The 144,179-nt window shown below is 37.6% G+C and overlaps 2 protein-coding genes across 3 annotated transcripts; one reads left to right on the forward strand and one right to left on the reverse strand.

Annotated features, from left to right (window-relative positions):
- Positions 1-44,412: 44,412 nt before the first annotated feature.
- Positions 44,413-49,808, reverse strand: CCDC59 (coiled-coil domain containing 59). The gene is made up of 4 exons (XM_054275526.1): positions 49,676-49,808; positions 48,543-48,765; positions 47,668-47,767; positions 44,413-45,271 (listed from the first exon to the last, which is right to left on the reverse strand). The coding sequence occupies exons 1-4, from the start codon at positions 49,806-49,808 to the stop codon at positions 45,110-45,112; spliced, it is 618 nt and encodes a 205-aa protein (XP_054131501.1). The 3' UTR covers positions 44,413-45,109.
- A 69-nt stretch (positions 49,809-49,877) lies between these two features.
- METTL25 (methyltransferase like 25) lies at positions 49,878-96,378 on the forward strand. Of its 2 annotated transcripts, none has more exons than XM_054277185.1 (12): positions 49,878-50,130; positions 53,978-54,142; positions 59,103-59,203; positions 64,875-65,507; positions 67,744-67,888; positions 77,200-77,294; positions 79,751-79,780; positions 80,877-80,950; positions 83,080-83,173; positions 93,752-93,826; positions 94,442-94,513; positions 96,107-96,378. In XM_054277185.1, exons 1-12 carry the CDS (start codon positions 49,878-49,880, stop codon positions 96,203-96,205), a joined length of 1,836 nt encoding a protein of 611 aa, XP_054133160.1. In that variant the 3' UTR covers positions 96,206-96,378. The 2 variants fall into 2 exon arrangements, with proteins under 2 accessions (XP_054133160.1, XP_054133169.1); XM_054277194.1 differs by lacking the exon at positions 49,878-50,130 and adding an exon at positions 50,208-50,756.
- Positions 96,379-144,179: the final 47,801 nt, after the last annotated feature.

A 144,179-nucleotide genomic window follows, 5' to 3' on the forward strand; every position in this document is an offset into this window, starting at 1 on the left:
TTGTTTACTTTCCAAGTTTGTTTTATATAAGATTTTTATAATCTGCTTTATGTAACCAGCTTTAGGCCCCCCAGCTTGAGTTTATCTGCACTTCACCCAGTGTTCATGGCTAGCAGGGACTCATGGCTAGCAGCTCCTTAATGTGAAAATGGAGAGTAGTCCTGGGTGCCAAATGCACTTTCCTTTCCTGTTTGGATTGAAGGAGTCATGCTTCCTCTTCTTCTTCTGGCTTAACACGGCATTTTTCTTTAGATGTGAGACCATTTTTGCATGAGGAGGCTCAAACAACCTTACCCTGCCTGGTTCACCTGCTGGTTATGGCACTTTATCAGAAATGGAAAATAGGGATCCAAATTTTGAAGCTTAGAAGTTATAAAATCCGAACTTCCTTCTAGTGCATGCTGCTGCAGCCTCTAGAGCACAGTAATTACAGACAAGAAGTAAAAAGAATGAGATGAGCCCATTTGCAGGTCCTTCCCACGAGACTCGTGTGCTACTCATATTTGCAGAACTGCAGTTTTTCTCCGACTCCCAGGCCTTATTTACTAGATTAACAGAGCCAGAGAAAAGCCGCACAAGGGCTCTGGAGATGGAAATGGAGGCCAAAATGTAGCAGGGGAAGAGGGGGGATGAAGAGGGCACATAAGACCCCCACCAGGAGAAGTGCCCACCTTGCACCCAGAAAAACCCGGCCCCAGCTGTGTGCCCAGTGAGAACTGGGGAGAGAAGGACAGGGAGGAAAGCAAGCTCAGCACCCTCCTCCCTTTCACCCCATTAATATCAGGATATTTTTGTGCCCACAGCTGTGTTGCTATACTTGCACTGCCTTGTGTGGAGTCTAGGGAAAGGCACATCTCCTGGGATGTGGGAAATTTGTCATGTACGATTAGCAGAGGCATCAAAACCTAAAGTGCCCTAATTTGGAAAATTACAAAGATTAATTTACTTAGTTTTGGTAAAGAAGAGTTAATCAAATGTCACACATATAATTTTTGGTAAAATTCTTTAGACTAGACCTTAGCTCTGAGCCTTACTCCTTTATACAAATTTATCTTTGGAGTTAAAGAGGATTCTTGTGAGACTGTATGGATCTTAAATGATTCTGTGCCAGCTTCCAAATGCCACCTTTATGACTTCCTTATTACTTTCCACTTACTCAGAAAGTCCACAATGTGTTTTAAATATCACATCAGTAAAGATTTGTATAAGAGTATATGCATCATTAAGTATAAAAAAACAATTGTGAAAGAGTGTATTAGTATATCCAGATTCTGTTTTACAGTACCATGAAGTGTACACCATTACAAATTGTGGGTTCTCAGCCCGTTTGTCCTAAATATGAATTACCATCATATTGGTTACAAACCACAGCCCAGTAATTCAAGAACACAGACATTTTGGGAGGGAAGTAAATTGATAATTACTATACATATAATTTGATATTTAAAGTCTCAAGCACATATGAAGGTATAAGCACACGTTATAAACTTGTTAATGTAAGGAGCACTCATGGGTATCCTTAGTACTTATACTCACGCTATTAGATTTCTAACTTAAAGACCTAGGTGATTGTTTTCATTAAAAAACTGCTTGTGTGCAGTTGTCACCATGCTCCCTTCATAAATCTGTCTTGGATTATTTATAGGTTTCCAGCTTTTTAATTCTGCCATACAACCAATAGTAATTTTCATATAGTTATCAAGACTGTAGGTCTCAGGAAAATGAATAACCTTGGAGGAAATTCCCCACAAACCTTAAACATTCAACCACTGATTAGAAGACTTGATATATGCAGGAAAAAAGGCAGTAAATGGAGTGAAATGAGAATTATGCCACATACAATACAAGTATATGAATACAAGTATACAGATTATGATCATGCATATACATTCATAGAGGCATATATACAAATATGTATGTATGTTTATATGTACATGCATACATTCTTGCTTTCTGTGAGTTATAAGGTTCATGTACTATTCATGCAAAAATATAACTGTCATTCTAAAAGAGAAAGTAATGGATTTAGTGATATAATGAACTGTTATTATTGTCCATTCTTGCATTTAACTATACAGAACCCTTTTAATGGCAAGAAGAAAAACATCTATCTCTGGAAGAGGGTGAACACTGTTACTACAGTGAAACAACCACAGTGTGAAAGGAATCTCTCATTTTCTGTGTGATGACATCCTTTGTCTTCCGTTGAACCAACCTTCAGTTCATGGTTGACCCATTTTTGACAGAATTTCACATCACAGAATATCTGAAATGGCTACAGCCCTGAAAGGCATTTTAACTGTAAAATCTGCTTCACAAGACATTTCTACAGTGGTATAAAAATATGAAAGAATGTAGGCAAGCAGCATGAAGACTAATGTTTGCCATTTATCTGCAAGACATACCTTGCAGAATTCAGCATCGTGAATTTAACAAATGCTTCATTTCTGTCAGGGAGAGGAACAGGTTTTCTACCACAAATAGGACCCCCTTTATATTTTACATGTAAACATGATTGGAATAAACATTCTGAAGAGCAATTCATTGTGCTGAAGTGCAGCTAAGAGTTTTAAAACATCCCATTATGCTTTTTTCAAGGTCAATACTCATTGTTATTTTGCAGAAAATGCTAAATTCAACATCAGATTCTGGTCAAGGTTTTGTTCTTCTGAATGTATTCCAGCATTTGCTTTTACACAAATGCTGTGCCAAGTGCAAGCAACCTGTCAAACAAGGAGCATCACACAGGAATAAGCAGGCCTTTCATTTTCTGCACAGCTGTACTGCATCTGCATTTCGCTTACCTGTCTTTAGATCAGCCAGGTTCCCTTTTAGACTCCTCTCTAAATAAAATTGGCTCAACTCCAGGTTTTCTGTTAAGGATGTTTTAAGATGTTATTTCTTCAAGCTGGATTTTAATTTTTTATTATTAAAACAAGAGCAGGCACTGGAGCATTTAATAATCTATCCTCTATTTACAAACCTTTCAACTTGCATTACCCGTTTCTGGAAGATAGAGAAAACATGGATTCTTGATACTAATAAAAATTTCATATCACTGTTAGTTTGATGTTAAAAAAGCCTTTCTTTACTCTGTTTCTCTTTTTAACTGGATTAGTCCTGGCTGGGTAACTAATTTAAAAATATCTTTGAAGTGTGACTATAATATTGCCTCATATTAGTTAAATATTTTAAATATCTAAAAGTGACTCAAAACATTAATCCTATAATACATTCACTTCTGTGATCTTTTAATGTGAGAAGCTGATGTCTTTAATCCCTGTGAACCAAACTGAGCAATTATCCAATGCTTTTCTTGTACTTTTTGCAAATCATAAAAATAGATTTAATGTAAACATGGGGCAACTTCTGATTTTGGTTACTAATTACTCATTATGTTAATAAGAAACACTTGAGAAGTAGCCCAGCTCCTCCACCCCCAACTTATACTTGAAAGCAAGGAACAAAATTTTAATTTCATAAATTATTTGAAACCATTTGTAGTTTTTGCTTCCCAAATTGAAGTGTGAATTGACAATATTCTGATTCAAATGGATGACTAATCATTCCTTATAGCTGCCAGTAGTTTGAAGTATGTTTAAGCAAACAGAGTTTAATCAAACACATTGAGGTAAAGGTTAAGAGCAGAATGGTTATGATTAAATAGGATAAAATTCTGTATGTTTTCAGTCTGGGGGGAAAAAATAATGAGATCTTTTTTTGCAAATACACTTTGCTTTAGTGACACAAAATGTATTTCAGTTTCTGAAGGTGTTTAGGGATCTTAATTCAAAATGTCAGCTCTACCTCTCAGAAAAGACACTGTTTATTCATGAAGAGCTTAGCCTAGGACTGTAAACTATAACTGTCTTTAACAAATGCTTGTGACCAGTTTTTCTAAGTTGTGTCAGCTGGCACTTTGGAAGACATGGTGACGACAGCTGAGCGAAGGCTTTTGGCCAGACACAGTCTATATCTGAAGGAGTGTAACTGCCATACAATTTTCTTAGCCTGTCCTGAGCTGTTGCCATTTGATATACCCACTCATTTAGCAGTCTGTCAGCAAATCTGCCTAAAACACCAGAATCCTGCAAGTCCTGGGTAAAAAAAAAAAAGCCCCTGTCCCTGAGCTTTCTGGTTTGAAGGCTAAGATCTCTTCTTTTTTTGTCTGGTAATTGAAAGAGTGAAACTAATGTTATAATCTTCTCAATTTTTTAGAATATTAAAAATACATGTCAGAGGGAAACCAAGCAAAAGCTATCCAGTCACTTAAAACAAATGCTGACACTTTTATGTCAGTTCTGTACCCTAATAAAACTACTCAGATGCAGAACGCAATACAAAATAAATAATAACTCTAACTTAATGTCCTAACTTTCTGAGTAAGCATTGAATTTTGGATGATATCTAATCCCATCTAACCTTATTGGACTTCTGAATTTCTTTATAAAACGCTAACATGGAATTAATCTTCCATAATGATAATAATCTGAAAGCATAATTATTAAAAACCATGGTGTATCTAGGTTTTCCAGTTTTCTACATAGTAAATGGAGAGGAATAAGCACTTTTCAGGAACAATTCATCCTGTCCTAAGATATGTAAGGCATTACCCTATGTCTTTCTGCTTCACTGCAACATTTTTTTCCTATTTCACAAACTACTGGAAAACTAATTGAAGCAGTTTTGGCTTGATGAAGCATGAGCATCCTCCAACATGTTTTGAAATCCTGTTTTAATAGCCATATACCTATTGTTTGTATTAAATGCAATAAAATTTGAAATCATCTTGAGAGATCCATTGGTGATGTCTTTGAGACTGACCCAGAAGAGTATTCTTGAAAAGATTGCATTTTGCTGTATGTCACATTAGCATACAAAATGAAAGATTCATCACAGTAATGGAGATGGTCCAATGGAGAATGCATTTAGCTAATCATAATTCAGGAATCAAATTGCTTATGGGCACATGAGTGAAAGTGGAAGAGTCAGTAATGCAAATAGTCTTTGGGTGATGGGATGGTTAAATGACTGGAAATTTACCTTCTTTACAGATCAAGAACAAGCTCTAAAAACAGAGGAATAATAGCATTAGCAACTTTGAAATAATATTTTCAACCTAAGTTCTGTCCCCACAGTACTTTAAAAACTGCAGCAAAAACCTTGCCAGTGGTGTGAATAGGTTTGTGTGTGCCTGTTAATGTGTGGATTCCCCCCATACTCATCTTTGAAAACCAGCCATTTTTCTATTTTTTGGGGGAGAGCAGAGCACCAGACTGCAATTCATGGATCCCATGAACTCTTCTTTGGCTACAATCATCTACACACAAAGTAAATTTTTTCCATAACTTATGTCAAGATTTAAAAAAAAAAATGATTCTTCCTGCTGCAAACTCTTCTGATATTACAATAAAAATGGCAGTAGTGATGGGAATTTATTTTAATTCTATACAATTTTAAAAACCCAGAAAATTTGATAAGAGTGAAAACCACAACTAACAGCTTCCAATATAGCTGTTATTTCATTTCAAAGCAGTTTAAGTCCTATTCATGCTAAAATTTTCTTACCATGCCTGCAGAAATAGCTGAAGGGACTGCTCCAACACAGCTGAAATAAATACTAATGGAAATTATGGAAGTCCTCTAATCTGTAAAGATCTGAAGTAATTTTCTTGTACGTTCAATAGTGATTGACATTTTCAAGTACAGATTTACTTTTAATTAACATTGGTGAAATATTCAGGACCTTATTACTGTGTCAGGGGAACATTCTCTGAAAGGGTACTGGAGCTATCTAGAAGCCATGAGCAGATAAAGCCTTACCAAAATTAACCAGTTCCAGCCATTCCTTCTTCCTATTAACCCAACAATACTCCATTAAGTACTGACATAGAAAACAGAGTAATATGGAGCTACATTCCTGGTACCGTCTCATTAATACTTTTTTACATAACTTCTAAAACAATTTCGTGATTCTTTTTTTTCAATACATTCATTTTTTTTCAAGGTATATGCAATTTTCATATTATACATGGTGTATGTAGGTATGTATGTAAAGACTATACAATTTGACACATGAATAAAGTTTAATTATTGATTTCATATTAAACATTTCAGTAAAATAAAGGAAATATTATTCTTAAATATGAATCCTGCATGAAATAGACATCATTAAATATTTGAAGTCTCAGGAAGCGATTTCTTTGGTTAGTGGCAAAATTCACAGAGGCATTATAGGGTTCTTTACCCTTCTCAGCATTTCCAGGTAGACCCGGGGGAACTTCATAGCAGCAGGGATAGGAAATATAAGTGTGAAGTTTCACAGTGCCACTGAGAAGTGGAAGCCTTAAAAACCTGATGGTTACAATTCACATTTTAGCACTTTGGCCTTGTCCCATCTAGAAGATTTTCAGTTCAGGGAAATGTTATCAGTATGTTAAAGAGATAATTGCTCCCCAGAGACAGATATGACAATCCTCTTTCAAAATGGTCCAATTTTCTGATCTTACTGTACTTAAATGAAAAATCCTTATTACAAAAATAAAATTACAGATTTCTGTAAGATCCTTCACCTAGTCCATCTTCAGTAAGACATAATAAGTTTCATTTCATGCTTTAAGGGCCTATTTTGATTTAGATTATTTTATTTACGATTTGGAAAATATTCAGATAAAATTAAATGTGTTTAGGATCATTTACTTAATGTCTTTTTCCACATGGAATAATCTTTTTACATACAGAAACCAAAGTCAACAATTCCTTATTTTTTATAATACATATCAACACATAAACCAAGTAATATCCTATTATAAGGAATAACAACAGATTTTTTAAAGTCATATATTTGTTGTTTCTATTTTTAGACATTCTGTAGGGCAAAACAGTACGTTTATTAAGTAGATTATTGTAAGTATTTACAAGCACAAATAACACCACAATTCATTGGCAAATATACAGTACACACTGGTAAGTTATACAGCACCTTTATTCTGAAGTATGCCCATCAGTGCCCCTACTGACATGAAAAGAAACCTTTTATTATTAAAAGGCATGAAATAATCTTTTAACCTGATGTGTTTGGAAGCTAAATATGCCATCAATAGTACAAGGAATTACAAATACACATCTCTAGATATGCTTCTGAGCTTGCATTCTGCTATGATTCATATAATGACTCCTTCCTAATTTTGAAGTCATACATGCATGGGGTACGTGTGCACCCATATGTGCATGATACACATGTAAATGAAATTGTAGACCAAGCAAATATGTGCAATATCTTTTAAAGGGAACCTCAGATGAATCACTGCAGGATCTAAATGTCCATCATTTTCTGAACTTGGAAACCCCCACAATAGTCTAAAGTTACTAGGAAGGATTGCAAAGCACTGACAGAGAAGCTGGTAGGAAGATACCCTAAACTGTACATTGTGACAGCCAAGGAACCGGCAGATGTCTGCCATAGGACAGGGAATTTGTCCTTTTAAACAACTAACTTACAGTGAAAACCAGAGAATAACAAACTGTCTGTCACGCTATTTTTTATCATCATTTGCTTTCCCTCATGACAGCCTTCTAATGGATTTTTTTGTCCCATGAAAAGCCTGATTTCATTGTTTTTCCCAGAATATATATTTGCTCCTTGCATTAATAATTTTTGGAGTTACTATACATAAGATGAATAGGAAAATATATGTAATATTATAATGAGAAACTGTTTTCAGAGTTTATAAAAGACAGTTAGTTTAGTATTTTATAACTACATTTTATTTTCAAAGTCAATTTCTATACAGGAAAAAGTCTTTTTCTTTTGAAAATCTCTTCCTAAATTTTCTAAATCTTAAGCTTTACAACATTTGTGCAGTGAGACATATATTCAGCTAAAAATATGCCAAAGATAAGCCTTTAGGTACTGAATTCAGTGCAATTGCATATGAATTTTATTGATAGCACAGTAATACTGTTTGAGCTGCAAAACTGCTAAGGAGACTGTACATTTATTGACAATTTATTTTGTGAGCTTCTGATGGGGTGTGAAGGATGAGTATTTTCAGTCTGTTGAAAAAACCACAATGTCTGATGCTGGAAAGTAAATAGAATATAGGAGTTTCAGGTACAAATATGCAGTCAGGTAGACCAAGAGTTACTGTCTAAGTCTATTATAGGGAGGAAGTAGCATCATCTGTTTGCCAGCAGTTGGGTTTATGTTGTTCTGCATCTCTTACAGTCCTTACTGTGCTGCCTACTCATTGTGTTTCAGTATTATAACAATTTTTAGTATTATAATATACACAGGGTACCTTGGATTAACTATAACAATATACACAATATAGTCCTCCTTGCTTTCATCACAGCTGCACACAAGTTTTTATAAATTGATGCAATCTAAATCTAAAGATTTAGCAAAGATTCACATTGTGTTATTTTGACTATCCTGCTTGGGGACAAATTATGTGCTTAGAATTATGCAGTGTAACCTGTTCAAAGTGTCTGAGCTGGGGATTGCATTGTTTTAAACTAAGTCTATTTAAAAACAAACTAGTTCAATGACCTTGTGCAAACTAGTTCAATGACCTTAAAATCCAAAATTCCTGTATAAAGAATCAACCTATTTCTTTATTCCAAGCACACACCAGTTTCCTTGCACATCAAAAGAAGTAAGATTGATTGGAATCTAACATGGTGTTGCTACATTTGCTTTCAAAAATGCGATGCAGGCTGCAGCTGACAAAAAATTTTCCTGTACACTAAGCTCTCCGTTGTACACTAAGCAGAAACCAGATTCAACAAATGCCTTCAAATTTTTCTTTTATTTTTCTTTACAGGATGTAGTTCATCTGAAATCACATCTGAGAGTCCCTCAGGGTTATTTTTCATTCTCTGAAGTCTGACATTTTACCTTTGTGTGATGTACCACACCCAGTTATGTCCTCGCACAAACTGACTGATGTGACCAGGCAGAATTATCAGGGCAATGACTAGTGAGCCTGGGAAGTCTAAATACAAAACTAGTGCAAACATCACCCTAATTTCCTGTGGAAGTAAACAGAAGTGGTTGCAAGAAGCAATATAACAGTTTTAATCATTTTATCTATAGCTTTAATCAAAATTTTTCTAAATAGCAAGAAAACAACTTCTGTTGAATTACATACTTAGTATCAGTGATAATAGGTTAAACAATCATTGATTATCTCTCCTTAATGAAGAATTATTGCATACATTCTAGATTTTGCAATGGGTCCTGGAAAATCCCATTCAGACCCAATGTTATAAAAATTTACCTTTCCAAGCTTAAATAAGAATTGTACAGAGAGTATTATAATGATTTACAGAATAACACAATGATTCACTGAAAAACAAAGTGCCTTGTATTATGTGTTTGACATTAATCTCTTAATGTACACTGAATATCCACACTTCTATGTATATTAGAAAACATGTATTAGAAAATTAGCCATGCTGCCATGAAGCACTGCTTTGAAAAAGAAAATGCAACATGTAATAATAAAAAAAAAATTAAAAACTACCTCTGCCCTGAATTAAACAGCTCTGAAAATTTCCTTACTCAGTCCTAAATTTTTCTTTCCACATGCACAGAGATATCCTCACGCCACAAGATGAATACAAAGCTTTTATGCAACAATGAGGAGAGCTTAGAGAGATATTTTTGAAACTACAAAAGAGAATAAGGCCTAAAGACAAAGGCTCATATTTGGCAACAGTTTTAAGGCATTGTTGACCCTCCCTACCTGCCATGTGTGTTTTAGGATGCTGCTCCCTCAGAGCCCCCAGCACAAGAGTTTAAGGGGCTGGGCTCTCAACCAAGTGATGTTCAACTTTAAATCAAACCAGACAATTTATAAACTTTATAGCTTATAAAAAGAAAAATCCTAATGTCCCTTGGTTATATTTTGGCCTTGGAAATTAGTTATTGGAAAGCAGGGGGAGTACTGAAATTATTTTAGACAGTGCTGTCACTGAAAAATTGCATGTGGAACTACATTACAGTACTCTAAAGCTGACATGCACAGCTAAGGACCCACCCTTAGGGACATCTGGGCAGCTAGAAGCAAAACTTTGCAAAATGCCACTAGGAATCCACTGATGTTTTCAGGTTATTAAATACCTTTACAAAAATCTGCCTGCTTTTGGTAATGGAAGTATGTGACACTCAAGAATTTTATTCTTAGTGAAACCAAGAAGTAGTCAGACATCTCCTGTCCATTTCAGATGGTGTTAGATCCGCGTTGCATTTCCTGGCAGTTTGATTTTGATGGCTAGCTTGGAGTTCTACCCTCATATTATGGAGTCAACCTTTGTTCCATAGAAGCTGGCATATGTTAGACTTGTGCTGAGAATTTGTGTCTCTGTTAAAATTATAGCATACATATTGAATATTCCCTATATTCATGCTCAGTTCACTGTTCAGTTACAATGAAAATAAAAATTGCGAATATAAAATATATCTCTATTTGTGCAACAAAGCCCTTCTTTCAAAATTGTATTTGCAATAAGCTTGAAATACACAGTTTTACACTAATCCTTCAAACATGGATATGTTTACTGATGCGCAAAATTAATAAAATATTGTCATTTGCACTGAGTATATTAAACATGATATCTGGAATTTAAAGAAAGGACACATCAAGCAGTCTCATAGTATCTTGATCAGCTTGAAATTAAAGTAGGAAGTGTAGTATTTTTTAGTTTAGCAAGATCAACAGAAGAGAGAAAAACACGAGTTCTGCTGGGTTTTTCACGTTAGACATAAAGCTGTGAAGCTGTGCTTGAACCTGATGAGGTGAGATTTTGCTTGTCATGCTGACTTTGCTGGACACACTGGGGAAAAGTCTGATCATCCTGTATCTACAGTGCTCATTTTGGCCACTTCCTATGCAATGTGAAGGTTTCTGTGAGAGTAATCTTTCAGGAATACCTACTGCACAGATCTATGTGACGTGTCCCCTATGCCCCACTGGCATTTACATGGTGTCCAGCTTGACATTTACACGGTGTCAAGAAACTGCATCATCCTCCATCAGCTGCTCTGTCATTACGGAGGATGTCAGCCCTTGGGTCACTAATTACAGATATGCACAACATCCTCACATCCCTGTGATGAGCAGGGACTCTCTCCAGATTCCCTGGCACCTCTCTGAGTGGCTGGTGCAGCACAGCATTGTTTGATGCCTGACCTGGGATTGGAGCAGAGCAGGAGAGAAACAGGAGTGATCCATAGTCTCAAGAGCACACTGGGACAGTGAAGGACCCAGTGAAGTGTTGATCTTCTGGTCTGCTGCTCATGCATAGACATGGCTCCTGGAGCACTGGAGAGCCCTGCAGTCTTCCAGAAGGCACGGGACAAACAGATCTGATTGGGCACAATTAGTTACAAAGTGCCACGGGATTGAGAGAAAGAAGTCTGCCATCATCACAGCTATAAGATTTTGCCTGTCTTCTGTGGAGGATTATAAATCTGTGTGAAATAAAGCATGTTCTCTCCTGACTGACATAAGTAATTGAACTACATCGAAAAGGCACTGTACTGTTAGTCAGAAAAATTATTCTGGCTCCTATGTTTAGACAGAAATGTTTAATCATGAAATATATTTCTGTGTGGTCGTCCATTATTGATGTCAAAAATGAATTCCTGAAGTTAAACAATCCCTTCTTCTATTTGACAACTTTGAACTACTTAGTTTCTCTGGTTAAGAAAACTAATGGGGCAGTCATATTTTCTGGAAAAATCCCTTCACACAGGATTCTTCTCCTGGGAAGCTAAGAAGCCTCAGGGAAAAAGGAAGACAATAATTATCTGATTTGCTTCTCCTGTGTTTTGCTGCTTTGGAATGTGTCTGGAGATTGTTTACCAACAGGTGATTGTTTCATTGGTTTCATGTGAATTGTTTTGACTTATTGGCTAGTTACAGCCAAGCTGTCTTGGGGCTCTGGAGAGAGTCACGAGTTTTCATTATTAACTTTTTAGCCTTCTGTAAGTATCCTTTCTGTATTCGTTTGTATAGTTTTGTTTAGTATTCTTTAATATAATATAGTATCATAAAATAATAAATTAGCTTTCTAAGAACATGGAGTCAGATTCATCATTTCTTCTTGCCACGGGGGACCTCACAAATACAATAAACTAACATCAAATTCATCAACACCCATGTAATACAAATTGTGTTAATTATCTGCTGGTACTCCATTAGAAAATATTTCTGTTTATAGTGCTACACTAAACAGAGTCAATCTTATGTTATACTTTATCCAGTTCTATTAAAAATTATTTTCCTAATCTTCTAGAAGTCAATTGATTTCTGCAGTGATGAAGTTTATGAGTTTGGATCATTTTCAGAACTCCTAGTCCACATACTTATCTACATAGTCATTTCAAATGTTGTGAGATACCAGATATATGTCTTGAAATCTTGAATTCTGGGCTAGGAGATATTTAAGGAAAAAATTATTGATTCAACTGGCTAGGGAATTTCTGACTCAGCAGAATTTGAGAATATAATAGAATACATGGAATAAAAAGATTATTTTTTAGAGTCATTATTCTTTCTGAATATTTGAATGTACTTTGTGCTTTGAATAGATGTGCTTTCCTCCAGCCTCACTGTTTGGTTTAGCATATGACCTGATATAGAGTAGTTATATATTTCAGCATATAATGTACGCACAAACCCCTTTACATGTTCAGTCATGTATGGATATAAAAAATTTCCATTATCGCCCCCAAAACCTATTATACAGAAAAGCTTTTCAGGGGCATTTTCCTGTCTCTCTACTTTTATATTAAAATTGTTTATACAATATTATTTTATGTTTATCATTGGTCTGATCTCATATAATTTTCAAACAAATTCCTTTGTTGTTAGGAATAGCATTGTAGTCATCGTTTAAGAGACAACATTTACGTTTCCATGTGATAACGTCCTTGCTTAATGGGTTGCAGAAGGAATACAATACAATAAATTAATTATGAGAACTTTTGGGAGTAGAACACAAAGTTTCCTAAATAACTCCATTAGCTGGAGCCAGCACTGTGTCTTTGCAATATTCAATCAATGTAGACTTCCTCTCACTGTTTCCTCTTTTCAATCAGTATAATTGATAAAACTAGCCTTCTAACTTGATAAGCTTTTCTTTATCTGCTGTGTATTTCATACCCTTGCAGTTCTTCTAAGGCCCAAAAGCAATTAAAATCAGAAATAACCAAATGTATAGGCAGCAATTGGAATATCTGCCTAAGTTTTATTAGCATTTCAGACAGGTTAGTCTGAAAATCTTTCTTATCTGTGGTGCCTTCTTCTCTATTTTTCTTTGGAGAAAGAAAATTTCAAAATCTTTAGTCTCACCTGCATCTGCTCACCCAAGAGGGCTAAACTGGTTTGGGGTGTTTGTCACTGTATTTCTTTAGCGTTCATCTCTAATAGGTGCAAGAGTAGGGTAGAGTAGAGTAGAGTAGAGCAGAGTAGAGTAGAGCAGAGTAGAGTAGAGTAGAGTAGAGTAGGAAGGACCCCTCAGGAGCATCAAGTCCACTCCTGGCCCAGGACATCCTCGAGAGTCACACATGTGCCCTAGAGCATTGTCCAAATGCTTTTTGTACTCTGTCAGGCCTGGTGCTGCAACCATTTTCCAGGGAAGCCTGTGGCAGTGCTCAGCCACCTTCTCAGTGAAGAATCTTCCTCCATAGAGATGGATTTTCAAGGTTTTTTTTTTACCTAGGAAGATCTGAATTTTAATCTATCAATCACCAAATATTACCTTACTCTTCTGTACTTGCAGCTTAATATATTTCAGGTACCTTTTTCCTTCTTGAAGAAAAGAGAATTCCACCTCTTCTGGTCTAGCCATAGCAATGTCTCTTACACAGGTGGAGTTTAATGTGGCTGTATACAACATGTCTACAGGAGGAGCATCCATCACATTTTAAAAAAAAACTCCCCCACACAAAATAAAGCAGCTTAGGCAAACCAAATTTATTCTTAAGATTCACCAGATCCTAAGACATATTCCTTAAAAACTAACTGATGGTTATCAGGTGACAGTGCACTTTTGTCTTACTTGCAATAGAAAAAACATAGATAGGCAAGGTGGGATGAAACCCTAATGCTTTAGATGGCTGAAATTACATGTGGTCCTTCTGTTCAAAGTTATAAATCCAAAGTGTACTGAAGCTAATGCACATGCAGCTGTGAAAAGTACCTACACAGCAGGGGATTTGAAGGAAAAAAATCCCAGACATTCACTTCAGAGGGTTCAGCACAAGCTCAGGAATCCATTGAGATAGGAATTACTTCATCCAATGTCATTTAAGCCTGCAATACTTCAGAATTAAACAGCATTGGATCAAGTAAAATTTTATATTTATAGATTCAGTGGACTTCGTCCAGACTCTTCATTTGTCAAAATACCTGAAACCAGCAAATGAGGGTTGGGATGCCTAACTGTATTTGTTATATGTTAAAACCAGAAGCCTAAAATTATGCAAGCAGAATAGAAGGAGTTTTTTAAGAGATTAATATTGAAAATCTATCACACAAAAGTGCAATTCCACAAGTAATGGAAAAGTGGGAAAGATAAGTTAATTTTCAAGTGCCAGCAAGGCCTGCAAGAGAAAATGCATGAGGGCTGAAGAGGATAGACTAAAAAAACCCATTGCAACTAATATATTGATTAAGTTAAGAAATTAGAATTAGAAAGTACAAATGTTTCAAATAAGAGTTATTACTTTAAGTTTCTTGGAAACCAATACAGAAGGATAAATAATGGATATGGTTAAGATAGGTATCAGAGCAAATTATTTGGTGCCTGTGTGAAAGGAAGGAGACTCCCTTGTCTTAGTCACTGTTCTGAGTGCTAGAGCCTTCATGGTGCAGACCTATTTGCTGCTTGTCATATTTGCTGTTTGGTTGCTGTGAGATTAACCCAGAATTTACTTTTACCTTTAAATTCTATTTTGGTTCAACTACTGCATTTCTCATTGTATTTCTTGATATTTTTCAAAGGATTCTAATTATATCCACACATCTCTATGTATTTTTTTGTCTGAGGTTGTTACATCTCATGGCAAAGTATTGTTTACATTGTGCTCTATTTTGCTAGCTATTTCATGTAGGCAGTTCCAATTCTTTCAAATTGTTCTGAAGCTGAATCTTCTGATGCTGCTGTCAGCTAGTATATGTGGCCATGTTTCCACTGACTTTGATGGGTTGTAGCAATTTTCTGCAGCTGACAGCAGCAACTTTTCTATACCAAAATATACTGTTGATTTGTAAGAGAATCAAAAATCCCCAGTGATCACAAAATTGCATTATCCTTCTGAAACTAATACACTGCTCACTAATTTTTTTTTATCTCCTTATGAACAAGTAAAGACAAAATTACTAACTAGAAGGTGTCATTTTCATCTGTTTTTAATAGTGCAAAAAATATTTTCAAAGTAAGCATAAATAACCATTGAGTGAAATGTTCTGTTTAGCTTTTAACAATAGTATGTGGTCAGAATTATTGTCTAGCCTACTTAATAGCCTGATTTTTTCCTAATCTGTTGCAATTTTTAATGATCAGCTGCACTAGTAACAGGAGGTGTATGTAACATAAATATTAGTGATGAAAACATCGGTCCATGAAATTCTTATTCTGATGTCTTCTGTAACCTAGCATATGAAACATCACATATCAATTCACACTTTGAATTGGGTTGGTTTACTTAACTATAGATTATATTGTCTTTTTTAAGGACTTCAGTAGCTATTACAAAGAAAAAAAAACATGGTGAACTTAACAGTCCCCATTCCCTGTCCCCCTGTGAGCTGACAGAGGGGACATAAGGAAAATCAGGAGTGAAGTTGAGTCAGAGAAAAAAGGAAGAGTGGGTGGAAGGTGTTTTTTAAAAATTATTTTATTTCTTATTACTCTACTATGAATTGCTTGGCAATAAATTGCACAAATTTCCCCAGGTCATGTCTGTTTTGCCTATAATGGTGGTGGTTGAGTATTCTCTCCCTGTCCTTATCTTGAGCCATGCAACCCTGCTCATTTTTTTTCCCCACTATCCAGCTGAGGTGTGAAGTGATGGAGTGGCTTGGTGGGCACCTAGTGTCCAGACAGGATAAATCCACCACAGACCATTCCTGAATTTAAAGTTTGGAGGTTTTTATTTCCAAATTGGCTTTCAAAAGTTAAAATAAGTTAACTGAAATATTTCTAAATTTCAAAATCACAAATAAAGTATATGTAAGAAGTTTTTTTTTTTTTAAACTTTTTATTTCATAGAAATTTCTATAATTTTTTTAGGCTGTAAATCCTTGTTCTCATCCACTTCTATATTCAAATACTGATTACCTATGAACGTATGATTGTACTACATAGAATAAACTAAACATGTATTGCAGGCATAACACGATTAAAAGTAGATAAGCAGGGTTATAACTCCTGAAAGATAGCTATGTAAAAAATTATGCTCTTCTTCCCCTGGGAAAGCAAGTACTACAGCTGCTGGTTTCTGTTGTTAAGTATTGCAGGGAAGTATGGCCTGGTTGGAATCAAAGGGATAAGGTAAGGGGCGATACGGTGCAGGGACTGGTTCTGCATAGTTCCTTGTTTGGCTGGCTGCCCTTTGCACAGCTATCTCCTCCAGCACTGGGCCTCATGCCTTCTTGTACTCTCTCTGACATTCCTGCTGTGGTGCCTAACCACCACCACCATGCTCCTCTTATTCTCTTTTTAAACCACTGGTAGGGGTAGACTCTCAGGCCATTCTGAGCTCCATGAGTTGTTCCAGAGATGTGGGTACCTGCTCCACTGCCTGCTGGCACAAGCCCTGATTGTCTCTGTAGTATGATCTTGCTGGGTATCTCAGGATTATCATTGCTATTAGTAGTATTATTGTCCTGCTAACCAGTCCTCCCCCCACCCACCGCTCACTACTTGCTGAAACTGAAATTATTTCAATTTCAGAGGATGTGGAACAACTGTTTTTAACCCTTGAGAAGCATCCTGGTTTGAAAAACGGCCTTAATAGATGCAACTTTTCCTGGCAAAAGCAGTCAAGTAATTATGAGTGTGCTGGGTTTTAACCTTTTTTTTTTTCTGTACAAGTTCATTACCAGTGAATATAACCCAGACAGAGCAATAGCTTCTGCTTAGCTTTCATTAATTTCCTGTGGGTTAAGCAGCTTAGTTGTTGGGCAGTAAGCAGTACAACTACACTGGTGCCTTCAGGCTGACCAGTGTGCTCATTCTTTGCCAAGTTTCCATCTCCTCTGTGTGATGCCATGCCTTGGTGGCACAAGTGTGACTGCCATCAGGTTTGTGGTAGACTCAAACTCTTGCTGAGATGATCTAAATTTACTCAGTTCCTTGAAGCTGTGCATGTTGAGGAGTGTCTCTACAACGTACAAGAGCTGTGTAAGTTCAGCCTCCCAACAAACCATTCTCTTCTCAAGATATGGTGCTGATGCTTTCCTGTTTCTCAAACAGCAGTAACGTGGCAGTGCCTCAAAGACAGGCAGCAATCAGCTCATTCACAGCTCCACTTGCTCTGCTCAGATATGGGTATGTGTTTAGGACTCATGGGTCCCAAATCTTCTCCACCGTTCAGTCTTCCTCCCCTGAGCATGTCCTTAATCAGCAGAACACAAGCCAAGTTATGGCACATATTTAGATAGAAAAAATTGAAAAGGGACTTGAGGAATTTTTAATGTTTCCAAGCAATAGTTAAAATAACAAGTAGCTCATATATCATCCAGAAGCGAAAGGTTATTTTAAGCAAAATCCCTGGTTAAATTAGTATTGAGCTTTATTATGACAGGTATTGTATTTTGGAATTTAACAAACCCAAAGTGAAAGATTTCTTTAAGCCTGGGAAACTGAGATTTAAGAATGAGATAAACAGACTACATTCTGTCTAGTTATGAAATATTTGACAAAAAGAAAAAGCTATCTAAACATTCCTCATTTTATTCTGATTGGAGCACTGTAAAGCAAACTACTTAAGAAAAATCGAACTTGCTGCATATTGAGAAAAATCTTTGTGACTAATGAGCTAAATCAAAACAAATAAATACAATTCATTGAATTTTTAGTACAAAAAAATCTCATGATAGGCGTTTGGTTTTGACAGCCTATTTTAACTGTGTAATTTGTTACTATTAACAGATACAAAAGTTATATATGGCCATCAGACAAATGTTTTGTCTTTCAGCTGTTAAATAAATAGGTCTGTCTTTCCTTTGTGTCTCATTAAAATGGTAGAAGGCATTTATCTGGCTTTAACGTGCATGTTTATATGCATTATTGCTAATTAATAGCATTAAGTGTCTGAGCAGTAGAGAGTGCAAAGTAAACAGAACTCTAAAAACACTAAATCAGGGAATTGAACGCATCCAAGCAGAATGAAAATAACACATTGGAGCTGTTCTTCATCAGCTGTAAAATTTTTTTTGAGTCCTGGGGTATAAACTTGAAGGACTGTGTTCCAATGTAATGGTCTTAGTGGCTTGCTTAGAATGCTACATTAGGAAGAAGAGAGCAGTTTGCCCTCTCTTCAGAGGTGAAACTGGCTGGAATGAGTGATCCCAGGTGGGTTAGTGATAAGGAGCTACCAAATGAGTTCCAAGGGCTAAATTCAATGTCAAAATATAAAGCATTAATTGAGACCTGTGCTCTGTACTCAAAAGCAGAAGTAGCCACACCTTTTAGCTGTACTTCATGTTCATAGCAAAAGACATTTTACAGCAATAACAAAGAGAAAAAATTTAAAAGAATATTAAGTGCTGTAGAAAAACAACCCCCTCAATAGAATGCAAATTATTATTGAGGAGCCAATTTTCATTTCAGTTCTTGCTCTAGATTTAAAGAATTATAAAAAACATTAATCTTTAACCTCAACCTTATGATTTTGAATATTTAATTTAGACATATGTATCTTTGCAATTTTTCAGCTTACATATACCTAAGTGTACAGTTAATTTTGTGCCTTCTGAGTTTAGAAAAATAAAAACCAAGGCTCTCAAGATAATCAGCTCTCTCCTTCCTTCAAAATACTTCCACATGAAATTCTATATTAAATGTAGCTATTGTCTACAAGAGAGTGCTCAGCACAAGGTCCCAGGAATTTCTGGTTCTTTCACTGTTAAATCAAAGAAATGTTACCTCAAATAAATTGATTGTGACTGTCCTGGCTAGTATGGCTATCAAAGAACTAGTGATAAAAATATCACAATGCAGCAAATATTAAAACTTGTTTAATGCATGTGCTTTGTGACTTTTCAATGACAGCATTGCTTTCAAAATTAATCGTGAATTCTGAGATGTTGCAGCTTGGATGCACACACAAAAATTGCCTATTTGAAAGCAGCTAAAATAATCTAAGCCCTTTCCTTCCCTTTTACAACTTCCACTAAAATATTTTAGTATATCTACTTCAAGTTCTCCATTTAGGATGTTTTAGCAAATATTATCAATGCTGAGTATTTCAAGGGGTTCAGCAGCTTCTGTCTTTATCAGTATAACTTTTAAAAGCCAGTGTGTGTACTTTATGGACCAGATAATTCAAAAAGCATGGAAGGCTTTAAACCAAATGCCAGATACAATCATTAGAACAGCTCCTTCCAGAGAACTTGTGCTTAGTAGCAATGTAACAGGGCTTTGTGTCTTAGAGAGCATGTTGATTTTCGATTTCAGGAGCAATATGTTCTCAATTCATCAGTACAACCATTTATTTCTTGTTAATTATGTATTTATCTGTGAGAACCAGGTTTCCACACAGACAATATAATTTGGATTGTATCTATTGCTCAGCAGGAACATTTCTGTCTCTCATAAAGCATTGTTTAGGTGCACAAATTTCGGGGGCTTTCCCTGTGGACCAATGTCTATCACACAGTAACATCTGCTAAGGAATATGCTGCAAAGCTCTCTTCATATTTTTCCTCTCTTCCTCAAGATATACTTGTTCACTTCTGGGAAATGAATCCAACATATTCACATTCAGTGTTACACACAAAATAAACAGTTAAAAACTGCAAACAGGTAACTGGCAGGCAATTTGTACAATGCTCTCACTCATTTAATAGAAATTGAGGCAGCACTGAATATAAATTCTCTATTATTTGCAAGTACATACTTTAGCAGATTTTTGCAACTACAGATAACCATGCCTCTTAAAAGTTCTAGTACTAACAAATACAAGATTGGATGTCCAAGTATTTACAACTTGGTGAAAAGTCTTTGGTACCTAGAAAATATCTTTAACTTGTAAAATATGGAAAAGCAGACTTAAAACCAACGAACAAAAAAATATATCCCCCAACAGTGTAATTAATTTAATCTTAGTTGACTTAGGGTTTTTTCATATTGAGCAGCCCTCAACACAGTTGCAATAGTGGATGTTCCCCTTTTATCATCCTTAAACATAGCTGGTTCATCTCATTTCTTGAATGCTCAGTATATATTTACTCCTCAGAACTCAGTCTTTTTCTCCTGTGCACCAGTTGCTTAATTCCAGTTTCCTCAAGGGACTTTTTTGTGATATAAACAGATTTATTGGAGCAAAAAGAGTTCTGATTTCAGTGCTTGCTATTAAAAGACAGATTTGTTTGTAATTGGTTCTGAAATCCAAAGAAACATTCTTATCTATGTGCTGAAAACTCATTGTTGACAGGAAAATCATTCATTTGGGTTTGGCATTTAAAATAAACATTTCAGAATTTCCAACCTTTCAGTGGTTACATGAGCTTGCATGTGACACAGGGAGCTAATTGTTTTACTATGGTAAATGCTGCTTGAATTAATACAGTAACAAATGTATTCATGGGCTTTTACCTATGAAAACAGTATTAAGCTGACAGTGAGGTCTTTCTGCCAATAAGTCACTTTTGTCTATGGCCACATTCAAGAGTCAGCTTAGTGCACAAGAACAGGAGTTTGTATTCTTGCATAAAGATACACTTAACCCACTGTTGAACAGGTTTACATCCCCTTCAGGTAGCCCCTGGAAAGAATGCTGCCTCTGGCAGTTATCTGTTCAAGAATGACTGTAATCCACCCCTGCCTGTATGGCAGGTACATTCCAGGCACAGCATGGCTCACCATCCTGTTTGAGGAAGTTTTAGAAATAACACATATATGCATGATAAAATGTGTAGTAAAAGTGTACAGAGCTGTGAGCAAACTTTAAAACAAGAAAAATACAACACCCCCCACCCTACCCCCCCAAAACATAGATTGATCCATTTAATCAGTAACTTGTTCATTATTTTCCCGGAATTTCATTCATTTAAAAAAATGTTTGTGTAAAAGCTAATAATCAAGAATCAGTAACTAGAATTCTAAAAAATCTTCACTGGAGAATATTAAATACTGAAATACTTTAGTAAACTGTTAACCTTTTTATTGTGAAGAACCAATATTAAAATTTCTTATAACTAAAAAGCAGTCACCAGCAGCAACAGCCAAGAAAGGAAATCAAAGCAGAAGAATCCTTTTGAGAGCTAAATATTTTCAAGGAACCACTCAAAATACAAATGGGAAGAAAATAGTGTCAGTGTGCAATAAATGTTTGCTACCAAGGTAAATGGAATAAAAATCATATGAGACAATCATCCAGAAACTGACAGGACTAATGCCAACGAAAAGACTGCAGTGTGATCCTTCAGCTGTTAAGGAATGCTTTGATTACAACTTTATGTAGAAGCTGTTACATTTCATTGCACCATATGGCACTAAGGTGGAGTACAACATATGGAAATCCAGTCAGGCAAAGAGGAACGTTAGAGAAGGAATAATAAGGATACAGTGGCACTATGAATACCTCTCTGTAAGGAGTCATTTTGGGTCTCTTGCTGTCCATGCCAACGAGTACACAGGTTTTAGCACTGCTCTTACATTTAATGGACTTTTTTTTTTTTTTTTTTGTACATCTGTCAAGTCCCAGGTTCTTGTGGCACTCACCTCAGGCTACTCAATATCACTGCTCTGGAGACACTGATGGAAGGTTGCTTGATGGGGATATTTTGTCTTCCTTTCCTCCTATCTTATTTTTTCCTTTTCTTCGCTTTCTTTTCTCTAGTAGCAGCTGCCTTTCCTGTAATACCCTTTATCTAGTCCCTACCCCCACACTCGCATAGGCACTAAAGATTTGAAGCATTTCAAGCAAACATGTTTTATTGAATGTATTGTACATGTGATAATGCTCAATATCTTTAATGTTATACTTTTAAAAATTGTATCTTTCAAAGTGAACTGGTTAGATATTTTGCAGGTCTTCTCTATGCAGTCACTGTACAAATAAAATTGGTTTATTTTAAAATTACACCTGCACATATTGAAATCTTCACAAAGACTGTTGTTTTAATACCATGAACATGAATTTTATTGATGAAAACTGCAGCATTTAAACTGAAGAATGGCTAATACTGTCAGATTGGAGATATGGGATAGAATATGTGATATATGTTTGGGTACAGTCCTTGCAGCTATCTTTATTACAATGGAACATCATACAGCTGAAAAATCCCAGTTAGCAGATAAGGAACCTATGGAAGGTAAAAGTTCTTTTCCTGTGAATCAGCATTCTCTGTTGAAGGCAGTGTAATGAGCAAACAAATTATTTATATTACAATGGCATCCAAAAGCCAAAAGTCCATCCACAATTAACAAACCTTCAGCTCCTGCTGAAGGATTTAATCTTGCCCACTCAGACAAAGGATGAAATATGGGAAAATGACACAACATATAAGCAAAGTGTCAGTAGTGTCAAATGGGATGTATTTGCTCAATTCTCATAATTGTCAAATTCCTTTAAATGCAGTTTGAACAAGATAACAAAGAAAAATAGGAAGAATTAGGAAGTAAGGAAAAATATGTTGCAAAAGAACAAGTTTGATAAAACTCAGAAAATTTTAGCATAAAATAATCAGGTCGTATTTATCCTAATAAATCAAAAAAATGTGCTACTGGGCTCATTTTGGCACTAGAATTATGCCCCTGATTCATTTGAACATCTAAGCAGCAGAAATGGGTGATAAAATAGAGAAACCTGAGTAACAGAAAGAAGGAGAGGAGAGGAGAGGAGAGGAGAGGAGAGGAGAGGAGAGGAGAGGAGAGGAGAGGAGAGGAGAGGAGAGGAGAGGAGAAAGAATATGGCAGGAACCAACAGCAGGTAGTGAGGGAAACAGCCAATTATGGATCACTGGTGCTGATAAATACTGCTTTTTGTTTTGTCTTCTTTAAAAGCAAAACATGTACGCGGGGCAATTCCTGCCCAGATTTTTAATTGTAGAACTATCCATAGGTGGCAGAGTTCATATTTTTCCCGTGTAAGATTTACAGAAACAAGATTTCAAAGCCTATTTCAGCAGCCCAACGTAGTCATTTTTACAGTTTGGAGATTAGCCAGTTCCTAAGATTGAGCACTATATGTAGGGATTACCTCAGCCATGTTGATATGCAGCCAGCACTGTTGGTAAGGAGCCACTTCATGACTGCAAAACATCTTTAAGATGGGGAAGAGAATAAATCATTTTGCCAGCTCCATATTAAAACCATGAGAGGGGGAAATATCCAGGATTTATCAATAATTTTAACACCTACAGTTTCCAAAAGCATTCAGAGAGCTCTTTTTCAGGCCTAGGCGAAAATGTGTACACACAGCAGCCATCAGTATGACTGCCACACAGGTATATATAGGAAAATTTCTTTTGAATAGAGGAAGCAAGAGCACTGATAGCAAGGACTTTACCATATCTCAAGTTGTAAAGCAAGAACTCAAAATCCATGATGGCTTTTTATTGTTCTATCATCAGACTCCTCATCTTTCTTTTCTTTCAGTGTACAAATTAATTAGATCAAAAGCAGTTCAGTTATGTCAGCTCAGGATACAACTACAATTCCTATTTCTATGAAAAGATTTGAGCTTCTGACTGACAAATATTAAAAAAAAAGCAATTAGTTCATGGGATATTAGTAACTGGGGAATGGAAAGAAGTGGCACAGCTACAGCCCAAGAGAATGTTTATTTGCTCTCAGATCTCTGATGAGTTGCGTTAGAGTCTGGAGGTAACCTCCAAAGACTGATTGCTCCTGGCTTTCCAAAGCTGGTGTGTTAGCTTTGCCTGGCTGGGTTCTGGCCAACCATCTGTCAACAGAGCATGCCTTGTTTAGCCTAGCAAAACAAAAGCTGAGAGATATAGTCACTCTCTATAAACACTTGGAGGGTAAACAAGGGAGAGGAATAAGAACTATTTAATCTAAGGGATGATGTTGGCATAAAAACAAGTAGAAACAAACTGGCCATGAATAAATTTTGGTTGCAATTTAGATGGCCTTTCAGCAGAAGTACAGTTGTGAAATAGCCTTTCTACAGCTGTAATTGGAGTTTTGAAGCTTCAGGATTTTCAAACTTGGAGTCTTCTCTGTTTACAAAGAGAATTTTATTATTTTGTCTCCAAAACCTAAGTAAAATTATGCCTGCACTGTACCAAAATATTCACCACTGATCATTACTCCTATTTATACTGCCACAAAACAGTTGGCTTTGCAAATATCTGAATATTTGTTTCATAAGATCATTAAATGGATGCCTTTCTGAACATACAGCTTAGACCATGTCATAATCTATTTCTTTAGCACAAATTCTGGGGACCAGCTTAGGCAAACTAAAATGACTTTGGTTCCAAGTATGGACTGTGTCAGGTAAGTGGTACTGCAGTTCCACTTGCATAATTGGTGATGCCCTCACAAGTTAAACACCACCTTTAATACAAATCCTGTGGTGCTTTAAATGAGGTTCTATGTCATATGACCAGGACATATATGAAATTTAATAAAAAATGATGACTATGAGGGACTGGAGGGAAGATGTACATCCCATTAATTTTTTAGGTAAATCCAAATTCAACTACACAAAACCTTGATCTAACACAACAGGTAAATTTGTAATAGAATACATCTGCAAATAAGAAAAAAAGCCAGAGCATAATTTCCTAATCTGTTTTATAACATACTTGGAATCTCTACCTTCAATTATCAGCCTCGTTGAAAAGCTACTCTGGTTGTGCTATCTTCCTCTCAGAGAAAATGATAAAAGATGCAGGTCTAAATCTTGCCTGTACTTGGCTCTGGGCTTGAAGAGCGGGAAGGAAGTTTTACAAAAAGCATGAAAGTCTGAAACAATTCAAATATTTGGGGTGCTCTGAATAAAATATGTTTGTGTCAAGAGAGGCTGAGCAGTTCAGACGTACATAATGAATAATTATTTGTTAGAAGTTTCTGTGACCTTTCATATAGAAATCATTTTCATGCATGAACTGCATATGAAAAACCCTTTCATATATATTTTTTTTTTTATTTACTCAGTATGGAGGCAATATGGAAGAACAGAAGTCTTGTAGGTTTCCTGAAATTAAAAAATAAGGGTTCTTGATTTGCTTAAACAGGCAAAGGCATTTTCATAGAAAACTTTGCAGCGCATTAAACTCCTCTTACTTAACTTATTGTGAGAGTCGTCCTGTAAGACTCCATCTCCTGTACACATTACACTGTTCTTGAAGGGGACAGCAAACACCAGTTTGGCAATGATGTAGAGAGCCCTGAATGCAGAGAGAAAATGATGGCCAGGGCTTCCTGGGATGACCTTACCTCTTAGTGGAAATCTGTAATAGCTCTTCAGAACTTCAGCTTAAGGGAATATTTCCCTGTAGTTATCAAATCAGATACCTTCTATAAAAGTCTCCAGCTGCTCTACCACTACTGGTTACTTTTTCAGCTGACAGGCAAAACTTACATTGCTGACAGGAGTTAGAACTTCTAGAAAAAAGGTAAGAGTTAGAGTAGGACCTAAGCACCTTCAGATATGAATAACTCAATCCTGTGTTACTGCTGCTTACCATACTTAACATTTGCTGTTGGTCTTTATCAGTGGGTCCAAAAAAGCTCTAATTCAGTACTGTTGACCTCATAGGAGCTAAAGGATTTGGAAACTGAGTTCAGTGATGACTTCATACTTGAAAATAAATGAACTTAAACTTACCTATACATTTTCTATTTGGAAATGCAATGGAAATCACTTTATTTGGGTTAATTAACATGCAGCTATTTGAACTCATTATTAAAATTTAAAATATCAGGTAGAAAACAGGTGCCTAATGGATCTAAAGGCGTTCCATGGAGTCAGTTGAAAATATCTGACATTTCAAAGTGACTGATGAAAAGGTCGAAGTAATCTTTAGCACTGTTATGTGAATCCCACTTTTTCCTATCTTTGGATCTCACTAAGATGCTCCCATTTTCCATGATGGTGAGATGCTGCAGACAGTCCAAGCTTTGGAGAACACATTCTTTCCTAATGATTACTCTTTTTTTTTTTGTTTGCACAGTTATAATGCAATGAAAAAAAAGTGCAGATATGGCATAAAATGCAGTAAAAGGTCTTTACACCTTTTTCCAGAAATGATGTATTATGAAATAACCCAGACACAGCAGTGGGAACATGTGGGTCTGACTAGAGATGTTAGCCAACACTACTGTCAGGTCCTGGGGGGCTGAGCCCTGGCTCAGAGCCCTGCCCATCCGGCACCGGGTCCCCTGGGATCCCCATCCCTGCACCTGCTCTGGCTGCTCCCTGGCAGCTGTGTCCTCCCTCTAACCCAAACTGCACAGGAGAACCAGGAAAATTTACTGCTTGGCAGGTCTTTTTAAAATGGAGGAGATATTTTATGGAGTCACTAAATAGTTAAGGTAGTTTTTGTTCCACATCCCATTTAATCCATATGTACAAGCTATAGACACGCAAGAAACTGGAAGGGACAAATGCCGTTGCTCAGCAACAAGAAACTGGCAGAAGCTCAAATACTCCACGTTTCCAGCAGACAATGGCTCTCTGAGCTCACAATCAATAGCATTTGATGCAAAGGAAATGCCCAGTTTATCACACTTGCCATCTAATAACACCTCAAGTGTATTTGTGGCTGGCATACATAAAAACATATCTGAACTCCAGCTGTTTGAATAATGTATTGAAAAATTCACCCTTTTTTTGCTTGAAAGCCGGTTACAACAAATGAGTTTGTTATTTGTAGGTATTCAGTGAATTATTTATGGAAACAAATGTCACTCTGTAGGTTATTCAAGAGATTCAGTTTAACTATTCATGAGCCAGGCTGTTCAAAGACAACTCAAGTCCATCATAAAATCTGAATTATGCTTCTTCATTTGTTCAACAGCCCCTTCCTTTGTGGTTCTTTATCTATTACCTTGGTTTTAAGCATACACAAATAAGTCTCACATTTTGTTTCTTCTGCTACACCTATCCTTTTCCTGTTTCTTTACTCCCCTTCAATCCTTTTGTCCTTCAAGTTTTCTCTTGGCCTTTCCATAATTTCTCCTCCCCTCTTTGGGGCTACAATGATCTGCTTAGAAGATGAATTTTTTAGCCCACCCCTCTATGCAGCAAGTTGCTGTATTGGTGCAGTGAGTTTCTGTCTTGGCACCAGGCAGAGGCAGGCGTGGCCCCAAAAGCCACCACGAAGGTGGAGCTGGGAGCAGCAGCAGCAGACTGGAGCTGTGGAGCTCAGTAAAGTGTTGGTGCTAGTGCTGGGGTACAGCACACAGAGAGACTGCCAAGAATCTGAATTTCCTGGTGTTGAAAAACTACGGTGATGAGCACTTCATCATAAAATGAGTTTTACTGTCCTTCATTTTTCTAATAGAAATTTAGGCATCATCTGCTTCATGCTTCTCATCGAGCTATGACCACACTGTTTCTCCTGCAGGATGACTCCATTCCTAGCACTACTGATTTTCTTTATGGGATATAGATGATTCCTAAACAATTAACTTAAACAAGGTGCATAAACTTAAGAAATTCAAAGTTGGGTGAGATTAATCCTCTCCAATTTTCAAAATGGCACCAACAGTCCACAGAAATTAATTATTTACCCCTTCATGTCTCATACTAGTACTGGGGTGAGAGTGTACATTTAAAAAAAACAAACCAAACCTTGAATTCAAAATGTTAATTACCAATTAATCAGAATCACAGGTATTGAAAAATATATCACATATATATAAGATAGATATGCATAAGGGGCTAAAATTCTGTGACCAGTTCTCCTGGGAACTTATAGTGGTGGAGAACAAGCTTTTGTAAAACATTTCAGTCATTAAATTTAGCTTCCTTGTCATGGCTGAGATATGCTGAGATTTACAAAATATATTTATGTATATATGTTTAATTTAATTTCATTCCAGAATAATGGAAGCAGTTATGCCAATGAAAGAAGAAACACAGGAGAGTAGAAGCAGCCTACCCTTGTGAGGATTATATTTTAATGTAGTGCATGAAATTGTCCTAACAAATACGTTAGTGTTTAAAAACCCCTCTGCTCCTTTTTTCTCTAAAAAAAATACAAGATTTCCATGCCATCCAACTTTTGGCTATTAAATTATTGATATTGGCAATATTGCTATTCTGTAAAAAAGATCTATAACTAGTGATATATCAAACACATTCTGGTTTGTGGATAGACAGATTGCCTAAGGTAAAAGAATACCTTTTAAAATTTGCTACTTTCATAAATAGTCTGAAAAATGCAAATTATATAGAGGATGTAAACAAAGACAGCACTTCTCAGTCTTCATTCTTCTTGTTTCCTTGCTTTTATAATGAAAAAACCACATTCATATGCAAGACTAGAGAATACTTTTGTTTCCTTTCACTGAAACAAAATTATATGTCTTGGAAAATGTCATTGTTTGCTACAAATGTCTTGGAATTTTGATCCTGTATCACTGAAGATATAACCTCAAAGACACTAGGTTACAAAAACAGCTATAAAAAGAACGCTGTGAGGTTATTTTTGTTTTCTGGAATGTGTGTCCTTACAGGCTTTTAAAGTCTTATTTTCTGGTTTTTATCTATTTCTATAAAGACAGAATGCTTAATAGAGAAGACAAACAGAAAACTTGCATCTGAAGCTCTTACTTACCCACAAAAATCCAGAGGATGATTCTGGAAAAGCAATGTGATTAAATGAGAAGACTTTAAAAGGCATGATTTAGGGGAAGCAGATCAGGGATGTTCAGTATTTGTTCACAAAGTTTCCCGTCACCAATAAAACACAATAATTACTTGCAGAATCAATAAGAAAAGATAAACCAGAGTTAGGATTTGAGTTGATACTCAGCATTTCAGTTGCAAAGTAGCTCTGATTTGGATGCTTCCCTGATGATCTAAAATATTAACTTCTTAAGAGAGGTTGATCTGGTTGATTACTGAAGCAACATGCCCATATTAATGAACCTTAAGGGCTCAGGATTTTTCTCAGAAGCCAGTAATAAATATAATGAAGACCATACATATAAACTGGCTTTATATTGACCCAGAGGCTTTTACAGGACTGATCCCACAAGATAGTTCTTTTCAATAAAACACTTGCTTGATTTTGTTCAGGTAATTAATTGTGACAGTGCTCACAGGGATTCTTGGATAAGGCAAGGGACGAGAATGTTGACTCTATGTTCAGAAGGCTTGATTTATTATTTTTTTTATATATATATTACATTTTAACTATACTAAAAAGAATAGAAGGAAAGGTTTCTTTTCAGAAGCTAGCTAAGAATAGAATAGAAAAGAATGATAACAAAAGGCAGCTCTCTCAGACTCTGTTCAAGATAGCTCAGTCCTTGATTGGCCATTAATTATAAACATCTAAGATGGGCCAATCACAGATAGACCTGTTGCATTCTACAGCAGCAGATAAACATTGTTTACATTTTGTTGCTGAAACCTCTCAGCTTCAGCAGGAAAAATCCTAAGAAAGGATTTTCACAAAAATATGTCTGCGACAATTAATGTTGTAGGAGACAGTGGATTTTTTGGTTTGTTTTTGGTTTTGTTTTTTTATTTTTGTTGTGGGGTTTTCTTAAAGATTCTTGCACACTAACCTTGTGGAAATAACAGTTGAAGAATATTCTAGTCCTAGAATACCTGTCATTAACCTTTAGAAAGACATTAATTCCCAAAGGTGGAAACTCCCAAGAATGTAGGACAATAATTCCAGGTCACTTGAACCAAATTCTGTTCCTACTGCTTTTATTGGTAAAGTTGGCCTAACTAACTTACTGACATTTTAATACTCATCCATTGGGTATTAACAAGCATTAGCATGCTGGAGCTATGCCCATAAATATTCAGATATTCTTCAATAAAACTCTATATTGTTCCATCATTTGTTTCAAAGTATTTACAAATAATTACCTGTGTTAAGGAACATTAACAACTCCAGGAGTTACAGAAAAATTACAGGAGGCATCATCAGCTTCTTTAATTCAATTTTTCATAACTTTGGTTTCCATGACAACAAGGGAGGCAATTCCTCAAATTCAGCAGCTCATTATTTGAGACAGTTTGATGTTTTCTCTGGAGAGGAGAGACTTTTTTTTTTATTTTGTAAAGTCTCTTGTATGAAATTCATAATCCGGTGGATGAAATCTGAAGGAAAAAGTAATTGAAGTGAAGCCTCTCTTTGGGTACCTGGTGCATCTTGTGAAGAACACTTACTGAGACTTATATTGGTTCTTCCTCCACTCCCAACTCACTGACTTATGTTACCAATATAGCAATATAACTATCTTGGTTTTCTGAGACAAAATTTGACATAATTTGAACTCTCACTAAGAAAAAAATACTTGTAAGGTGAGGAAGAGATTGTTTTCCTTTTTTTTTCACCCTTAAGCCGAGCATCCAGAACTCTGCAGTTCCCCAGTAAGTGGATGAAAGAACTGTTGATCTTAGCCATGTATGAACTCTCACTATGTTAGGAAATACCTCTTGAAAATGCAACTAAAAAAGATCCCATGTTCTGCTACTAAATTTTTAAGACTTGTTTGTTTTTTATATGTTATGTTTGAGAAATCCACCTATAGAAAAGCAATTTGCTGAAGAAGGCACAAATCAGGCTTCCTATAAATTTACAGGCAGTATGAAAAGGTTTCTTTACCAATGACCTAGCTCTGTCACTAGAAAAACAACCTTTTAGAAAGGGCACTGGTGTAGGGAAGAATATGGTATGCATATTTTTCACTAGTTCTCTAAATATTCCACATGCAGGCAAGGCAAGAGGAAATATAAACAAACATGAACATTTAAATCATGAAATGTAAGCAGAAAATCCTTTAAGAAGAAGCATTTCTTGCTATTATCCCCATTTAAAGTACAATACCATAATATATGACTATCCAGTTTCAGTATTTGGGTCCAAATTCTTCCATGGGTTTTATTTAAAAGGTCACACTAGCATTGGTCCTGATGGAATCAGATCTTGTAGGAAATTGTGATTTTCTTCACAGTCTCAGCATATCATTACTGAGCAGTGTTTTATGGCATGAAGTTAGGTTTCTTCTGACACCTTTAGAAATGCTGAAAGCCAGACACTGTTTTTAAGCAGTAAACATGTTGCTTGCAATGTTGCCTGCATTTTCTAATTTAGCATCAAACGAGATTAGCTGCATAGAATTTCAGGTCTGTCAAACCAGTATTCGTCCACAACTTGTGTTTCCTGGTACTATACAAGGTTCTTGGAATCCAGAAGTTTTAACTAGACAACAGAAAAAAAGAATTCAAGAGCTTCACCACAGAGAAAGTATCTCAAATATCCTAGAGTGGCACAGCTAAGTCTTTCAACAAGAACCAAACTACCAGAACCAAACCAACAAAACTAACAAAAAAACTCCAAAAATTTAGTAAAGTGAAATGATGCATGCAAATGGTAGAAGGGTCATAAGTAAAGCAGCAGCAAAGGAATGCATGAGGGAACTGACTCTTACCCTTCACCAAGAAAAGTCCCAAAATGATGATGCTTACCTGCAAGCAATCTCTAACTTCCCAGCTGATTTTCTGATGTGGCAAAGGACTCCAGTTCTGCTTCTATGAAATCACTAGATTAAGAAAAGAAATTAATCTTAAGAAAAGATTAATTTAAAAGGGATCCATCAGGAAGAAAGACTTCTGTTCAAAAGATGTAACTAAAGATTTGATATACTGCTCTAACTTTATTTTCCCTTGTTTCTCAATGTGATCTGTAGCTGCTCTTTTCAATGCTCCACTGTTTCTGGTTTGACTTTAGCATCCAGACCTCAGTAATAAATAGCATTTTCCAACAGTTAGGGAAGCTTTATAGCTTGTGATCCACACGCTTATAAGGTTCCATGAACTACATGTAGTGAGCTAACAAAATATTTCTCAAGAAACCCAAAGGCCATATATTGTCCTGCAGCAATCTGTTTGTGTCACAGACATCTTTTGTGAAAAATCCTTTCTTTAGGATTTTTCCCCTTTCTGAGAAGCTGTGGCCTCAGAAACAAAATGTAAGGAATGGTTATCTGCTGCTGTGGAATGCAACGGGTGCATCTGTGATTGGTCTTGGGTGAATGTTTGGATTTACTGACCGCTCACAGCAGAGCTGTTCTTGCTTTCTGCCTGGACACAGAACTTTGTTGATTCATTCTTTTTCTATTCTTAGCATAGCAAGCTTCTGAGAACTTTCTCTCTATTACTATTAGTATAGTTATAATGTAATATATAGCATAAAATAATAAATCAAGCCTTCTGAACATGAGGTCAACATTCTCCTCTCTCTTCACCCTGAAAGACCCTTGCAAGCCCTATAACATGTTTGACTGTTTTGGGGGATTTTTTTCCAAAGTGTTTAATGCTATCATCGGAAAATTTCTTGTGCCCCACAACTGGACACAGTGACATACACCTCACACTCCAGCATAATGCAGCTGTAGGCTGTAGCAGGATTGTGGGCAGTAAAAATGGATTACATTATAGTGCATAAATAACCTAGACATATCATTATTTTTGACTGAACTTACGCTTCATTTTACACTAGCATGAAATCCACTGGTGAATTTAAATCCATGAAGTAAAATTAGTTACTGCAGAAGGACTGAGCTTCCTTTGTAGAAGTGTGCAGTTTGTTTTTAAAACCGAGTTTTGTAAATGTTTTATTGGCCTAGTGGTTGAATGGAGAAACACATGTTTATTCAGACTACACATTTGTTAACACTGCTTTGAAATGACAGTTTGGCTTTCTCTCAAGAAAATGTTGTTTGGGATACACAAAGGAAATCTTGAATGATACGATTTCTGTTAAGATTGTTCCTTTTCTTTTGTGAAGGATACAGAAAGTTTCATTCATCTCCCTTTAAAGTGAACTGGGGGCATCAAAACTAGGAGCTTCTGAAATGCCCTCTCTGTGCTTCATGAAAGCTTCAGGTTCTACAGAATGTTTTGCTGAACCATTGTCAAATCACCAAACAGTTTTGCCTTTCAAAGACATGACCCTGGGTGCACATCTGAGGTGATGCATTTGTTTCTCAACACCAGAGGGAAGGTGACTTATGCTAGTTATAAGATGAAATACTCACTGTGCATTGTTACATGGTGTTTTCAAGCAGAAGTCTCTAGCTGTAACTATTTTAAAAGCAGGGGTGTAATGAGAAATCAGCAGTTCACCATTAATTAACTGCATTTTTCTTTGAGTTCATAAAAATCTGTGTGTTCCCTATTACAGAGACAGCCAGGTCTTGAGGCACTGTGTTTGTGTTACCATCTTCATATACTAGCAAAAAGAAATAAAACATGTTCATCTGAAGGTCTAGTGAGCTTGCTTTTATAGCTTAAAAATTACTGACACAGCAAGTAGAGGGCTGTGGTCCACAAGATCTATCAAATGTTGCAATCAGATCTTTGAACTCCATCATTTCAAGAAATGAAAGACTGGAATGGGAGCAAAAAAGGTTAACAAAAGAAACAGAGGTTGAAAACACAAGGTGAAAATCTGATTGCCTTCAAAAGATCAAAATTTTATTTCAAGAAGCAATTAAATAAAATGAAGTTAATACAAGCTGCTTCACTTGTGACTAATCATCACACTTAAATACATGCCTCCTTTTTAAATATTAAATTATCTGGATAATTTTACTAGCACTGTTACAGCTATTACTTCTACGATTTTATGACGCAAATTTGATTCTCTTTTAATGAAACACTTTTTTTAATATCTGATGTTTTCTTATTAGAATAGCTCTGGTGAGTTTAAAAACAATTGAATTATTTGTTGCTGCTTTATTTTCTGGGAGATATAGTTGCTATGGTATGTTAAGATACAATGTGTCAGCATCTTGATATGTTAACATATGTTAACATACAATCTTAACATGTGTTAACATAACAAGATGCTGACTCCACAGGGTATTGCTACCCAGTATGACTTTAACTTTGAGATCTACCTGTTATGAGTCATGCCCCATCCTACACTGAGATTTGCCCTACAGACTCTTCTTTTGATTCATGTAACTGCAAGGAAGAACTCTGGCAGAAGATCCAACAGCAGAGATTGGATCAAGAGAGTTGGAGGTTTTATGTGGGTGGGTTTTTTTGTTGGTTTTTTTTGTTTGTTTGTTTGGGTTTTTTTGGTTTTTTGTTTTGTTTGTTTGTTTGGTTGGTTGTTTGGTTGGTTGGTTGGGTTGGTTGGTTGGTTTTATGGTTTTTTTTGTTTTTTTTTTTTATTATTTGTGTTTAGTTGGTTTGTTGGTTTGGGGTTTTTTTAGGGCTCAGTCTGCACACCGGTAAATTGCAAAGCAAAAATTGTAATATATATCAGTTTCAAATGTGTCTGCTTCATTCATTTTCTCCACATTGAAAAAAGACAGAGGCCAAGAAAGCAAGCTTTGCTGACTTGAAGAGGAACCTAAAAGAAAGCTGTCCAATTCAGAAGAGATGCTTTGTTTTAAGGCTCTCTGGAGAAAATACTGTTGTGAAGCTCTATGGCAAAGGGCTATTAACAAGAAAAGTGGTGGGAAGAAAGTGTTCATGTTCATTCTTTTTTACTTTGGAAGACAGTAAAACCCCAAAACAAGAAGCATAATCGAGGTAGTGGCTGGGAATGTATACTCTATTGACTCCAGAGAGCTACCAGAAACGTCCCACAGAATTATTCATTTTCTGTTCCTCAGGGACTTCATTTGACAGTTACTTTTGCTCTGAGAGAGGCTAAGGAAAGCTCTTCATGTGATGGTGAGTGTAAAAAAGTAGCATCTTCAGACTTGAACATCAGTTTTCCTGACTTGCAGTAGAACAGTTGCAGGCTCTGACAAATCCAAATGAAGAAATCTTACTCCAGTTTTCAGATGCTGAAATAATATAACCAGTGTAGAGGAGAAGTACCTAGATATTACTAGCATCAAGTACTGCAAGAAAAATAACAACAGCCTTCAAAACAGATGGGCAAAGAAGGATCATGTGCTTCTGAAGTATGGCTCCAACTGTACCATGGTTTCTTAGTATCTGTTTTAAAACTGTATTTTATGCCTTTGTGTAAAGAATGTGATTACTTCCCTGGAACTGATCACTCTTAAAACAAACTGGTTTATGGATCCAGGGTAAAAACCAGACAGTGGAAAGTATGCAGCAATGCTGAGTATGTAAAATCTTGACATTTTAAGCATGTACATGCATGTGTATGTATATACACACATATGAATGTGGGCATGAGCACACAAAATCAGTGTTTTTATTAGTCTCACACTGCAGGTAAAAACTGCAGAGATGTTGAAGACTGTGGAAGAGATAATGCTACAGATAATACTAAAATATTCATATTCTTTTTATGAAGGTACAGAATGAAGAATAAAAAAATCATTACTACCTACTACTTCTCAATCCTCCTCCAATTTAAAAGGTTTTGATAGAAGAATCACAATGTAAATACATTGTATCTGATCCTATTGCACCATAAGTGGAAGAAAATGTGCATAATGTGCAGGCTGAATTGTGCTTCCATAAAGCCCTGGATAAATGGTGATGAATAAATTATATAAAAGAGCAGAGTCACTTTTCTGCCCCACTCTCTCCTGATGCCCACTTGTGCACTGGTTCCGCTGGGTACTGCTCAAAGAGAAAAGGATTCTCTGCACCACACAGGAGAGAGCGGTGCCAAGCCAGCATCATTCCTGTTACATTCACACCTTAATATTAGCAGATGTTTAGCAGGGAGTGATTTACAGAAAGGAGCTGAGAAGTCAGCTACCTGTCCCTGTTCTGACTGACACGACCCTCGAAGCTCCACACGACAGACACGACAGTGGCTGGCTGGGTGTGCCCTTCTCACCCTGCCTCGCTCCAGCCCTGCGTGAATTGCTGCTTTACTGCCTCAGGTGTGACTCTAGCCTACAGATTCCAACCACAGTTATTACCCAGCACAATTCTCCTGAGCAGGCATCAAAGAAATCTCAATCTGTAGAATTCAAATTCAATGGTCTGTCAGGACTGTGTTTCCAAAAGCCATCTGGAACAAAACCTAACATTTAACAAGCACTTATCGTTACATAAAACATTCCCTGTTGTACATACACTGCTGTTGTTAGAATACTGCTAGAGCTCCAGCAAACAAAGTAATCCCTTCAGTTATGCTTTTCCCCAGGAATTTTTGCACAGTATGTGAGTAATTGTACTGAGGTGTTTGTCAATCATATTATGTAAACAAGCTCTTGGTGATTATTTCACTTGGAAGACATCCATTTACCCATAAAACTCACAAGAAAAATCAAATTTGTAAGTTGCCACAACTTGTATATATTATACATTTAGTCTCAGGAGAGTAACAGTCAAGATAAAATCTGCATAAATGTACAAGGGTACTTTCTCTTGTAAATTTTTGAATTGGCTTAGTTCCTCATAAATCTACAAGACAAAAGTATCCAAAATCATAAAGAAGCTGTCTAGCTATTTTACAACCTTATATTGTAATAACATTGTATTATTTGCTGGAATAAAGAGATGCCTGAATTGGAGTGCACGCCAGGGTCAGTAGTTCTTTCAAGTATTATTCCCCAGTATGTAATTTGTAAATAACAACTATAATTGAAATATAATTGAGACATGGTTACTGGAACTGAGCTACAAAAATTTATAATTCTGTAAGATAACTCATCATCTGTCAGAGTGAAGGATAAGACCAAATATTACTGATCTGGATGAAGTTATTTTCAAAATAATTATGTAAGACTTTTAGAATAATCTTGGTACAGCTGATAACATTGATTTTAAAATCTTCAGTGAAAGGCTTCTTTTTTCCCCCTTAGAATCTATGCATACAAGATGATATAGATTATTTTAGAAAACAGGATAAAATACTTGTGAAAATATTCTTGTACTTCAGGACTGTTAGGCATTACAAATATAACAGCTATTGCTATTTTTATATGGAGTATCTCTGCCTCTTTATGATGCTCATTTTTTGAATAATACTAAATGAGCTGAATTTATGCACATAAATTAGTACTTCTACATTTTCATTTTTATTACATATATACATCACAGGGTTGCACAGATTAATAAAAAATCCTTTTTATGTTCAACAGAGCAGAAACAAAGAAGGATAGTGAAATGAATATCAATAAGAAATTGTAGAAAATCAATAGAGGAAATTAAAGGATAACAAGGGAACTCTATAGCTGACAGTAAGGAAAATAAAACTAATTTAAGCTCTATTTAGGACACAAGGAACCCTATCAATTCTATTTCGGCAAAAACTGATTAAAAAATCATAAATGGCCTAAATTTTCAATAAATATTTCTACTTGCTACTTGGGGAAAAAGGAAAATGGGATACAAATTGTGTATTTACCATTTAAAAAAGTATTACTTAGCAGGTTACAAGGTGGCTAAGAACTTACTGCATGACTGCACTCAGAGGGTCATGGGTTGCTGGTTGGAGACAGTGAAAAGTGGAATAACAGAAGGGTCTGTCCTGTCTTGTCTGACCTATTTATTACCAACCTGGGCACAAAACTGGGGATACCAATTGCCATGCTCAAAGGCAAAGGCAGGACTTGGATTCAGACCTAGGCAGGCCACAGGAACAGGCAAAGAGGGGCAAGGACAAATGGGAGTCCTGGACCTGGGTTAGCAGGACCTGGAACCACGTCACACGATGCACTCCTGAACTTTAGGGCATCCTGGCCTGGGTGAAAACACTGCTTCCATGATCAAGTGTTTCTGTACTTTACACTGTGTTGTGAAAAGCAACAGAACCAGTAATGCTGGAACCCAATTCTGCAGAGGAAGGAACTCTAGCCCATCTCTCCTTGGGTCAGTGAAAGGCTGAAACCTTCATTCTGTAACCCCACCTGAAGGCTGCCCTCACTCTCCCCAGTGGATTGGTCATGCAAGACTCAGGTCTCATGTGACACAGTAGAGTAACCTGGGCTCAGACTGCCACTAAATGCTGTGAGAAGGTCTGTAAAGTGACAGAAGAGACCAAAGTCTCATCAAGGGGTAGTATTATTGATACAGTATCAATAGTAACTCAAAGATACAAGAGAGAAAATACCAGGACGAAAACATGAAAAGGCCCGATGGGAAAACAGGGAGGTTAGTTGGGATGGTCTCTTTAGTTTGGAATGAGTTGTGAAGCATTGGGTCAAACTGGCAGAGCTGTCAGTGTTGATGCTGCTGGCAGACAGCATACTGAAGGGGTGAGGATGCATGGTGGTGTCCAACCCTTCCTCCTTCTGAATGATTCCAGACCGTCTGCCAAGGTTTTTCACATCAGAGGTGGTGGGCACACTGTTCTTTAGGCTAATAGCTCATTCCTAGCATCTCTTTTATGTTAAATAATAAATTTTTGCTGTTTTACTTTAAAGGTGCACCTATCTTGCCTTCAGGCTGTCTTCATGCCTGGCTGAAGATGCCCAAGTGAACCAGCCCAAAAGGGAGTATAACAGCATTGCAGCAGCACAGCATCACATGGGTTGACCTTGGGGCACTGACTTGTCTCACAGATGGGTCAATATTTGCCAAAACTCTGCTTAGTAATTGCAATTCCTCTGGAGACTCTCCACAAGCATTTCCCAGGAACAAGGAGTACAGAATAGGCATCTATAGACAAAATTACAAAGCCTGACCTTGTGGTACTTGCGCCTCCCCTAACTAGAACTGACTATGTGGATATTAGTCACAACTCTAGCTAGATCTCATTTCACTTTGTTTTTCCTTCCCACATAGTGTCGGATTTTGGTGCTGTCTAGATGGTCTGGGAAAAGCCCAAAGATGGCCTTGGGCCCCCGGGGTTCGAAAGGACGAGAGGAAGCCTCAGAATTGTTCTCGGTCTCGGTGTTTATTAGTTGCTTATCTAAAAGATTTTCTCTTGGCCTGACAGAGTTCTGCTCAGCAGTCAGCCATGGGCACACACTGAGAGCCCCTGGGGCGGCCACCTATCTTTATACCCGGAGTTACGTATACAATATTTATCATTTTTCTCCAATACCCTCTACCCTTATTAACCAGTGTTCCTCTAGTAAGGTCCAATCCTGGAGTGCCAACTCCACCACAGAAGATGGAGGCCTAGAGGAAGAAGAAGAAGGAGAAGGGCACGCCCCAATTCCTCCATCTTACCTCTCTAGACCCCCCTGTACAGGGATCTTAAACCCTGTATCTCACACTCCAATTAACTTGTCCCTTCACCATTCACCCCAGTGAAATCCTCCCGTCCTCATACTGATGTCATCTCCCATGTGGGATCAAAGTCCAGCCACCAGACATTTCTGGCAACATTCCAGGACTCCCGAGCCCCCCAGTTCTGAGAGACTGAGATCCCACAACATAGTTCTGCAGAAAAGACTTTATACAAAGTTGCTTTGAGAGACATCAACAGAAGAACAGTCAAGGACATGTCATCACCATTACGGCTGACAGATAGAGTCCTGGGCTGAAACTGTGTCGAAGACCCAGAAAAGCAGATTAGGCAGAGATTATCAAATTCCAGAACCTCACAGTGCTCCATTAACAATCCCTGTGTACCTGTCTAATGGATGTCAATAACCAGCTTTTGGCCCTTTGTAGCATTCACATTCTCTGAACATGAGTCCTTTGCCCAGGGTTTTTTCTCCTGGAAAGCTGAAAGGCAGAGAGAGGCATCAGAGACAAGAAAAACAATTCTTATCTCATTTGCTTCTCCTGTGTTGTGGTCATGTGGAATGTGTTTGGAGATTTTTTACCCAAGGTGATTTCTTGACTGGACTCTGGTGTGAGCTGTTTTCACTCATGGGCCAATTAGGGCCAAGCTGTGTCGGGACTCTGGAAAGAGTCATGAGTTTCCATTATTATCTTTTTAGCATTCAGTATCTTTTCTGTATTCTTTAGTATAGTATAGTATAGTATAGTATAGTATTCTTTAATATAATATAATAAAGTAATAAATTAGCTTTCTGATAAGATGGAGTCCTCCTCATCATTCTCTCCCCTTGCCAGGGTTGCCTGAATTTACAATACCCCTTTACTCCCAGTTCTGTCTGCAAGGTCACAGACCCCCCAAGAAGCAGCTCCTCCAGCAGAATCACTGCAGGGGGATGCAGGCACATCCCCTGTGGCATTTTGGATTGGCCTCCTAAAGCAGAGGCTCACGTGGCTAAAAGTATTTGAGCTGCCTGTGACACTGGGGCCACCACAAGGCTCAGCCACAGCTGTCAGCACCTACAGGAGAGCCCAGGGAAGCTGTGGAATTGTGATTAGTTTCTGCTGTAAGAAGGGTTTTTTGCTGATACTACTACCAGGGCAGCAAGTGGGAAATGAGGGATTGGGGCAAAGACTCTTAGCACTGGATAAGAGTATAATGTAGTAGAAAACAAGATGTTGTGTAATGCACAATGCTCAGCTTTCATGCCCCTATCAAGAGAAAAATGTTGATAAACTGGCAATTAGCTCTGAGAAGAGTCAAAAAATTACTGAAGCAGATTCTATACTGCAAGACTCCAGGGTTCCATCTAAGTATTTCAGGAAGGATAAATACATATGCAACTATTACAATATTGTTTGTGTAACTGGCAGGATATGGCCAAAATTTTAAGAAACAGCATAAAATTAAAACTAAGGGATACATCTGAGCAGTTCAAGAAAGTTTTCCATTGATTCTGTAATGCAGGCACAATTCCACAATTCTAAATTATAATCACAAAATTTTAAGGAAGATGTGCACAACTTCAAATAGTTAGCAAGTTTTAAAGACCTCATTAAGCAGGGCTGCTGGGTTTTGTTCTTAATGTCCCTTTCTTTTTTTACATTTTTTTATCTACAAATTGCTGTCTCCTGATGAAATTTAGCTCCATGCCTCCACCCAGTGGGCTTTTCTTAACCATGAACAAAAAGAGACCCTAAAAGTGCATGCACACACTGTGCAGCACCAGCAGCAACATTGGTCATGTGAATTATTTCTTTCCATCTTTTCTGTAGAGTGGATCAGCTGAAATGTAGACAGGTATTTGATATTACCTTCTGCAGCTAAATAACCACAAATGTGAGATCTTTAAAGACATTTTAATATTGCTTCTATCATATGTTTGCCATTGCTATAGAAACAGTAATTGGGAAGCATCCAAATCCAATTGTCACTAGACAAAAACTTAAATCTCAGAGCGGGGTTTTTTTTTTTAATCTAAAAATCTGAAATTAGTTTTAATTTTTAAAATAAATGAGAAGCAGATTACAACACTGGCTTGTGATTATAAATAAGCCTTTACTTTGTAGTACTTCTTCTCCATACGTAAACTAAGGAAAAGTATTTTCTATATTTTTTTTCTTTCCAAATGAGATTATTTATTGACTTGCAATGGAACCTCTGCCTTAAACTGGAAGAACTATCCTGGATAAATAACCTAAAGAGCTTATAACAAAATTAGTTCTGTATGTCAACTTCTTGGTTAAATTACGTATGGTATTTCAGATATATGCACTGGTTTTGTAAAACTGTGGTTCATATAAACTGAATATTGTTTACACTAAGAAACACATGGTCGTTACCAGTACTCCAATTGTCTTTTCTTTCCATTCCTTTCTTTTCTGTCAGGCCTCCTACTAAACTATGGTGTGTTACTATACATTAAAAAATATAAACTTAAGAGGAAGTGCACATTTAATATATCAAAGAAGAAAACACAGTTTAGGGAAACGCCTTTATGCCAAGCCATGAAGAAAAACAAGATCCCTTCCTTCATTCCAGACTGAGAAATAAAAAATACACTTTTATGATCCCCCACCACTTTAATGACATCTTCCTTACTTCTAATTCCAAATCCATTCCAGAATAAACCTCTTTCCCATGCAATAGCTCTACTACTCTCTGCAAAGATCTGTTTACAATTTACTAACACTACCATAGAACTGAAACTAAAAGACAATGAAACTAAAAGATAATGAAAAGCTTTTCAGCCTGTAATTAATCTGCAGCTGTTAACAGATAAGAAAATCTCCAATCTTCAGTACAAATTAGATTTTGGTGGAGTAGGCATAATAGCCCAAACATATTAGATAATGATTCAAACTGCAAAGAAGTCATACACTAATCTTCTGCTCTTACATTGCTCATACCATAGGTCAAAGAATCATTTCTCTATCAAGTGCATCATTTTCTAGGAGACTGCACTGTTTTGAGAGATACCTAATACAAACTGACAGACAAAGATGCTTTGAGCTATTCCTGCTTTTGGGGGGTGGGGGGGGGGAGTGTATTGTTTTTTTTGTTTCATAATGTTGTGGATTTTTTACAGCTGCTAAAGGTCTGAGAGAGCTTAATTTCACATTTGCCAGATGACATTCTAGGGAAATGGAAAGAGTCCTATCTACACATTACAGTTTCAAGTTAAGTTCACTTCTGATCTGTTTTTTCCCCTTTCCTTGGTTTTCAGTTACAAGCTTTTCCTTCAATAGTAAATATCCAAACTTCACCATACCCATGTTTTTGGTTTGTGAACCCAAATCCAAGGAAGGTAACTATCTTTTTTAAAAGTGTTTACAATACAACCCAAGAATCTTCAGAAAGTTAAAAATATTTTAAAATTGTCTTAGTGCCAAAATTATTACTATATTTTACTTTTGTAGAATACCTGTGCCTTTCAGAATCAAGGAATTTGGAAAACACTATTCATTTGGATTTTATACAGAGAATGAAATGTAGGTCCATCTTCGAATCAAAATCCTTAGGCTTTCTTCAGTTGTGAGGGCTGAAGGTATGAACAATATTCAGAATTTACTTGGAATTTAAAACTTGTGTGAAAAATTGCTTTCAGTGTAGAATTATTTCCTAATATCCAGTCTAAACCTGCCTGGTGCAACTTGAGGCATGATTTCCTCTTGTCCTGTCACTTGGTACCTGTCACTGGGAGAAGAGGCTGACCTCCCTCTGGTCCAGCCTCCTCTCAGGCAGTCTTGGAGAGGGATATGGTCTCTCCTGAAAGAGTGTCCAAGGTCTTGCTAAAGTTGAGGTAGTTAACATCCACACTTTCCCTTATCCACTAAGCACATCACCTTAACACAGAGTGAGATGAGGCTGGTCAAGCAGCACCTGCTTCTCATACTCCCATGCTGGCTGGGCCTTATCTCCTGCTTGTCCTGCACCTGATGCGTGATGGCAGTCAGGGCGATCTGCTCCATGACCTTCCCTGACACTGAGGTCAAACTCTGAGACCTGTAGTTCCTCAGATCCTCTTCTGGTTCTTCTTGTAAAAAAAAAAAAAAAAAAAGGAAAAAAGAAAACTACTCTGCCAGAAATTAATAAGGCTTAGGCTGCAACTTCAGGGAAAAAACTAAACTAACAAGCCGTCAGAGAAACAATAAGGTAGCTTTTTATTTTTCATTTTTGTTTCTCTTTCTTGATGTTAATCACATAAAGTAAGTGCTTAAGCCCGCCCCACTGACTGACAGTGCAGCCCATTCCTAGGAGTGCTTCTTCTGAACACATACAGCCAGTAAGGGTGTAGGCTGGAAGAGCTGCCCTGCCCCCACTCACGCAGTGAAGATTGGACAACTTCCTCTAATCCAAAGTATGATGCAGAAGTGGAAGGTGTTCCTGTGTATGTTGTTAACTGTGTTTAGTACTCTGTCTGCATTCCCAAAGAAAATATTTGTTAGACACAAAACATTTGTAAGTTTTGGCATGATTTATTGCTCCTGGTACAAAGGCAATTTATCAGCGTACCTCCAATGCCTTCGGAGCAGATCACTGTATGGATCAAGGAGCAGCAGCTCAAACACTTCAACATTCAGCAACTGAAATTACCACAAAATGATATCTATATAGCAAAGACTGGTTTTAAAATAACATTGACAACAGTAATCACTGCCACCTGGACTACAAGACACCGTTTTAAAATATGAAGTGATCATAACATACTGCCTGAAAATCAGACCAGTGTTTACAGGTACGTACGTGAAGATATGGGTGTGTGAATTATATCCACAAAGTGGGATCCTCAACTACACTTTCTCAACTGACAAATGTTGTGTTTTCCCAACTGGGTTTATGGCAAGATATTAAAAAAGACACAAATGTAGAGAAAACCTCTCTTTTCAGGAAAATACATAAATCCAGTCTTGATAATATTAATCCAAATTGCTATTAATTAAAAGCTACATAGAAGAAAACAAATTTCATGACAAAGCTGTACACAAAAGGTAGAGCAATTCACATGTTACAAGTTACAAAGCAGCTTTACGAATGGGAAAACAATTATTTTACCAAGATTTTTATATCTAAACCACTTCTTAACCTTCAGCAAGTTTTATTCTTTGTGGAGAGAGAGAAATAAAACTAGCCATCCAAGTATAGTAGATGTACTTTGTTTTCATATGCCCAACCTATCCAGGAGCACACAAAACATGCTCCTAAAACTGGCTGTTCTTGAGATATCAAACATGTCACATACATCATTTTAATCCTCCCAAGTGAGTGCAATTTTAGTAGTCACAATTGCAGGAAGTATTTGATTCATGGTCAGATGGTACTACAGCCTATTATTTTGAATTCAAGATGTCACACAGCTAATAAAATTTAAGTTTAGAAATACAGACCATTTATTTTCAAGGTACCAAATCCCTTTCACTCTCAGCATAGAATACATATTTTCAGGATGAATATGTCATTACTGGACTGATGAGATAAATAAAGGCAATAACGAAAGTAATATGGAAGCAAAAAGACATTATTTATTAAATATAATAATAATAAAATGTCCACAGCTAACTTAAATATATGAGGGGTTATGTATTTTGCTGTATTTTCTGAAGAAGAAATTCTACTTGTAAATTTAGATTTGGCTGTCCTTTTTTTGTCTTCTTACTCAGTATTTTAAAAGCTTCCATTTTCTTTTTCTTGTACAACCGTTGAGCTTCTTCTCTTTGTTGTTTTCTTTTTTCTGCTTCCTGAAATTAAAAAAATATGTAATATTATGAAACAATTACAAACCCTCTGTGACTGTGAAGCTATTTATAAGCAATAAAGTTCATTTTTGTATGGGTACTGGCAATTAGGTATTGTACTGCCAATAGAAACACCATTTCTTTAAAGCTGAATCAGGATGTTCTTGCAGCACATACTGCAATCAGAACAAATTATACAGTTTCAAGCTTCAAGAGAAAAACCAAGCTTTCTTTAGCAGAACATCCTACAATAAGGCTTGCTGCTGCAATGTATACTGCTTCCTTTCTGTGAAATGTGCTCCTTGACTACTCTCTTTAAATGACAAACTGGCAAAAAATTGCCCACTTTCCCCTCTTCAGCGCAAGAAAGAAAAAAGTGATGCAACAGCTCCCTCGTGAATATCCTGCCAAACCAGATGTGCTAGGATACAGGACACCTCTGCATGGGACAGGCTGATAGGATATGGGACCTATCTGGACCATGTGTTGGGCAGGTTTGTGATACTAGGGCAGCTTTATCTAGGGGAAATTAACCCAGACCAAACTACTAGTAACCTGCTCTCTTTAAAGCAACACAGACTCTGTCTTTACTTTTCAAAGAGAAGGAATGAAAACACAAACCTTAATCAAATTTTTACCTGTAAAACCTTTCACAAAGCCCACATGCAACCAAACTACTAATGGAGCATTAATTATATATGGATGGACTATTAACACCATATGGATAATCACCACAATGTTACATTCAGATTTTAACCAACATCTCACACCCCTTTTTCCAGAGTTGTAATTTTACTCAGTAATTTGGGCAAACATCCACAAGCCAGATAAACAGCTTACTTCACTCATCTCATGTACTACCAAAATATGCAAGACATCACAAACCAGACTGAAAGACTGCTGCAGTTCATTTGGATAATTTCTTCTCATACAGTTTATTCTTTGAAATGCAATGCCATGCTGATCACATAGAAAAGCATTTCTGCAGAATGCCTGAACAGATGATAATATATGGATCATATTTTTGTTTTCCACAGCATAGATGGCTTCAGTGATGTACAAAAACTAATAAGAATTGCTCTCTGACATGAAATTTACAGGATATAATTCAAGGAAAGATTTCTAAACAGAAATCTAAGAAGCCTCAGAAAAAAAACCTCCAAACATTCAAATAAATATGCACATGCAAAAATATGCATAGATAACCTCTCTCACAGATAACCTCTTCAGAATCATATTCTTGTAAACAACACCCAAGTCAAGCTACCAACCAAATGCTTACTTCAAAGCAAGAATATTCATCATACTTAGACAGTTGTATTTACATTCATAATTTTTCTGATCTTTACTAAATACTAGCTTTTTTTTTTCATCATGTTCCACCTAAGTACTCCCCCTAAATGATTACTGTTATCGGGCACTTAGCTCTTGTTTTGCCTAACTATCTTTGACAAAAAAAAAAAAGCCAACATCTGCACTCAGGCAACTACTATGTGCTGGGGTTATGTTTGTTCCCATCTTCTCTAAATAAGTTAGTCATAAAATTAATTTCTTTTGACACAATCTGTAGCTAATACACAAAAAAGCGGCCATCAGCTGAATAATCATGTAACTCACCCAGAATCACAGATCAGCTTGCATAACACTAAATATAGCTGAAAAAGCAGTATCTTTTATACAGCGATATATTCAATATTTATACAGTAGCTACTGAAATTTAGTATGTCATCAGGAAGTTACACAACTTCTACAATGTTACACGGTGTGCCATTTTACAGTACAACCAACAGTGTCCTGGGAGAGAAAAAAACTAAATAAGGACCACTCAAATAAATAATTCAAGTGAGCTGATCGACAATGATGATATTACAATATGTCCTGTAATAATTCCAATTAAATAATTCCAATTAAAATCAAATGAAGGGAATGACTAAAAATTTTAACTGTGAATACTATTAAATTTAATTTTTTCACTGTTGGTCAAAGTTCATAAAAAAGTAAAATGAAGACTGCATTATGATAATGCCATAAGAAACAGGATGGGTATTTCATTTTTCATCATAAGATGATGGTATTGCTATTACTTCCCCTTCTACAAAATTTAAGAGGTCTAATATAATCCACTGGGGTATGCAGATCAAGTTCTAAGCTTTTTTTCATGTACCAACTGACATAATAAAATCCTGCTACAGGCAACTGTAAGGTTAAAATAGTAAGAACAAAGAGAATGATCCTTTGAACACCCATGTGCCTGAATACCACTGTCAAGATGAAAAAGACTGAAAGAGCTCCAATACCTCCTGTGGTCTTCCCTGGGTTCAAATGGAAGACAGGGAGGTGGGAATGGTATTAATCTGGATTTTGTTTAACATCAAGTAAGAACTCTGTTTAAGATTTACCTCTTTCTTTCTAGCATGCTCAGCCTTTATCTTCTTGTATTCTTCTTTTGCCTTCTGATTCGATGTTTTATTTTTAAACTTCTCTTGAGTCCCAACTGACCTGGGGGAAAAAGTACACATTCTTGAGACACTGAGTACCATCAAGCAGACATAGCCACAGCAGAATCACAGCACAGTCTTCCACTGCTTTTTGCATATTCAGGGAAGATAACTACAAATACAGGTTTCAGAACACTCATCTTTCTACACTGAATGGATTCTTTGCACTACTCTTACATTACACCAACACCATGCCAGGCCATACATGAGTAGTCAGCAAGAAAACATAACAAACTGAACTTCTTCAATGCCAAATGTACCAAAGACCAGAGTGCACACAACTGTTAGTAATACAGACACCTTATCTGCTGTATCTTCACATGGATGATGTTTCCTTAAGCTCAAAGACTGCCTAAAACAGTTTTCCCCATCATTCAAGCTCCTCAGAGCTAGGAAACCTGAACATACTAGCTTAGAGCTGCATTCTCTCTTTCTAGTTCCAACACATGGAAGCAAGTGTAGAGACATGAGAACATTCATTTAGAAATATCATTCTCTTATGGAAAAACAATGAAAATTTTTTTCTTTATTCTCACCTCCATCTGCTGGCAATACTGTGCCATGACACCTCACTGTCTCAAGTACAAAACCGTCCATTTATTTTTCTAACAAGCAGGAAAAGATATTTAAGGCACAACAGCATTTTAAGTAAAGTAAATCACCCCACTAAAGGGGTGATTCCATGCAAAAAGTTCCATGCAAACTTTTAAAATCTAAAATATTTCTTTAGCGATGGAAAAAACTACTTTGTTTAGAGACATGCTTTGAAAACTTACTCTGCTGCTTTATTAAGCTTTTCTTCTGATGACACCGAATCCTCTGGAGTCCTGCGCCGCCTCTTAAGCCTTTCTTCCTCTGCAAGGTAAAGATGCTTCAAGTGCTCTGGGTAGGTATCTGCAAACTGATCATCCTGCTGGGAATGCACCTGCCTTCTCTTTTTCAGCAATTTCCTGTACTGCCGTTCAATCTTTTGCTTCCTCCGAAATGCAAATCCTCGTCCTGAAAGCACAAGGAGAAGGCAGTTACACACTCCTGCACTAACACAGCACCAAAGCTTTCAGTTTCAGGACCCTTGCCATCTGTCTTCTTCCCACACTGAAAAAAGCCACAATTTCAATAAGGATCAGTCATAAGCTCAAGGAACAAACCACTATGATAAGGTTGTTCCCTACTGCAGCATTGCAGCTTGCACAGATTCACTGAAAATGCCTGCCCAAAGCCCTGGGAGAGCCCTGCAAACACTGCGGGTTAATGCCCACCCACCACTGCACCTCTGCCCATGCTTCTGGATCCAGTGAAAAGGTGGATTTCACTTCACTCCTGCTTCTGACAGCTTCTAAAGCAACACGAAAATACCTAATGCCTTATTTTTTATTGTATTAGTCTTAAGATCTACTGACTTTCGTAATATTCACCAACAAAACAGTTTCGGAATGGAAGTCAAATTAGTCCCAACTTCTCCTTTTATTCTTTCTCCAAAGCTGCCACTTCAGCAAAGTGCTGCTGAAGGCCATGCTCTCTTTCTTATTCATTTTTACATCTGCATAACTACCTACCAATAATCTGAACCTCTTCTCAAACATGCTTCTTTTTAAATGTACGCTTGTCTATGGCAAAAACTCAAAGCGAGCCCTAAACTCGCCAAGCGTCCCAGGGGCTGCAGTCCGAGCCCTGGGAGCTCCAGCTCACACCGGCCGCCACAGGCCGCCCCAGCGAGCCCTACAGCTCTCAGCCCCGAGCCCACGGCCACGAGCACCGGGGGCGAGGCGGAGCTGCGGGCTCCGCTAGCCCAAATCCCTCGCCAGGCCTGGCCCCAGCCGGGAGGCTCGGGTCGAGCCAGCTCGCAGCTGGGCCAGGGACTCGGGCCTCCTTCGGCGCCCCCTCATACCCACCGGCGGCCCCGACTCACCCTCCTGTACGCTGCCGACAACGCTGCTCAGCAGGACAGGCCTCCACCGCCGCTTTCGGCCGGGCCCGCGGGGCGCCGCGCCCGCTTTGGCCGCCGCCGCCGGCCCGGGCCCATCGCGCCTCGCCGCCGCCATCGCGCTTCCGGCGCCGCGCAACGAGATGACGTCACCCAGTCGTGGCGCGGACGGGCCGCGCGCGGGGCCATGTCGCGGCCGTCGCGCGCGCTCCCGGCGCAGCTGCCCCCGGCGGCGGCGGCGCGGGCGCTGCGGCGCGTGGCGCGGTTCGTGGGGCGCGCGCTGCCGCTGTGCCGCGCGCACACCGTGGAGTTCTTCACGCGCGGGCTCTGGCAGCGCTTCGTGGCGCCGCCCCCCGACGCCGTGCTTGAGGCGCTGCGCGCGGCCGGGCCGCTGGCGCGCCCCCTGGCGGCGGGCTCGGGCACCGCGGCGGCTCCGTGCGGTGAGTGGGACCGGGACCGGGCCCGGGGGAGAGGGGGGCGCGGCCGTGCCGGGGAACGGGACGCGGTCGGAGCCGGCCCGGGAATTGCACTGCCGGGGCTCGCGGTAGTGCCGCCCGTGACGGTGCCGTCAATTTCATCCTGTTCGTTTGGAAACGAAACTCCAAACTGTCAGATTCCTGCACTCTGACTGAGCCCTGAGGAACTCAATTAAAATGAAAAAAAAAAAAAACAAATCAAACAAAACATCCAAGAAACCTCCACGAGTGCAAAGATGTAACATTAAAAGTGAAGAGAGTGTTGGGACTGGAGATGCGGAGGACAGCTGGAAAAGGCTCGAACGCCGCTTTCCTGTGTGTCTGTAATAGTCGTGTCTGGCACGGGAAGGCAGCTGCTTTATTTCTGACGGGATCTGTTTAAGAAGCACTCCATATTTTTAGTGATTTTCACGAAACTGAAGAGGAAGCCAGCTTGGCTGCTGTGTTGCTGGATGTGCTGCAGTGCAAGGAGGAGGGGAACGTGGCAGTAATACTGCTTCAGGCAGGGCACAAAATGAAGATAAAGCATCTGAAAGCAGTGGTGTTTGGGGGGACTGAGCCCAAGCAGGGAGATCACTTTCAAATCCAAGGTGAAATCTCTGACAAAGCACTTAGCTGAGAAAAGCCAGTGTCGTGCCAAAGCATATGGAGTGTAGATAGCTGTCACATTGCGTTAGCTCTGAAATGCTGCGGTAAATGGCACTCGAGGCAGGAAAGTGTGTGCAGTGTGAGAGGAGGCTCCACAGAAAGTAGCATGTGCTTCTTGGCATAGCACACCAGCTAAGATAATGATTTGGACTCAGAAAGAGATTGAAGAGCTGTGAATTGCTACATCACTAGCAACATTTCTCGGTTGGATCTGAAGACCTCTCAAAATATTAACTGTAAGACTAATTTTTAAAGGGTTGAGTTATTTGGGAAAAATCCCACAGAGTTTATTTGTGTATGGGAAAGACACTGGGTTATGAATGACCTTGAAGAGCCAGATGGAAACAAGACAGTGGTCTGGTCAGCCAGCAAAAGTGTTGGGAAGCAGGCTTAATGTTCTTGACAGGTAATGTCAGAGTCAGAACTGATTCAGAGCAATAGGACATAAAATTGAATGTAAATAGAGGCTGGAACAAAGCTAATTATCAGATGTGGTCATCATAAAGAAAACAGTAAAGAAACTTGTTTCTATGGAAAAGTCCATGGAACGATTCAAACACCGAAGTGGTGGCCTGTAGAGTAGCATGAGAGTCAGGAGGGCAGAGTATTGTTTTGTAGAATTCAAAACTGGATAATAATTTAATAATCTGCATTCAAAAATGCATGTTACAGAATCTGCTGCAGAGATTACTGTAACAAAAAGACAAGGACGTCTTTTGAAGAGTATGAAGCTTTCATGCTGTGACTAAAATATGAATTTTTTTCATTGGTTTCTGCAGGAATTGTTTCTTCTAATTAAAATAAAAAAGGAAGAATTGCCCCTTTTTTCTGACTTTAACATTCTAGTATGCTAATTAACAGAATGCACTGTAGCAGAGTGGGCTGATATGCTTGCTGATTTGTTGGTTCATGCCTTACTCATTTGACTGCATGGTATCTGTCCATCCTGTCATATGGTGAAAATACTTTGTAGTAGAATATGAGTTTTTCAGTGAAGATACCTGCAAGTGTCTACTTACATTTTCAAATCAATGCACTGCTAGCCTGTATTAAAATTAGGAGGAAGAGACAGAAATGTAGCATCATAGCTCACTTGAGTGCATAAATGCAACTCAATAACATTAGGGGTCAGAAAATGACCATTAGAGAAACCAATGTAAACAGAAATTACTCTTCCTTGTTCAAAGTAATTTCCTTTTAATGACCATGTGAAGGATGGAACCCTTGTTTTCACTTGCACTCTGCAGAAAAATGTAAGATCCCTTTTTAGGTTCAGAAACTGGTTTGAATACATCAAGAAGCTGACACTTGCCATATTGCATTTTGTTTATCACGTCATTGCTGGAAATTGGACACAAGCACAGACAAATCTGTGTTTATGTATTTTCAAATTTTACTGTAAATTACTGTTTGTTCTGTGATTCCAACTTTGGGGCATGTATTTCTTTCCTCTCAAGATTTGTTTGCAAATGTATAGACTGACTGGTTAAAAGACAAGCTGCATTTCCTCTTGTGAGCATCCAGAGCAGAAACGTGTCCAAAAACCTAACATTTTTAATATTCATAAATAATGCAAAGTTCAGCAACTGCCATTCTGCAGCTTGAAGTTAGGCTTCAGATGCCTTAATGCAGTTGGTTCCTGTTTTTTAGTTATCAAGCCGGGACAACAATTTAAGTTAGGTGAGTGTTATTATGGGTGATCTTATATGAGAGTCTGCTAGTTCTGTCATGTTCTTAACCAAGTTAAAGAGTGTTGTAGAACATGGACATTGCTGCATTGGATTTCAGTTAAGTGAGATTTGTAAGAACAGTAATTATATTTTATGTCAGCTGCTCAAAAAGTGAAATCACATCTATTTTCTTATCTTTCTGTAATAAATCTTACAGAGGACACATTATAAAGCAAAGTTGCCCCTTATTCCTGAAAGCTGCAGTCTTTATTTCTCATCTCTAATACCTGTTACAATCTTACCCTTCATGAAGACTACACTAACTGAAATTTGTTCAAACAAGGAAGCTGTTTATGGAGAAATGTGGCTTTCTTTTTAGGTTTTGTAGTAGAGAGGAGTGAGAAGTGCTGTGTAGACAATGAAACCATGTTAATATTTATGCTTTCTTAGATACAAAATTTGTTTGCTGTGCTTGTGCCTTTGTAGTGTCACATAATGAAAATTAACATGGTTTGGGACTGTTTTCAGTGGACTGCAATATATGCATGGCCTTTCATTGTAGTCATGCAAGGAAATTAAGAACATTCAAGTTGAGGTCAATCCAAACAGCTGTATCCATTGTCATGCCAGATTCAGGGAAGCCACTGTGCTAGGTATGTACTTCCTCATAATCTACCTATGACACACAAGACAAACCAGGAGACTTTTTCCAAATTTTTGTAATTGTTTGACTGCTGGACTGGGTGCCTTTTATATGTTGAAAAGAATTTCAAGTATGTAAAAATTATTAGCAAAACTATGTAGAATTCACAATAGTTTCATGCAAAATAGAGAGGAATTAGACAATTCAAAACAATCTCAGAATTAATAAATTATTCATACTAATATGTTTCACTTAAAAATAGATGTACATTTTTGAAACTCAGTAGTAAGCAATTCCAAAATTAGGTATTTCATCATGACTCTGACAAAATACACATTGGAATCTAACTTTGGCCCACATCTGGTTGGAAATAAAAAATTAATTTAATTCTCCCAGTATTCATCAGTTACAAAGCAGCTTGGAAAGTACGCAAATTGAGTGATTGTAAATCCAAACATTTCATGTACTAAGCAGCTGCATTTCTTTAAAAAATCTAGCAGCATGTATTGGCGCGTTGGGCTGACTAGGACATGTATAATGAGCAAGTCTGTAAACAGAAGAGAAGTGATAATGTTGACTGAATTAGCTTGTCAGTTATATTGAAATAGGGCTGCTGAAACAACAGATTTTGTCACATTTACACTGGTTCAACTAAGAGCAAAATTTGACCTCGGTTCTGGAGGGAGAATGCAGCTGATGAAAAATTATGAGTTTCCCCACTTGGGGAAGCAAGATAAATGGCCAGTTGTGTGTGATACTAAGTATTTATTACCTGTAGTTCTCTGTCAGCAGTATCAGAGAGCTGTTAAGCACTGCTCACAAAAATCTTTTCCTTTTCTTTTATGTGCAGATGATGACATCTTTTCCAGTGTATTTTCTGAGAACTCTGAGAAGCTTATCAATGTACATTTGTTTGCCCTGGCTGCTAAATATTATTCTTTGTCCAACCTTGGAGTGTGCACCCCATTAGAAGATGTGCTTGAAGCACTGAAAGGAGACAGTGAAGGAGCAACAGGTATATTTACATTTGTATTTTAAAGTTTACTTATTCGCTCTAGGACTAGACAAGAGTTTTGCTTTTGGAGAGTTATTACAGCGACCTGAGTGGGTCGCTGGGGTGGTGAGAGAAGGACGAGAATCTTGTTTCTTGATCAGAAGGCTGGATTTATTGATATATGATATATTATACATTATAACTATACTAAATAGAATAGAGAGAGAAGTTGCAGAGGCTGCTAAGCTAAGAATAGAATAGAAAGAATCTCTAACAAAGTTCTGTGTCCCGGGAATCTTTCCTGAGCTTGCTCCTGTGATTGGCCCTTAACAGTACACATGGAACAAGAACCAATCACAGGTGCATCCTATTGCATTTCACAGCGGCTGATAACAATTGTTTACATTCTCTTCTGGGGCCCTTGCTTCCCAGAAGATGCACGAATCTGAAGGAAAGGATTTCTATGAAAAAATGTCTGCGACAGAGGGTAGTTTGTTGTTTGAGGATTTTTTCCTACATGATCCTCACCTTCATTTTAATTTGTTCTTGGATAGTTTCTTTATTGCCTTTGTTTACGAAATGCATTCTCTTTCTAAAATTTGAGCATTTGGTGTCTGTAGACCCAGCATGGGATTCAGTTTTAAAGGGGATGGGACAGAGAAGAGGGCATATCACTATATGAGATACCTTGTTATTCTCTTTTTTTGTCTTGTCCCCAAGTGGCAAGAATCATAGTTGCTGCTCATGGCTTTCTTGGAAGTATCACCCTAAAATATGACAAATATATGATATCTTAGGGAAAAAAGAGATTTTACTAATTCTGTATTTTGGGACTAACACCAATTATATGTGATAAAAGAAGAGTAATTTCATTTTCTGTAGTTAAAGAAATTGAATTAAAACACTCTTAAATTAGCATCAAGTTGGACACTGGGAATCTTACCTGATTATAATTTTTGAATCAGATGATAAACTAACATTTATCCTTTCTTGGACTGCTGTCATTTTGCTGCAAATGTGCTATTCATGGAATCCTCAGCCTTGCTATATTTTGAAATTTCTTATTAGTTGTCAAGAGACAGACTGAGCAGCTCTCTGCCTTTGCCTTCTAGTGCCTTTTATCTCTGGGATGCATTAAAACTCCTGACATTTCTTATCCTAAGTGATAGCACCATTATACAAATGTTGTGCATCTCTCCCATTTTCCACAGTGATCTCTTTCCAATTTTGCCATTTTTCATGGCTGGCTCCTAAGGTTGTTTTAGAAGTACTAGAATGCCATTGCTGAGCTACTCCAAATGATTTGTAGTGCACTCCTCTTCCTTTCTGGCTTCTTTCCTTATGCCCTTAGTTCATTGGAAACCATTTTTTCTTTCTTGACAACTGTATGCTTCTTTTCTTTCCCACTAGCTTTTTCATTATTTTCATTTTTACTATATTTCATTCTCCATGTTCCTCTTAATTTTCTGTAATTCTCTATCTCTACATTCTTGTACTTGATTTCATACCTGGATTACCTTTTTTAGCCAAAACTTTGAGGATTCTTTCATTTTCTTGCCATGCAGAATGGAGCATCAGGAATAAAGGAGTTGCTGAATATCTTGATTTCTGTGTTGCAGGAATGAGGCTTGGTTGGGTTACTGGAGCCTGGGATTGTATTTTTGCAGTACTTCTGAGTTGTACTTCTTGGGAAAAATAAAATGTGTTCCAAATGTGTACAATAGAATTATAATTCAGAACCTTTGTGCTGAATTGGCAGTAAATATCAGTTAAATTAACTTAATTGAAGTTCCTGGTAATCATTTGGCAGAGGCAAAATACCAACTAAGGGATTCATTGTGTGGAAGTTGCCAAATGAAGGTTGAGATCATTGAGGTACTTTAGATATTTTGAACTAATTTCTGTATTTCAGAAGATATGTTTGTTCCCTGACATGCTAAAGTTTGCAAGTTGAAAGAAATGTAAATCTGAGAAAACCGGCAACTTTATGATGGTGTTGTTTATATTCTGAAAAATATACATCAGGATAATTCTGTTTATGTTTCAGATGTTTTTAGTTTGTTTTCTTCCTCCAAGACAAACAGACTTTTGAGCCTATTCCCACAGTTTGCATGCTTACATAGTTCTCTAGCTCCTTTGCAATCTTAATGTAGATATATTCCTGTCCTTCCTGGGAATGACTGGGAAGCACAAACATTTTAAGCATGTTGTAGACACAGCTGCTCAGAATGGAGTTCTGAGTCTGAAGGGTGTTCCCTTTGCTTCATAACCACCCACAAAAGAGGGCTGGATTGAGAGTACTCCACCTTTGCAGTGTGTTCAGGGCCAAGGTAATAATCATGCCATGCAGTGAATACTAATGAATCCATCTTCAAATTCCATGTACTGGAATATCACTCTCCTCAGAATAGGTTTTTTTGGGTATATGGTTAGTCCGGTTCCTCACTCTGGATCATGGAGTTAGATCATCATAGTAAACTTCTGTATAGAAGGTGTTTTGTGGTGTGGACTATGGATTTATACTTCTGTATCTGGTGTATCTGAATTTCCACACATCTCTGGGGTGTAAAACCCCTGTACCCTGCCATAGGAGATCTTAAAAACATCTGTGTTAGCTGTATATAAAAACAGTCTCTCCTCAATTTGCTCAGCTTCACAACTCAAGGTGCAGCTGTAAACAGCACTACAGAGTTAAAGCAGTTCTTCAAATGGAATACAGGTACTCATGCTAGGGATTCCCAGTGGAAATGAGCAGAATTTCATTACCAACCAAAACTGGTAGCATGAAGCTTTCTGTTACTCTATCATATCCAAGCTACTTCTGTAAAGCATTTGAAACCACACTATATTTTTTTCATCACAAAGGGAGATGGTTCTCTAAATTTCTGATGTTTTTTGAAATTAGTATTCTGCCTGGATCAGTTTTATTCATAATAAGGAAATGTGCATGTATAATGTACATGTGTAATTTTGTGATAGCAGAAAGAATTTACACAGTTTGAGTCAAACTAATATTTTTTTTAATTCAGATTTTCAGTTGTCTAGGCAATATAGAACAGTCCCTAGATACATTTGTTTGCATTAGTTTGGAATATGTGCTTGTTTTTCAGAATAATGTAAAAACCTATCAGAATTTTGCATAAAAAGCAGGGAAAAATTTATTTTAAAAACCATAATTTTCTCCAAAAGATAGAGTTTTCCCTGAGCTGAAATATAAACAGTGTGTTATCCTGCAGGAAGTAGGGAAAGAAGTCAAAAAGTGCTTAAGAAGCTTTTGTAGCTAGGGTGATAAATAAACTATATATGTAGATATAAACAAATTATGCCTTTTCTATCTGGAACCTCAGCTTTTGTAAGTTAGGTAATTGTTCTGGATTTCTACCATGTTTGAAATGCTTAATTTGTATTAAGTACTCTCTGACATAGTACTTCAGCTAGCATTACCTCATTGAGTCTTTTGAGTTCATAATAGAGAAAAGAGTAAAGGTGCAGTATGTGGTCATTGTCCAAAGTGACGGTGCTGCTTTGGAGAAAAAACAACTTTTATTTCTGTCAAGAAGTTAAATGTCTGTTTCTTCTCATCCCAATTCTGCTTCTTTTTCTGATGAACCTATCCAGACACAAAAATATTCAAACATAAACAAAAAGAGATACTTCTTTTCTTTTTAAATTTTTTTTCCTGTCTGTTTTTCTTTAACCTGATATGTTACAAATTAAGAGCTTTTTAGGATGCTGTATAGACCTTAACAATTTTAAAGTTAAGGAAATTCTTCAGTAAGATGACAAACACTTGTTTCTGCTATTTGTATTGTTTAAGTCTTTTAGCCTATTTTTCCTTTTGTCAGTTCATAGAGTCTATATTAGATTTTAAGTACTGTCATAACAGTTTATTATAAAAACCCCAGATGTTTAAAAAATAGACAGATCCCTTGGGGTTTGGGAAAAATAGAGAAAGCACTGGGTTTCTTATGAGCTCAGTTCAATTCCCCACTCTCTTTAAAGAAGTAACACACTTGGTTCTGCTCCCAGCATGATCTGATCAAGAAATGAGCATGGTTTTTGCCTAATGATCAGTTTCTGGACAGATGGATACATACTGTGCATGAAGCAGAAAATGGGAAAGTATATTAATCTGCCTAGTCATGTAGAAAAGTCCTGTTTCCTAGCAGCATGCTCATCAGTAATGATCCAGTTTCTTCTGCCATCACTCAGACTTACCATCAATTTCACTAGATCCAAGTGCACTGCAGCATTGGAGCCCTAAGAGAAACATGTGGGTTCTTCCCAGGGCAGTGACTTCTGAGCTCGTGCACAGAGGTTCACGAGGGAGTGCTTGGTGTTCTCCACAAGCTGTTAACCCGTGATGGAGGTTGACTCCATCCCGTTAGCACATTCTCCTGCAACACTGAAATGAGTGATTTTCTGCCATAAAGGTGTAACAGTTCTATAACCAATCCATAAATAAATAAAAGGAAAGGTAAATAAAGAAAAGGAAAGTTCATCTTCCTCTGAATCTTCCTAGAATCGCTCATAGCTTTTAGTAGAGATATCTCCCTCTTGATACTGTCAGCAAATCTGCAGCATTAACAAGCTGTACAATGGGATTATTTATTGTCCCTGCACTTATATTTCATTTATGGAAAGGTAAATGTGATAAATGAGACAAAAATAAATATTTTTCAATGAAAAGGAAGAAATAGTACCATTTTATAGTTGTAGCCATTGTCTAATACCTGGTCAGGTATTAAATATGCTACATCTTAAAAACACCTGACTTTTACACAGTGTTGAATGTTGCTAATTCATCCATAGTTCAGAAGTTTACTCTTGTAATAATTTAGTGAGTTTTTAATTAAAAATTACTACCCTGAAAATATATAAACAGTGAAGTCTATATTAGCTTTTTTTTTCCCTGATTGATCATGAATCCTTATTATTACAAGTTGTGTTAATGTGTATTTATTTTCCTAATCTGATGCAGGTATCAAACCAGATGAGTTTATGAATAATAAGAAATCACATGAAGTGCAGGTGATGTCAGAGCTGGTAGACAGCATAGCAAATTATTGTGGGATAAAGCAGGTAAGAAAGCATTTCTTACTTTGTGTTACCAGGCACCTTCTGAGTTATTCTCCTTTTTTTGTGCAAATACACCACTTTGATATTCTGTCACTGCTGTTCTTATTTTTCCTGTACCAAACTGGAGCTAAAGGAGAGCTGTTGGGACCAAACTGAAGGACAATTTTGTTTACAAATGTACTGTTCCAAAGGAACTGCCTTTCAGTGACTCATAATCACTCATGAGTAATTTTAAAAAGTTAAGATCATCCTCTATGTGTTGAGCAGCTAAAAACTGTTCTGCTTTTTGGAGCAGTACTGCCTTGTTTGTCAGTATTATATTGCTGGCAGTGTTGCTCATGTGTCAGTAGGAGAGCTGCCTTGTGTCATGCACACAAGAGTGTCACACAGAGACAAGGCTGAATATCTTGAGCAATTTTGAAAGCTCCTCTTATTCTGACACAAGATTTAAATAATTTCCTGTTGTTTAATGCTGTTCACCTTTGTTTAACATGGATTGAGATCTATAAATTGGAAATCTAGTTATGATGTTTTTAGTTTGAAGAGAGACCAAATTAAGCAGAGATTTATGCGAGTGTGTATGAAATACGTTTGGTAGAACATGTATGAGGCCTGGACACCCAACACCATTATCACCAAGCAATTACTGCCTGAGTTGGCTGTTTCATACATCAGATGCTAGGTTTGTCTTTGGGTGGTGAAGAATTGCATGATTCCTTTCTCAAATTTGATTGTAACTTAAACCTTTTTTTAATATACATGTAACTATGACTGCACAGTGCACTAGATCACTGTTTTAGTAAAACCTTGTAGAGGTTTATTTATGTATCTGTTGACAAAACACGAGCACCCCAGCAATACTTGGCATTTTTGAGTAGTATGTTTCACATTTTGTTAGACAAAGTGCACCAATACCATTTCCTCAGTTTACATGCATATGGTTTTTTGTAAGCTTTTTCAGTGGTAAGCCTTTTGTTAAATTCCATACTTTAGGCCTGCATTGTGATAAGGCTAAATTTTTCAGGTGAGCTGAGTTCATTTATTCATTTTAATCTCTGTAATGCTGGTAACTGGCCAATGTAGCTTCATCCTTGCTTTAAACTGGAGGTGACATGGGACTCTCAACAGACATTTGATTCCTTTCTACATCTGAGCTGCACTTTGCAGCTTTCCATGCAAGGGGCTGTAACTGTAAATGGAGACTTATTTCCTCCAGGCTAATATTCATTCCCACAAAGATTTTTGGAGAACAAGCTATATTTGTTTAAAACCAAAGGTTAATAAGGTACCTGCCCAGGTTTTATGATGAGGGTATTTTCTCTGAGTATTCTTTTCTTGTAAGTAAATATGTATGAGTATAGTTTTAAATGAATGTACCTGCAGCAGCCCTGCAGGTTGCTGTTGCTCCCACCACAGGGAAAACCCCAAAACTTGGATTCAGCTCTGAATTGCTGAAGCTGAACTTTGGTTAGGAGGTTATTTGGCTCAGACTGAATTTAATTTAGATAAGTAAATGATGCTGTACTCTTGCTAGATTTGGGTCAGGCCTTTGTGGCATCCTTGGAAACAGAGATCAAAATTCTCAGTCCTGACCATCTGTTTTGTGAGGAACAGCTGATGGAGACAAAGTTTTAGGCAGTGTTCTTACAACTGGGATTGTCAAGTAAATAGAGAGCTTTAATTAAGGCCAAACATTTGTGGGGAGACGCAATCAGTTTGTGAGCATCTGCAGTCACTTACAGCGATGGAAGGCAGGCTGTCCTGCAGCCCTTGAGGAGCCACCACAGTGACAAGGGTAGGTGCCCTCCACAGCCCCAAAGTGGGGGTGCTCTGTAGAGAACAGAAATACACCAGCAGCACACTTGTGAATGTCTTGTATTCTCTCATGAGCATGTTGTTTTGCCTTGTTTACCTTTTGTTTCAGGCAAATGTTGTTCAGTCCTTTCATGTACTGAAAAAGCTGTAGGAGGGTATAGTTTGCTTACAGTGCAATAGTAAGTGGTCTCTGCATTTGCTGGAAAGTGGAGTTTCATATAGCGTTTTCATTCAGATTTAAATAGTTCCTGTGAGATTCAGGAATGAAAGGAAAGCAAAAACCCTGTTCAGAAAGTAAAAAAGTAAAGCCATCTTAATAACTTAACCAAAGTTTCGATGTAGCTGGTTACTAATAAAATCACAAACCAATCCTTACTAAGTTATTTGTCAATATGCTGCAGTTTCATCCAGGGATTAATACTTTTATCAGGTGGCTTGGAGTATCTCTATACATGGGGTTATTTTCTGTTTACTTTTTAAAAAAATTATAACATTAAATGAAAAATATTATTGCAGTGTATCACTAAATATGAAATGCTGACTGCTCTATAATAACTTTTTTCCATTTTAGTCGTGCACTATAACAATATTTATTTGTGCAAAGTTACAAATCTCTAATATATGAGAAGAGCTTTCCTGTTACTTTGGAAAATAAAGAAAAGCCTCCTTCTTAGTCTTTAAAAAACAGCTCCTTTTGGTTTTGTTTTCTTTCAACTTAAAAAAAAAAGTTGCAATTATAAATTTTTAGGAGTTTTTCCTTATTGGTTTTTTTCTGTCCTTCTTGCAAAACAAAATAATGTATCATTTAATTAAAAAATCTAGAACCATGAAAACACACCACATGTTTTACAACAGCACATGTCCTCAGAGTGTGTCTTTCAGATATTACAGATCACTGACAGCTTGAAAAATGCCCTCCATTTCACCTCCATACCCACGTTGTATAATGGGTGGTAGAGGATATTGCTCTCTGTTGGTATTTTATAATGTACAATAGTGAATAGCAAAATAAGAATAAAAGCAAAAATTTTATTACCACTTTAATCACTTCTAGGTTTATGATTTTAATTTAAACATTAAAGCAAAATAACTAAAGAGCATTTTTTTTTCCAGTAGTTTGCTGACCCTTTTAAGCACTGTTCCTATCATATAAGTGGAACGTTTTTTTTAAGAAATTCTTGATTAAACTCTGAAAAGAAGCCAGTGTTGACTCCTCTTTGCTTAAGCACACATTTGTTTTATTTAATTTATTGGTCAAAGTTTTCCTTGGAAATTGCAGCATGTGCAGCAAGACTTGGAGTGTATAATGTAAGGATGATATAATTCTGCATTCAGCATCCATTACATTTGTGATTTTGTGCTGGGAAATGTTGGAATGCTTGATTGTGCCAGAAACTGTGTTTAAACATAGGACCCAACTCACTGTGGACAAGACCTTTGGAGTTTATTATATAATGGAAATTTCATTTTAAAGGTTCATGCTTGACAGATGTGCTATGGATTGCTTATTACCTTTCCCTATGTAATCAATGGAAAGTAAAGCAGGGACTAATTTATTCAGTTTATTTGTTTAGTGCAAGATCGTTGCTTACTATTTTTAGTCAACTTTTCCTTTTGTTTCTAAATCCCAGTGCTAGTTTAACAATGTGTTACTATTTACTATTTACTTGAGAAACTTTCCCGACCTGCAGCTGGTCTCTACAGCCACTAGGGGTCACGCTTAGGAATTATTCACTACCCCTTTCTTGGATCCAAAAGCTGCTTTTTACAGAAAAAATTCAAAACTTGAAGTGGAGGTGTGCATATTCTACACAATTGTAATAGCTGTTAAACAGAAGGGTGGGTAAAATTATTCCTTCAACACTTCTCTTTCATTTCAAATGACAGAAACACAGAATGGGTCAGGTTGGAAGGGACCACAGTGGGTCACCTGGTCCAACCTCCCTGCTCAAGCAGGGTCATCCTAGAGCACATGGCACAGGATGGTGCCCAGATTATTCCTTAATATCTTAATATTCCAGTGCTCAGTCACCTGCACAGTAAAGAAATTCTTCCTCATATTCAGGTGGAATTTCCTGTGCATCTGTTCCCACCCGTTGCCTCTTGTCCTATTGCTTGGCACCACCGAGAAGAGCCTGGAAACCTCCTCTGACACTCTCCGTTCACATACTTATACTCTCAGTTGTCTCCCTTCTAAACTGAACAGGCCCAGCGCCCTCAGCCTTTCCTCACAAGAGAGGTGCTCCAGTCCCCTCATGATCTTTGTTGCCCTCTGCTTGACGTGCTCCAGGAGCTCCAGGTCTCTCCTGTGCTGAGGTGCCCAGAACCGGGCACAGCACTCCAGGTGTGGCCTCAGTGGGGCTCAGTAGAGCTCAATATTGGTGATGAATGTGAGAAATAAATGACATTTTAAAAAGTATGCCTTATACTAAATAAGGTTATATAGATTCCATTTCATTTAATTCATTCCTGTACAGATTTATTTAAAAAAATTTTATGGTTGTAACTTGTCTATATTGCAAATGTTCATCAGTATCACATGATGACTACCCATGAGAATGCCATGTGCTACTGAGTAAACAATTTGTACCTAATAGTATTCTCCACTGTTTTCCATAGTCCTTAGTGACATTGTCTCAGATTTTTCTTTCTAATTCCATGGATGTCCAAATCTTTTTTATTACAATAATGAATAAATCTTTCTTTCTCATTGACTAAGAATATTGCTGTATTGAATATTTGTACCTGGTAAAAAAACTATGCAGTCGAGCTTAAGATGCATCAATGTAGTGTATGCTGCAATTTAGGTTTAACAGTAGCAGTGTAAGATTTCTTATGAGTGTATGATGGATCAAGAACAAAACATAGATGTTCTTGAATCAAACACTTCCAGGAACTTCTACACAGAAGTCATTATATCTAGTCAATATTATTTTTTAGTAGATAACTGGACAGAAGTGAATGTTACAATTTTCTTTCCTTAGAGAAATGTAACTCTGCCAATTCTTATAAAATGTTGTGTTATGTATTTATTAAATATTAAAACATACATTATGTAAAGTTATGATTACGTACTGAAAGGTCTCAGGTTACTCTTGTTTTTGCTAACAGTTTGTAAGGGTATTTCTCTCCTGAACATCAGTCACTGAACTAGCACAATATCAGCTGTAATACAAATTAAACCTATCACTCCTTCCTCCAGAATGGGCAGTGGAAAGTACATGTGGATTATGAGCCCCTTTGTTTATTAGAAAAGCATCCTTATGTTAAACAAAACTGTATGGGTTGTTTTCACAGAATGGGAAAGCAGAATAAACAAGCATTCTGGCATAAAAGAGTATCAATATCACCCATCTTTAGGTCAGATCTGAAGGGATTAGATTAAGCACTGAAACTAAAGATGCTTTTTGCTGTACACCCACTGGTTGTAGGCTCCTGAGTGTGGGAATTAGGTGCCTAAAGCTGAATACTGTGGACTGTATATTTGCTAACTGTGACCCAGTTCAGCAAGGGCAGGTGGAATTGCTGGTGGTTTATGGTTATTTATTTTGGCAGAAGAAAGGTCTCTGTCAAAAAATGTACTGAAAGTCTTTACAAGAAGCAGGGCATGTGAATTGCATAAACATTGCGATGTCTATTTTCTGGAGCACGTCAGTTAAGACTTAATTCTGTGTTTTGAAGTCAGGGAAAAAAAATCAAAGAAAGCAAAAGAACTAAGTGCATTGAGAAGTATGTTGCTAATAAGGTAACTATTCAATCCATGCTTAAATTTTTAGGGAATAATTTTGCACTTAAAGTGTGCCTTGTTGCTCATTAATATAGCAATTTTATTTTCCTTTATTTTTTCTCCATTATCTAGGTGATTGATATAGGTTCTGGGAAAGGCTACCTGAGTTCATTTCTGTCCATGCAATATAACTTAAAGGTTTATGGCATTGACTCCTCAAGCTCCAACACAAATGGTGCTCATGAAAGAAATAGAAAATTGAAGAAACACTGGAGAGCATATCAGAGTCGAGGAAAAGAAAGCCTCAAAAGCCAGAGTTTGGAAATGGCAAATGACAGGCCAGTGGAACATGAACTTGATTGTAAAAAAATCAATGAAGATCTCTTAAATAATGCCAATAGTCTTCAAAATCAGGGCCAAGTGATTATCCAAGATTCAGTTCCTTCTTGTGGTTTCACAGAAATGACTGCACTCGAAACCAACACAGAAACTGAAGCTGATTTAGTCAGTGGGACACAATCTCATGAGACCAAACTTTCTGAAGAGGTTCTTGCTGTTCTAAATGTTCTTCCTGTTGATGCTGTAGAAGATTTTTCTTCATCTCATTGTAACTGTGGGGAACTCTGTGAAGAGGAAAAAGTACAAAGAAAAATGACATCTCTCAAGACTAAAGCAAGAAAGTCAAGTGAATCGAACCTCTATCTTCCACTGACCTCTTGCATCACTGCAGAAACAGAACTCAGTGACATCATAACAGATCTGGAGGTTATTTTACTCTAAATATTTACTGTATTTAGATTGTCTGTTGTCTTTATATTGCCATTTTAATATGTACATGTTTGCTGAGTGTACATAGAGTACTATGTCCGGTGTAAATGAATATTCTGGCCCAATAATGGTTTTTAACCAGATAGCAGAAGTATGTCTACCATATAAAGATTGTATTTATATTTTGTTATATGTGTTGGGGTGTTCTTGAATCAGTCTTTAGAATTTATGTGGTAGATAATAATCAGCTGGCAAAGTTAACAGCTTATTCAGTTATTTTACAACTGTCATTATAGATAAAGTCTAATTATTATGAATTTGTTATTATTTACCAGGTAGATGCATATATTAAGCATTGGAGTTTCAATTCTCCTAAAAGTTACTTTTTCAAGTTACATATTTTTATACCTTCATTCACACTGGGAAGGCATAGGAGAATTTATTGTATATAGTATTCAAGATGAAGATCTTGTAAAGAATTATTATATTTTGACTTTACAGAATTACTTTAATTTCATTTAGTAATTTACTAGCTGGCAGGGTTTGTGTCTACACAAACAAGCTCAAGCTCAGCTGCCAGTGGCACAAGTCTAGAAACTCTGAGGTTGTATGTTTAGTTTTTATGCCTGAACTAACATATATTGATTGAGTAGATGCATTCAGTCTTTTATTGAATGATAAAAACTTCTCTGTGTTCAGTAGTAACCAAACTATTTTATTCCAGGGTGTAATAATCTCTGATTTGAGACCATTAGTTTGTGCTGATAGCCCTATAACTTGAGCTATAAATGGAGCTGAGTATCTGAGAACATGTGGAGCAAACTCATGTCTGTCTGCAAAAAACACCCTGAGCAGCAGGGTTTGTTGATGAAGCATATGCCTATACATTTGCACAGCTGGATTTTGTATCCTCTTAGTGTCTAATTTGTAAAATGTTGAAGGTGGAAGAAATATATCACTGCCTTTTTTGATATAAAAAAATACTGTCAAGGAACATAAAAGAGAAAAGCAGAAGTTTTCCTGTTTCAGACATGAATGCACAATGTAATACAGCTGGGTGAGATAATCAGATAAAATCAGAATGATTATAGATGGTATCTCAATTGAGTGGCCCTGGCCTAATTTCTTGTTGATATCCTGGAAAAGTGAAGGCTCTGGGTAGACTTTATAGCACATTCCATTATAGTACCTAAATGGGACCTTACAGGAAGGCTGGAGAGATAATTTTAATAGGGCATGTAATGATATAACAAGCCTTAAGATGAAGGAGGATAGATTTAGATTAGGTAGATATTAAAAGGAAATTCTTTACTCTAAGGGTGATGAGACCCTGGAAAAAAATGCCTAAAGTTGTGTATGCCACTAGAAGTGTTGAAGGCCAGGTTGGATGAGGCTTTGAGCAACCTGGTCTTGTGGGGCAGGGGGGTTGGAACTAGGTGATCTCTAAGGTCCTTTCCAACCCTAATGATTTTTTGATTCTATGAGTAATAAATATGTCTGTAATTCAAAGCAACACCATGCTTGCCACGTGGCTCCCAACTGATAATGTCAGAAGGGAAATATCTTGTTATGAATGGTTAGAAGAGAGAGAATTTTCATGGAGAAATGGCGGCAAAAGAATTGCAGAAAAAAGGAAAGTAGGAAATAGAATGGGCAGAAGAGCAGAGCATCTGAAGCTGAAGTTCTTACTTTGTGCCGTGAAGGAGAATGCCCATTTGTTGTTGAATAGCACTGGGCATACTGAGAAACTGTCAGTGATGGTGTTTGGAAAATGACAAAGCTGCTCTTCACCTTAAACCAGTATTTAGGAAGTTGCTTTGATTTCAACAACTTAAACTAGCAGATAGGTCCAGCCATATTTACAGCAAGGAATCTTTACTAAGAAAAGTAGCAGTGGTACTAATAACATGAACAGGAAACCTAGGAAGCACTAGAGAAAATGGTTTCTGCCCAGTAAACATTTAAATATTCCCTTCCCTGCATCTGTGTTACTCAAAGTCTTGAACTTCTGCATCATGGCCAGTTTTCATATATTTTCTTAGCACTGAAGAGCTTTGATTAGCATTGAAAAATTCTAGAATAGAACAGCAAGAGTCTTGGTGGAGTTGAGTATTTCCATCTTACAGCTCACTATTTGCACCACATTTGGGTTTTGGAGTTTGTTTTTATTTGTGCCCTATCAGTTGATGAAGGAGATGATTTATTGTTGCCTTTTTTTTCTTTTTCTTCTTAGGACTGTATGATGGTGGGTCTACATACATGTGGAGATCTTGCTGCAAATACTCTACGAATTTTTACTGCCAAGCCTGAAATCAAAGCCGTTTGCAGTGTGGGCTGCTGCTACCATCTGCTGTCAGAACAGTTTGAAAACCAAGAAGGTAATTCTGAGCTTAACATGTGGCTGCCAGGTTGCATGTTAAGAATATTATACTTTTCAATTAATAATCTCCTTGTGTTTGTTCCTTTCCAGTGGCTTATTTAGTACTGGTTTTATTTGTTTTATGAGGGTCATTCACTCCCAGATGCATTGTTGCTTTTCCGTTATGCCAATGTTCCTAATATTTTTACTGAGATTAGGGACATAAGTGCATAGTGTTTTTATATGGTTATAACTACAGCTGGTTTTATTTCATTAACTCAATTATAAATGTAGAGACTGTTTTAGTCCAGTATGTTTCCATCCTTTTGAAATATTTTTTGCCAGATTTTGTCCTCAGCTATATGTGTGCAACATCCAGTTATGTTAATTTGTACATATACAACAATGAGCAGAGTTGGGATTTTGTAATGTAAGGTAATACTCAACAAAACAGTCATCTGGGTACTGTGCCAGTCTTTGCCCATCATAAAACAGTACATATATAAGAGTTTTTCTTGGGAAGAGAACATGAAAATTATTTGTGGATTCAGAATATAGGCAAATTTTCCTACAAATGGGAAGGAGGGGGTTTCATTTTTGAGAGATAGCTGGTATTTTTACTTGAAATTGTGTATAATGAAAAATATTTAAGGAACTGGCTTTCTTGAGACAAGTGGTACATAGCTGATATGTCTAAATGACCATCTGCTGACATGCTACAACCTGATCATCATATCAGTAAATCTGAAAAAGGCTTGGCTTGGCAAGGTGTACTTCAGCTCTTTCAGGGAGCTTCACAGACACAGAGGCACGTGGGACTCAGCTCTCAGCTATTGCTCTTAGGGAGTTAGCTTCTTAAGTAGTCACAAGCACAGCTCCATACTGACCATGACACATGCTAGCTCTTTCTTGCTTTAATAATCTTTTCATGTTGTTTTTAATTAACTCTGCAACTCTTTTAAGAGTTTTTTTCAGTGTATTAGTCTTAGTAATTTCAAAATACTTCAGCTCACTCCAAAAGCAAAGGAAAAGAAAATACAATTGAAATTTCTATGCTACAAAAACGCAGTTAGAGAAAAAAATACACAATTATTTTACATCAGAGTTTTAAGACATTAAAAACTTTTCAGGTACTTCTCATTAAGTCTGAGTGTCTGAAACATTTGCTTGTTTCTTATTGCAAAGAGGACACGGCTTCCTGTGCTAGCTATATAGGATTACTTTTTGCAGACCAGTGCATAAACTCAGACACCCCCAAAGGATCAGGCATGATAACCTTTCAAAGTTCAAATAAACAGATATATGTACGTGGTTAGAAGAGATACTACAGTTTCATAGCAATATGAAAATGAAGTCAAATTGCATGTTGAATTGATTTTACTCTGCTTGAAGGACAAAATTATTCTCAAAGGAGAACATTTGGACAGAACAAAAGGAAATTACAGTATACTTTTTTTGGGAAAGAATATATATATTGTCTTAATAATGCTCAAAAATAATTTATTTTTTTACTATTACTATGAGACGGCATATTCTAAAACGTATAATGCTGTTGTATTCCCCTACTAAGTCATCTACCATATGGCTTGTTCTTAAATGTGCAGTGGAGGGCTAAGAGAACAAGGACTGACAATATCTAGGATTTAAGATTTCTTCAAATGGAAAATGGGAAAGAATTTAGACTGTATCTTGTGTCTGCATTTCCTGTGCATGGACTTCAAACTGACAAAGCATTCTGGAGGATGCGAGGGGACTCTGTCTCTTATCAGATGGTATTGTTCCAACAATTCAAGCAGTAAAAGAGCTCCTCTTGTAGCTAGCAGAAGCAAGTGGATTTTAATACTGCTTCCAGAATGGGCCAAATAATAGCATTTAAGTAGCAAGTAACTTCTGAAGGTCATCTGGACCAGATCATGGCACAAAGCAGGGCCAGCTTAGATCGTTTCAGTTAGGGTTATGTTTTGAATATTTCCAAGGACAGTGATACAGTAGCCCATTTCAGTGTTTGCCCTCACCATGAATTTCTTTCCTTCATATCCATTCAGACTTTGTAGTTATTGTGCATTATCTATTGTCTTTTTCATTTTGCACTGCCAAGAATAGTCCAGCTTAATCCTTTTTGTTGTCTTTCCTTTAGGAAAACAGCAGTTAGATCCCTTCTTGGCTGCAGCCCTTTAGTGCTTTTGCCACCAGTAAATTCATTTCAGTCATTGTACTGGGCTGAAGAGCCCAGAGGAGCACTCCAGATACTCTCACAAGTGCTAAAAAGGGAGAACAATCACATCCCTTAATCTGCAGGCTTCACTGTCAAGCTTCAGATTACTGTTGATTTTCTACCTATTTTTGAATGCAGCTGTCTGAGTCATATCTTTCAATTTTATCTATAAAGATACTAAGGAAATTTTGCTGAAAGACTTCATAAAATCAAGATAAACTATGACTCTGCTGTCCCCTAGTTCATGGAGCCAGCCACTGCCTCACAGAAGGCAGTAGTTTGTCAGTGCCTGGTGAATTCCTGCCAGCTAGTGTCAACCTTCTTCTTACTCTTCGTGGGCCTGGACATGGTTTCCAGGAAAAAGTGCTCCATAAACTTGTTGAGACTATCTGAGCTTATTTAGGGGAAGATGAGTGTGGTTTTCACCTGTTTCCTGTAATCAGGATGGGCATGACCTGTCAAAGACTATAGATCATGGCCTTCATGGGGCACCAGTGAGTTATGTGGTCCTGCAATGCATCCCATGTGGCCACATGCAGATTTTGTGTATTTCTGGTTGGCCTGTGTGGTACCTCAGCCAGTATGATCTCTGCTGTAGATAGTCCTTTGCTTGCCCAGGTTCTGACACTGAACTCAGGAAAGCTACTGGCTACTCCAGGCCATCAATCAGAGATGGCAGAGACACGCAGATGCTTTGTGTGGAGAGACTAGTTTGAATGTTAGCAAGCAGGTTTAGAGCTACATCTCTGCAGTGACAGATCTTCCCAAGAAGCAGAGAATTGGGCAGAACTTGATGCAATACAGGAATTTACTTACTCATTGGAAATCAGTCCAGTAAGCAAGGGCTTGCCTGCAAGGATGCAGTGGGAAGTTCTGTTAGAAAGCATTCTACATTTCTTTTATCTTGACTGAGTAGCCTCGAAGTTTTTCAAAATCTGTTTTTAAAATGTCATTTGTTCTCTTTAAAAACTTTTTTTTTCTTGAAGTGTGCACCGTTAAAGTCAAGGTTGTGGCAAGTCCACCTCAAAGCTCTTGCCCCCAAAGTAGCACATTTTCCATCTTTGCTGTTTCTTTAATGTAAACTCAGAGGGCTGTGCTTGTAAGCACAGTTGAAGCAGAGGAGCCAGCTCACAGAGGAGCTGCAGTGGACTTCTGGTTGCCATAAATTGGTATGGCTGGACAGTATGTTCTTTGGCACTTAAGATTTAATACCAAGATTAGTCTTGTTTGAGGCCAATGAAAAATTACTTTTCCAGTTCATATTACAGTTTATATTAACTGGAATTAACTGGTATTCATAGGAATAAAATTTACCTGTTATGATGCCTAACATAGTGTTTATAAGTCTGAGGTGTTGAGTTGACAAAATATCAACAAAATGTTATTATGGTGTTTTTGTTGGACTACTGAATTACCTTGCTTATCACAAGCTAGGGATTTTTTTTTTCTTTGTTTCTGAGATGACTTCAGGGAATAATGCATTACATTTCTCACACACTCTAAAAATAGTACAGATATTGCAAGATTGGCTGATTCAGTTTGATGTTGGACCTGCTGTGAATACTTTGTGAGCATTTCTGATGAAAGTAGGTGCCAGCAGTCACAATCTTGAATAATAATGCAATCAGTATATAGTGTCCTTCTGTGTGTCTCTAAATAAGCTGAATTCATCTGGAAATTTTTGTAATGGGACCACATTTCCAATTGTGCTGGGAACAATTTTGAACTGTTAAGATCATGAAAGTATTTGCTTTGATTTATTAGCAGCTAAAACAACCAAGAGCTGTTGTGTAACATCAAATTTCAACTCAGTTTTAAGAAGCTGAAGCCAATGTCTTTTAACACCTGTCTTTAAATTTCACTGCTGTTATAAGCAGTATGAAATTCTAAGTTTCAGTTAATAAGGAATAATATGACAGCTCTTGGAAAATTTTAAGTAGTTTTACTTTGGCTCTCTCTAAGGAGAATTGTCTGTTTATACAGAGATTCTTGTATGGATAAAATATACATAGCCATTAGTATAATTGATTCCTTTGGGAGTTTTCTTCTCTGTTACTGCATTGGGTAGTCAATTACATCAGAGTAGAAAAGATTTTACTATTTATCAGAGACATTTTACATAAACCTATTTACATAGTGAGCCATTATGTCAGTTTTTCTGGGAAAAAAATCAGTTTGCTAATGATTTTTAGGTTAAAACAAACTCTTTGTCTCTGTTCAGGAGATAGTCTTAGGATTTTTGGGAGCTTTTATCTTACATTCAGCTAACATGTTTTTGGAGCAATGCATCAGCTGGTCTATGATTATCCCTATACAGAGAAGAACTGAAAATTTAACATATTTTTGAAAAGATTTTACTTTACTTGAAAAGGAATTTGGGTTTCTGTGTTCTGATTCTCTTCTTTCCATCCTCCATACCACCAAATACATCAGTACCAGTCTGTTTTGAGGAAAAAACACATGAATGTTGCTCTTGCTTTGGAGCTACTGTTAAGACGCACCACAGAGATGGGGTAACTGAGATTTTTTTTAATATATCCCTTGGGGCGGAATAAAGTGAAACAAATGACAGGTATATATATAAATGTGTGTGTGTGGGTGTGTGGGTATATATATTTTAGAACAATTGGGTTGCAATAGAAATGTAGCCATTTTGGTTGTTATCTATGGTAATATGACATTATAAAAGCATGAAAATATCACTGAAGAAAATTACGAGGAAGAGAAAGAAATTATTAGAGTAGCTAGCAGAGAGGAAAGATATCATCACCCATCATTTTTGCCATTCAGGAGCACTTTGCACCTCAGATGTCCATTGGTTGAAGTGATGGTCACAGTTTTGATCTGTCAGGGGTGGGGCAAGCCATGAAACAAACACTTCAAGGGTTAATATAGGCTCAGGTTCAGGTGGAAATGCCCAGGTACCTCCCCTGTGGGGGGAAGTTTTCACACTTTGGATCATGTGCACTCCTCAGCACGTGTGGTCACAGCACCAAGCCTGACAGAGTTCAAAAAGTGTTTGGGCAGTGCTCTCAGGCACATGGTGTGATCCTTGGGGATGGTGCTGTGCAGGGCTAAGAGGTCATCTTGATGATCCTTTGGGTCCCTTCCAACTCAGCATATTCCTTGATTCTGCAATTTGAAATAGGAGATAGGTGTAGTTGTATAGATGCTTTCAGTGATAGCTGTCTGATAGAAGTTCTTTTGAGGTTGGCTTAAGTATGACAAAACAAACTCCAGATTGTGTAAGGATTTCCAAAGTCAGGTCACTGCTGGGTAGAGGAGTTCTAAAGCCCTCCAGGAAGCTGTGGAAAGTAGCTTCTTAATAAGGCACTCTGAAAGAAGTCAGCAAAGCTTTTGCAGAATAAACTTTGACTATTAAAAGCTATTGAACATAATTAAGGGAACCAAAAAGGTTGCAAAGTGTAGTCAAAATTCACATACAGAATTTTATTAGACTTGTGAAACATGGGAAAGCCTTGAGTAAGGTGGATTCAGAGGACAAATACTAGGAAACTGAATTTTCTAAAGGATTACTTACATAAATATAATGGCTTGGTATCACTCTGTTCCACTCAAATATAAAAGATTACTCACTGTTTCAGGGTATTAGAGTACAGATGATTTATGTGTAGTCTACGTATATTTTCAAAGATATTCCACAGCCAATGTCTTAAAATAGCTACCACTGATACCATGGCAACACAGGAAAACACTTCCAAGCAACAGATCAAAAAGCTTAATTTCCTTCCTAAGGCATCTTTAGATATTGCTGCATAGGGAACCTTTCCATTTATTTGTGACACAGCTAACTAGTCACTAAACCCCAGATGTTTTCTATAAAAATTGATTCTGAAAAAAATATGAAACTTGAAAAAATACTAACAAAGTAAGCTTTACAGATGTTAAATGGCAGTATTACCTATTGAAGTTATTATGGTATTTTTCATTAATTAGTGTAGCAAGAATATATTAAAACCTGAAACCATCTTATATTTGTACTTTTCTCAGTGTGTACAAAGTATGAGGTTAGAATCGAGAATGCCAAAGTTTTAATGCACATAATTAAAACATACTCTAGGTTTGGGTGTTGGAAATTATTTTGGTGACAGCTGATTCTGTTTCCTGGAATTAGAGAGCATTTTTCTTCCCCACTGTCCTCTGCTTCCCCCAGCAAAATCCTGCTTAGTCAGGGGACTTTTTTTGAAAAATACAAACTCAAGGAACAGTGAATTACATGGCCAAGGAAGATTTAGTCTTTTCCATGAAGGAAAAAGGCAAGTTAGTAGTTATCTGTTTTTTTGGGAATAACAGAAGTAGACTGAAAATCTACAATGTTGTGGAAGATAGAGGCTATGCAGGATCTGAAAAAGGTTATTTGTGTTTTAGTACAACTTTGATGAAGTTCACAAGATATATACAAACACACAAAGTAGGGTGTATATGAAAAAAAACTGAGGAGGGTAATAAAGATTAATTTCCACTGAAAAATCTCAGAAGAAAAAATGCCATTTCAATCCATTGAATTACATAATCAGCCAAAAGCAGCAATTAGGTTTAGGGTTGGGATTCAGAGATTCTGACAAAGCTTACAGCTCCAGGGACACCAGGGCAGGAAAAGGCATGCCAAGGGGAGCACGATGCTGCACCAACATTGCTGGCTCCACAGCTTCCTGATCTGGCTCATCCCATGGAACTTAAGTCAGGCTTATTTTTGCCAGTAACATTAAAGCTTGTTGGTCCTGTTGTTTTATAATGACCATATCTTACTGTAAAGCTCTGTGAAGTAAAATTTGAATATTAGCGCACTAAAAATGGCAGTATTCTTAGAAATGCAAATTGATGGATGGACTAATACTAAAGGTATTGGAGAAGCTTGTCCCATTCTCTTGAACTTCCTTGTTATCATTTATGCACATACAGAGTTGGCAAATGTGAAAAGGATTTTATGAAAAAAGGATTTTCATAGAAGGAATTCTGATTGGCTACTCTGTAGTGAATTATAATGTGGTTGCCTCATGCATTGTTGGACACTTGAGCTATTTCCTGTGAAATGTTCCATGGAATACTTAAAATATACCTAAAATGTTTCTTGAATATTTTTTGAGATTTATACACTTTAGAACTGCTGTTGTGATAGATATAAGCACAATATATATGAGGTATATAGTATTAAGTATATCTGAAATAATTGCAGGCATTAAAACAAATTCCAGTTTTTTAAAATGTAGCTTGTAAATATATGAACTTTATAGCAAAACGTTAATCCTAAAATTTTTTAAAGTGTGCTTGAGAGCAGACTGGATGTGAAAAAATAAGTAGAACTTAAAGCAATATTGTAGATGTGTGATCAGCTTTTGATATATGTGAAAAATTTATTTGTAACTTGAAGCATTAGTTTCCCTCTCTTTTCCTTCTACTTTACAGTTTCAATAATTTAAAAGAAGATGATGTTTTGACTGATAATCTTTTCCAAAGGTTATCTGAATTATGCATGAACAGTGCACTGATACTGAGATTGTAGCTGACAGGGTAGTAACTTTAACTTGAATGAATGATTAGTTTGCCTGGAGGACAGGGTATAAATTGGAAGAGATTTGCTTGAAAAGATCAAGGATTTAATCTTTCTAACTCAGTTTGCAAATTTTTATTTTGAAATATTTTAACAATGATATTGGAAAGACATACAATAGGAACCATGTCAGTCATTGTTTTCTTGCATTCAATAAGTTCTTACTGACATCCCTGCAGTAGAAATATCCACGTATTCCATGTACTCCATAATTAGACTTGAAGTTAATTAATATTTTAGAGCTTGTCCTGAGGCACTTAAAAATTCTTATTACATTTCTAGTGCTGAAACCACTTGCAATCTGTTTGGTCAAATTTCATCTTTATTTCTAAAAAGTCTTCTTTCTCGTTCTGCTAATCATGCTAATAATTAAAACCCTATTCTACATCATGGTTCTCAAACCAGTATTCAGCCCCTCAGAGCCTCTGGCGTCCCTCAGGGTTAAAAGGAGAGCAAAGTGTGGGGTTGCCTGCAGAGGTTTCTTGCCTGCTTGCTGTTACTCTCTAATGGTCAGCTGAGACTGGGCACTTCTGCCAGAAAGCCAAAGGCTTTCCCTCCTTCCCATGAGTTGTGGGGTGGGTTCTTTATAGTTGTGTTTTTTTTTTTCTTTGCTTGACTTTTATGGAGTGAATTCTACTTATATATCTCTGACTGTTGGTAAATTTTCTGCTGTCTCCTCTTTTTAACCCCATTATATGATTTATTCTGAAATATGCCCCAGTCCCCTTCCTGTGCTAAAAAGCCAGGATCTCGGCCAATTTGTGTTGGTTTTTTTTTAAGAAAGCAGTAAATCTTATTCACTATTCTAAAAATCAGCTGACAATGTGTTAATGAAAACTCTAAACATTTAGAGCTTGTGTATATTTAGACGTGACTATTAAGAACATCTATAAAGTAATCTCTGTACCAGTTTTCCCACATTTGCATTAGGGTTAAACATGAATAATTGTCTTGTTATTCAAAATACAAATGATACTGAAACTGAGCACAGATTGTGAGGCAAATGCTTCTTGGTGTTTTGAAGAAACAGCAAGAGTCTTTGCAGCTGCTCTTTTCTGGAAAACAAACATTCTGCCTTACAGCAGAATGTTGTTTCAGAACTAGAATAAACAAATACATATTGTTCTGTGTGATGTTTGAAAGACGTTTGGGATAGAATAAGAAGACAATGAGAAGTGGTACGGAAGCCCTGCTGCATGGAATGACTGCTTGGCCTACATCTTGTGATTCATGGCATGGTGTAGGTTGCTATGAGTATCTGCAGGCTTTTCTCTTGTCCCTTTGACTGTTTTTTTAGTGGATTTTTGTAAAGGGCACTCACTTAAAATTGTTTTGGAAAATGTGAAATTATCAGCAATTCAGCATAAACCAAAAACATCTGTTGCAGGGAAAACATGTTTTTTGTAGCACCACCACAAGTTTTGGTACTGGATGAGAGTAGTTAAGTGTTTCTACTACATTACCTACTGTTCATCTTGCTGAATCCATTGTGTAGTCTGTAAGAGGAAAAGCTGTGCCTTTGTTTTTTTCCTCCATATTGCAGAATGCCACGACCAAGTCTGGGGATTTCCCATGTGTCAGTACTTGAAGGACAAAGGCTGGTGCTGTGGTCGCAATGCTCGGATGTCAGCATGCTTGGTATGATTCCCCCTCCTTTCTTTTTCTACTGAGAGCTTTGTCCAGATGTTACAGGATTCATTGTTTTTGGCTTCTGATCCTGAAGCCATGACTTTAATCCAAGAATCTACAGGACAACATCATTAATGTTGTAAGCATGATGAATTATATCTAAAAAAATATAGTATTGACCTTCCAACTTTATAAATTTTATACTTGCTGGAGGCATGAAAAAATGAGTATTGATAGAAATGTATTTTAAGAGTGGACAGAAAGGCCAAAGCTTTGCTGAAACCTAAACAAGGTAACCCCTCAGGATTATAGTTCTTGGCCAAGGACTTAGGGAGAAACAAGGTAATTTTAGAAGGATTGCAATCAGTAACTCCCTCAATGCCTTCATGATTCATGATATTGAATGTTCTAGCTGTTTAAAACCTGAACAACCCTGCCTATTCCAAAAACTAGAGGAGCTCCAAAAATCCATGTAGTTTAAGAGTCTGGAAACTTCTTTTTAACATTGCACCAAGAGAAGAAGTACTTTTTTAAAGACTTAGCCTCATCAAGATAGAATGATGAGCTGTTGTCTAATTTGAAAAAACAGGTAGGTACTGAAAATTTTCACCACTGTTTCAGTTAGAAGACTACTATTCCTTCCCTCTATTAATTTTTAATTTATGGTACCCAGATAAATCACATCAGGTTCTAGCTAAGCTCTGCTGCTAGGTCTGTACTTCCATTACAGAGAAGAGTGTAGACTAAAGACTCAGTGTGGACTAATGTATTGAGGTTATGTAAACTTGAACTACCATGATAATTAAATGCTGTCAGGAGAAAATATAGGAGGACAGTTGTTAAGGATCCATAAGGCTTAAATGTGTTACCCTTGGCAAAGTAAAGGAAAAGAATTGTTCATTTTAGAGATGTAGCTGTAAAACTCAGCAGAAGTGCTTTCCAAAGGGATTTGCCTTTTCTCTTTTTCTTGTCAATGTCATACAATACCAGTCCTTCCTCAGCTGACACATTAGTTGTTTCCTATTCCATTTCTTTTGGAAATAAAAAGGTTGGGCTGTTTCTCGGCAGTGGTAGGAAGATAAATTTTAAAAGCAAATGGCCCCCAAGAGAGTACTGATCTTCCTGTATATATCTATTTTAGATTTCTCACAAATCACAGAAATTTGGCGATTAAAAACTTTTTGTTTGAATATTCACAAAAGGCAAAGAGTTCTCCTGTGTAACTAGATACTTCTCCTGTTATGTTTGTAGTTGTCCATATGCATTTTCATGACTAGGATTTTCCTTGCCATGTAGGATGTACAAGGGAGCCAGCACAGAGCCACTGAGCACCCACATTTCTTGGGCTAATGGCTGGTTAGCAGAAAGTCTGCTGAGCAATGACGTTCAGAGTTCAAACAGGTTGAATTGCCAAGGGCCAGAGGTGTTGGGCAAGAGTTTCCAGCTTCAGAGCCTTACAACAATATATCTTGGAAGCCATATCCATCTCCTCAGCAGCAGCAGATGGATGCTGCTGTAAGAGCTTATGCAGCAGAAGGCAAACCTGATAGTTGGCCAAAGCCATGAATGGAGGAGCTGCAGCTATGTGGACTTTGTTTGAAGAGCAGTGTGAAATACCAGATCAGTTCTACCACAAGGAGCAGGAAGTATGGGTGATTGTGTAACAGGCAGTCTTATTTACTGTAGTGAAGTTTGGGAATAAAGGTGATAATAATCTGTAAATGATGAGACATTTTTGGTTTGCTACCTATTTTGATGTAGCATCAGATAATCAAATACTGAGGTTTTGTCTTCATTTCTGCTATGATCTTTAAAACTCTGCTGAAAATTTTGTGGGCACACTATCTTTTCAACTGTAAAGGAGTATTACATGCTTCTAAATATCTGTTGTTCTTTATCACTATGCATGATAAAAATCAAGTAGTCTCACATCTACATCAGCATTTATAGTATGAAGACTCTAGTGAAAAATAATTTACAGTATTTTAAACTGCAGTCTCTGTGAAGTTACTTTATTTGCCTGTATATCAGCAGTCTGAGTAGTAGTGATTAAAACTAATATTATCCATTGAACTAGTATTTACTTTTAAATAATTAAATATGCAAAATGTATTATTTGTACTTCAGTAGAAATATATTCAAGAAAAATGCATTTGCTTTTAACACTTTCACAGAAAGTAATCCTCTGAAACTCTTGTACAATAGAAAGAAAAACAAGCCAATTTTCCATGTATATATTTCCACACAGTTGGATGTCATTGCTTCTCCTATAAATAAACCAAAATAACAGGAGTAGCTGCTTATGAGTGCCTAAAGGTATTAACACTTTAAAGTGTGCAAGCTCATGTTATGTCACACCATTAATCTTTTTAAATGTCATCTCCTCTGACTTTTATACAATGTGTTTATATAATGTTATGATAAAGAATAAACATATCAGCAATTTAATTCCTTGACTCTTAAAGGCTTTGGAGAGAGTTGCAGTTGGCCAAATGGTAAGTAATACTGTTTATTTTAGCCATTCTAAGATAAAATGTGTTTTTCCCCCTTGAATGTTCTTAGTCCATGGCCTTTTATTGAACTTCTGCATATCTGGAATCTGAAATACTGGCCTACACTATGTCAAATCCTGATAGATAGCATGTGTCATCACAAAATCACATTTTTACTGCTGTGCTTGTACTTAGTGAATCTGTTTTCTTTTTACAATTAAGAGTCAGAGAAAAAAAAAGCACAGTTTAAAATTAAAAGGCATCAAACTACCCTTCCTAACTTCCTTTGCTATCTTTCAGCTAATGCATAAATTCAGTGCAAATGTCCTTCTTATATTCCTGGTTTGGATCACTCTATCCCAATGTTTTATCAACTAAAGTAAAAATAGACAATGTTATGACAAAAGCTTGAACCTGTTAGAAACATCATCATTCTCATTTTTAATCCCTGTATATTTTTTGTCTGTGAATATTTTGATTTATTGTTGTGCAAGTTATCCTTAAGGGATGGTGGGCACCAACTGTGCAAGTATGTAAAAGGCCAGACTGAAAGACTTCTTTTCATATTCAGTAAGCCCACTGACCCCAGCAGTTTTTTTCTGTGTATTTTTAATTGGCAATCCTTAACTGGTTTTATGCAAACATATTTTCCATAGACAAATGTATGAAATTCTTAGCATTATTTTTTTTAGCATAGTACTTTCTACATGGTTCAGACTGCAGTCTGATTGCAGATCATTCAGCTAGGTAATTACTTCTTTTGTCTTCAAAACAACGTAGATAATTGTTGTTTATTTTGCATATTAGAATTCAGATCATGAACAGTGCATTTTCCTCTGTTGTCTTTCTTTCCATCAAGAGAGTTTGGATTTGTTGTTTTTTTTTCTTTCTTGCATTTATGGTTATGTTAGAATCTGACTTAAAAACATCATTTTAACTGGATGCAAGAACATTAGTAAATTATCCTCTTAAATCTGGTATGACCAGTTGTAAAGTATATAACTCAATAAATAGTTAGGGAAGCCAATACTGATTTTGTTACTCTGATCCTAATTTCAGTGCCAATTTTAAATCCTTGCTGTTGTAAAACTTTTTGCAGCTGCCTACAGAATCATTGTTTTATCGAGCTGTTCTTCAGGTTATTATAGAAGAAATTTATGGTGTCACCAAAAGGTAGGAAGCTCTGAATTCACAGAATACTAACCAAAGATTGATCTGATTCTCTTCCATCTCTGTGTTGTATAGAAAGTATGTTTTGGAGAGCAGAGGGACATAGGAATCAGTCTCATCAGGTTGTACATACACATTGGTATTAAAATGCAAGATAGATTTGCTCATCCTCAATCCACATCACAAATGTATTGCCCTTCCTTTACCTGTAGCTGAAATAGGCCCCCTTTGGTACTGGTACACAGGTAAAGCACATCTTCACCTGAGAACACTCAGCAAATGCACTGAAAAGTCAGCGCAGTCCTGGGCTACCCTGTCATGCCGGAAGTCCTGGCAGCTTTGATAGTGCAGATGGAAAAAGGCATTTCTGTTTGTCCTGAGTAAAACTGCTGACAGCTTGATGGCCATCATGGCTCTAAAGAGCTACTCACTGCCTGTGCCTACACTGGCAAATGCTGCTTCCTTGTAGGAATGGGATTTGGAGAGCTGCTGCTGAGGATCTGACATCTATATTATACTCTTCTGTGGTTGCAGTTGGATTAGATTTTATCTTATTCGGTGGGATGTATGCCTGTTAGCACTTGGAGTACATCCAGAAGCACACCTTCCAGTTTAATTTAGTTTGAAAATAACCCATTTTTTGAGCTCTGATACTATTTCACGGTGTGAGCCAAGGCATGAGAGGTGGGAAAAACCAGAAAATTCACTTCAGAAGTATACTCCTGATCTAAAATAAGTGCTAATGCAAATACTCTTAAAACTTTTGCTGGATGTAGAGTCAGTCAGACAGCTTACCCTTCAGAAGGTCAAATTCCTGAAAGAAGAAATGCTTCTTTATTTTAAAATTGCATACAATATCACAAAAAAATTCATGGCTGCTAATTGCAGAGAAAAGAAAAACTGTGTGGTAGATTTTTCAATTTTTGAAGGAAGTATAATTTGGAGGAAATAATTAAGATTATATGTCTGTAATGAACACAATGGCTACCTTGGAAAGACCTGTCTCACTCCCATGTTTTGGGTTTTTTTCTGAGCAAGATGTTTAATGCCCATCTTCCTAGGAATGATGTAACAACACAATTATTAACTGATTCTCAGTCTGCATCAGCCTAAATGTTTAGGTGCATTTGAATATTAAATATGACAGCAAAAATTCTTTTCAATGAATGAGGGTCCTTGACAGCTAAACAGCATTAGAACTGCCACTGAGTGAAATCTTTTGAAATCTTTCAATTGGCTTCAGGTATTAGTTCTGGGTTTTAGGTAAGGAGATAGGTTTTACTAAGAACAAAGAGGGAGAAAAGTAAGATACCAAGATACTTCTGTTCAGTTTTTCACTGAGAGGGTGCGGGGAGAGTGTATTTCTTGTTAAGTTATTCAGTAGCTGAAAATTCTGTACCTGAGTATACCCTACTCTAGAAGAGAAATGTTAGACTCAGTCAAGAAAGTGAATTCAGACTTAAAAAAAAAAAACTTTGTATGTTTTTTCTCCAAGATATTTTAAGCACAGAGAAGAGAGCAAATATGAATGGTCTGCTAGGATTCCTTCTTCCTATATGTTTTTTTAAGTTTTTGTGAATTATTTTAGTGTATTTTTTGAAACAACACACATTTTTGTCTGGCTTGAAGTGCAAGCTATTGAGTTGTGAACAGGACAGAGTTCTGGCATCATTTAGTGCAATAAAAATTGAAAGGATAAGAACACCAGGTAACAAGCAAAAGTGACATTTTTTCAGTTCAGTGGTTGCTATTAAATAAATTACAGCAGGATCATGGTAGATTATGGAAGTAATTTAGAAGTATAGAAGGAAATGTGTCATTGGAAATAATAATTTTGTCATTCATATAAGAAAATAAAAAATGTTAGTGAAGAAATTAAAAAGAAACTTCAACTCTCTCAGGGTTTTAGGTAAAATAATAACTGTATTATAACCATTATACAATTACACAGTTGCTGTGTCTAGAAGTTACTTCAAGTATTAGCTAGATTGTTTTAAGTGGAAGGAGGAAAAAAAAAAGTTGTTACTAACTTGGCAGTAGTAGCCATCCAACTGATTCATTTCTCCTGTTAAAAATATCTGAATTTTATTGTTGGATGTATAAAAGCCTACACCTCAGTATTGTGTTTGCAGTGATCGACATGTTGGAAAAACCTTCTCCAAATCATCCTCCTTCATAGATTATGTCAGACGCTCTCTGAAAAAGCTGGAACTGGATGATTCAAAGGTGAGTCACTAGTGACTGTAGGAAATTGTTATATCCATATAATTTCTTAAGTCAGCACCACAATGCAGTGTTTGAGCCATTGAGTTGATTTATGTCATATATTGCTGTGTGAACATTATATTTGAAGACTTAATACCTTTAAATTAGTAAATGTTAAGGAAACAGATGAAGATTTTAAATCAATTTGTTAGAGAAAAAAAAGTAAATATGAAGTAGAGATTTAAAATAATTTTGAGATTTTATTTATGTCCCTGAGTATCTTGTCTTAGTCCTACAACTGCTCAATTGGTCAACAGATGGCAACATAGCATTAGGCACAGAATATGACTGTGTGAAGATCACAACCATGTTGTGAGAACAAGTGGTGCAAAGGAGACACTCGAGAGTACTAGACAGATTGTTAACAAATTAAGTACAATCAAAGGAAAAGTGGGAGTGGCAAGCATGTAAAATATTTAAGGTAAATGTTGTTGCAGTCTCTGGTAATGTTTAAAACCTGTAGTCAAAATGTCAAATCACTTAAAATCTGCCAGGCACATCAAAGCATGAGCTAGGAGAAACAGGCAAAACCAAATAAGCGAGTAAATTCAAATGACATTGGAATCATCCTGACAGCATTAAGAAAAAGACTTATGCCTGAAGTGTGCTGTATTTTAAAAGGATTATATTTAATTCTGTAGTTAGCTAATCACAACTAGAGAATGTAGTTACCTGTTTGCTTTTCTGTATGAATAGTACTAACAAGATGCATTCACCCCAGCTAGAAATAAAATTATGTCTTTCTTCATCTGTGTACAGTCACCCAAAAGCAATAGTGGACTGTTTGTGTAATAATCAGTTCACAAGAGCATTGATTGAACTCTGCTAATGCAGATTTGTTCACTGTTTTCTTTAAAACCAGTAAGCATAGAAAGTTTATGTCAAGAGGTCTGATTTTAGATATGTTGCCTTTTTCTAAGAAGGGTCTGGACAAATGCAGGTTGCCCTGAGACAAAGATGTCTGTCAACACTACTTCAAGCTACTCATTTATGTGGTTGCTAAAGACCTGATTCAAATAAATGCTTACTTTTGCTCATGTTTCTTCTCATTTTATGTGCAGCTGGCTGCATACTGAAGACTGGATTTTATGCTGATGTAAACAATATTATTTTTTATTTCCCAGCTATATTGAAATCTGCAGCAGCACAAAACCAGTGCTATTTTGGTACTACTGAGAGGAAAGTTGTTACTTCTCCCTTAACACTGGTTCTGACCCTGCAGTTTTCATGGTGGAGTCAGCACTGTATCTACACAATATTGGAGAATGTGTTAAATGCCTCTCTTCTGAAAAAAAAATACTTACATAGCTAGAAATGTGATGAAGCCTAAACATTTGATCTGAAAGACAACAAAATCAAAGAGAAATTTATGTGGAATTTGGGTTTTTAGCTCTATTTAGAAATGAACAAAGGAGCAGCTGTACTGCACAGACCAAATGTGTACTTTGTCTCTGGCAGTGGACAAAAACCAATGCATTGGGAAGAATATAAGGTGGGAGCAAGCATATATGAAGCACACTTCCAAAATAATCAAAAATGTCCTTGTCATTCACCAAAAAAAAAGAGAGGCAATCATTTTCTTAATGCATAAATGTATTTAGGTTATATTTAAAAAGCAGCTAAAACTTAGTGACATTGTGTAATACAACCAGAGAACTATGAGAAAAAATTGTTTCCATATGGGTCTCTGTTTCACATGTGCAAAGATGTTTTCTAAAATACAGAAGTCAAGAAACTGTGAATCTCCAGTCTTTTACTAGGCTTATCAGAATATTAAACAGAATTTAATCTCTGTATGATAATAAAAGTACTGGAAAGGAAAATAGGAGGAGTAGAGGCACTGTTTTTAGGAGTCCCTGCCAGGGTTTGGTAGCTTGTCATGTATGGTAAAATCTTGCATGGTTTTTATCACTGAAGCTGAATCTGTACTGTGGGATGTAAACACTCTTCTAAACTTAATGGTTCATGATAAGCCTCACAGCTGCTTCCTTTATACACACCAATACCTCTGTTTCTGATCAAAAGGTAGCCCTGGGCAATCCAGTAATTTTCCAGTGTGGACAGTTGTGGAGGCAGGATAAAGAGTGCAAGTATACAGAACACCTAACCTGCCTTGATACTCATTTTTGTAAGTGTGTGCCCTTTGCTAAATGTTACACTGGTAAAGACTCACCAGGCATAATTATCCAAATACTAAGGTTTTTTTGGCTGTTGATTTTAAGTAAAGGTAAGTTCTTGAATCCTGCCAATAATTCATGTGAAGAAACCCCTCTGTGTCTTTCCTTTTATGAAAGTGAAATAGATATGAAGTTTTTGCTTATGTGAAGCAAGAATTAGACTCTTTATAAAAAGAGTCTCAGTCAGAAATGAGTTCGAGTGAGACAACATAGTATAACAGTTTCTCTACCAAAAAAAAAAAGGCATTTATCAATAACCTAGTACCATTCACTGTTAAGAATTACTGTTCAAGGGCTGAAGTTTCCTATTAAGTGAGCCAAAATAATTTCCTCCATCCATGGTGTTTCTTTTTTAGTGTGGGAGAGTGTGTCAATTAAACACGTAGATGCAAATGAAATCCTTTTTTCTGTCTTGGTACAGGACCATTCCCTTCACATATCACTTCAGTAGTAAAAATGAGGTTTGAACCATGACTACTGAATTTCTGACAAAACATTCTCATTCTGTGAGGGCAGGGAAAGGTCTTGTAGTGTGAGCATGATGCTTCACAGGTATGGTTATATTGCTTATAGCTTCAGAATTAATGGAATTGCTCTCTGAGCTATGGATCATAAAATGATGTTAATGATCATCTAGTTCCAACCCCCCTGCTGTGGGCAGGGACACCTTTCACTGGTTGCTGAAAGCCCCATCCAGCCTGGCTTTGCACATTGCCAGAGATGGGGGCATCCACAGCTTCTCTGCACAACCTGTGCCATGTCTCAGCACCCCCATAGTGAAGGATTTCTTCCTTATGTAATCTAAACCTATCCTCATTCATTTGAAAGGCATTTCTCCTTGTCCTGTCACTACATGCCTTTGTGAAAAGTGCCTCTCCACCTGTCTTGTAGGTCCCCTTTAGGTGCTTTTAGGTCTCCTTGGAGCCTTCATTTCTCCAGGCTGCACAGCCCCAGCCCTCTTAGCCTGCTGGCCACAACTCTTTTAGTGCAGCCATTCTGCAAATTCCTTACCCACCCAGTGCTCTCCAGTTTAGAGACGAGGATGTCATGTGGCACAATGGGAAATGTTTTGCACAAGTCCAGCTAATGATGTCAGTTGCTCTTTCCTTATCTACAAATGCTGTAACCCCTTCATAGAAGGCCACCAGATTTGAAGGCACAATTTGCTATCAATGACCTTGTTGGTGTCACCAATCACCTCTTTATTTTCTATGTGTCATAGCACAGTTTTCAGGAGGATCTGATGCATGATCTTAGGCATCAAGGTGAGACTGACTGACCTGTAGTTACCCAGGCCTTCGGTTTTTTCCTTTTTGAAAATGACTTATGGATTATGTTCCCCTTTTTCCATGGGAACTTTACTAGGCTGACATGACTTCTCAAATATGCTGGATAGTGTTTTAGCAACTTCTGCCAGTTCCTCGAGGGCCTACAGATGTATCTCATCAGGTCCTATGGACTTGTGCATCTTCAGGCTCCTAAGATGTTCTTGAGCCTCATCTTCTCCTACAGTGAGCAGTTCTTCATCAGTCCTTGCCTTTGTATTCTGAAGCTGAGGGGGTGTGGCTGAAATTCTTGCTGGTGAAGACTCAGTCAAAAAAAAGTTATCGCAGCATTCTCCATAAGCCGTGTAACCAGTCTCCTGTTCTGGAGAGTGTGCGCATGTACCTATAAAAGCTCTACTTGTTGCTCTTGATGTCAGTCAAGTTTAATTCTATGAGAGCTTTGTCTTTCCTAACCTGATCCCTTGGTGCTTGGACAATATCTCTGTGTTCCTCCCCGGCTACTTCCTGTTGCTTCCACTCTTGATAGCCTTCCCTTTTGCTGTTTAGTTTGGCTAGAAGATCATTGTTCCTCCCTGCTGCCCTCATGGTATTTTTGCCTTACTTCCTCTTTAAGCTTGAAGTATTAACCAGCTTTAATGGATCTCTTTTCCCTCCAGGGCTTTATGCCATGGTACTCTGTCAAGCTGATCCCAGAAGTTTGGCCTCCTGAAGTCCAGGATATTTAGTTTACTGTGTGCTCTTCTTGCTGCCCCAAGGAATTCCACCATTTCATGGTCACTGCAGTCAGGGCTTCCCCTTGAGCTTCACATTCCCCACCAGGCATTCCTTATTGGTGATAATTGAGAGCATTGGCTCCCCATTCCTTCTATGGGAAGGAAGTACTCATCAATGCATTCCAGGAACCTCCTGGTTGCTTATGCCCTGCTGTGTTGTCCCTCCAGCAGATACTGGTGTGGTTGAAGTGCCCCATGAGGACAAGGGCTTGTGAAAGTGAGGCTGCTCCTTTGTGCTTGTAGAGGGCCATATCTAGGGATGTCTGCACAGGGCTGCAGTAATTGGATACATACCAAAGCAGTATTTTTTTCCTGATTGTTTTCTTTGTCATAGTTCACTCTGTTCCTACAGACTCTGTGTTGTACAGACAGAGCATTAAGGGTCACATAGATTTTGGAGACATTCTTTCTATCCCAAGATTTCTTTTTCCTTTTGTTCACTGTTTTACCTAATTAATGTGAATGGAGAACTCTCTTTTGGGAGAATGGAGCATTCATCCCTGTCCTCTCTCCTAGAGTAGCTGGCCCCTCTGGTACTTGTTAGCCTTTTTGCTTTCAAGCAACAAGAGCAATTCCTTCCTCTTCAGCTCAGAACATGTTTCAGCTGTTTAGAGCTGCTTTGCAAATGCATTTAAAATGAAGCCTCTTTATTAACAGCTCTGATTGCTACTTAAGGCAATAAGTGCTACAAATAGCATTTCCAAGGCAAAAAGTCCTCATATAAGTATTTATGTACTTCTAGAGTTTTTAAGGAAGAAAACTCAAAATTCTTTAGGTTTCCTGGTGTCCTGTTCTTACTGGGGTAGATTAGGAAAAGATCTTTCAAGGGGATTAGCTTAAGGTGATTAAATGGAGAAAGTGCTTACAAAGCTAAGGCCTGGATATGTGTCTGACAGCCTTTGGAATCTATTGACTTGGTGCTTTTACAAACTCCAGACTATTTAATTTTGAGTGTTAAAGCTCAATACTGAAATAAGAATTTGTGCAAAAATACTTTTTTTTCCCAGTAATTGCTTACTTTTTATCAGACAAGTTTGGGTTTTTTTTACATTTGATAAGTGGAGATTGGTTACTCTTAGCTTACTACAGACTGTCCTTGACTTGTAAATTCTCCTCAGCAGTGACTCATGGAATATCATGAAATGCAGTTTTCAAGTGAAGGGAGATAGCATGAAGCTTACTGTGTGGTTTAATTTTCTCTTGCTTTAAAAAGTGTTGGAAAGCCACTCACTTAAGACTGGGAAACTGTCAGTAGTGGAATTGTGTAATACATTAAGACGTGAGCTAACCTGAATATATGCAGCTGTAGTGGGAACTAACAAGAATTTTTGCAAGAAATGGGGACTTTTAACTTAAGATTTCTTACTATTTTAATGTCTACCCCACAACCAGTATCAGTGTGGATATCTTGAAATGACAGTGAATATCTGAAACTGGTTGGTCTTTGCTAAGAATATTTGTAATTTGGTATGTTTTATTGTGTACAGCCATTGTGCAAACACGGAGCCAAAGCGAAAACAATGCTCTCCACTTTCCCCTGAATCCTGAAACAGCAATTAAGTGAGACAGTCAAAGCAGTCAAAAAATAAAAGTACTACATGGATTGACACGCATTTTACAATTGTTGAAGAGTTGACTTTCTTCACTGTTTTCTTGGACAGAAGGAATTCCATCTCACAGACTTCCTGTGTCCTTTGTTAGTTAGGGAAGTACTAAATGAGGGCTCAGGTAACACTTGCATACCACTCTTTAAAGTGTAATGCTGTTTTTAAGCATAACTGTTTTTCACATAGACAAAATATTATCCCAGTTATGGCACTGTAGCATTTTACTCTGACAAGGAGTCTTAAGAGATGTGACTTGTATCTCAATTAGGTATAATGATAAATAATATAGATTCCATTAATTTGAAGTGAATTTTAAACAAAGTTCTAAATAAACTTAAGTCTTTCAGTAATTTCATTAGCCATTTTACGTTGTTTTACAATATATAACATTACGTTATTTTTAACTACCTTAGTCATGGAAAAGTTATAAAATTTCCTGTTAGGTATGTTCTCCCAAATGTTTTGAATTGATCTAAGTCACTGCTCTGCTAGAAGGATTGCCTTACAGCTCTCTTGTTCTCTCATTAGTGTTCCTGATAGTGCTGGTGCAAGTAGAGAGAGGAAACATGAAATTGTGCAGTCAGTGCAGGAAGAAGCAGTCCCTTTGAGGTAGCAAAGAGGAATTGCATCTAACAGACTGTGGAATAGCATCCTTAGGCTGTTGCTTCTCTGGAGGACATGTGCAGCATTGGGCAGTAAAAGAGACTTTGATTCAGTGAAAATACTCTTAGTCTAGAAAAGGATACAGAGCTGAAAAAATCCTCTCTGAACAAACATGAAGTGTGGTATCAGTAATTGCCCCACACCTTGTGCCTGAACATCATCTTTTCAGCCTGTGCTCTATCAGCATGCCTGTGGGACTGCAGTCCAAGGTGGCTGTGCTCAGGTGTGTGGTATCTCACATGCTCTCAGAGCTCTGCTGCTTTCACAACAGATCACTGCATTCACAAAGGATCAGTCAGCCCTATGGCTCATGCTTAGTGCCATCTGCACCACATGGTATTTAAGGTATATATGGTATACCTATATGGTATTGTTACAGCTAGGTCACTGGAGACCTTGCCAGGTTGTCCTGCTTGTTCTGGCTGTTGAAGTGACCACATCAATCCACAAAGAAATCAGTTCCAAACAAAGCTTGCACCACCATCACAATGCAAAGAGACGAGGCCCATTTGTTGACAACCTGATAAAGACCAGGAGACATTGTAGCTGTGTCGGGGAGGAAATACTGGCCAAAATGAAATGAAGGTCACTTCAGTGTCAGTAAGAAAAGCTAGATCTTTGAGTGCAGATAGGATAAATGTATATATTTGTGCCCATCTTAAATTCCAATTACCCATTGGTAATCACAGCAAAACAAAATATCCCAGATGTCCCATTTCCGGTCAAACCACGACAATATTTGAGTTTTTCCATGTTTATAGTATCAACATCAAAGTGTAAGAAAAAAGTTCAATGCATATATATGAAGAAACTTTTTTGATACACAAATGAGTGACAACACAGAGAACAGTTGCTTGGACAACTTCAGTGGCTGAATGGGGCTTGCTTTGCATGTGGAAGTACAATTCCTCTTCAAAAATGCCAAGAGTAAACTACTCCCACTTCACCTTAGAAGGAGAGCTGAAGTTTGTGTTAGCTACCGAAGGCAGGTGGAAAGCTGTTGCAGTTTCAGCCAATGGACGCTTTCTCTCTTTTTCAGCTGAGCTATTGCATTGAATTGGTTTGCTCACCAAACTGTTATGTGAGGCACAGTTTGGAATAGTAGCTAGTCTATGTCCATGACAGCAGGATGTGTTCAGTCAGAATGTGTGGTAGGCAGGGAAGGAATGGAAAAGCACATACTTGAGTACAGCAGTGTGCAAGAGACATTTTTGACCCACTTTTTATTTGCCAAACATTTCACAGCTTGTTTTCTTTTAATTTGAATGCTTCATCTTGAAAAATGGAGAACATAAAGGAAGCAAAAGCAGAAAGGTTCCAAGATCACATTTTTCCAAATATAGATCTTTGTATTTTAATTCCAAATAGCCTGTAATTTCAAAAATCCATTATACTAAAACCCTATTAATACGCAGTTGAAATGAAAAGCTTATAGGGCAGAGGTTAAATAAACTATTTTGTTTATTTCATGACCAGTATATTTTAGTTGGTTTGACTGTTTAGAGGGGAAGAGAAAAACAAAAAGAACTCTAAAATATTTGCACAGCTTCACAGGAAATAAAATAGCAATAAGACCAAAAAAATTCTTGTTAGTCCACATTAGTACTGCTGGATAAGCTACTCAGCCTTGCCTTTGCAACTGGGAGAATGTACTTTCTAAATTAAAAAAATAAGACTGAAATACTACAAAAGTTTTTTTCTGATCTCTTGTTTTAAAGCAGAGTTAGAATTATGCATCATTCCTGAAAATAGTATTTGTCGGATCTTTTAAAAGCTTCTTGTGATTGAGACTGACAACCTTGCCAGTCCTTAATTAACCTCTAAGAGAAAATGTTTCTTCATGTTTTTGCCTGACTGGTTTGTTTGCGGTTTTTTTCGCTGCAATCCAAGCCCATTAGTTCATGCCCTATCCACTACAGACACAGTGAACAAACTGTTCCCTACTTCTTGGTGATAGCCTTGTAAGAACTGTTATTATCCCCGTTCTCAATTTTGTCTCATTTAGCCTCATCAGTTCCAGTTCTCTGAGTCTTTTTTCATAGGTCATGTTTTCTAGATCTCCGATCTATTTTCCCTCTCAGGGCTTTTTCAGACAGTTCATTTCTTTCTTTGAAATCTGATGCCCAAAAATGGGTGCAGTGTTCCAGCTAGAGCTTTTCCACTGCCAGAGTTGAAGGATTACTTCCTGCACTTTGCAGGCTGCTCTCCCATACATGTCACAGAATGGTGATTGGTTTTTTTTGGATTTTTTTTTGCAGTAGCACAACTGTGACTCGCACTCAGCTTATGATCTGCTCTATCTTCCAGACTGTCCTTTGGTGCTCCCCATCCTGAACAGCTGATTATTTCTGCCTGAGCCTGGTCCCTTCTGCTTTTCTGCACAGCATTTCAAACTTCTTCACTAAGCAATGCTCCAGTTTCCAAAAGTTATTTTAAGTTCTGGCAATGCCTTCCTGTTGCACATTTGCAGACTTAGCTAATGTGGTTTCTGTTCTATTGTCTGAATTCTTAATGAAAATATTGCATTCCTTAATGGACCTCCAGTCAGCAGGTCGTTCTAGTTGCTCAGAGACTCATTAAGAACCACTCTCTGGTTATGGTCGTTCAAACAGTCTTGCTGACTTTTTTGTACTTAATACTGAAGTTTGTTTCCCAAATTTGCTTATAAAATTATATGGGAAATGTTATCAAAAATCTTTTTGAAGTCAAAATATATGAGAACCAGTTGTTTTTGTCTGTCATGAATCCTTTTACCCTCCTTACAAGTGAAGTAGACTGACTTGTGATTTATTCTTGATGAATTTGTGTTGATTATTACTCATTTGCTCATCTTTCACTGGTTTAATTCTCTATTTGTTCCATTTTTTCATCAGTGCATTGGATCTGAAGTGTCTGCTCTATAATTGACATATATATCTGCTATTTGTCTGACATATTCTCTTTGAGAACTTCTCAGTGACAATGAGTAATAGTTCTGAGGTCACTTCAATCCCTTCTTGGCTGTCCCAGGATAAAGTTTATAATACTCACCTAATTTGAAAACTTATATATTTTTTAAATGTTTCCTGGTTTGTTTCCCTATTTTAGACAAAGATTTTACTTCTTTACAACTGTATTAGCTACATGCTCTCAGATCATCTGATTCTTCTAACAAAATGTGCAAAAATTTATTATCACTTCAGCTTTCCTAGTCCTTTGCCATAGAACCATTTAGGCTGAAAAAGACTTTTAAGAGCAGCAATTCCAACTGTTAACTCAGCGCTGTAAGTCCACCACTAAGTCATGTCCCTCAGTGTCACATCTCCATGTCTGTCAGAGCTGTTACTTTCCTGATAAGTTTGGACTCCCTCATTCCATAGCCATGACAGAACAGCCATCCTGCAAAAATCCCAGTACTGCAGAAGTGCATCAGGCTCTTCCAGCTCTGCTCTTCCCAGCAGCCTCCATCAGCAATAATGCTGCAATCCTACCTCCCACTTCTTTGGCCAGCTCAAGTGTGTTGTTCAGTGTCCAGGACTGTGGCCAGCAGAGCAGACACATCATGACCTTCAAAAGCCAGGAGATGTGGTGGTCTGGCTGCCCTTTAGAGAACATGCTTTGTGAAGAGCACTCATGGTCACAGCTGCAGCAGCTGCTCTGCTGCACTGGCCAGCAAGGGCTGAAAAGGCTTGGTCAAGTTCCTGGACTGTCTGTGTATGAAATTCAGCCCCAAATTGTGGCATTTACAGTCATAGCAGCAGTGCTGGCCACTCTCCACTTCACTGTGTAATTCTCATTTAAGGATGACTGGAGTTTTCTGAATAATGGATATATCTCAGTATTTCATGTCAGTGGAAAATGCTGTGTTAGGAACAGTTACTCTAAATAAAAACTGAGAAACTGCTATTGGAAAATTATTATAAATATTAGCAAAGTGCTAATTTAAAAAATGAAACACAGATTTCATTTTGTAGTGTGACAATATTTAATTCTGAAGTTCCCTTGAAAAAGTAACGACAATAACTCTGATATCTCTTTTTTTAATCCCTTGCAGCTCCCAGACAGCTGTATAATGGATTACTATGAAAAGTACAAGGACAGAATGAATGAGCTTGAAGCATTTAATATGGTAAAAGTTGTAGGATTAATACTACTACCTTGCATATATATGTTCTAGTTTAGAACAAAACCCTGTTAGGTTTTATGTGGAGGTGGACTGTCTCGCACTGTGGTATGCAATCTCAAAAAACAAAGCAGTTCCCCCTTCCATACTTGGGAGCGTATCCTATTCCAGAACTATATTAGGTGTAAGTAAAGTAATAAAGTGAACACATGGTAGATTCTTTTTCAAGAGGGATTATTGCACTGGAAAATGGAATGTCAGTCTCCTTTTAAATCTAGACTGGTCTCCATGCAGTTATTTCATAAAAAACTCTTTTTATTGAAATTCATTATTTCCCTCTTTAAAATTGTTCTGCTACATTTAATATTATTTTCTTGTTGAACAGTGTCTGAAAAACAACTAAATAACATAGTTCCCTGACTTTATGGCATTCCATGTATTTTTGATCTTTAATATAAACTGTTTTGAAGATGGCCATCCCATAGGGAGAACTAGCAAGTTGACAACAGAACCCCTAAAAAATGATTGACCTTCCTGGAATTCTTGTGAGGTAATGTAGCCATTTGGAAGTGTATTGCCTGTCTTTCCCAAAAGGATTATAGCATCTAATCTTTCTTTCAGTTGAAGGTTGTTCTGGCTCCTTGCATAGAAGTTTTGATACTTCTGGATCGTCTTTGCTACCTCAAGGAGCAGGTATTTTTGCATTCTCTTTTATGATACCTAAAGGCTACATCACAGAAATAAGGCTATTTCTTCTATATATTTCTTCTATTTCACAATTTATTACTGTGCAGACAAAAAGTCTCTGTTGCAGAATTATTATTCTCATCATATTTGCAAAAGTATAAGCATTCATTCCATTTAGTATAAACATATGCCTAGCAGATGTTTTTATTTTCAACAAAGCAGCAACAGTAAAGTTTATGCTCTTTTAATTATATGGTAATTACTAGTCAATAGATAGTAAAAAATCAATTAATTAAAGATGCATCAAATCTCATTTTATACACCATAATGAGATATTTAATAATTTGAAATTTTTGGAAATGCTAAACAAATACTGTGCTGTTAATACTCGAACTTTCAATTAATGTGCTTTGGAACATATTAGAAAAAAATTTTGAATTAGATCCAAAATGTTTATGATTTTCTTTTACTGTTTCTTAGTTAAGATCAATAATGAGAGAGAGTGCACTTTTTCTAACTGAATGGGTCAGCTGAGGTACATTTGACTAACATACAGCCTGGATATATTTTACAAGTATAGATCTGGGATATAATAAGCAAATGCTACTACATTTACTCCACAATGACTTCCCTTATTACACTGCTTCTTCTAACACCGATTTGGAGCTTGGCCTGGTTAACTTGAAAGCACTGGTAATACTTTTTCTGCACCAGCAAACATTTTTCACACAACTAATAATTTCCTAAGAGGAAATGGTAGCATCTTCCAGCTTCTGTTCTGGGCCATGGTCAAAGTGAAATTTTAAAATAAAGTTTAAACTCATTCATATGAATAGCTGTGGTTTTCCCCTATAAACCTTTCATTTTAACAACTCCATTTTATCATAAGTGAAAACTCACTTTATTCTCTGTCACGGTGCACTTGGAACAACTGAATTGTAGTAAATGTATGCCTTTGTTCTAACTGGTATTTTTACAGAGAGGCAATTTGAAATAGTTAAATAATGATGTATTTTCCCAAATGCCAACTGGTTAAAAATTGCATAGAAATATGTATGATTTCCAAGGTGGGAGATCAAACGTGCTGCATATAGCACTAATTCACCTTTTCTAAATGTAATTTATGCATGGATTTAATCTTGTACTAAATGATTCACAAAATGTGTTTAGGAAGAAAAATAAAAGTTATAAAAGCCAAATGCAGCATGATGACCAGATCCAGCCAGCCTGATTCATTTGAAAAGTCAGTTAATTAGATTCAGCAGTAGAATGTGCAACATAAAATGAGTATGATGTGATCCTTAATTTCTTTGCTCTAGTTCAACCAAGAAGCAGAGCTTTATTGATGAAGCAGGTGGGAAGCTATCACTTGATAGCATCAGAAAGAATTAAATTATTTTAAAATTGATCCTGTTATGGGCGTCCTTTTTTCACCACAAACTTTCCCCCATTTTCTTATTATATAAGTGGTTTTCCTGCTTTGCATTAGGATAATTCTATTTATTTTCAATTTTGTATTTCAAAATGTGGACTTATTACAATATTTTAGCTTATAAGTCAAACAAATTTTTATGCACTTCAGTCATGTGTCATTTGCAGGAAAACATTGCCTGGTCTGGACTTGTGAAGTTATTTGATCCTGTGAAGTCCCCGAGATGCTATGCAGTTATTGCCCTGAAGAACCAGCCTTGTTCTTAAGTGGAAGCAAGTTGCAAAGATATTGGAAGTTCTGAACTGATAGTGCTGTTTCCTCCCTTTTATTCTGTTATTTTTTATTGATTCCTCAAGTAAAATGTTTGCTTTTCAGATGCAGAAGAAAAAAGTGCAATCCTTCTTTGAATCTTCAGAAATAAATATCTCCTTTATAAGTATGATTGCTTCCTTATGTCATTTATTAATGTTGAACATCTGACTTAGTTATAAATGTTACATTATAAATGTGATTATTATTTTAAATAGCATTTATATTTCTTCTTTTTAAGGTATTATGCTTGTATATCCTTTCTCTTGATACTTCTAATCTCAACCTCAATTTTTACCTGTGACTGGTATCAGCAGTCTCAGACTAGGCTCAATTTTTCTATTCTGGATTCAGATGGTGCAGAGTATAAACAGAAAAAAACCCTGCACCGTAAACCAGAGGCTTGTAGGCACTCAGTTTGTGGTATCTGGGAGTGGGGCTGTGTCCAGCCTCATCCCCAATGGGCACAGCTGTGGGAAGCAGGTGAGCAGCAGCACTGACAGCAACGAGCCCTGGAGTGCCCAGGGGCACTGAGCAAACACCAAAGGGAGCAGAGGGCACACAGGTGCAGTGCATCAGCAGGAGGGGATAAAAGGTTGGGCTAAAGGACAAGAAGAGCAGATGCTTGCAGCCTTCTGAAGTGATGTCAGTCTGCATGGGCATGTGCCTGAAGCCTTCTGATGGGGTATGGTGTTCCTCTGTGGGGGTGAATGCTTAAAGCCTCTGAAATTGTATGAGGGTACTCTGTGTATTGTGGCCATCTCAACTGTGGTGTGTGCTGTGCCATATGCTGTGGCAGAGGCTCATAGGCTAATAGGATCTCTGTACTGCATCTTCTTCTGGTCATCAGGACCAGCTTATTTATAGAAGAGCCTAAGTAGTGGCCACCTGCAGAGGACAGTTTTATATCAACCCCTTCTTCATTCAGGCATTTTCCTGGCATGCACTTGCTTGCCTGTCACTCTGAAAGTAAAATATGTGTGCTCTAATCCTGTGGGAGATTTCCCAGTGCTTAAGAATCAGCTGCCCTGCTGGGGTTCAGTCTGTAATCTTGGGGTTGTGTTGGAAAGCTATTATCTGGCCCAAATCTGTTGGGTATAAATACTTTGGTGCCCAAATGAATTAAAACTTCCCAGGCAGTTTCTTTTTAGCTGTGCTGTGTTCATGAGTGGGAAATTTATTTGTTGATGCATTTATCTCAATGGGTTGCCTAATTAAACTTGCAGATGTTCCATCAATTAAAAAAGAAAAAAGTTTGTTTTCTAAGTCCTAGTGCTTTTATTAGAATTTTCTAGCATATGTAAAATATAATTAACTACTAGTGCACAGAAAAAAAAGGACAACAAATAAATAATAAAATACAGCATTAAAGAAAAAGGGGAGAAAGAAGAAAGGAGGATACACATGGAAGATGAGAATAACAAAAAATATTTTTGTATTAATTGTATAATGACAGTAATGAGACTGAGATGTGGAACGGCTTTTACTCTGATGCATTTTGTGAAATATTATGAGAGCTTGTGGACATGACCACTCAAGAAAAGAGAAGTTAGGTAATTTTCTAACAAGTCTCATCTTTCTTGATATATTCATTCACTTGGAAGAAATATTTTGTTTTTGTGTCTGTCTAAAATCACTGCTATCTGTTTTAGAACTCCAGTCTTTAAGTCCATGGTTCCAGTATGAGATTCTGGTATTTGTTTGGTCTGAGTATAGTCAATCCCTAGAGCTGCTGAACATCTTCAGTGCCCAAGGAAATTAATCGAAGCTGCTGGTCTGGAGCAGTAGAGCTAAGAGGAAAACAAGGGCTTCCATATATGCTACCTTTTGTTATACAGAGAGTGCTGAGGAAAATAACAAGCTGCTGAATTTTTTTCCCAGGAGAGGAATCAAAAGAAAGAAAATCGTTTCCTAACCTTTAAGCATCTGGAAGGAAGAAACCAATAATATCTGATATAAAAAGGCACTGTAAAGTACATGATGTTGAAAAGAAAAAAGATGAACAAAAATCCTAGAAAAATAGGATTTTATTATATTATGTTCTGCTAAGACAGGATGACTAATTGTTACTGAAGTGTTACAGCGTTGTCATCCCTATCTTACGTGCTGTTGAAAAAGTATACTTGGGGAAGAAATTGCCTTTTTTCTGTTATGAGTCTGTTCTTTTTTTTCAGACCAAATTCTAAAAACTGGGCATATATGATGTTTAAACAAAGCAAGCATAGTTTTCCCCTGAAAACAAGGGCTTGAAAGTACCTTTTTATGGTCCAAAAATATTCATTTGAGCAAGCCCTGTGTGGTTTAATCTGAACACAGTTGAAGTTGCAAAGGGTGTACAGAGCACTGTTAATTGTACATGATATGTGTGTAATGCTAGGTAAATTAAAAGTTGAATTTTTATTACTATCTTAAGGGAACATTTGCAACAGTTTAGAAAAACAAGCACATCTCCAAGATTAGCACTAGTGCTTGTCTACTGTTTTAAAAGGGTCTGAATAAATTTGCATTCCCTCCCCCTGCAGCTTCTCAAGCTCTATCAGTACTTTTAATGCACTTTGTAGTCTGTGCAGGCAAAACCAGGCAATGTGCTTCTTAGAATAATAACTATCATGAGGTTTATATGATGAGTTCGGATTCAAGCAAAGTCAGTTGCTGTCTGCTCTCAAAGCTGTTTCAAAGCTCTGGGTGCCTGAATACCTATGAGTTATTGTTTACACAGTGGAAAAATCCCTGACAGTAATCAAGATGAATAAAACCACTTTTCTTCATGGTTATTGCCAGAAGTTCTCCCATAAAGAAAACTGTATCCTAAATATGATGAATTCTTTTGATAGGAAAGAATCTCCATTTTCTTTCAGTGTGACAGACCATTATTTTGCTGTGCTCCCTAAGGAACAGAGGAGATACCTGCTTTCCATCAGGTGTTTGCCTGATTCTGTTTGTGGCACAGCAATGCATTTCCTAACAGATTCAGTGTTTTATTCATCTTTCTTAGGGTTGAAACTTGTTCTTAGATGGAGGAATAAGAGTATATGCAGGGTGTGTGTGCAACATTAATATTCTAGCGATCAGTGCAGCCCTAAAATCTCCAAGCCTATTTTTGTGACAACTGTAATTGGGCAGGTGGAATGGGGTTCCTCAGGGGCTGGTGCAGTTTAACATCCTTGCTGGAGACATGGACAGTGGGATGGAATGCATCTCAGCAAAGTTGCAGTGACACCAAGCTGTGTGGTGTGGTCAGTGTGCTGGAGGGAAGGGATGCCATCCAGAGGGACCTGGACAGGCGTGAGAGATGGGCCTGCAAGAACCACATGAAGTTCAGCAAGGCTGAGTGGAAGGTCCTGGACCTGGTTTGGGGCAATCCTGAGCACAAACACAGGCTGGGCAGAGAATGGATTGAGATGAGCCCTCCTGAGGAGAAGGACAAGGGGGAATGGTCTCAAACTGAAGGAGGATAGGTTTAGATTAGATGTTAGGAAAAAATGATGAGGCACTGGAACAGGGTGCCAGAGAAGTTATGGACTCCTCATCCCAGGGAGTGTTCAAGCTCAAGATGGACAGGACTCTAAGACCTGGTCTAGTAGAGGGTGTCCCTGCTTGTGTCAGGGGGTTGGAACTAGATGATCTTCATGGTCCCTTCCAACTCACCCCATTCTGTGATTCTAGGTCTCATTTCTCACTTGTAACATCACACCACAAAAAATGTTGTGCTGTTTTAGTTCCTGGGATTTTAGTTTCAAGGGTTTTTTTTCTGATTAAATATTAGGTATATTTTATGGTAAGTTATCTTCTTCATTGACATTATTCATTACTGTTAAAGTGCTTAATATCTGTTCAGAGTTAACATGCTTTTGCTATGTCTTGATGGGCTTAAAATCTTGGAACTCTATGTCCTGTGATGGCATGAAATATGCACAGGGGAAGCATGCTAAATATATTTAGCTTTGTGGCAGCAATATGTCTTTTAAATGACTGGGGTACTTATTGGCTTATGTTTACTTCTTTCCTAAAAACTATCCTGAGTGTGTCTTTATATTGCCAAATATCACTAGTACTAAGGGCAAGTGGTAAAACAGGATTGGCACCAAGGAAGTCCTCCCTGCTTATGTGTGAACTAGCCAACTTGGTGTGGTGCTTGAGACTTTCCCAGGGAAGTAACTGAATACCCAGCATTGTTAGCATCTTTAAATCTCTTTATGCCATGCATTTTAGCATTCTCACTGATATCTCTTCTCCTTCTTCCTGATGTGTAGCCTAGTGCACTGAAAAGAGGAGAATTCGTGCTAGGCTGTGGGCCATGAAGAATTTTCAGTATCTGTAAGCAAATCAGAACTGAGGTACAGTTGTCCAGACACTTAAGCCAGCCACCTAACCTTTAGAACTGTACTTTAGCTCCCTAAGTTTCTGAAATCCATTCAAAATTTGAATTCCAAAATCCTGCCAGATGAGAGCATGGCCTAATTCTCTGGGTATCCAGCTGCAGTTCTCTCCCTATCTGAAATAACCAACTCAGATTGGTGGGTCTATATCCTGTATCTCCAGACAACTGCTGAATAAGATGGTTTCTTTGAATTTGCTTATCCCTGCTTGTTATCTCTGTCAATGTTGTATTTCAGTGTACTTTGAGATAGGCTAAAATCCTTCTGAGATTTAGGATGCCTTAGAGACGCTACACCCCAGTTTGACTTCTTGTTGCTTTCTGCCTTAAATTAATTCCTGATGATCAGAAAGATAGTAAGCACCAGACATCCTGAGAGGCATAGGCTATTAAAAATTACTGTGCACAATATCTTCACAAGTCTTTCTCAATTCAAGAGCTCAAAAGCATTTTCTTCACAGGAATTCCAGAGCACATTATCATGAAACTCAGACATCTAAGGAAACTCACCAACATAATGAAGATTGACCTCCAACTGCTAAAACATGCTGCTGTTCACCAATCTTCCCAGTACAAACCTACATTCTCTTCAAGGCTGTTTGCAATGTCTGTATCCAACTGGAAACAAATAGACACTTGTCTCCCATTCACAGTGATGCTGTTAATGAAATCACAAGAGAATGACATTCTAGTCTCTGCTTTATGCTAAAAGGCCACAGAACCCTTAGAATAGGTACGCCAAACATTCAAAGATTTCTTCTGATACCATTATTGAAATCCTTTGAACAGATGTTTTCAGTCAGTTCGGTCTGTAACTTCAGTCACTTCTGACTATCATCAACAGGTCTGCAGTGTCCTGTGGTTTCTGTTCCACAGGTGGACCTTGGACCAGGAATACACTTGTCCAAATGGTGAAGTATTTCAACTAATTACTAGGAGTGGTAGCTATTCCTAGGTTTATTTATGGATTTTAGAGTAAATTTGTTTTATCCAAGTGGAATCCTGCTATATACCATAGTTTTCTCAGAAATGTGCATTTGAAGTACTCCAGAAAATAGTTTCTAGTTACCAATTAAATGTAAAAGAAATTGAAATTCTAATGTGTGTGTTCTTGGGTAGGAAAGCACAGTGTATGACAGGTTACATCATGAGGTGCACTGTTGGCCAGAATTGGATAATTCACAAATTCAAAATGCATAGACGGGATTACATAGATTTGCAGTTACCATAAAGTGTATTTCTGGTCTTTATAAACCATAGGAAGAAATGTAATTATGTCATTTAACTGGAATACAGGAAAACTGGAATTTTGAGTAAGTAAACAGGAGAGTCACATTTTAAATTGCCTTACAATTTAGGAACTTGCTGCAAAAGTGACAATTTTCTGGGGGGCAACCATCTGATATACTGTTTGCCCCAGGAAATCAAGTTGTTTTCTACACAACACTTATTTTATACCTGTTCTGTAATTCAAGTCTGTGCTTGTTTTGTTTGTTTGTTTTGTGTAGTAGTTGATTATTAAATTATCTCTTTTTAGTGTTTTGCAATTACATTCACAGTCATTATAAGGACTTTTTGTTTGTTCTTGTAGCAAACACATGCTAACAAAATATAATTATTTAATATGCTTAAGATTAACAAAGACTGTCCAAAAGCAAAATATCACTTCACTTCTGAATTTAGCTGCACTTTATCTGTGGATTAACAAATTCTGCATGTGAAACCTGTGAAACTCTTATGCTTTCATTAGAGAATTCTCAGATTTATATACATCTATTTCTTTTTGCATCTTGACCGGTATGAGCTTACTGATGTAGATAAAGATGTTGTCAGGGTAGCTGGTATTTGGTTTCACATGGAATTTATCAGGAAAATCAAGATGCACTAAATCTACTGAGCCAACAAATCAGATTGTTAGACTGAAGCTGAGATGGCCTTAACACACTGTCAACTCTTTCACGACTCAGTGATGAAAAGAGCAAAGCTGTCTGCTTACTGAATAACTGGGTAGTGTCTGGCACTGGAGGAGAAAATGCCAAAGCAGAAAGGAGCAGTGATCACCTCTCTCGATTATGGAGACCTTCAGAAACAATAATTAAAATGTACAGTTGTAAATCCATGCTGTTTATTACACCTCCTATTATTAGAGTAATGAATAAAGACTGACAGCAGAAGCAACCATGCTGTTTCTCAACTATAAATCCTAAATTCACTTGTTAGTATTAGAAAGGCTAAAGTCATCAAGAGGGCACACACATGTTAAAAACTGCAAAAAGAGCTGTACATTGCTTGAATAAATGTGCCATTTGCTAAGCTTTTTATACTCTGAGGCATAGGCATCAATTCAAAGAACACAATTCACAAAATACTCAATGAGCAGCATATAAAACATGTTATATCAATTTTAAGTTCTCTGGTGTTTATTGACAGACTGTTATTAGCTAATACAGAAATGCTTTCATTTCACAGAAATTGTAGTTTTAATTTGAGAATATAAATAATGGTAGAGAGTCACATAGTAAAAATGCATATCATTAGGATTAAGGTCTAGACAAATTCTTGGTTTAAGTAAAAGATGTCTGTCCAACAATGTAGTGAAGATCTGCATTGTCTTTTGAGTCACTGGCTAATTTCTGTTGATTACCATGGGAGCAGGCTTGGATACAAAAGCATGTGCTGAAGACAAACAATGTGGATGATCAAATACCTTTTGTACAAGGACAGTTCCAAATTTACATTTCTGAAGGTGAAGAGATTGTGTACACTTCCTTTATCCAGACATATTGAAGTTGAACAGTATAGAAATTATTGTGAATGCTGGTTCATCATTGAAATCTTCCTGACATATACTGAGAGAAGGCTTAAATGGCTTTTTGTTCTTTTTTTTTTTTTTCCAGATAATATGTTTGAATACATCAAAACTCTCAGGATTTTCTCTTCTCTCACTAGTCCTTAACAATGAGGGCACTGGATACAGTAACAGAGTTAAATGGCACTTTTTGTTCCTAAGAACAACTGAAGTGTCACAGCCTGTACTTTGGCTGAATCCAATGGTATAATTCTCATGAACACCATTTAACTGATTCTATGAACAAGAAAAGTAAGATTTAGCCTTAATTCTTAAAAAAAAGCAACACTTGTCACAGTACTTTAACAGAATATTTTCATAGCAAGATTTTGCTTTGTATTCACTTTTCATTTTCCCCTGTATTTCCCTTCAGTCTTTCTTCTATGCAGAAATTTTATAAAGTATTGCAAAACAAGAAATCAAATTTATCTGAGTGATATGTTTCACTAGTTAGCCACCTCTACCAGCTCTTCGTAGGCAGCACATCCCTCATTCATGAACCTTGTGTTAAAGATAGGAATGTTAATTAATAACTCTTTCTGCACAGCCCAGAATTCAATCGAACCAATAAATGTTGACTGTCAGACAAAAATTTTGATTGATTTTTATAATTCCATTTAGAATGTGTTTTAAGCATAGATTTCTATAGAAAACATTTTTAATTGTGATTTTATGAAAATATTTTACTGCAGGATAATTGACTTGAAAATTATGTAACTGGAAGTAGAATCTCTGTGGAGAATTAAAATACTATTTCAGGTTGTCTGTGGGGAAAAGGCAATAAAAATTCTGTTTGTTATGATTTAGCAACAACAGAAATTAATAAAGTATAAAAGGTATCACAATTATTCACTTCTGGTTTACTGAAATATTACAGCTTCATATGTCGCTAATTTACTTGTCTTGGGCAAACTGCACCTAAGATTTTGGAAGAGTAAATCTGGGAACAGTCATTTTTTTATGCATTAGTGTTTTACAGTTCTCTTGAATGAGATAGTGTATGATATGGTAAGCCATGTCATGTTTCTCTGTGACGGTGTTCACAGGGGTTTTCAGGTGAGGGAAGAGACGAGAATGTTGACTCCATGTTCAGAAGGCTTGATTTATAATTTTATTATATGTATTACATTAAATCTATGCTAAAAAGAATAGAAGGAAAAGCTTCATCTAAGAAGGCTAGCTAAGAATAGAATAGGAAGGAATGAATAATAAAGGTTTGTGTCTGGGACAGAGAGTCCAAGCTCACTGGGCTGTGATTGGCCATTAATTGTAAACATCCAAGGTGGGCCAATCAGAGATGCACCTGTTGCATTCCACAGCAGCAGATACCATTGTTTACAATTTGTTCCTGAAGCCTCTCAGCTTCTCAGGAAGAAAAATCCTAAGAAAGGATTTTTAATGAAAAGATGTCTGCAACATTTCTCCATACAAAAAGCTGCTAAAACAAATCCGAATATACGCAAGAGATTACAGTTCACAGTAAGCATTTAGTTTCTTTATCAGTTGGTCATGAGAAGTTAATGTCAGCTTAATTCAATGCTTTTTAGCTAGTTAAGGTTTGAGACCAGCTTCACATTTTGATTCTCCATCTCAGGAAAGGGAAGATAGACTCACTTTACACCAGGTAAACTGCTGCATACCTTGTGTCCCAGAGGCCACATGTGCCTGTTAGTCTGGGATTCCCCAAATTCATTCTATGCTCTGCAGCGTCACCAGTCTGTGCTGCAGTGCTGCCCTGATATGGTTCTACTCCTGTATAGCCCAGGGGAGAAGAGTGTGTATGCTCTGAGCATTATCTGGGTTTTTTGACAGGATAAACAAGGAAGAAGGAAGAAGTTTTATTACTCCTCCCACCCACTGATATGATGTGCCTTCAGGCACTTTGGGCTGAGCTTTCCCTTGCTGTGTAAGGGTAGCAGTGAACAGCTCACACAGTTCTTGAGAGACAAGCATTGCTCCAGCATAGCCCTTCTGTGTTCTTGGTACATGCTGCCACCAAAGGCTGGATAATTCCCTTTATGGGAGCCAGCCTGATTTGTACCTGTTATGTCCAGTCCTGGCTGAGGATTTACTTTCTCTTTTGCAAGTGTCACTGTGCTTTGCAGTGTGGTGGGGTGTGCTGTTCCAGGTTGTTCTGAGCATTTTTTATTGAACTGGAGTTCTTCCCTTGAACAGTGGAATCACAGGCTTGCCATTGAGCATTGCAATATATCTTATCATTCCCAGGTTGCTTAGAGGACATTATTAAAGAAAAACAAAACCAGTTTTTTGTTCAGGCAGGTGAATATTTTTATGTATGATAAATCATAAATATCCTCCTTTGTTGGCAGAAGAGCGTATACATTACATGCCTTATCACTACATTTGCATTCTGACAATCCTCTTAACAACAAAATGCTCTTCAAAGTGCTTTTCAAAAACTGACCTTCACTCTCTAAACATCTCCTCAGGGCAACTATCATTTCTATTATAAATGTAGTTTTTATCTCTAATTTCCATGGACTTCTTACCTGTTCTTTTTTTTTTTTCCTTCAGTTGAGGGATAACAGTGTTAGAGAGAAGTACCACTTTCCAGTTGAAGTAAAAGTTTGTAACAGATTTTGGAATAACTGAAATAAGATTTCATACAGATAAGAAATCTTTTTTTTTTTTTTTTGGTAAATGCTGAAATGGTCAGTTCCCCCTGCAAAGTATTAAATTTAGAAAGTTACAATGTCAATATACAGAGTCAATATATGCAGTTTGTATGGCTTTCAAAAACAGTGATGTGCTGAGCAACATGAATTCCAGTGCTCTGCATTCCCAAAAACCTAAGGAAATTATTCTAGACAGACAGTTTTATGTAACAAAAAATCCCTGATGTTTCTTATGAAAGCCAGCTACAGACATATTAATATTTTTAGGTTTTTTTCCTTTCTTTTTGTGTGTCTAACCAATGTATCTTCTGTTGAAAGTGACCTTAGAAGTGTTTACACTCAATTTCTGAAAAAATTGTGTATTTGTTGGCTTAAAATGCCAGGGTTTTTTACCTCTGCAATTGTTGCTAAGTTGCCCTCAAAAGCAGACAGGTAATAAATTACTTCCCATAAAAAACAAGGATTCTTCAGTAAACCCTTTCAGAAGAATACTACAAAGCATTCTCATTTTTTAACTAAACGTCACTTTTGCTTGTAAAAAGAATCTTTTACATCAAGTGTCTGTTTCCTGCAGAGAAGAACAGGAAAACATTTCAACAGACTGATTAATTTAATTTTTCACTCATAAACATGGGTTTATGTGAATTCTGATCCTAGATATAAAATACATTACCTACCTATATCTAATTTAAACCCCATTTGAAGAGCTAAAAAGCAGCCTGCAGGATTCCCACCTGATTCTGTCTCTTTGTTCACTGTGATTCCTCCCTGATGTGAATTGTACTAACAGATCCTATTTATCTCTCATAATTGTTGTCTTGAATGATACATTAATTTCTTCAGGGAATAACTTCACCTGCAAATGGTTCACAAAAGGTAGGTAACAATTATTTTCCACTGCTTTGCTTTCTGACTGGATACTTTTTGCCATAAAGCAAGATCTGTTTGTGCAGACATTGGTTCATCTACTTTCTCTCACAACTTCAGTCCAGTCTAGGTCACGAGGCACTGCATTGTGGTATAAATAAGTGGATCATAAGCTAGCAACAATGGCAAATTAAGTGTGGATTAACAATGGTATATGAATTATGAACTCTATTTCCTGCTACTAAAAGAGTATCTGATCAAAATTAGTGGTTGTTACTACTCAGTGAAGAGCATTTACAAAAGTATTTATGGAACATGTACACCAAATAGGCACAAACAAAGCTAAAGAAATGCATTTTTAAAATAAATTAGGTAGCTAAAGAAAGTAAACATTTCTGAAACATATTTACCCCAGCCTTTTCTGCAAGCTTAATATGGTATGTGTAATATATACATTTAATATTTCTGTTTGTATCATGATCAAATTAAGTATGCTGTGAACAAATACCAGAGAATCTAGGAAGGAAATTCAGACATTTGATGCCAGAAAGAACAGTGCATGACAGCAGACCGAACACTGACAGAAAGTGCACAAAAAATAGCCAAATATGTAGCAAATCAGACATACCACAGGATGTTTTGGAAACACAGCAACAGCAACAATGGAAACTTTTTAGACTTTGTTTAGCTAAACCAGAAAACAAAAGCAAGAGTGATTGAATTAATTAATGAAAAGAAATATGTTGGCCATTTGGAACGCAGCAAATGTAAACCAAAAGAATTGAACAGAATATAAATTAGAATTGTTTCTAGTTAGTGTATCTATTTTTATACATTGTATGCTCAACAGACACAAAATTTTATAAATAATTATCTCTAATGGGAATACTCAAAGCCAGCTTGGTGAGCATTAAAGATGTGAGGCTACACATTTGACTCAAATATGCTTGAATGTAACAATTTGATTTAGCAAAATTATCATGTGTGTACAGTCATGGTGTATAAATAAACCCCTTGCAGCATTGTGCTTAAATGGCACAGAGTGATGCATTTCTGTAATTGATTTTACTCTGTCTAGATCTGTCTTTCATTGTTTTTACAAATATTTCAGGATTTGATGAAAGTTGCAAATTAGACAAAGCCATAATCACGTTTCCATTAAGTTTTATCTTGTTTCTCTGATTTCATTTTCACTTTTGTTTTTTCAGTTCTGGACAAGAAAGTCACCTTACCTTTTTGTATTGTTTTAGCAAGTATTCTTACTGCTGTCTGTTGAATATGAAATGAAGTAATACTGTCATGAAAGAAATATCTTCCCAATTTCAATCTGTTATGTCAATCATTAAAACAAATATAAGTGTTACATAGTAACCCCAGGAGCTTTTAAATTCCCATTTCCCATTCCCTTATGCAAGCCTGTTTTAATGCTGCAGTGCTCAGGGAAGAAGCAGTGTTGAAAATCCTTCTTGGCTTTTCTTGGAATGTATTTCCTGCCTGCTTTTTTCCTAACCATTCCTGTGACAAATCTAGTGTCTGAGCATGCTGGTTTGTATTTATTTGGCATGGGTGAGTCTTTTTGCATTGTTCTCCTGCACTAACAGTGTGAAATACTTAAGTAGTAGCAGTTTCTGCTCAGATCTGAACAAAGACTGCTTTATAGTGTCCTATCAGGCATTTGGAAGCCAGTATTATTAGTGGTGAGAGCAAAAAGTGTTATTTATTTGTTTAATGCATTTCCTGCTTTCTTAACTGCATGGTTCACCTCCAGCACTTCCCACTGTCTGAGTGGGATAGTACTTGTTAAATTGAAGAGATCCTTTGTAGCCACTTGACTCCAAGCATTTCAAGGAAAGCTGCCAAATGTGATTTCTTAGGGCTGTACCTTAATGCAAAAAACACTGGCAGGAGGAAGGAAGGGTTGGAGTTCACAAGTAACTTCCAAGTACCAGGAAAGTCAACTTTACCTTCTGAAGATTATAGATGAAGTGTTGCATATTAGCAAGTTGTGGATAAAGACATCTGTGGCAATATTTCATAACTACTTTTACCAAGGATGCATAAGGATACAGGATTTGACCAGTTGCAAAGATTGCTATTCTTTCTTTGGGAAACAGAGAAAAATGGTTAAATTCCTCAGATCATATCCTTCCTCCAGTTATGTGGCTACTGAAAGGAGATTTTTTTGAACCTTATGCAAGAGATTCATTATATGTAGTTCTTTGGTATTGGCAGTAGTTCTCTGCATGCTCTTCTTCAAGAATTTATTCATTTTCTTGAAATGTTTTTAGGTTTTCCTTTATTAGTATGACAGTTAATCACCAGCCAAATAATCAGCATTCCTACCTGTACTCCTACCAGTCCAGGATTTCTTGTATAGCCTAAGAAAAAGTGAATTGATGGTGACAATTCTCTGTGTGGCCTGTATAATCATAACTACTTCTACTCAGTGAAAAATATAAGGAATTTTCATTATCTCTGTACCATTTTTATGGCATGTAGCAAGGACATCAATACATTTTCTCTTACAAAACAAGTATCAACAATCCAGACTAGTCCTCATACATTTTTTCCCCAGGAAGTTAAATTAAGGTTTTTTTTTAATTAAAAAATGTTCTTTTTATTGTAGCAGGAGAAAAGAAAAAAGGAGAAAATCAACCAATTTGCACAATATATTTTTTACTGTATAAACTGAATTTTGAATGTCTGTATCAAGCCTTCAAGGCATGAACTCTTAAAGCCACCACCCCACATTAACTAAGGAATGTTATAGTTATCTTAACAGTAAAATGCCTAGATTTGCCAAGAAAATAAGCTTAAATTTTGTCTGCTAGGTTTCCCTTCTTTCAGATTTCATTCTTGGGTCTATGTAGACATAAACATGGGTCATATGCTTCTATATTTTTAAAGTCCTACCTGGACTTTAAAAGTCTTACTGGAAAAGAAAACTGAATTCCAAGTGTTGAACTATAGGTTACTTTTGGTTGACTGGAATTGGTTCATGTATGGTTTTGGGTTCCATAAGCCCCTCTGTTAACCTTTGACTTACTCCAAAGCATTGTCTACGCTGTAGATTCCTGAAAATGGAAGTGCTTGACAGAGGCTTATTGTGCAAACTCAGTTTGGATTGTTTTCTCCTCAAGAAAACTCAGGTTATGTTGTACCATAGTAATTGCAGAAGGATGACGATGTCACCTTGCCAGGCTTCTGGCAATTTTTCAGTCTTCTAAGCTTGCAGACCTCAGAAACCCATTTAGCTCCCCACAGAATATAAATTTTAGTATTTGCATGTGGATTTAGCTCACAACTGAATGTTTGCTGTTCAAAATTGTTTTTCCTCCAAACACAGGCAGAATACCTGTGAAGGTTCAGAGAAAATCTGCAGATTTCTCTTCTGAGAATAAGAGAGATGCTACAGGGCCATGTAACAAGGGATGAAAAAAATGACTTTTATACTGATGTGTGCTGTAAATCACTGACTGTCACAGATAATCAGTTTTTCTCTGCCATCACCCCAGGCCTCCTATGTCTCTTATAGGCACAGGGTTCCACATCTCCCATCCCATCTTTTGCAAGGTTATCTTCCAGCCCCGTTCACTGTAACTCACAGCCTTTCAATGCACACAGTGATAAGCACAAAGCTGGCAGGAAGATGAGCATTAATATGGGATGAATGCTCACTTCAGCCTTTCCAGTTCAGCATTGTGTCTGTATCCTGCTTGCCACTTCACATTCACTCATCTGCATCCTCATCTCTCACTGACTCCATTGCTTATGCATCCAAGGGCACTCAGGCTTCACTGCATTAGGATGTTTTTATGTAAAAATGATGACACAGGAGATGTTCAGTTGGCAGAGAGCCAGCTCAGCTCTGGCAAAGCTTGATATCCAGTCTAATTGATAGGTGACCTCCACTCACTAGAATTAAAAGAGCTACATGATCCCTAGAGACCCCTTCCAGAGCCATGTCTTTACATCTTTATCCCAGTGTATCATCTTCCACGTGTTTTACTTTCCTTATCAAAGATAGAAATAGCAATTTACACAATGTCAGGTTTCAAATCTTCCCAGTCCTCCAGTCAACCACTGAAGCCTTTTGTGAGTTATGAAAGAAGGTTAGTACTGGCACTGATAGCAGCATAAAGAATATGGTCATAGCTGCTTCTTCCTAGATTTGATCCTAAGAATATTGAAATCCTTTTCCATGCCTATTTTGCAAATGAGAGAATGAAGACAAATATAATAAACTGTGTTCTGCAGAACAAAGTGGAAATAGATGCTTTCCTTCTACATGTCAACTTGCTCAGTTTTAGGACAATTACATTCACCTTTTCATGACTGGGCTTCTGAAGTGAAGTTGGTTAACCTGCAACATTCTCCCTGTCTACTTTAGAGACTTCATAGAATAAAACTACAATATAAGTTAAAGGCATATCAATATAAGTTAAAGGAATAAAAAAATCAGTAGTATTTAAAGAGCACTTTAATACTTGAGTTTGAAAATCATTTTAAATATATACTGACATCCATGAAATGTATATTTAAATTTGCATTCATACCCAAAGCTATTGTGATGATGTGATTTTGGACTCTGAAATATGTAGGCAGGGGGAAAAAATACAGATTAATGGCAAGCTTATTAGAAAATGAAAAAAAAATTGAAGTTTATATTAAATATCAAGAATATTTGATTGTGTATACACTTATATCATTGTGTATCAAGAAAAATACGCTGCTACGCATCTTCAGCTTTGACTGAGGCTCCTTTTTGTGAGTTGCTAAACTAGCAGGGAGCTACAGATTTCACAAACCCTTCAAAAGCTGCAGGGAATGTATTGTGCTCTGCTGGGGCTCACTTTCTGTGTGTGCTGCCAGCTTCCAACTCAGGCACTGAGGTCATGCTCTGACTGCACACTGGAGTCAGGTTTAGAGTCTACAGTGCAAGATCAAGAACCACACAGTGCAAAGGCTGCATTAACACCCTGTTGAGTGCTCTTAGTTTTATAGAACAGTTTTTGTATGACTACACCTGATCTCCATCAATATATTACTAGTGATCTGGAAATGCACTGATTCAGTGTTAATGCCTGGGAGATTACAACCTAAAGCAGGCATTTGTCAAGCACTTTGATACTTGTGCTTCCTAATGGATGCAGGATGCCAGAAAGGAAGCTAAAAAACACAAACACCAGGACAGGCAGAAAAGGCACACTCGGAAACTCACAGAAGTGGAGGAATGCTCTGCTTTATGTTACATGAAATGGTAGGGAGGTGTTAATCACAGAACGAAAAGAGAGGATACAAGACTTTCGGACTTACAGAGGGTTGAAACACCTCAAATTATGGAGGCTGTTTCTGTATAGCAAATCACATTGGAAATCTGAAACAGAAGACACTAATTAATAGGGGATCCAGCTTCATATCTTTAAAAATTTACTTGGATTTTTACCTTGAAGAAGTGAAGGCAATTTTGACCCAGAAGATGCAAGAGAAGATTAACTGCTGCAATAAGGAAGAAATAAAGTGTGTGGAGATGAAAATCAGCATACATGGAACAGTTCTGTGCATTGCAATAAACAACACAATTCCTGGCATTCAGAAGAGAATGCAGACACTGTAAGTAATTACACCACATTGTAACAGTTTACTGGTGCCAGGAGAGAATGAAGAAACAGGAATTTTTAGACGTCATTGCATCAGAAGATGAATTAACCAGCAGTCCAAAACAAATGAAACATTTATCTGTTTTAAGTTGGGCACAGGTGCACAAGCCTGTGCAGCCAGAAACCACAATATTATCACTGAAAAAAAGGCCAGAGTTAGTAGAAGGTAACAGTTGGAGTCAGGATTAAATAGGTGTGATCTTTGACCTATTAAGAAAGGAAAAAAGTATGTGGGTAAAAATTATTTGGAAGCTTCACAATTTCTGAACCCCAAAAAAAGTATTCATTTTTTAAAATTATCTTCTTGAGAAGAATCATTGTTGAAAGAAACAAAATACTGAGGAAAAGTTTAAGGATGCTTTCCAGTAGATAACACATTTCTCAAAGGAGTACCTGCCAGGTCTGGCAGAACTGACAGTTCACACTTCCAGCAAAGTTCTGCTTACTGTTAGGGATCCACAGCATCTCTTAGCTGGCAGAAATAAGCCTGCGAGCAAGACCAGAAGCTTTGTGTTGTGCCAGACGTTACCAAAGATATAGATCTAAAACCTCCCAGTTTAATTTGAGCATAAGGAACAGAAGCAAGGGATGAACATGGTAAAGCACGTGGGTAGTCAGCCCCTTGCAGGGGAATGTCAGTCTCCTGCAATTCCCAGAAGCATCTGTAGACCGGAGGAGGAGCCTATGCCCACTCAGCCACAGCCAGAGGGTGCCCCTTTGCCCCACCACCCAAGAGCCCGTGGTGCTTGAGATGGCTCTGCAAGAGCACATCTGAGAATTGAGTTAGAAATACATAAAGACCCAGGCCTAAGGTGTCAGGATCCTGAGAGCAGAACCTTTTGGATTGCCCATGGATACTAAAGAGAAGATGATTCATATGTATGAGAGCAGAAACTTACCACAGCTGTCGTCATGGGACGTTTCCAGGATATCTCAAACTACGTCTGTTTGTTGGCCATTCCAGTGAAAAGGGAGAACTCAGGCCTGGGGAGAAGGTCTGCAGAGCTTGTAGCCATATGACTAACAGCTCTTCAAAAAACATGGCCTCATCCCTCCTTTCCTATTTGGAACAGGAACATTTGGAATGTTCCATGGCACCATGGTCCTCAGGATCCTGGTCCCCTTCCCAGCGCTGCTCCACCCTGCCCATGGCCTGTGACAGCACATGAGCCCCGAGCCAGCAGCACATGCCCCAGCAGCATCACTGCCCAGCAGCTCACAGTCCTGCCAGCAGGACCATAGCTCAGCCCAGCCCCATCCCCAGGGAGGGCCCAGGGCCCTGGGACAGGCTGTCCTTGGCTGGGACAATGGGATGGGGCTGGTGCCCTGCTGCACCCTGGAGCCTGGCCCCACTGCACCCCAGCACACCAAATAGCATCCAAAACCAGGATAAATAAGACAGCCCAGCCCCTCTCCAGGGCTGCTTAGCAGGAGTTTATCTTGGACCTGTGTCCTCTAATTTCTGCCTATGAATAGAGACATGACCTCTAGTCTAGTTGTGCTCTGCTGGAGTCTTGCAGATGGTGGGACAATATTTTGAAATTTTTTAATATGGTTTTCAGTTATTGATTTTCAACTGGGTAAAAATAGTGGTAAGGACTTAAAACTTCAAGAAGCACTTTTATAACCAGAGCCACAATCTGTCGGCATGACAACTTGGTTCATGGCTTGCTGCTCAGCTTGAAATGGTGCAGGAGTGAAAAGAGCTCTCTGCCAGGCTTCTTTAGTGCAAAACCAGAAAAGGAGTTGCCGAATAAAGGATCTCATTGAGAAACTGAAATGCATTTTAGCTGGTATCTGAGTGGCTGGAGTTGAAGTTCCTTTTCCCCAGAGGCAATCCTGTTGGTCTCACATCTGAATTTTAGGGACTGAAATATTAGGCACCCAGGAGATCTGGGTACTAATTAGTACCATTAAGGGATGGCAGAATCAAGCATCTATATGCATAGTAAACCATCTGCATCTCACCAGTGTGAAAAACTCCACAGATAGGATTTACTTTCCTTAGTCTTTCATATTATTTATACCTGCTCCCTTATTCATTGTACAATTCCCCAAAAAAAGGTCTACAGTTTTTCTTGCAGAAAATTAGCAAGGACTGCTGCTGGCTTTTAAAATATGGGTAGCAGGTGTTATTGTGTTATAATCACATAACAACTTAGGCTGGAAGGGACCTCTGAGGGTCAGCCCCAAAGCAGGGCTAACTCCAAAGTCAGCCAAAAGCTAAGATGAAGAAGATGTAGCAGTCTCCATTTGTCATGAGAGTAGCCAGAACACAGCAGGTGGTGGGGATGCAGTCTAGCCATCCTGACATCTCTTGGGCTGCTGAGATCACAACTGCAGCAAAAGGAGAAGGAAAAAGAGAGACAATTAAACACCTGTTTCTCCTGGCCATGTTCTGAAGGGATTTCTTGCTTCACCTGTGTGCTATGTGGACTGCAGGAATTTCAGATGTGCTCTGAGAACATCTCCCAGACCAGTGCAACAGCCTCTGGCAGAGGCTCCCAATTCCACCCCTCCAGTCCTAAAGTAGATGGAGCACCAGGCGCAGACAGCACGGCTTAGCCCTGCCAACAAGAAATACGTGTGCACATGCCAAGAATAGGAGCTACAGATATCAATGGAAAGTCTGTGGTGAAAACAAGAGTGCCTACAGAGTTTAAGCAAATCCAAGCTCTGTTAGCAGCTGCACAGAGATTCACAGGATTATATTTTTGTACCTTGGCACTTACACCTGACCTAAATTTCACCTGGAGCCGTGTCCTTTTCTGGTGCCTGCATGCCACATTGTTTCTGGTTGTAAGAGCACAGCCCTGTGTTTATGCAGGTTTGTCTCTGCAGGTCATTAGCAACACTTGATCGCTGCACTTTCCCTTCCAAATTCTATTTTCAAATTATAATTTACAGAATAAGTTTCTGACCTAATATATGTGGAATTACTTTTGTGAATGATGACAAAAAAGACTGCTTTTTCTTATAAGTATTAAATTGTTTGAGATTATGTTCTTCATTTTTCTTAATTATTTTATCATTGAAAAAAAAAGGACAGTTTTTATTGGAAAACCACTAGTTAAAGTCTTTCAAATTGCTTCTGCAAAGGAATTGTGTACTGCTTTCTATACCTCTAGCACCTGATTTGTGTGCCCAGAACACATGCTTCATTAGCCCCTTTCACAAGCTAAGCATCTGCAGCTCCAAATGTAATGCAAATCACTTTTTAATGGTCACATTGACTAGATAGGAAATGCTTTTGTTGGAGCTATGACTTGTAGTTAATTAAGCCAATTAGCATGTGATATAAGCACTTCTGAGAAGACAAAGCTCAAGAATAGCTCTCGAAAAAAGGTGGAAGACTTTCATGCAGATAGAAAGGCTACAAAAGAGAAAGGGAATGAAGTAAGAGGAAGTTTAAAAATAAATTCTAAATGTATTCACTACTTTATCTAGTTTACAGCAGTCTCAGCTGATCTTCTATGAGAAACATATTTGTGGGGCTGAGAATCTACTTACTATGTCCGTGTAAGGACATAAAAACTGACTTTTTACTCAGCAGAGATGATGGGCAATAACATTTCTGCTGAGATCTTGCTTATATCACGAAATTATCTGATTTACCAACTGCACTTTTGACTGCCTTCCAAAATAAGACTTTTCTGCTTAACACTAGAAGAGAGTCTCAGAGTCTGGCAGTGAGGGTAAGGACTGTCCTTTCTTCAGAGTAACAACGAAGAAATCTCCTGAGCCTTTAAAATGGAAATGTATCCCATTCTTTCTAGCACTGTTTCTCAAAGAAATGGGTAACAGTGAAATATTTTATAATTTACCCACCCTAGAAATATGCAGTCTATATACGAAGACAATGCAACTATAAGTTGCATTGGTCTCTTAGATAGTCTGCTAAATTGGGTCCATATATGATCTGAAACATGCAATGACCAAGAGGTGTAAGTTATGATACATTCTTTTCAGTGTGCATGATACCTGGGTTTCATTTGCTGGGAATTTTCAATGCTTTTGAGAAAGCTGCTTTTGCTCAATGTAAAATCACAAATCTTTTGCAGTCTTTCCTAAAACAGTTTGAACCTTGTTATTGTTTTGCCAGTTGCTTTTTCTTTTATATCCTGGAATGAAACATGATTATCAAAGAAAAATCTGATTCTGTCAGATAAAGTAGAAGTTCATTAGAATGCTAAACTACTTAACTGCTATTATAGTTAATTTTATGCCCTTCTAATTAAATTAATAAGAGAAAAAGTGTCAAATCAGTTGGCAGGATTTTGAACAAAGGAAATGAGCTTTTATGCCTACATTGCTTTCTTACACTTACATTGAAAATTTGCTAACTTCTGTTGCAAAATTTCAAACTAGAAAATTGATGGCTATCCAGTGTTCCCTCCCTCATGTAATTTTGTTGCATCCTTCCTCTTTTTTTCCCCTCTTTTTCTTCTTTCCACCCTGAATACTGTTTAGCTTAATTAATCATAAGCTTGCAATTGGCTTTATGAGACTGGACCTGACAGTCCCCAGCTGATGTAGAATTTCATACAAATACAAATGATTTATTGTGTGAGAGATATCTTTTGCAAGAGGGAAGCTTGGACAATTCTAGTTGTTCTAGTCTTCATCTAAAAATGAAATAGACTCTGCTCTAGTTCCGTCATACACATAAAGCTGCCTTGCAAAGGCACTCCCTTATCAACTATGTTTCATAGTTGCTCCACAGCTTCCTGTCTGTTTTTTCTTATGAAGATGTTAGAATGGCCATCGTCATTTGATCCATAATTTTATAGTGCTCAGTAGCAATGGCTAAAAGGGTTTCTGTTCCTCACCCTTTGGGTTTAGGAATGGGGTGTTTTGGTTTCTCTAAAAATAAATAAAAAGGGTTGGTTCTTTTAGGAACATGTCCTAATCAAAGAGGTTATAGTGAAGATGCAAGTCCTCTTAAAAACTCCTATATGGTTTTTGTAGAACAGTTAATTTTCTTTCCTCTCAGAATTATCCTTGATCTTATCATTCAGTTCTGCAAAAGAGCAAAATACTCTTGACTTATATTGTCTTGAATAAAATGGAGGGGACTCACTGCACTACAGACTTGTGACCAGTATGTGGTAAATCACTGTTGGTCCCTCACACCTTGCCTATAGACACAGTTAAATTGTATTTAAATGTGTTAAATTCAGTAGCTGACAAGATTCTGTTCATCAGTGTAATTTATTGACATTCTAAGGTACTTTCTATTACCAGGCCATCTACTAGATAAAGTCTTTTCATTTTTAGAAAGTCTATAAAATACTAAACTGAACCTCTGTTCTTCACTGAAGGATCACACAGTGCAAATTAGTTTGGATATTTTATCCATGGTGCAATACTGCTTACAAATCATTATGCTAAAAAATACTGTACTTGTAGTTGTTGTGTTACCTATTGACAGTGCTACTGTACAATAAAAGATGTTTGGGCATTCTAATGCACTACAGGAAATTACATTAGGAAAAATAATTTCTTAATTTTAATATCAGTTTCAATTAGAAACAGACTTATGCAATTAAGGAGAAAGACAGTCTGGAAGAAAATATTTCAACCAGCTGAGTAGGAAATTAAAATCAGCACAATGTGAAAATCACCAACAAAAAAGTTCATCATATTCAAAGCTAGTAACTTTTTATAACACTCTTGCACATCCACGCTTGAATTTTTGTGCCAGCTGTTCCCATAGTGCTGCAGCTGCACATCCAGCTGAGACATGCCCTAGGAATTGTGTTGGGCAGCAGAAGGGAGTAGATGTGGACCATCCCTATGAAGTCACTGCTGCTGGTTTTCTCCCTGCACCTCTGCAAGAAGCTGAGCAAGAAGGGGCTCATGGAGGTGACAAAGGTCATCAGCCAGCCAGAAGGGGTTCAGAAATTACGTGAGTCATGACATGTATTTACTCTTGGAACTGGGTGCTCTGACAGTTCAGCACACCCAGCACCTGCTGGTTTTGCAAAAAATTGGATGACTCTTTTGCACAGCAGACCTTACGTAAACAACTGTGTGCTGTTAAATTGTTGGCTCTCCTTCCATATTGACTGGCTTTAGAGTCTAAAGGTTGAATTAAACAAATGTTTTATTCCACTGTGGCTTACACCACTATGATATCTTTACTTCCAGATGTCTGTGTTTTCTAAAGCTTCCTATTTGCCATTAATCTTTCTCTTACAGGCTTTCCAGAAGAGAAGGTTTGAGTCAATCTGAAATGTGGACATAATAGGATAACTGAAGCCATTTGACTGTTCATACCATGTAGTTCTAGCAAGGAATCTGTATTTTGTATGTAGCAACACTTAAGGACTGGGAAAGGATATATAATATTCCACTCAAGCCAACCCTGTATCTTATCTATACAGAGGCTGAGATGGACTGTTTTCCTGCTGATTGAGAAGTCTGAATGTGACAATTACTCAGATTAAGATTTAGGAATATGACAGAGGAAATTTTTAATGGCATTTTTCAGCACACTGGCAACAGCTCTCATCCCAGAAGATAAATGCTTCAGATCCAATTAAAGATTAGTGCTTAATAAAGAATTCTCTTTCCAAAGGAACGGGATACACTATTAGATGTGCTGACTGCAGAATCACAGAGTGGACCACAATAACACACAGCAGTTTGGTTAAAAAAATCAAACAAAACAATGACAGGAAGACTGCTTTTCATTTGGACATGCATTTGCAGTAAAAGTTTAAAGTCCCTCATAGAAGCCTTTTGGTGTATGACAGACTATATTTCATTCTAAACTGTCAAGTGATAAAAATGGTTTCACTATTCTGCAATCCTGTGCCTTCTGTCAAGAGTATTTTATAACTTTGTTCATTTCGGTTTCCATGAATCCTGAATTTGTGAGTCCTCTCTCACTTATGAGTCAGGAAGGACTGGCAGCTGTGAATGACATGTAATTACTACTCTGCATTAGTGATTGAACTGCTAAAAGTCAATAGACAAATCAGAGCTTCTTTCTAAGTGCACAGTGACCTACATGTAAAGAATTCTGTACAGGGTAGGAGCCTGAGACTCAGGAAGAGAAAAATTTGGAAGTGGTAAGTAGGAGGAAAATAATTATCAAAATCATTTATGCTCTTACATGCAAACAGTGCTGAGAAACAAGGTGACCAGAAGGTAAGAAATTGTGTTGAAGCCACTGACCAAGATGCTGTTCTGCTCTTCAAGAATGGTAGCTGTAGATAATTCATCAGCAGATGGGATGTTCAGATTTGTACATGCACACCCAAGTTTGGTAATGATATTATCTAGCTAATAAACCTTTGTAAGAGGTTTAGCTGTGACTGGAAAGATAGAGTGATCAGGTCACAGATGGTTTTTTTCTTAGTCTTTATTAGTGTTCATCACTGAGCACACCTCACACCAGGAAGTGTGATATCACCTTTCCCAGCTATTGTTAACTAATTGGTTTAGATTAGTTAACAATAATTTAAAATTTCTGTCTTGAGGAACTTTCCACTTAGGTAAATTCTTAATTTAACCGAAAATGCACATTAAAACCTGTGGGACCTGGCCCAAAATGGTAGACATTAATTTTAAATGGTCATTTAAGTTCACGATTTTGAGTTAATTTAAAAAGAACAAAAACAAAGCATGAGAATCTGAAATAACAGTCTTCACATGGTTGCAAGTGATTGTTAAAGGTTGAGTAAATTAGTGTGACTTTCTCATGTGCTAAGCTGTGTTGCCTCATCTAACCTAATGGGACAGTAAAAAAAAGCTATGGAGTAGGGGAATTTTAACTCAGAAGATGGAATTTTTATGTACGAACAAACCCAGATGCAGCCTACTTGTGTTTTGGGTTTTTTTTCCAGAAGATAGGCTGTAAAATGGTTTCACAAATTAAACTTATTTTTTGTTTTCTGGGAAGGTAGAAAGGTTTGGCTGTGGGCTGAGAAACTCTCTGCTTGCATTTCTGCTCCTGCGGAGTCGTATGATAGACGTTAGAATATTTTGAAGGCCAGACTTTGGAGTGTGAAATCATCTCTGGAGAAGATCACAAGGGAAAGTTTCTCTTTTTGTATAAATATATATATCCCAAACAAAGGAGTGTAAATGCCTTGCTAACATTCTACCACTGGTATACAGATGTTACAAATCATGTTTATATTCATGAATATTCATCGCCTAAACAGTAGCAGGCATGAGAAAATCTGAATGGGAAGCTTAATAGGAACAGTGTTGCTTATTATTATTATTATTATTTATTATTTTTAAAGTGATTTAATTTTAAATGTGACTTAAAATTCTCTTTTAAAAAATCTTTGACAACTATGAACACTTGTATTATGGGGTATTTTATTATTGGATATTACTGGGATTTTTTCCTGATCTAAGTGCAGACTATCAATCTAAAGCAACTGCAGTGTCTCAGATCAGTGTTTTTGCACTAACTTCTACAATGTTTCATGGAAAGCCCTGAAGGATCTTGACTCATATCCTGAAAGAAAGAGGCAATAACAATCTGTCTTGGTTTAAGACGATTTAAAGAGGGGAGCACTCTAAAACGAGTTTCCTCCCCTTAGTTCTAAGCAATCCTCTTCCACCATAAGGAATAGATACCAGCAGATAAAAGTGAAAAAAAAAAACTCACAACAAAACAGTTGACCAAGAAGCAAAACTGAAAATGACAGTAAACAATATCTAGATACAAAATTGCTAAACCTCAGGAACTCCCTGAGAACAAAGTGACACCCAAATTGTTGGGGTACTGTCCCCTCCCAAGACAGTGGCTCCCGCTGCTGGCAGCACGCAGGGAGACAAAGGGAAAATGGCGGCTGGCATACACACAAAATGGCGGCTGGCCTACACGCAAAATGGCGGCTGGCCTACACGCAAAATGGTGGCCTCCATAGCTGCCTGCATGGCTTGAAAGGCAGAGGGAAAATGGCACCAGCTCTCTACCCCAGGATGGCGGCTGTCACAAGCTATTACCTCCTTTCCCTGTACCTCTCACATGCCCTGTGTGTGCCTAGCCTGTGGGCAGAAAAGTGTGCAGCAGAAACGCTCCTTTTTCCACTGCAGCCTCCTTACAAGTTCTTTAAGGAAATGTTCCTGACCTCTTCCCTGCTGAAATAATTTTCTTTTTTCAGAAAACAAAACCAAGCCAAACAAACTCAGAGATCCACAAGCATACTTTGTGTGCAGCATGGAATAATCTTGGGCATGCAGTTCTGTCCTAGCTCTCTAGAGGTGTTGCATATTTGAAATCTCCTTTGGCATCCTATAAAAATCTTCAAGTGCCCTTGTTGTAATCTTTGAGGATTATTTTATACTGGATGAAGCAGGTTGGAATTAATGCACAGATGAAGGACTAACCTGCAATTAAGCTGTGGAATCACTCATGAACCGTAATCTCTTAGCCATGTGAGAGTTTCAAGATTTAGAAACAAACTTGTTTTTTCTCTCTTCTTTCCTGTCCCATGATTTTTGTTTTTATCACTTAAAAAGGGAATAGGAACATGTAGAAGAATAAAGCTGCAAAATGGGAATGTAAAGGCCACATCAATTCTTTAAAATATTTTGTCTTGAACAGAATGTTATTAAATTATTTTTATTTTGTGGGGCTCTAGTAATGCCAAATGCCATCCTATACTAGTCCCTGTAATTTGTTCAGGCCTTGCATGACATAAAATGTGCCTGGAAGAGATGCAGCATGTCAGATGTTTTAATCTTGAATCTGTCGAGGTATTCTATGCAAATATCATAGTCCCAGCTACTGACTCTCACTAAGCACTGGATGCTGTCATACCTTCTGGGAAAGGATATAAATAACCTTACTAACTGGACAAGGAAAAAGAAAGGTAGCCTGGAAAAGTCTTCTGTTCTAGAAAGACAGTGAAATGGTAGCACTGTTTATATTCACTAAGGTATTCCCATCTTCTAAATCATGTGTCATTTCAGATTTTGAAGAGTCTGAAAGTTGCAACAAAACATATCTGAGTGCAAGTCATGGATCTTGTCCTTGGTGTCATGATTTTGTACTGATACAATTTTCTTTATGCGATAATATTGGGAAGTGAGAGTTGTATGGAGAATCTATGGGTTGCTGATAAGCTGTTGATAGCATTTTGCACAGAGAAAATAATTTGTAGCATGCTTATTGCATGCTAAATCTTGGAATTTATAATTTAGAAATTAATAATGAAGGGTTTTTTTCACAAAATCAATTACAAATAGTATATTTTATTCAATATGCACAATTTTCATCTGGGTAAACAACAGATGTGGCCAAACACCTGGAGTTACACTGGACAGCATTTCAGCTGAAATGTTCCAACATTATTATAAATCCATGAAAGAGGCACACCCTCTTTGATAGACACTGTTTTTCTAGACTCAAGTGGTTTATTGTGCAGCTGGTCATCTGAAACCTTCCCAAAGTAGTCCAGGCTAAAATTGCAGAAAAAGTATTCTATGTTTTCTCCCCTAAATACTTACATTTGTTGCAGTGCTGTGCTTTTGTTAAACCTTGTAGGACTAGAGCAGTGCACAGGAAGCAGAGGTCACCGCGCATCAAGCTCCACCTGCCTCCAAACTTCAGCTGGGAAGTGGGCTGGGCACCAATTCACATAACACTGGCTCGAATTGATCTGAATTTCTGAAGGAGTACTAGTCAGCAAATGGCCCCATATGGTGGAAGGAACACTGTAAATGCTGCAGCAATAATTGACTTCTGGGAAAAGAATACAAACATTAAAGTGTTTGTAATTAATAACCATTTCAAGATGCTTGCCATGAATTGGAAACCTTTTTGCAAACTGTCCTGCTTAACAAATCATCCTATACTAGTCCCTGTAATTTGTCCAGTGCCTCTGAGAAATTGCAAAATGTCTGATCTGTGCCCTTTAAAAGACATTAATAATAAAGTGAAATCCAAATGTGTTCATTTTAGCTCTGAAGTAAAGTTCAAGCTCCATGCTGAGCACAATTACAAATAATGTATGAACTACCATGATGCTAACTACAGATGTCCAGCTGGTGAAAAAGAGGGTAAGCTGTGTTTGCGAGCACATATGCTTACAAAGTTTAAAAAGTATGATTTACCTTAATGTATTTTGCCTTCCTAACAGTGTACAACTTCTTGCTGATACCACAATGTACTCAGCTGCTATTGGGTATTTTTATGGATAGTCTGTAGAAGGAATATTCTCAGACTAAGGACCCCAATATCCATAGGACTTTAATATATCTACAAAACATAGGGTAAACTGATTTTGTTTAAAAGGGGGAACTCAATAGTTAAATGCAATAGCCATGAAAATGTTGCTAACACAAAGTTGTCTAAGTAAATGTTAAGTTTTCTGAAAATATTGGAGTGAAGCATTTTGTATGTAGTCTCACAATTTTTTGGTTGAAGAGGCTCCTCCATTTGTTTTTTAAATTAGCATAAGATGAAAGAAGAATGAGTTTTAAGCCAAAGTCAAGGTGTTGCTTCATCTCGTAAAGATGACAAAATTGCAAATGCAGCTGAAATTTTATCCATAGGTTATGTTGTGTTCTGAGACTGGTAAAGAAGCACAGCAGTCAGGCTGAAGAAGAGGGAGAGACCAAGCATGTGTCAATGAGGAGCCTTGAGGGAGCAGTTGCAGAGACACAGATTAAATTTGAGATGTGAAGCCACAGCTAATTTACAAAAGATTTTTAAAACAGTTTGTGAGTGAAATGCTTTATCAAAGACAGTGGCTGTTTTGTATCTATTTTATGTCTGAGAACAGAGGGGTGCAAACCTTAATGACTGATAACAGTTTTGTTCCACTCTCTCTGAACGTCTGTTTTCAGTGGTCTTTTTTTGGCCATTTCAGTAACCCCAAATTGTACCTCACTGGAACATTCCTTTAAATGAAGGTAAAGGTTTAAATGAAGGATTAGCACAGTCTGTTAACCATCAGTTTAGACTTGTAGAAATAGCTGGTGGTATGTCTCCTAAAATAAGAAGGGGGACATGTGTGTTTGTTTTTCCACTGAAATACCCTGACTGGATACCTACTGTATGCATGTGGCATCTCCACTCAGTGTTCTTTAGGTGGTTGATAGTACTACACACTCATTTGTGTAGTACATACTACACAGGATAGACAGGAGGAGACATAATTCCTAGATGGGAATTAAAGACTAGACTGGCTAAAGAAGAAGTGAATGGGATGGGGCTTAGGGATATGGCAAACATCCATTCTAGCCACAAGTGCTTTAGGGTCCTGGTATTATTATTTCTTCTCTGCCTCTTTGGAGTTTTATTAGGGTCAGGTGGAGCCAGAGGAAACCCCATACAGTGCAGGTACAATGCAGCAACTTTGCCAATAAGCCAGAAGTCTTCCCTGAGGCCAAAGCAAGCAGGAATAGACATAGACATCTGCTTAACAATTTGAAAAAATTAATAGTTCAGTACCTTTTCTGACTGAAGAAAACTGGGGATCTTTTTTGACTGAAAAAAACTGGAGCCTGCATCTCTCTCCAAATAAGTCCTCACCAAGGTGTCTTCTAAAACTCTTTTGAGGATTGTAGCACTGAAGTGGACAATGTGGTCCAGCTGTTGCAAACAATAATTAAAAAAACATAATGATAATTAATCCAATGGGGAAAATACAGTAGAATGCCACAGAAATTAAATTACTCAATCTGATAAAATTAGTATTGTAAAATAGAATAATATTGTAAAATAGAACTCATTTCCAAAGGTATGTAAATTCAGTCTAGATAACTTAATGGAGAAATATGTCCATTCTATTAAAGGTGTATACTAGTTCTACACTGACTGTGGCAAGATTTCTCTGTAAAGACAGAAAAAGATTAATTCACATTTAAAATGATTTTTCATCCTTATGGCAGTTCTTGTAACTGCTTAAAGTTTCCTGTAGTTTCACCCTTTCTCCCCAAACTAGACACTATTAATGCATTTTGCATTCATTTACTATACATTCCCTCTGGTCCATATATACATTATAATATTTGCAGGCAGAACATTCTATTTAACTAGTAATCTAAAGTCTTACAGCTCGCCAAGAAAACTAAAGGGGTCTGAGTGGTGGAGATTAAAATAAAGAAGAAATTCCAGCACTGTAAATTGTAAAACTTTACACCTTACAGCTGCCAGCTGTAATCCACAAGGAGACAGCGTTCTTAAGCTCCCAGGAACTTAGACTGGGGCATTTTTTAGCAAATACTTTTGTTGTTCCTTCAGAAAGGGAAGAAAAGGGAAGACAAAGTCCCAAACCCCAGAAGAGCCCTTACATGCGGAGTACATAGCATTCATGAGGAGTTATTTTGTCCTTGAGTGTAGAAGGATTGTGGTTATTTGATAAGATCTGTTAAGATTACACTTTTCTTGTTATTGCAGTTGAAATATAACAGCTGAAATGTTACACAGGCTAAGTCATACTAAGCCTGAGAGGATTTTCACAATGTAACATTTACATAAGATAAGGACATGGTGGTTTCTAGTTCTTTTTAACTGAAATACCTTCATCTTACTATTACCACGTGATTTCTATCTTAAACCAGCTTTTACCACAGGATTAAATGTATTTTTTTGAAATCCATAACAAGGCTTATTTTAATAATCCATTTTCTTAATAACTTTAATAAATTAGCATCAGACAAAATTCATGATGCAGTAAAGATTCCTGAAGTTACAGCTAACTTGCGGAAGTAAAGCAATACATTCAGCACTGAGGGGTGCTGGGCAGCACATTGCTGTTCTGAGACCTTCAAAAAGGAAAAACCACATCTTCTTCTGAGTAAATGAGAGGCCTAACAATTGCCTTTGTTTTCTTCTAACAAAAGAAGGAGCAATGGAAAACTATTTTGGGCAGGTCCAGAGAAGCCTGAATTGAAGAAGTGTGGCAAGGCAAGGGAAAGAAGGGGAAAACACAGGAGAACTCTATGTATCTGTTTATCATATTTTGTCTCCCTGTGTCTTTGTGATGAGAGAGAGAAAAAGGGAAGAAAGAGGCATAAGAAATACCAAAGAATCAGTCAAAGGCCACATCTCAAGATGAAATAGTCACAAATGCAGAGCTCAGAGGAAATACTGCAAGAAAAGGGAGAAAAACACCTTCTGAGCAAAACTGAGTGATAGTGTGTTCCTTGCTAGTGGCTATAGCTTATAAAGAAATATCTGGATCCAGAATGAATTTGTTTTCCTGGTGCAAATATCCTAGAGAAGTCACTATAAGATCTAGATACCCAAGGCAAGCAAAATAACCTAGAGCAAACAAAATAACTCTTACAGTTCATTAGTTATTGGGGGAAAAAATGTAATATTGACAACACTAAAGTGCATTAGACAAGAAAGGGGCTTAGTAATCTCTGTGTTCATTAGTTTTAAATAGTGGTTATTTTTTCAAGTACTTCTTGATTGTACCTTTAAATTGCACCTTTCTTGTCAACGGATCTGGATTTTGTCTGAGGTTTGGCCATGTCCATTTCTATGGAACATACTTTTTGATTAGTACCGTAAAACACTTCTGCAAAATGAAATAGAAAAGAAATACCTTGTGTTATGGAAGAGCTCCATGAAGTCCCTGGACTTAGTTTGCTTTAATTCAGATTCACATAGGTAGCTCTAGTGCTAGTCAAGTCTGTAGCAGAATTAGAGATACTTCCTTAAACCATGCTTAAAAGATTATCATCTCTTCCTCTGTCATTTTCAGTGCAGCTGTCTCTTTATTACTTTTCTTCCAGCTAGAAAAGGGAGGCAAGATTCATAGGGACATCTTCTGCTATTCTGTGATTCTTTTGGTCTGAAGTAAGTCACAGGAAAATGGAAGTAGTAAACACAAGAGAAAATGGAGATCTATGCTTTTCTTAAGCTGCAGTTTCTTGGTTTGAGCCAGGAATAAGCACATGAAGTCTAAGATCCAAAGGAAACTTGTCTATATAATTCTGAAATTTTCTTTTTGGTCCTGAATCTAAGTCCCTTCATGGCACTTTGGAGACAGGTCATAAAAAAGAAAAACCCTTTTCACTGGGCATGGAAGGAGCCTTTTCCCTCTTAGCAGTCCATATGGTGTGCCTATAAAAAAGGTGACTCCACCACCAGGAAGCCTGACTGTCCAAAGAGCCAGCATTTAGTAAATACATTTTCCTTGTAGGCAGTGGATGAACCTGCAAAAAATGTTCTAATGCTGGAATACAATCCTTTCCAGAAGTCAGATTTTTACACAAATTTCCCATCAGTATCACTCTAAGAGAAGGCACATTGCATTGAGTATGAGCCCTAAAAAGCATGAACCAAAGTATAATTTGAATCTCATGTCAAAACCAGGTACTCAGTGAGGAATTATCTCCTGGCAGTAGTAAAGAGAAATGTAAGAGAGACACAGATTTCAAAAGACTTCAGGATAGTTATGCTTTTCACATTTTAATCTTTTCTGACACAACGGAGCTACCTTCCCTGCCATCACTTTTCATCATTGAGTTTCTGTGGCAGGAAAACTGCATACAGAAAAGCTCTTATCCTCTAGTTGAAATCACAGATAAAGGGGTTTAAGTTGGAATATCTTAGACTATGAGTATTTTTCTACTTAAATATTGAGAAAAGCTTCAGAGAATGCATCACTTTGAAACGATTTTGATAAGGAACTATATATGTTTTGTAGAAAGCACTTTTAACATTTTTAACAATTTTCTGAGGGTTTGGGAAAATATGCTATTTCTTCAAGTTTGCCAGGCTTACTAGTTAAGCAAGACCTGTTGAAAGTATTACTTTAATAAGTGATCACTTCTACTCAGCTCAGTAAAGTCATTATTTCTCCATTTATCTTTTCTCTGTCAAATGCAAAATCCTATCCAAGTTTAAAAGGTTTATTTATTTATAATTATTATTAATATTACTCTTGCTTGTTTTGGCTACTATTTACAGTGGCTACATAGAGAACTTTTACACTATTGAGATATATAGTGTGCAAAACTTATGTCAGTTGAGATACCTACAGTAGTTTGAGTGATGAAGAGCTAGAAGAGGTGTGATCAAGGAAAAGAGACTGATACACTGCTTTATTCACCCAATACAATTTAAGGGAAAATTTGCTCATGTAACAGGTTCTGTATATTTTTCAAATACATCCTTATTTGAAATATTTTCAATTTGTCAGTAACCATGCTTCTGTCTCCTTTGTTTGATCCCCACAAACTGATGTTATATAGTTGCATTTCAGAAATTACCCTGTTAATAATTTTTCATCTTTTCATAGAAGGATGTAAAAATTACTATAAAAACATTCTGAAGAAGTTCTGAGTGACATGCTGGAAAGCCAGGTGACTGGAAAGAATAGTTTCACAGTTGGCCCACTTTTATTATCTTTTCCAGTATGTGAATATCTCTTATTTTATTCAAATGAAGCATGTTGTCATGCTAATTGCTTTTAATTTTCCTTGCTAATGTACTGTTAATGTTTCTTCAATAGGTTTTCCGGGGTCATGCATTTTCTCTTTTTCTGCAGCTTGTGTCAGTCACCAGATAAACTTGCAGGTTACCACAATATCCTGGACATGAAAATAGCCTTAGTACATTACTTTTTTCCAATGCTGCTAACCTGGCATGGGTAGTTTAAAAGAGTATATCTTTGAAAAAAAATTGTTCTTTCTTTGACTTCTTTTCCTTTTCTCAACATCATAGTAATCTGTCAGGTTTATAACTGTACTGTGCATGGATACCTCTCCTCCTTGCTGTTTCATCATGTATCATTTCCAAATGCTCTGGAAGTGCTCAGTAAAGCTGAACAACATCCCTTTTTTGAAGACTTATTTCATGTGAGTTCTAAAGCTGCACACATTTTCTATGATGCTTGAGTGCTTTATCATATCTCCCTCTCTTTTTCCTCTTTCAGTTCACCTGTAGCCCAAGACATCTCATTCAATACATTTTTGTTGGGGCTCATTACACTGACATTGGTATCTTTATGGAAGTTTTCCTTTGATGTTGACTGTGAGATGAGTAGATTTCCTAAGGAAATGTACATCAAAGAATTTGTTCACTCTTTCATGGATGTTCTTTGGAGAGAAATGAGGGAGAGACATCTTGAAAATTAGGTTTAAATTACTCCTGAAAATGCATAAGCTGCAAACTGCTCATCTCAGTAAAAGTTGTAGCCAATGGAAAAGGCCAGCTGGGAGAGAAAGCCAGGTTCAGCCCATGTGAGTGGGAAGATGGAAGGGGTTAGTCAGGCCCTTCCCCAGCCAAGAGCTTTAAGAGATTTTCGCACCCACTGTCATCACTCTTCCCTCTCCCCACTCCCTCCAGCTATCCTTCAGCTTGTTTTCCTTGAGCTCTTTTCAACCACTGCCACTTTTTTTTCTGGAGCAGCAGGAGCCAGCAAGCCTTATCTGCATTTGCCCCTTCTGGCCATGCTTGCTCTGCCTTGGCCCACTATCGTGCTCCATCAGCTCCCTGAGCACTGACCCCTCCACTGCTCTCCTGTGCTTCCAGCTGCCTTTCTTCAGCCTCCCCTTCCTCCCATTCTGTTTGCCCTGCCCTGCATTTTCACCCAGCATCGCATTCTCATTGACACAAACTCTTCTTTACGTTTCCCCTGGCAAAATAAAGGACTCACTGAGAGAATAAAAATTACACCTGAATGCATGTCCATGAGAGACAGTGAGAGGATAAAAAGTAAAGAACAAGGAAAGCTACAACAAGGCCTGAGAGAAACAGTGGTACCCACTAAATCCTTTTCAGACTTCACTAAGCTAGTGTGCAAGGGAAAAGGAGACATGGAAATAATTCAAAGTGGGAAACAATAGGAGAAGAACCTTAATATGAGAGGAAAAATTCAGCATTTCATTGTCACAGACTGGGTTATATTACTACATAGAGGACTGAATCAGGAATTTACGTTGAAGGAACATAAATTTAAAGGAGTATTATTAAGGGCCTATGAATATGGGAAAAGGGAACATGATAAGGTCATTATTCACCTGGAAGAATAATGCCTTTAATATTTTGCTATTAGACTCTGACCTAATATGTAGCGCATTACAGAAAAAAAATTATTCATCTTATAATAATTCTAGATAAAGAAATTCAATAGTATTTTTTGCAGGGATTGTAAATATTATAGGTGAAATATAACTTTAAAAGGAAAGCAGAGAAATAGGCAGATGATTTAGATCCAGTTTTTGCTTTATAGATAATTGTATTGATTACTCAATTGCAAGTGACATGCCTGATTATTTTGTTACATTAAACAGTAAGTGCTTCATAAATCTAGGGAGTGAATCATGGTAATGACACACTTCCAAAATCACAGACTGGGAGACTTGCAAAATACTTTTAAAAGTTGCTTTTTTGTGTATCTGCATTGAGTACTAAAAAACGGTTGTATCACACCTTGCAGCAAATAACTTCAGTGAGGAACTAGGAATACCTTTCTGGTAGGAACCAGAAATACCTTTCTAGTATACCTTTCACACATGGAAATTAAAGCTCTTCCATTTTAAATCTGCTTAAATTAAAGTGGGGAGTTCCATATAAAAAGTTGGACAGTCTGACTGTTTGTGGAGAACATCTGTAAAAGAGAGGTCCAAATCTTGTGCCATGTTGATAATTGTGTTCAGTTTGATTTGCAGAAAGTTGCCCTGGTAGTGGTAACTGCTCATCTTGGTTAAGTTATGTAACTGCTCCAGTCTGTTCAGCTCTCTTTTGGATCATACCTGAGTGGAGGCACTTAATCAGTCTCCTGACTTCCATGTGGACCTGGAGAGCCATTAGGAGATAAAGCTTTTGCTGAGGAAGGGCACCAAGCTGACACAGGCTGAGCTGTGGTTTTAAAACAAAGAGATTTTGTTGCTTTGGGGTACTGACATATGATAAAAGCCCTATTTGTAGTGACAATAGTGTCAGAACAAAGAAAGAAATAATGGAAACCTCAGGTCATATGCTCATCTATCCTAACATCTGTAAAGGAATAACCTTCTCTGAAATCCAGGTGGTCCAAAAAGAGAGGCACATAAAATGCCTAAATCAAAATACAAGCTTCAGATAATGGCTGAAATAGGTCCCCAGAGGATCTTCCTTCCTCGAACCAACTCTGTACATGACAGCCTGTAAAAGGGAGGAAAAAAACACAGATAATTTTACAATACTAGTTGTGAGAGCTGAGCGTCGCCAGCAGATGAGACTGCTTCAGACCTACTGTTGTTTTAGGAGAATCCAACACTAAATGATGCTAGCAATGGCACAGATGAATCTTATAAAACACATTTAACTATTAAAGGTCTTGACACAAAGGTGAAGTAATTCCAGCTGTCCTGCTGGACCACATAAAAGTGATATATGATGTCTAACTAAGATATTCATACCAGGTGCAAGTGACCGATGCAACCAGCATGATGGCAGATCAAGAGTTCTTGTAAATCTCATCAGGAGAGGCCATTTATTAAGGGCTTCAGCATCTCCAGCTGTTTCACGTCAGCAGATCTGGCTGAATTTCTCTGTTAATAGACCTTACAAAGTTTCTGTGATTATCTTAGTCCTTTTTCTAAATTTTTGGTTGCGGATGATGAGCTACAGGAATGATAATTGAAACGTTCCTTGACACACAGACCTTATTTCCACCCCCATTTTGGTTTCTAAGTGGCTGTATTCAGACATTTCCCGAGGCAAGCCTTTCCAGCTGAGGAGCACAGATATTTTGAACAACAACACAGCACAGATATTTTGAGCAACACAGAAAAGTATATGTGGAACTGCTTTTTATGTCACTTTTCACATGCAGTAGGGATCCTGAGAGCAAGAAGCTGAACTTAAATAAACTGCATGAATCGTCCTTTTCTGAACATGTGGAGAGTAGACTGAGGCATTAATTCACATCTTCCCCAGTGAAGTTACAGTATATATATATATGCAATCTGTGAAAGCCATGGGCTGCATTAGTTGCCCTGTGTGACTCTGCAGTGATTTTCTCATAGTCCCTAGAGAATGAGTTCCCTCTGAACTGGCCCTGACCTAGATATCCACTCCAGTGTCATTGCAGACATCTTAAGACATTACAAATTAATTATAATCCTGGCCAAATTAAGTAAAGCAACTGAGCTAGTATAAATTGCGCAGCTGGGGTGAAAAATTAGTTTCTCAAATGATATTCATGTTATTGTTACACCCATTATCTGATTATTACAGATGACACTATTTACATATAATGAAACAAATGTGCTCTTTCTCAGTGTTGATGCTTGTTCTGTGTTTTCAGTTAAAATGCTTAGTTTTGGGAGTAACTATGAAGTGACAAGGGCAGACCTGGGGTCAGCACTGGCTGGGGGATGAGCAGATGGAGAACAGCCCTGCCCAGAAGGACTTGGGAGTGCTGGTGGATGAGAAGTTGGACATGACCCAGCAGTGTGCAATGGCAACACAGAAATCAAACATATCCCGGGCTGCATCCAAAATGGTGCTGGCAGCAGGGCCAGGGAGAGGGTTCTGCCCCTCTGCTCTGCTCTGCTCTGCCCTGCTCCGGTGAGACCCCACCTGCAGGGCTGCATCCAGCTTGGGGGTGCCAGCACAGGAAGGACATGGAGCTGTTGGAGTGGATCCAGAGGAGTCTACCAAGATGGTTAGAGGGATGGAGGCTGACACAACTGGGATTGTTCAGGCTGGAGAAGAGTAGGATTTGGGGTGGCCTAATCGCAGCCTCCTAGTACCAGAAGGGAGCCTACAGGAAATATGGAGAGAGAATTCTTACATGAGCCTGTAGTGACAGGACAAGGGGAAATGGCTTCAAACTGAAAGACAGTAGCTTTAGATTAGATGTTAGGAAGAAATTCTTGAATGTGAGGGTGATGAGCCACTAGAACAGGTTGTCCAGAGAAGCTGTGGATATCCCATCCCTGGAAGTGCTCAAAGCCATGTGGAATGGAGCCCATGGTGGAAGGATTGGAATGAGATGATCTTTAAGATCGCTTCCAACCTGAGCTGTTCTATGATTCTACGATTCTGTGGGTCTGTGATTCTATGACTCTACCCTGAACAGTGCAGACTGTCTGATGTGAGTGGCACAACTTGATCCTGCAGTGACTCTGGCATGCCAGCACCAGCCATGGCTGCATTATGCCAGCTGCAGACCACAAGATTTCACGAGGCACAGTAACTGACATAGTAACTCTGTAAGACTACAGAAAACAATTTCAAGAGTCCAGTGAAAATGATACAGCAAAGAATCAGAAAATGGGGCTTTGGAGGCAGAAAGGATAGACTCATTGGACTCCCTGAAAATCAGTTCTTTAGCTACACTGCTGAAAAATAAAGGTTGTAAAACTAAGTCGCATCTTGAAGGAACACAAATTGGTATTCTTATTTATTTGGAGTTTTTGAAAAAGAGTGAGCATGTTTTTTTTTAGATACGTAAGGCTGTAACATGAAAAAAAAAATAAAGAAAATCAACAGAGGTGCAAAACTGATCCACTACCTAGTTAGTGTTATTCTAACCTCCTCTGAGATTCGTGGCTCCTGACTAAGGATTTGTTTATAAGCTGGTGATACTTTGCTCTCAATGCTACTCTAGTATCTATTGATCTATTTAAATTAAAGTTAGCTTGCCTATCTCAACATTGTATTGCAGTCCTGTACATGATGCCAGTGTAGATGTATACACCTCAGATCTCCAACATTCAGGTCAGTTATGGTTTGTCAAGAAATTGTTAGAAGAGAATTCACAGGGAAAGAACTGTCTTAAAAATTTCTTCTTTCATTTCTGTTTTTTCTTGCACAAAGGGCAGTCTTGTATTTTCAGTCTGCATAGCCTCAGGCAATTCACACAGTACAGAATAATACTATTCTATTGAGAAATGAATTACAATGAGAGGTATTGGAGAGCTCTGTAACCTCAGAGAACACCAGAAAGTCAGTGTTTCACAGAGGTGTTGCAAAACTCCCCTTCAGCCGGGTATTACAAAGTCACAGTAATACCTCTGTGAGGAAACCTACCAATTACTCACTGAATACCTATCCAGGATGTTCAGGAAGGACACAGGCTCAGAATTATATCTACTGAAACCTTGAGAATGGATTTAAGCATGTCAAGATCCATTTCCTGCATGTTTTCTAGCCATATTAGTAGCTGTCTGCTTATGCACTAGTTTAAAGTCTCTTTGCCCTTGGGACACTTTGCCCTCCTTCCTTTTTCAGTGACTTTAACATCTTTAGCCAGGGCAAAGGAGAGGATAGGTGTCTCACTGCACTGCTATTAAGCAGTGGTTTTGTGAATCTACTGACTTGGCCCAATTAGGAACAGGATCATCAGGAAACCAAATGTGTGCTGAAAGCCTAACAGGAATTTGTAGACCTGTTAAGGAAACTACCCGGTCTAAGCATTCACAAGACTCTCTGGCAGTCTGGAATCAAAGCCCCTCCACAGTTCCCACAGGTGAGCCCACAGGTGTCCCACACACCCCACTCATAGTCAGACCTAAGGTCTCAGGCCACAGGTCTCCTGAGCAGTTTAACCCCAGGTTTCCCATAGCAAAGTCTGAGATGTCTCATTCTACAAAGCAGTAACACAAAAGCAGCCTGGGCTGGTGCCTCTGAGGAGGAACCCCCAACAAAGGAACCCCTGGGCTTTTACCTTCACAGTGTACCCAGGCAAAAGTCTTGCTCTTTTCCCTGAGTTCTCAGCTCCTGCTGTGTCTCCCAGCGTCCATCCACCTGGCTGGCACCAGCTTCTTTGTGCCATTTGGTAACCAAAGGGCTGGCAGTTCATGGCCTCTTGGGCTTCCTCCCAGAGCTCAGCCTGCATGTTAATCTGCAGCTGGCAAATGGAGCTGCCTGCACCAGACCATGCCTTCAGGCTGACAACTAAGGTGCTGCCACCAAAATCAGCTCAAAATCAGCTTTGACAAAATATCATTATGTGATCATCTGTGACTGCTGCAGACCCTGCACAGCTTAGTGAGGAGCAGTTTCAGCCAGTTTCATTCTAGGAAGGTAGATAACTTTGTATAGCTCTCTTCTAGATGATTTGTAGCATGTCACTGTTTCTGTACAGTGAAACAGTGCCAGTACATCTTACCCTTGATAGATCTCTCTTGGATGCTTTTTAATTTCTTATAACTAGTCTCTAGGGCACACCATAAATTTGCAGAGAATTATTCAATCTCATTTTCATTTGTCTTTTCTTCTTTGTCCCTGCCTCCCAAAGCCCTATGATTAGAATTTTGAACGCACTCTTTATACACCTTAGTTTGCACATTACGGTCTTTAGCTTGCATTTCTTACTTGCAACCTTCTGAAGTCACACCAATGACAACCAATTGTTGTATCATTCAAATATAATGAAATATAATAAATTAATAGGAAAAATAAGGAGAGCCCTTATTGAATGTATAAATACCCTGAAATGTCAGTTCACATCGCTGCTCCATACCAAAGACAGAAGGATCTTTTTTCTCCACCCTGTTACAGGGCCCAGGAGCCAAATACCCTCACTGAACAGACTGTCTCTCACTCTCCAGATGTTCGCCCACTCCTGGGCAGTGACATAGGAAAATGTGTCATGTAGCAGGAAGTTTAGCAGTTCCTGCACATTCCTGAAGGCTTTTAATGAGGCTGAGGCTCATTAAAACACACCCAGCTCTGACACCATGGGAGCTGAAGTAAGGGCATAAAATACCAGATTAGTGTTACAGCAAGTGAGAGGATACACCAAGCCTGGTCTGGAAAACTGGGAAAATCATTCTGGCACTACAACATTTAAGATGTCTTCTGAAGTCCCTCTTGGCTGCACAATCTGAAGAGAGAGAAGTGTGATGGAGGCCATAAGTAGGCAGCAATATGTCAATGAGACAGCTTGGCTGTCTGTCTCCTTCTTAAGCACAAAGCCTGATATTTCTTTATTCTCCCTCTTCCATCAAACCACTGCCACCACCTTCAGCAGGTGACCAATAAAGTCTGCAAATCATTCACTGAGATCTGAGTCCATGCCCCTGCTTATCTGAACTGATCACTCTCCTTTTGTTGTTTAGTCAACATGTGCAGAGAGCAGCATGGAAAACAAAGGGTTCTTTCAGGTGCTGCTTCCTGGATGAAAATGTTCAGAATAGGGAAATCAGTTCACAGATTTTGTCCAGAGGATGGACTTCAAGTGAAGTGGTTAAGCCGACTAAATTCTATATTGACTAGGAGGTTCAAAGAGTCTACAAATGTAGATTTGTGTTGTTTATGATCTGTTCCACATGGGATTGCCTCTTAGGCCTGCCTGCCCTGGACCTATCTCCATGACTCAGATAGAGGACCATGAATAAGGACAGAAAATACTGAGTTCTGCAATAAGGGAGAAATCGGAGAACTTTCACAGTGGCACATGATCTCTCTTTTTGATGAAAGGGCCAGGCTGATGTACTGTACATTTCACTGAGAAGGATCAGGTGTTCCCAGCTCAAGAGGTTAATGTTCAACTAAAATGGAAAATATTTGTACTTTACAATCTCCTTTTTCTGTCCTTCCTACAGTGCCTGCAACACCTCCTCCATGTGCTGGTGGAGTACACCTCAGCTGTCTGCTTGTCTCCCTAGATTGTCACCATCCTGCCCCTACAAGAGCAGCTGAATATAGCACCTTGCTGTGAGCCAGTCCAAACTGGAGGGCCACACCACATTGATGGGGTGTGAAAGCATCCATTGCTTGAAAATCTCATGCTGAAGCCCTAGATTTTATTAGGATTTAAAAGTTAAATTTTAGAGGGTGTGCATCCTTCATTCCTAAATTTTTCTTCCTGCTCTGAAGCAGGATGAAACACCACTTACTAAGTCTTCTTTTCTTTCCAAACAAATCTTAGAGCTTTAAGCACACTTTTTATTTGTCATATTACTTTAAATAGTAAGATGAAAGGGGCTGTCTTTATGTTCCCTGCATATCTTTCTGCAATTTGCCTAGCCCAACCAGGAGTGCTAGTGTTTATATCCTCTATGTTTCACATAGTACTCCCTCTGTGGCCAGAAGGTCTGTGTATTATTGTTATTTTTGGTTCAGCTTTCAGGACTTGCATATTGCAAACAGCGCCCTTTTTTTGTAAGGAGACAGTAAAAAACTTTGCATTTGTCAATGTCTGTGTCTCTCAACTCAGTGTATTCACACTATATCATCCTCCACCACAAGACAATTTAAAATAAGATATTCCCAGTCCTGCCAGCTTTCTCCAAACAAAGCCTGTGAGCTGAGAATGAGCTCAGTATATGCATGACATGTATTGGCATGGACACACCAATGGGAGGGGAGCAGTTAGGGTAATTTGGGATATCCTAGGAGACTTTGGAGAGAACTGTGGACCTCTCACTGGTATTCCTTCAGGGACCTTCATTTTCATTCATTTCAATAATGCACTTTCACCCTCAGACCATCAGCCTTCATAGACCCCAAATAAAGCACTGAAACAGAATGCCTGGGCAGCAGGGTTTCCTATTTCTGCAGCTGCCACAGAGAAATGGGATGAGAAGGCAAGAGCAAAGATTTATTCTCCATGAGGTGGTGGTTTGAGATGCATCTTCCTCTGGAACAGACAATGCATGTCCTCTGGCAAAGGTACAGTAGGGGTTCTGATGAAGGAGAGAGCTGCTGTAGTTTTTATACACAAAGCTGGCCCTGAACCTGATAAGGAGAAATGTGGTATTCTTATATCTTTAGCATGGCTAAAATCTCTATTTATTGTTGATATGAGTCAGTAAATGTACTGAAATGTACGTCAGAATACACACCTTGGAAAAAATGACTAATCAGACACAATTTTAAAAAATGCCTAAATGAATAACAGAGTAACATGAAATTCTTATTTGGAAGTCTCCATATAATTTAAATGCCATGAAAATATCACTAATGGTTTGAATCTTGTACAATGTTTCAGAAACAACCTGCCTAATTCTCTTTAACATCAGAGCCTATAAAGCATACAAATATATTTGCAATTGTTTTCAAAGGTCTCAAATGCATATTAGCGCTGAAAACTGGTTTGTGGTTTTGTTGTTGTGAACTTTTATTTACAGGCTGCTTGTCTTTACCAAAAGTTTGTCCACTGGTTGCTGGTTTTTTTTTTTAAATGCTCAAGTACTTTGAATAGTTTTGTTTGTCCTCAGTGTAACTAATCTCACAGATGGATTATTAGGCTTGTAGAATTTGTTTACATTTATAAATATTTTCCCTCATGGCTGAAACAGTTGGAGAGAGAAGTTTCTACTGAAACACTCCCTTTCTTTATAGAAAATGTACTTGTGTTTTGTTTGAAGGAGGCCACGTGCCCTGGCTAGGCTGCCATGAACTGGTGTATGGCTGCACATACAGTACACAGTGTACTTTTTTTGGTAATTTTCTTCATCTCTCCCAGTCTCTTCTTCTTTTAATCTTACAAACTTTAATAAACTGAAAGAGAAATCATATAAAGGCTGGAGCTTTCAAACCAAAAATGCAACACTTGAAAGGAAATAGTATGATCTCATCCATCCCTAACTTTTATAAAACTTGAGTCCTTGTCAGCCTTGAAAATACTATTTATTGACTTTGTCACTTCTATTTACTACAAGCTATTGCCTTTTGTATATGGCCATGCACAATGAGTTTCCAAACAAAATATTAAGTATTTCTTATGTTGATCAGGAGATCTAATTCCAAAGTCAAACTATTCTCCAACTGTGCATATGTGAAGAAAAAGTTCTTCAATGTACTGTGGTACAGTTTTGTACTCCTGTACATCTGACATAAGAATAATGTGCACTGGGCTTGATCCAGCTGAGAATGGCTTTGTGTCTGTTGATTCTGGACATTTCCAGAGCCCCCCAGGATTTCTAGTCAAAAAGTCTATTTTTGATTCTAATGGGAGAAAAGTGCTTCCTTCTATGGCTGCAGACTGCCAAATTATGCATCCCATGCTGGCTTTTCCTGACTGGCACTGCAATAATAGCTGCAGTAAAGATTTTAGTTTTTACCTCTAAAGCCAGTTTGGCATGAAAGATTGATAAGCTGATGACTCAAAACTAAATGTAGTATTTCATAAGAGAACATAGGCAGAAAGAGCTGCTGATTGTTTCCCCCTTTTGCACAGTAAATGAACTAACTAGCCAAATCCATTGTTAGGTATTTGTTAAAGGGCTTTTGTTTTCCTATAAATAATCCCTGCATGTTTTGAAAATGAAATCAGCCATCACAAGCAGGCTTTTGAACATGTCATCAAGGCTGAATGCAGTCAGAAATGCTCAAGAAATCATTTGTCATGATTCAATCAATGGGCCAGAGCAAAAATCTAAAGAAAGGCTCAAGTAGAATAAATCAGCATCAGGTTCCATGCATGCAGTCACTTCAGAGAATGATTAATCCAGCAACAATTACATACTTATAGTATCCTGCATATTAAAGAAAAAACACTGAAATGGGAAGAGTATTTATTTATCAAAATAAGATGATAATAATATCATAGCTGCAGCCAGAGATGTAGGCAATAACAGGAAATTGCTGGCCTGCCTCTGTTGATACCTTCCAGTACTGTAGATCCAAAGCTGGAATATATCCCTGGTTCACTGAAGTACTTAAGCATGTGTTTCATTCCCAGTGAGTTCAAAAAGACTTAATCTTGTCCTTAAAGTAAGCATCTGCTTAAATATTTAAACTGAATGAGGACCTTTTTACTGGAAACATCCACTGACTTCCATAACTGCAGAATTAGACTCCTAAATAGGACTTGCAGAACTGTGGAGATGGGCTTTAGTCATTCACCTATTTTGCTCTAAGCATGTGTCCTGTGTAGAGGTCCATCAGGGGTATGTATTTATCCAGTCTTGGGACAGCTAATGGATCTCTTCTCTGTAGTGATCATTGACAGCCTGAAGTTTTGCTGGGGGTCTTTAGGTTGGATGTTAGAAAAATGTTCTTCACTTGTTGGGCACTGGAACAGGCTTTCCAGGGCAGTTGCCTCAGCACCAAGCCTGACAGAATTCAAAAACTGTCTGGACAATACTCTCAGGGACATGGTGTGATTTTTAGGGATGTCCTATGCAGGGCCAGGAGTTGGACTCAATGATCCTTGTAGGTGCCTTCCAACTCAGCTTATTTTGTGAATATCCTTCCTAGAAATCTCATCTGATTAGGATGGTAGAGCCTGACTCAGCAAAATACGTGAACATGACTGCACAAACTGAATAATAAGATGACGTTGGTTGGTGTTGGTCTAGGAACACTCTGAATAAATACCAGTTCCACTTGCTCCCAGTCCATTTTCCCAGAGGCCAGATCCAGCTGTGAGGACACAGTTGGTTGGAGCAGGGCCATAAGGCTCATGGGGTGGCAGAGCAAAGGGGGCTCTGGTGTTCTGCACGGGTTCAGAGCAGAGGCCCTGCTGCAGGGGCGGGCAAGGTAGAAGCAGCGGTGAAAGTGTCACGCTCAGCACACAAGGTTTGATGGGCCTTCATGTAAGCCCATTAAAGTCAATGAGAACGAAACACACACTTTGCTCTGCAGAGATGGGATTACTCATGCACCTAAAATTAAACATGTGGTTAAGTGCTCTGCTGAACCAGGGCCAGAGAGATGGAAAATGAGCACTGCCAGCGCTGATTCTCCCCCATCGTCTTTTCCACACAGCTGCCTCCTGACGCCTGCTGACTCTTTGGTAAATATGGACTGTAGCTGTAGTACTGTATTAATTACTAAAAGAAACTGGGCCATATCCAAAGCCCTGGCCTCGCTGAGGTCTTGGACAAAACTTCCATTAACACCAAGTTAAGATCATAAAAATGGGATTCTGTAGCACAAGAATGGAGCTGTTCCTAACACAGTGGATGGAGATGTGATTTCCTATCACAGAACCAGATTAGTGGAAAAGTACAACTACCAGATAAGGCTAGAGGAAAGAGAAATTTTCTGTTGGGAAATGTACATTAGAGAGCTTCTTCTGCAGTTTTCTTTTGTGTGAACTTAATCAGTTGTCAAATCTTTTAGCATAAATAACTCTTACAGTACCAGAGAAAATTACATATGTCTGTGTACAGCAGATTTATTATTGAGACATTTGCTTATTTACCAGGTGCATTAATTTGAGCCAACATACAAAAGAATTGTGGTTGCATCAAATTGTTTCTTTAGTTTTAAAACAAAAATGCAAGAATGGAATCTCTCTGAATCAGGGAAAATGTCATATGTGTGTGTTTGACATAAATGATTATTCATTTGACAAGCATCTGGAATTTATGTTACATAAATTTGGTAAGTCACCATATTCTTACATTTCCTCACCACTTTCAGAATGACATTCCAAGAGTTACATTCAATCTTCTTTTAGAATAGGCTATACTTCCTCTATCCATGTATGCATCCCATGAGAAAACATATCATATTGATATATCAAATTACCTCAATATCAAAATTGAGGTAAAATATATCATACAAGAATATAAGTGATACTACAGATATCTACTATCTTAATAAATTATAATTTATTTTTGTATAAATTAGAAAGCTCTGGGTTCCCTTATAAACATTGATGATGAAGCTTTGATGTACATTTTATTATCTTTGGAAATGTGGGCATTTCTGATTGAAATAAGTACTGAAAAGTAGACAGGATGCAGAATTTTAGAAAATTTTTTCTTCCCCTCTCACAGTGCAAAAAACTTTAAAATATTTTTAAAACTGCTTACCATGCGGTTTGTTCTGTTAAATTAAATCAATATCAGAGTAAAGACCCAGGAATTCCAAGAATTTTTGCACAGGTCATTTAACTTATCTGCTCCTCTGCTTGTTACTGTGCTATCAGTGTTTTACTGATAACTGACTTTGAACCAATAAAGTAAAATAGAATTGGAATTGTAAAAAGCTTTATGATATTAGATAAAAACTGATAAGTAAGAATAAATTATTATGTCAAATATGTACTAAATATAACATGTAGTAGACACTACATCATAGTTTATAATAACCAATAATAATAATGCAATGCAAACAATCCTTTAAAAACCTGGTGTCTTTCATTACTGCCAGTAGATCTGGGTGTACAAGAGAAGATACTCCAGCTACTTGCTTTTTAATGGAAAAAGTGTGTTGCCAGGCTGGACACTTCTCAGTAAGGTTTTGTTAGATACAGACTAACTCCAGGAAATGTAGAACTGCTATGGCACATATTCCTGCTATGCTCCAGAAGACCATAAAGCATCTACAACTGTGCTTCAATATTTAACTTCTTCTTTCTTGGTTCTTGCCTTGATAATCATCTTGGAAAACGCAATCCAAGACAGTTGGTCTGTGTTGCTTTTTGTCAATCCTTAAATATTAAATGCATAGATGTTAGGTCTGTGATGTTTTAGGTGTAAGGGGGCAAATACAAATGCCATATAAACAAAAAAATAATTAATGTCCTTTCCCAAAATGAAAAGAACTCAGCTTCCACAATGTCTGTATCTTGCAAGAGCCACTTTTCTTTAGTCATTGTTCCATATTTACACTTTTCCAGTTGAAATCTGAAGACTGAGAGAAGCAGATCCATGTTAAACTTCTTGCCTGTAGCAGGCAGCTGAAGAACACAGTATCTAAAACTCAAAAAGGCTGCTGTCTGTCAGGCTTCCCTGTTGAACAGGAGACCTGGGAGCTTGTATTTGCTTTTTTTGGCTGTAAAAAAAATCACCTTAAGCTGAGCTCAAGTAAAATGCATTTTTAAAAAACCTACGTTTTTTTCTCCCCAGCATTACTGCTTATAAGGGAATGAAGAGTGTTTAGGGAATGCAATCCAGGAAAGATGGCAGAGGATTTTTTGTGGCTGTGGCTAGATTACTATTAGAGTGGCTATAACTCTTACATGACCAGCTTGCTTTAAGAGATAGTGATATTTGGATGAATAAGCTAAAAGGCCTGGAAAGAGATAAAAGTGAACAATGCTGCACTGTGGTGAGCAGAAATGGATGCCCAGGCATATCCTGGGGGAAGTACCGACCTGTGACAGTTTAGTCCTGGCACTGGGGTATGTCAGTTTTCTCTGCTTTCATCACAGTCATCTTCTTCCCCACTTCCCCTAACCATTTTACCAGGCCTATTTTTATTATTTTTCCATATATTTTTAATATGTCTATTTTTGGGGACATTCTGAGTGTTGCAGAAAAATCTGCTGTACAGGACCCAGGATTAAGAAGCCTGCATGATTTACCCATCCCACAAGTAAGACTATAAGCTGGAATACCTCAATCTATCAGTTTTTAGAGTGGCTTCAAGAAGATAAGGACCCTCTGTATAATGCAGCTGAAGAAGCCATTTAGCCTGCAAGGCAGACAGGACATGTCAATTAAGAATGACCTAGTTTCACTGGACTGGTGGAGATTATGGGTATTTTCTGAACTGTGCTGGAGAGCAACCACAAATCACATGGCTCTGCTTGGGAAAACTACCCATGAGAAGTGGGAATAATTTTGGCCTGAAAAATGAAGTTTTGTCAGTTTGGACAGCTATCTCACAGAGACAGGCTGTGCCTGTGGTACCCTCAGCTTACCAAGCAGGTGCTGAGCTGAGGGGTCACAAAGCTAGATTCAAGTAATGGAATTAAAGAGTGGTTG

Source organism: Melozone crissalis, unplaced genomic scaffold (assembly GCF_028551555.1).
Source record: "Melozone crissalis strain CALT ecotype California unplaced genomic scaffold, PUWL_Pcris_2 ptg000004l_1, whole genome shotgun sequence".
NCBI classification, from domain to species: domain Eukaryota; kingdom Metazoa; phylum Chordata; class Aves; order Passeriformes; family Passerellidae; genus Melozone; species Melozone crissalis.

Coding starts and splice junctions, on each gene's coding strand:
- CCDC59 (XM_054275526.1), bottom strand. CDS start 49,808: ATGGCGGCGGCGAGGCGCGATGGGCCCGGGCCGGCGGCGGCGGCCAAA. Junction 48,766..49,675: donor TGTCGGCAGCGTACAGGAGG/GTGAGTCGGGGC, acceptor TTGTGCTTTCAG/GACGAGGATTTGCATTTCGG. Junction 47,768..48,542: donor AAGCTTAATAAAGCAGCAGA/GTAAGTTTTCAA, acceptor TTTTTCCCCCAG/GTCAGTTGGGACTCAAGAGA.
- METTL25 (XM_054277185.1), top strand. CDS start 49,878: ATGTCGCGGCCGTCGCGCGCGCTCCCGGCGCAGCTGCCCCCGGCGGCG. Junction 65,508..67,743: donor ACATCATAACAGATCTGGAG/GTTATTTTACTC, acceptor TTTTCTTCTTAG/GACTGTATGATGGTGGGTCT. Junction 94,514..96,106: donor TTTGCTACCTCAAGGAGCAG/GTATTTTTGCAT, acceptor TGTCATTTGCAG/GAAAACATTGCCTGGTCTGG.